This window comes from Apium graveolens, chromosome 11, assembly GCF_009905375.1.
Source record: "Apium graveolens cultivar Ventura chromosome 11, ASM990537v1, whole genome shotgun sequence".
NCBI classification, from domain to species: domain Eukaryota; kingdom Viridiplantae; phylum Streptophyta; class Magnoliopsida; order Apiales; family Apiaceae; genus Apium; species Apium graveolens.
The window spans coordinates 206,342,126-206,486,304 of record NC_133657.1 but is presented as its reverse complement, the minus strand read 5'-3'; the positions used below and the strand labels follow the sequence as shown (position 1 = coordinate 206,486,304).

Sequence of the window (144,179 nt, the reverse complement as noted above, 5' to 3'; positions counted from 1 at the left end):
GAATTATTATTAGTCATGCAAAATTTTCTGCATTATGTTTTGTAATACTTTAAAGCAAAACTTGTTGGAGAACATACTTCTCCATTTGAGCCTACTCCTACAATTTTTGCCACTTACATATATAAAAGGCTTAACGCAAAAAATTACCCATTATTTATTTTATAATTATAATTAAGAACAACCAATATATTTGTAATATTTTATACCTCCATTATTTATTAATTGTGCTCTATATAAGAATAAAAAGCTTATAAAGATATGAGGGAGATATAGCTTAGCATAATAGGTTAATTGTTTGATTATCTCTAGTATCATTTTAGTTAGCTGATGAATTTGTAACAGTTTTATATCACAAATTATAAAATTGTTTCATATTTACATCCTGACTTATTCGATTCATCTATACAATTATATCCAACCGTCTCAAATAATTATAATCTTACTAGGCAATACAAATGTTATTACCACAACAGGAAGTCCAGTACCCAATTTCCTGACAAAGCATATTAATATTAGATTTCATTTTGTAACGGATCATGTCATGAAAGGAACAATAAACGACAGACATTTTCGCCAAGTCATTATTAGAAGTCACATTCACAAACCAAATCAATGAACTTGAAATGATAAGTTATAAAAAGTAGTAAGTAGTACAAATACTGATGCACATGTGAGACAAAGTACATAAAATACTAACATGGTCAAATCCTATTGCACGTCAAATCCTGATCGAGTAAAATTCTAAAAGTATTGTGTAATCCTTATGACACATCAATAATATATATAAACCATTCAAATTCAGTATTTGTTCTAAAAATAAATACTAATATCTCTTTGATATCACATGATTTTATGAGTTAAGTGATGAAATTTTAATTATTTTGTTTCTAAAGAAACTATTCTAATGCATGTGAGATAATTATGCGGAAACGATTCTAATTCATGTGAGATAATTATGCGGAAACGATTCTAATTTATGTGAGATAATTATGCACACAGTTGCGTATTTCTAGGCGTAATATACACGTCTATTGTAGATATACATTAATAGTTATGTACAATTAACTATGATTACAAGAAACTAGCACCGCCAATTATTCTCACAAATCACATCAAGTAGCTTGTTTTGTTTGTCTATAGACTGTCTAAAATCATGTTAGCTTTTATAAAACTAATAATATTCCCACATCAGTTTTTATACACAAACATCGTTTCTCCTCTCTCTCGTAAACTTAAACTAGAACCCTAATTCTCAACAATGACAAATACTAGTGTCTCTACATGCCTTTCAAGCTTCTTCAACAAAACCTTACTTTCAACATAATCATGAAATCGGCCCAAACAACTTCAAAACACATCATGATCACAATGAAATCCATCCTAATTTTCACGTCATTCAAGATTTTCTTGAAAAAAGCAACATTGATTTTGCCTTAACTAACCCCATTGTTATTTAGATAAAGATGCTATGCAGATTTGGGGCACAAAAAAGTACATAAGAAAAAAGGTAGTATCTTTTTCCACAATGGTCATAGGAGGTATGAAATCACCCGTGAAGTGATTGAAGCAGCTCTATAGCTACCTATTCTAATTCACAGATCTCCTTATATCATTCTACTAAGGTCCTATTTTATTATTTCATGATATTGATGTACAGTTATGAGTTTTCCAAGATGAGAGAACTGTTCAGAACCAAGCTTAGGAAATGCAGAATTTCTATTTTGAATGTATTATTAGATGCTTTCTCAGCAATGTATTTAACTTTGATGCTCTTCTAGTTGTGTCTCTGCAAATTGGTTATTCATACCGTTGATGATGAATGGCTACTTATGTTCAAAATTACTAATAATGACATTCAAGATAATGAGAGTAAGGACGAGAAAAATAAATTACATGAAAGGTTGTGATTCTTGTGGAGGTCGAGCATTTTTTCCAAAGAAAACTTCTTACTCAGTATGTGGCAACAAATCTTGACGCTTCTCTTGTCACTTCTTTCCAACCATGTTCCTGACACAAGAAGCTTATTTTGTAAAATAGAAGAAAATAACGGCATTGAGAATGACTGTTAAGTCAGATTCTGATGAAGATGACACTACAACTCTAAATTCAAAGCTAAATATTAATAAAGTTACAGATAATGACGCAAGTAAGGAGGTCACTGCATTTGGACTTTTGTCAAAGAGGAAAATGATATTGCTCAAGGTGCAAATGACTATACATTACTCTCCTACACGGTCTACTTTTATATAGAACATGAATCATCAGGAGCTATTCCTCTAAAGGAGGCCAATACAGATAAAGATGCTTCTATTCCTGATGTTGGTGGAATTCTTGACAAGTCATCAGCTAAGTCAATATCTAGTCTTGATGCTGGTCATCCTGGTACTCACAATTTGAAAAGGAAGACAAAAGATAAAGTTGTATATTACAGAAAGAAATCAAGATATCAATCTCCACAGAAAGGTTATAGCACACAAGAAGTTGAATCTCAAAGGGATTCAACGGGTGCTAATGACCTTATCACATAAGACCCACCTTCTCAAAGTGAAGGTTCACACACTGCTATTGGAAGGACAATTCCCTGACACTGCTGAAGGAGGTTCTGAATAAGTGGAATTCGATATTATACCGCACACAAAGAATAAAGAAGCTCATCAGGATCATAGAGCTGAGTTCGATACAATATTGAATGATTCAATATTTATGATAACCCAAAAAGAACCTTCAGCTCAAAGGGTTTCTTCAAAGCTTCATGCCCCACAAGAACGATCAAGTCAAATTCTTGATGAATGCACCACTACGACTCTCGATGATGCTGCATATGCTAACACTTCAATATTTCTTGATCCTAAGGTTGAAATGGTTGCTGCAAAGAAGAATATTATAGTTATTCTTGTAACTCCTCTAATATCCATTCATATGGATTCTTCTGTTGAAGATACATATCTAATTAGTACTATTATTTTATCAGCTATTATGACTAAAAATAGACCCTTGTGTGAGGATACCCCTATTTATATAACTGTAGACCACTCTTTCTGGCCCTATCTTATTTCTTCATTTGGGAGTGATTTGAGCCTTTAAAATGGGAGTTTGGGAAAATAATTAGTAAAAAATTAAGAAACTGTGAGATTGTCTTTTATGCTGGAAAAATGAGAGGTAGACTTGAGAGAGAAGTCTGGGACTTCTAGTGCCTTAAATATTGCTATTCAAAAGTGATATATGTGTGAGAAATGATGAGATTGTTTTAAAATAATAAATAGATTTAAGGGTCTTTCTATTTCATCTACACATCAGGATAACAAAATTGTCAAATCTAAAGTTGACCTAAAACTTAAGGGTGTAGTAGAACAGTTCTCTCATGATGATGATCCTGACATGCATGCCACATCCTAGTGATGTTGCTGATAATAATGGTGATGATACTTATTAGAAGTTATCCCACATCATTTGTGGAAGTGGCAGATGACAAGAATATAAGCATCCAGATAACTCTATTAGTATGAGGTCTTTTGGGAGGTACCCAAAAACAAATAAGTGTGGGCGCGGTCCAGAGCGGATAATATCATACCAATATGAAGTTAGGCCTGCTCAGCAAAAGCCCAACAAGTGGTATCAGAGCTTTAAGTTGTAACGGTCCATAACAATCTCAGAAGGGCTCCCAAATAGGCCTAGGGAAAGACAGATGGGCTAACCCAATATAGGCTTAAGGAAAAGGCAGGTGGACCTTCCAGTATGGGCCAATGGGGAGGCAGAAAGCCAGAAGACAGGTGTCGGGTCCGATGTGTGAAGGGGGATATTGTTGGAAGTTGTACCATATTATTTGTGGGAGGGGCAGATGACTAGAATATAAGCAGTTAGATAAATCCATTAGTATGAGCCCTTTTGGGAGGTGCCCAAAAAAAATTCTTTCATGATCGGCATAGAGCGTACAATATCATACTAATGTGGAGTTAGGCCTGCTCAGCAAAAGCCCAACAATTCTAAAATCTATGATCAAAGCCTCTAAAGCTTATATATTTCAATTCTCTCATATTTCCTTGATGTTGTATTGAAGATATTAAGACAACATAAATGGAACAATTCATGGAGATTGTCGAGTTAAAATATCTCTTATCAAGTTGTACATGTTCATGCTGATCTGACTCCCAATGCACTTTCAAATCCAGATATGCAAACTCTTCTAGATGCTACTACCACTAAGCCATAAGTGGGCTACTATAATGCAAGTGTTAAAAGCTTAACATTACTTAACAAATTATTGTTCTATAGTAACACCTCTCAATTAGTGTTACAATAGTGATAAAGCTAATGTTGCAGAAAAATGTAACACCAACACCGTGTATCACATTAGTTACTTTTTAATTTAAAAAAATTGAAATGAATATATTATCATAAAAATTGTACTAAAATTATATTTTGTATTATAAATTAATCATGCATGAAATGTATAATATAATACATATATATTATTAAATCATCATTCAAAATTTTCTGTTTGTGTTTCTCAATATAGTATTTATGATAAATTATCTAACAATATCATTCATTAATTTTATATGACCAAACACATCAAAAATATGTCCCACAAAAAGTTTATGTTCATCTTCGCAATAATTTCTCATTTTTATTGACACAACTTCTAAATATATTTATCACTAACTTCTCGTTGCCATCAATCAAGTAATTCATTTTTTTGTGATAAAAAGATTACTGAACTCAAGTTTTAGGGAAACTAATTATTACAAATAGTAATATCCAATATCAATTAATTTCATATTTATAAAATCATAAAATAATAGTATTGTACTATTATGTATAATATACATCACATTCACTAAAATATTTATAATATTAGAGTACCATTTATTCAAATCATACATAATACGTAAAACTTTCTAGCATATGCTTAAGTTTATCATTTTTGGTAGAGCTTGAATGAAGTGATGACTTCAAGCCCCTTAATAAATTTGTCCAAGTCTTCACCACTCAAGACTTCTTCTTCTGTGGATGATCCTCTCATCTGCTTCATTCAAATCCATGCTCGTTAATCACCTTGCCAAAGCTAACAATATTTTACTTCAAGTTAAGAGTCCGTACATCTCGATCCAGTTTTTCCTGCCGGCCTGCAAGTTGTGAGCTATTCCTCAAAAGAAGGCCAATATAGATAAAGATGCCTTTATTCCTGATGTTGGTGGAATTCTTGACAAGTCATCAGCTAAGTCATTATCTAGTCTTGATACTGGTCAAGCTGGAACTGACAATTTGAAAACGAAGACAGAAGATAAAATTGTATGTTATAGAAATAAATCAAGGTATCAATCTCCACAGAAAGGTTACAGCACACAAGAAGTTGAAACTCAAAGGGATTCAACAGGCATTAATGACCTTGTCACACAAGAACCACCTGATCAAAGTGAAGGTTCACACACTGCTACTGGAAGGACAATTCCCTGACACTGCTCAAGGAGGTTCTGAAAAAATGGAATTTGATATTGTACCGCACACAAAGGATAAAGAAGCTCATCAGGAGCATATACCTGAGTTCGATGCAATATTGAATGATTTAATATTTGAGATAAGCCAACAAGAACTCTCAGCTTAAAGGGTTATATAAGCTTCAAAGCTTCATGCCGCACAAGAACGATCAGGTCAAAGTCTTGATGAAGGCACCACTACGACTCTCGATGATGCTGCATATGCTTACACTTCAATATTTCTTGATCTTAAGGTTGAAGTGGTTGATGCAAAGAAGAATGCTAGTGTTATTCTTGTTACTCCTCTAATATCCATTCATATGGATTCTTCTTTTGAAGGTACATATTTAATTAGTACTATTATTTTATATTCTAGTATGGCTAAAAATAGACCCTTATGTGAGGATACCCTTATTTATATGACTGTAGACCACTTTTTCTGGCCCTCTCTAATTTCTTCATTTGGGAGTGATTTGAGCCTTTCAAGTGGGAATGTGCGAAATAATTAGTGAAAAATTAAGAAACTGAGAGGCCGTCTTTTATGCTGGAAAAATGAGAGGTAGACTTGAGAGAGAAGTCAGGGACTTCTAGTGCCTTAAATATTGTTATTGAAAAGTGATATATGTGTGAGAAGTGATGAGATCACTTTAAAATAATAAAGAGATTTAAGGGTCTTTCTATTTCAGCTACACATTAGGATAAAGAATTTCCAAATCTAAAGTTGACTAAAAATTTAAGGGTGTAGTAGAACATTTCTCTCATGATGATGATCCTAACAAGCATGCCACATCATAGTGATGTTGATGATAATATTGATGATGATAATGATATTGCAGGTAATATAGATGAGATTCTTGTTAGGAATTGTCCCACATCATTTATGAGAGTGGCAGATAACTAGAATATAAGCAGCCAAATAAATCCATTAGTATGAGGCCTTTTGGGAGGTGCCCAAAAATAAATCCGTGCGGGCTCGGCCCAGAGCGGAAAATATCATACTAATGTGGAGTTAGGCCTGCTCAGCAAAAGCCCAACAAGTGGTATCAGAGTTTCAAGTTGTAACGGTCCAAAATAATCTCACACGGGCTCCCAGATAGGCCTAGGGAAAGGCAGATGGGCTAACCCGGTATGGGCTCAAGGAAAAGGCAGGTGGACCTTCCAATATGGGCCAAGGGGGAGGCAGAAAGCTAAAAGAATTCCAGTATGGGTCAAGGGGGATCCAAATCACACAATCAGCAGGAAAAATCGACAGGTGGTGGGCTCGATGTTTGAAGGGGAGATTGTCAGGAGTTGTCTCACATCGTTTGTGGGAGGGGCAGATGACTAGAATATAAGCAGCCAGATAACTGCATTAGTATGAGGCCTTTTGGGAGGTGCCCAAAAACAAATCCGTGCGGGCTCGGGCTAGAGCGGACAATATCATATTAATGTGGAGTTAGGCCTTCTCAGCAAAAGCCCAACAATTCTAAAATCTATGATCAAAGCCTCTAAAGCTTATATATTTTGATTCTCTCATCTTGCCTTGATGTTGAATTGAAGATATTAAGACAACATGAATGGACCAATTCTTGGAGATTATTGAGAAAAAATATCTCTTATCAAGTTGCACATGTTCATGTTGTTGCTCTTAAAGCTACTACCAATATGCCATAAGTGGGATACTTTAATGTCAGTGTTACAAGCAACGTTACATTAGTTAAAAAATTGTTGTTCTATTGTAACGCCTCTCAATTAGTGTTACAATAGCGATAAAGCTAATGTTGAAGAAAAATGTAACACCAATACCGTTTATCACATTAGTTACTTTTTAATTTTAAAAATATTGAAATGAATATATTATCATAAAAATTGTATTACAATTATATTTTGTATTATTAATTAATCATGCATAAAATATATAATATAATACATAGATATTATAAAATCATCATTCAAATTTTTCTATCGGTGTTTCTTAATATAGTATTTATGATAAATTATCTAACAATATCATTCATTAATTTTATATGACCAAACACATCAAAAATATGTCCCACAAAAAGTTTATGTTCATGTTCGTCGTAATTTCTCATTATTATTCGCACAACTTCTAAATATATTTATCAATAACTTCTCGTTGCCATCAATCAAACAATTCATTATTGTGATAAAAAGAGTAATAAACTCAAGTTTTAGTGTAACTAATTATTAGTAACATCCAATATCAATTAATTTTAAATTTATAAAATCAAAAAATACTAGTATTGTACTATTATGTATAATATACATCACTTCACAAAAATATTTATAATATTAGAGTACCATTAATTCAAATCATACATAATACGTAAAACATTCTAGCATATGCTTAAGTTTAGCATCTTTGGTAGAGCTTGAATATATTGTCTTTTTTTACCCAAGCCTCCCATCCAAAATTTTAACTATCAGGCGGCGGGAATATCATTACATTTTTAGACCAACCACATAGTATAATATTTCAATGAACGAGATATTAGGAAGATCATCGGATAAACTCTTTCTTGAAAAAATAATCATTTTTTTCTAAAACTTTAAAGTGCAAAACATTGGACTTAATTGGAGGTACCCCAGTGAAATATTTGTACGATAATATCTATTATTGTATCCAAATTAAAGGATACTTATTTTCTTGAGTATTTTATTATAATAAGTTGAGTTGATATCATATAAAATATAATTGTTCTAATTTATTTCAAGGTAGGTGATGTGAATAAGTTTTAATTATTAGTGACTTTTAACACTTAAAGAAAAATAATGTTAGGAGAAAAGAAACCAATATATTTTACACAAAATTTTGTGTTAATAGTAATTGTACCTTTATTTTACGTTGCGGTTACTTCTGATTTCTCATTTTTACTTTTGGGTTTATTATAATATTTAAGTGAAATTTTTATTTATTTTCGTACATAGTCTCTTCACTGTCCGCCAATACCCTGTCAAGATAGGAAACATCATTATCTATATAAAATAAACAATATTTTTCTAAGTTTGCAGTTCAGGATTGCCAAATTTATAATTTTTTAATATGACCAAATCTATTGTAATATGTAATTGTTATATTGGAGCTTTCCTCTATACCAACATGTAAATGTTATACGACTACTATTTTTGTAAATCTTGCAAAATGCTACTCATTCAAAGCTTGTATGTTTCTATTTATTTTCCAACTTCTTGTTACTAAAGAAAAAGTATGTCTTCTTTTGGGAATCCACTTTACTTTGCATTAGTTATTTGAATTCTTATATATTTACCTTTATATTTGACTAAACTACATATTTTTAATTGCTTTGTTTGAATAAATCATATTTTCATGTTCATAGAGATACCTCGTTGAGAATAGTAAATTTTATGTTAAGTTTGGATAGTCTAATCCACTTGGTAGTACCGTTTTGCCTTATTTGTCAACTTATTTCGGATTAGGAATCAAGGTAGGGACATGAAATGTAATGTTAATATCTCATAATGTCATAGGCCCGGAAGTTGGGAAGAGAAGTCGTACGAACATTTCCCATAATGTCTAGAAGGTCGACTTAAGAAACTATCTATTTACACCTTACAATGATTTCAAGAATGTAAGTGGGGGAGTTCGTAATAATCTGATCACACGTTGAGATAATTAGATAATTTGTTTAGTTTTTAAGGCAATATAATATAACTAGGCGTATCAACAATTCACAATCTTATCTGTGTTGGGCTTGTATGAATTACTCAAGGTATTGCATCGCATACTTCGCCTTATGTCAATTTCGAAATTGAAACTTGACACCATCACATGATTAGTTTTTAAAATTGTAGAAAATTGTGAAATATTATGTGTGACATTGATCTTATATCACTTTGATTACTTATTTAAATTTTATAAAATTTAACCAGTGAAGAAGAATGATGATCACATGCTATCTATCAGAAAGGATTGGAGGTGGAGGAACCATATGGATGAGGTTAGCTTTTTCGGCAAGAATCTAAATCATTTGCAGTCTGTTGCGAATTTGTAAAGTATATCTATATAATATTAGTTTTGTTTATAAATTCAAAAATCGAAATGATAATCTTAGTGGAACCAGAGTCTACATATTTGGTGTAAATTCAAACTGATATGGTATATCACCTTCAGGTTTTCTACTTTCATATATAGTTAGGGGTCGTTGTCGATTAAACAGTTCATCTTTATTATTCTGTTCTCTCCCTTCTTTTCTTGGTACTGATAATTTGTTCTCTACTTTTATCAAAAAAAAAATCTCATTATTCTAGTTCCCATTACCTCTAATTAAATTCATAGATGTAAATTTTTTTTTGTCAAATTTAAAGCAGATTTCATTGATAACTTGAAAGGGACTCAATCGGGACAAACCCCCAACTAATTATGCAACCAGGTTGAAAATTAAATAGAGTTACATAATTAGCCGTTTTGTCTCCGGATTGCTTAACAAACTGAATACAAATAATTTGAAAATTAAAAATGAAGGTAACGGTTTTCCGGGCAATCCAGCATGCATCTCCCCCGAAAATAATAGTTTCATAATTGACCCTCATATTAATTTCATTGATAGTCAATGTCACAGGATTCAGTTGCAAAAACTGAGCTTAGAGACCTCATGTTATGAACAAATATATTTTGTGAGAGATGAGCACATGTGATATTCACCACCGTTCCAAGCGCTCCCCAGCTATCTACTAGCCGGACACCCGCTCTAGACCTGCCGAAAGTGTTGTTGATGCGAGATATCCAGATCTCCCAATATACCGTCAAATTCATTTTTAACACAACCACCACATCGCACAAAATGAGACACATCGCATAAAGCGAGACAATCAAACACACAAATAATAACTTAAACAGAATAGTATGAAAAAATACAAAATTCAAAAAACTCGGAATAACACCAAATTGTAATACCAAATCGTAATATGTTGTTAGACCAGAAATTTTGAATCCAAAAACTGATTTTTATTATAAAATTCAAGCTCTTACCTTAGTAGATCTGAAAACTAAAATGAAGAATTGTAATGGATTTTTGTATATTTGTGGAACAAATCTCGATTTTATTAAAAAAGTAAACAAAATGAGGAGATTGAGATGGATCGAAAGGGTGAAAAAGAAGGTTAGGCGGTTATGGTTAGAAGAAGGTAGGGCGGCCGACTCTCATGCGGGAGTTATTTATTTAATTCATAGTTGTAATTTTAGATTATGCACAAGGATATTTGAACTTTCTAAAACTGTGGCAGTAAAGGACCATTTTTACAAGGAGTGAGTGTATTTTGGGTTTTCGTATGAAAAACACAATATTTTTCATGAGTTATCATTTTATATTTTTATATATTTTTTATACGGTTAGAAGTGACAAAATAGATGGGAGAATAGTTGTGTATAGACCAAATGTAGTGTGAGATAGAGCTACTTTCGTGGCTTTCCACAAGACAAAAAGGTTAGAACCGATAACATCTTTTACTTGTTTTATATTTTAGCTTAACAACTTTTAACGTTACAATGTGTAACTTAGGTTTAATTTTTCATTATCCTTTAACTACTAGTTTTGTGAAAAAGTGGAAGCTCTATAAGTTGTGGCCAAAGTCTTGCTTTGGCTCGGTCTATTCTCAATTTGGAATTACGGTCAAGCTGTAGTATTTTTAACATTTTATCCTATGCATCAAGAAGCAACCTCGAAATCAAGATATCCACCAACACAGGCTAGAACAAATATACCTTTTCATGACACAAATTTTGCACTAGTTATATCAGAAAATTCCCTATTTATGATTAAAAAAATTAGATTGCATTGTATATTTTAAAAAATTTTGAAAAAGACTATTATGCCTCTTGAAAAGTTTACTAAGGATAGTGGTAATAAGGATACTTCTCAAATATTATATTATATGTATGAAAAAGCTACCCATAAAATAATAATTGTGAAATTACATAAAAATATTTTTTGTTAAACCATTATGGGCTAAAACATTTATTGTAAAAAATTTATTCTTATATGTAGAAAAGAGTTTTTTATAGAAAAAATTGATACGTATAAATCAAACAAAAATGTGGGAGAATAGGTGTGTATAAATCAAATGTTCTATAAGATTGAGTTAGTGTGAGGGCTTTTCAAAAGACAGAATGATTGGGACCAGTTACTACTTTTTCTTGTATATTTATATTTTAGCTTAAGAACTTTTAACGTTAAAATATATATAACTAAAGTATAATTTATCTCATCATTAACAAATCAAAATATGTAAGGAAAATATATAAAATAGACATAAAAATCAATCAATATAAGATTATAATTTTGGATCTCTGGAATCTTCCTATTAAGTATATATTCCATCAAACATTCTCATTGTGAGTGAGTATAGACCATAGACCATTCTTATACATCAGTATAACATATAAAAATATTGCTACATTGGTTCTTGGTGGGTTTTTGTTATATAATCTTAAAATCTTATATCACTGCTTGAAATTCTGGATTATTAGTTATCAATGTGAGTAGTAGTTATGTTTTACAGGTGTATGTAGTTATGTTTTTAGTTATGTTTTACAGGTGTTTATTGGACTCGCACTAGCTATGTGTTATTAGTTATCATTTTGATCAGTTTTAAATTTTCTAGAATTGAAGAAATGGAGAAGGCTCACAGGGTATCAATCAAAACCGAGGAAGAACAAATTAATGAGGTTAGCTTTTTCTCTCTCCAGTCAAGGAAGTCTAGAAATTATTATCTTATTGTAAATAACCAAGTCTACATACGTGATTTAATTACAGGGTGCCATGGTTTTACCTCCACCTCCTGGTTTTCCACCCAGACGGCTAAGGTTTGTTATCTAAATATTTGTTCATTAGTGAATTGTGAGTAGTGCTGCAGGTACCAAATTGGGTATCAAAAAAAATTTCTAAATGATGGGACATGGAGTATCAGACTATTTCAATTGATACTTTTAATATGAATATATGAAGTGCCATTTGGGAACCATTTTGGGATCCAATTTGGGGCTTTAGCAATTTACTTAAATTGTCTCCTTTTTTTGTTAAATAATTATCTTTCAATAAAACAGTGTCATGCTTGTAATTTTGTTGTATCCATACACCAAAGGTAGTCCACCTTTATCAAATATAATCTGACTTTATCAAATATATTTTGAAGCTCACTATCAGCACATCCTAGTGTTTCTTCCGCTCAGCTAACAAGTATCAATGTTCAATCATCAGATGTAAGGGCACAAGCATTACAAAGGTTTGTAAGCCTAAATTACAAGCCTTTCTTACTATAGATTACTATTTCTAAACTCGCTGGATCTAATATATTCTATACAGTGAACTAGAGCAGAATGAGAAGAAAAGGAAGAAGAGAGTTCTCGCAAGCCGTGAAGCTCGGGAGAGGAAGAAGGTATTCCCAATATATGTATTCTTGTGTACATTTTCCAAAGTGTATCACTCTTGTATATGATTTATAATGATAGATAGTTGTCAGGAGAAGGCTCTTCTAATAGAGTCTCTTACATTAGAGAATAATCGATTGCAGGAGGAAAACAAGAACTTGGAAACTGTCATGGCTCTCCTAAAGGTATTTCATATAATTATTTATTTCCTTTAATAGATCTTCTGTATTTAAGAGACCCGTATTTAAAGAAATTATGGAACACTGTTCCTCATTCACACAACTTTGTCCTTGCTTAAATAGAGAATTTTACATTTGATGATTAGTGTCTAAATTAGGATGCACTTCTGCAATATAAGCATAAAGTTTTCATTTGTATATTACATTGTTTAAGTTCTACCTTAACTTGAATCATATTTACACGATAAAAATGTATTCATAGTGGATGCATACTATTGACATTTGACCTAAACTACTGACTATATGGCAGGATAACATAAATGAGGCCGAGAGAATTCTGGATAGTGGTTTGCAGATGCCGGAATAAGGGGCTAGTACAAGACGGATCTTCTTCCTTTAAGCTAAATTCGTTAAAGTTTGTAATAGTTGATTGTTATAATTGATTGTGAGTTGTTAGACATTAATGAAATATCTTTTTAGGTTTTTTGTTGGATATTATGACTTATACTTACCTTTGATAACTCATACAATATGATTAAGGTTACTGATATATAGTTGCAGACTCCAAGACTTATACTTACCTTTGTTAGACAAAAATGTTGTAGAAAAACATTTTTGTGGTTGAAAAATATACACCAATGCATATATTGATACATTTTATGCAGTATGTAGTTCAACATATCATAACGTCATGTAAGAAAATATTCAAGCATGTTCAGCAGGTAGAACAAGTCATATTAGAACGTATCTTATTATAATTTTGATTGCAAAAACTAGTGTAGAATGTATTTTATTATAATTTTGATTGCAAAAAAAATAGTGCAGAACACTTGTTAGAACGTATACTAAATACAGAAGGTTTTGATTATAATTAATCTATCTTCATCCCAGCAAAACACTTTGACCAATAGCTTTTGTGACGAGTTATTTGTTTAAGATAAGGAAACCGAGAAGATAAGAATAAGAAAGGACAGTGAATTAAATAACATAATGAAGATGTTTAAGGTGAAATTGTGGTTTTATTTTAACCACAGTGAATGTGTGTAAAACATTCAAATTTGGTCTAAACGGATACATAATTTCCAATGTAATTAAGTTTCCAGCTTATGCAAAAACATTAAAAATAATGGATAATGTTCATGATATTTCCTTCGTAAAGTTTAACATAAACAAAATTAGGGGATGAAAAAGTTTCCATGAGAGTGGTTCGTGGATGTTTGACCAACAGGCTAGTGTAAGTGATGGAGCTATTATCTTTAAGCTAAATTTGTTGCAACTTGTAAAAAGTGGCTTATATAATTGATTCTAACTACTAGCCAATTTAATAAATCTCAAAAAATAGATACTTTGATATATATTGGTATTTAGATGGAAAATGATGGTTAATACACTCACTTGTCACTCAAAACTTAATTAGAACATAAAAATATTTATTTAATGACAAAAGCATAAAACTCGGGTACATCTTTTATAAAAAAAAATCTCATTATTCTACTTATACCTCTAAATTTATAGTTGTAATTTTAAAATATGCATAAAGATATTTTAACTTTCTAAAATTTCGGCAGTAATGGAGGCAGCGAGTGTAACATCTTTCTTCTTACGAAAAACACAACATCGTTCATGAGTTATCATTTTATATTTTTATATATTTCCATACGGTTAGATGCATAAACCAGATAACATAGGTGGGAGAATAGGTGTGTATAGATCAAATGTAGTATGAGATAAAAGGTTAGGACTGATAACCTATTTTAGGTTAACAACTATTAACTTTACAATGTGTAACTAGGTCTAGTTTATCTTTATACTTTGACTACTAGTTTTGTGGAAAAGTTGAAGCTCTGTAAGTTATGGCCAAAGTCTTACTTTGACTCTCTTGATTCCAAGTTTGGAATTATGGTCAAACTGTAATATTTTTAACATTTTCTCGTATGCATGAAGCAACCTCAAAATCAAGATATTCACCAACCCACACTAGAACAAGTATACCTTTTCACTACATAAATTTTATATTAGTTACATCGTAAATTCCCTATTTATGATTAAAAAAATTATGTTGGCTTATATTTTAAAATATTTTCGAACTTCTTGTTACTTGGTACTATACTTTACTTTGCATTTAGTTGTAACAACATTTTTCATTGCAAATTCTTGTGGATTTACTTTGTATTTGACTAAGGTGCATTTTTTAATTGTCGTGTTTCAATAAATCGTGTTGTTCATGTGCATATAGAGACCTCGTCTGTAACATTATCTATTCATATGTTTTTCATGGCACACTATTCCGCTGACCTATGAACAAAGCACTTAGCACATGATCAAAGTGCCTACATACTTCCATATATACAATATTACACAATAGTATAAAATGACTAGCCCATCCCAACTGACAAGCCCAATCCAATCATCAAAATAACTATTAGACAAAAAACCTAACTTCTATTCTCTCTTTCTAATCTCCCCTAACCTATCATCTCTTCTAAATTCCTAAATCCCTTTTTTTAGTAAATAATTATGCAACTCTATGTATTTATATATTCTTGTATTGTATTTGTACTTGCTTTAGACTTGAATTATTGTAATATTTTTGTGTGACTTTCATGCTTTAGGTTTGATTGGTTGTGATATTTTTTGGTTAGTTTTGTATAATTGTATGTATATTAGTATATGTATGGAGGTATTGGGGATGGATCCTTTTTATTATTATTAACAGCAATGAGGTAATTTCTGCGAAAACTTTTCTAGATTTTCACCACGAAATTATGTATAAGTCATCATGTCTTCTTCACGGGTAAGAGCTAGTATAACTTCCTCATCTACAGGTATTGGGGATGGATCCTTTTTTTTAGTATTAACAAAAATTTGGCTTGACCTCATTTTCTTAACGAACACATTTTTGTATTCGAGCTCGAATTCAAAATCTTAACAAACTAAGCCCTTATCGAGCCGAGCTCGAGTTTATTCGCGAACATCTGCGCTACTCTCATCCAATCCGCAAGCAAATTCAAAGTTGCATCCCTAACTCAAAATGCAGATCCCAATTATAGCACTTTAGTTTCTTGTAACAGCTAGGAAATCGAACAAATACATCCACACAAGATTCATTTTGTATTCTCCATATGTAATCCTACAAACCAGTCATTACCAAAAACAAAACCACTTTCAAATAAATTAGAGTCATGTTATATCTTTAACACATCACATATTCCATCAACCTAAATCTTATTTGATTGGGGGTTAAGTATAAATAAGTATATATATTATCTTTTTCTACCCGAGCCTCCCATCCAAAATTTTAACTATCAGGCGGCGAGAATATCATTATATTTTTAGACCAACCACATAGTATAATATTTAAATGATGAGAATATTAGAAAGATCAGATAAACTCTATCTTGAAATATTAATCATTTTTGCTAAAACTTTAAAGTGCATAACATTGGACTTAATTGGAGGTACCCGAATGAAAATTTTGTACGATAATATTTATTATTTTACCTAAATTAAAGGATACTTATTTTCTTGAGTATTTTCTTATAATAAGTTGAGTTGATATCATATAAATTATAATTGCTCTCATTTATTTCAAGGTAGGTGATGTGAATAAATTTTTATTATTAGTGACTTTCAACAGTTTAAAGAATAATAATGTTAGGAGAAAAGAAACCAATACATTTTACACAAAATTTTGTGTTGATAGTAATTGTACCTTTATTTTAAGTTATGGTTACTTCTGATTTCTCGTTTTTACTTTTGGGTTTATTACAATATTTAAGTGAATTTTTTATTTATTTTTGTATATAGCCTCTTCATTGTCCAGTCAATCCTCTGTCAAGATAGGAAACATCATTATCTATATAATATAAACAATACTTTTCTAAGTTTGTAGTTTAGGAAAATTTACAATTTTTCAAAGCTTGTATGTTTCTAATTGTTTTCCAACTTCTTGTTACTAAAGAAGAAGTATGTCTTTTTTTGGGAATCCACTTTACTTTGCATTAGTTGTTTGCAAATTCTTGTAGATTTAACTTTATATTTGACTAAACTGCATATTTTTTTTATTTTTTATATTGTAGGGAACCCGCAGCCGCTACCCTTCGGGTGCCCACTGGGTGAGTCAATAGCCTGCAAACCACGTGATCCAAGGTAAACCGCATTTAAGCGACAAGCTCCGACTCATGTTCATACAGATACCTCGTCGAGAATAGTGAAATTTCATGTTAAGTTTGGATAGTCTAATGCACTTGATAGTAGCGTTTTGCCTTATTTGTCAACTTATTTAGGATTCGGAATCAAGGTATGGACATGAAGGGTAATATTAATATCTCATAATGTCATAGGTCCGGAAGTTGGGAACAGAAGTCGTACGAACATTTCCCATAATGTCTAGAAGGTCGACTTAAGAAACTATTTATTTACACCTTATGATGATTTCAGGAATGTAAGTGGGGCAGTTCGTGAACTCTGATCACACGTCAAGATGATTAGATAATTTGTTCAGTTTCTAAGGCAAAATAATATAAGGCATATCAACAAATCACAATCTTCTCTGTGTTGGGCTTGTATGAATTACTCAAGGTATTGCATCGCGCACTTCGCCTTATGTCAATTTCGAAATTGAAACTTGACACGGTCACATGATTAGTTTTTTAAATTGTAGAAAATTGCGAAATATTATGTGTGACATTGATCTTATATCACTTTGATTACTTATTTAATTTTTAGAAAATTTAACCAGTGAAGAAGAATGATGATCACATGCTATCTATTAGAAAGGATCGGAGGTGGAGGAACCATATGGACGAGGTTAGCTTTTTCGGCAAGAATCTAAATCATTTGCAGTCTGTAGCGAAATTGCAAAGTATATCTATATAATATTAGTTTTATTTATAAATTCAAAAATTGAAATGATAATCTTAGTGAAACCAGAGTCTACATATTTGATATAACTTCAAACTGATATGGTATATCACCTTCAGGTTTTCTACTTCCATGTATAGTTAGGGGTCGTTGTCGATTAAACTGTTCATCTTTATTATTTTGTTCACTCCCTTCTTTTCTTGCACCTGGTAATTTTTTCTCTACTTTTATCAAAAAAAGTCTCATTATTCTACTTCTCATTACCTCTAATTAAATTCATAGTTATATTTTTTTTGTCAAATTTAAAGCAGATTTTATTGATAACTTGAAAGAGACTCAATCGGGACAAACCCCCAACTGATCATACAACCAGATTAAAAGAAGAGATAAATAATTAGCCGTTTTGTCTCCGGAGTGCTTAACAAACTAAATATAAATATTGTGAAAATTAAAAATGAAGGTAACGGTTTCTCGAGAAATCCAGCATGCATCTCCAACAGTAGCTTCACAATTGATTCTCACATTAATTCTATTGATAGTGCAATGTTCATAGGACTTAGTTGCAACAACTGAGCTTAGAGACCTCGTGTTATGAACAAATATTTTTTGTGAGAGGTGGGCACATGTGATTTTCACCACCGTTCCGAGCGCACCTCAGCTATCTACTAGTCGGACACCAGCTTTACACCTGTCGAAAGTGTTGTTGATGCGAGATATCCAGATCTCCTAATACATCGTCAAATTCATTTTTAACACAACCACCATATCGCACAAAGAAAGACACGTCGCATAAAGCGTGACAATCAAACACACAAATAATAATTTATAACGAATAATACGGAAAAAACCCAAAATTCAAAAATCTCGGAATAACACCAAATTGTAATACCAAATTGTAATATGTTGTTAGACTGGAGATTTTGAATCTAAAAACTGAATTTTATTATAAAATCCAAGCTCTTACGTTAGTAGATCTGAAAACTAAAGTGAAGAATTGTAATGGATTTTTGGAGTTTTGTGAAATAAATTTTGATTTTATTAAAAAAAAGTAAACAAAATGAGGAGATTGAGATGAATATGGAGATAAAGATGGATAGAAAGGGTGAAAAAGAAGGTAGGGCGCCTACGGTTATAATAAGGCAGGACGGTCGACTCTCATGCGAGAGTTATTTAATTCATAGTTGTAATTTTAGAATATGCACAAGGATATTTTAACTTTCTAAAACTTTGGCAGTAAAGGACCATTTTTACAAGGAGTGGGTGTAGTTTGGGTTTTCTTACGAAAAACACAATATTTCTCAATAGTTATCATTTTATATTTTTACATGTTTTTATACGGTTAGAAGTGACAAAATAGGTGGGATAATAGGTGTGTATAGACCAAATGTATTGTGAGATAGAGCTAGTTTCGTGGCTTTCCACACGATAAAAAGGTTAGGACTGAAAATGCTTTTACTTGCTTTATATTTTAGCTTAACAACTTTTAATGTTACAATGTGTAACTTAGGTATAATTTTTTGTTATCCTTTGATTACTAGTTTTGTGAAAAAATGGAAGCTCTATAAGTTGTGGCCAAAGTCTTGCTTTGGCTCCCACGATATAAGCATAAAATTTTCATTTGTATATTACATTATTTAAGTTCTACCATAACTTTAATCATATTTACACAATAAAGATGTATTCATAGTGGATGCATAATATTGACATTTTACCTAAACTACTGACTATATGGCAGGATAACATAAATGAGGCCGAGTCTGGATAGTGGTTTGCAGATGCCGGAGTAAGGGGCTAGTACAAGACGGATCTTCTTCCTTAAGCTAAATTCGTTACATAGAGAGACCTCATATTTAACATCAATATCGAGGATAGTGGGAGTTTTTGTTAAGTTTATAGGGCAAATCGCTACTATAAGTGCATCGGACTATCTAAAATTGTTGTATATGGGCCGATAAAGTTTAGTTTATTTCTGACTCGGAATCAAAACTCTACCAATTTTTCAAGCAAGACTTTTAACTTGATTCAGGTTATCATATATGTTAAATATAAGTTATCAAAGTTGGCTCTTGAAAACTTGTGGAGGCATTAGAGGTACGGATACTAAAGCTAGTGGTAATATCTCAGAATATCATAGGTCCCAATGTCTGGATACTATCTACTTATTATACCTTATTATGATTTAAGGAATTTAAATGAAAAGTATGTAATACTCTTAGTTTCTTGACCCTAATTTTTTTAGCTAAACATTTTTGGCTAGGTCTTTTTAGATTCACCTCTTGAGCTCAAACTTATGCTCGTATCTTCATAACTTTAATCATATCTTCAATACACCTAACTCCATTATATTGTCCCCAAGCTTTGTAGGCACAACTCACCTTAAGTAGAATTCTTTTAAAATTAATTAAGAAAAAGACTTAAAAATCAATAATTGAGAATAACATAATTATTGAAATCAAATTTCCCATTTTGGTGGCTACTTCCCAAATATTACATGTATGAAAAAGCTACCCATGAAGTAATAATTGTGAAATTACATAAAAATAATATTTGTAAAACCATTATCGGCTAAAATATTTATTGTAATAAATGTATTCTTATATGAAGAAAATAGTTTTTTTTATAGGGAACATCGATACATATAAACTAAACAAAAATGTGGGAGAATAGGTGTGTATAAACCAAATGTACTATAAGATTTAGTTAGTTTCGGGGCTTTCCAAAAAGATAAAATGGTTGGGACCAGTTACTACTTTTACTTGTCTTATTTATATTTTAGCTTAACAAATTGTAACATTACAATGTATAACTTAAGTATAATTTATCTTCATCACACATGATCCAAAAATTGTAACTAAAATTATATAAAATAGACATAAAAATCAATCAATATAAGATTAAAATTTTGGGTATCTAGAATCTTCCTATCAAGTATATATTCCACCAAACATTCTCATTTTAAGTGAGTATAGACCATAGACCATCCTGATATACATCAGTATAACATATAAAAATATTGCTAGATTTGTTGTTGGTGGTTTTTCATTATATAATCTTGAAATCTTATATCACTGCTTGAAATTTTGGATTATTATATATCAATCTGAGTAGTAGTTATATGTTTACGGGAGTGTATAGTTATGGTTTTAGTTATGTTTTACAGGTGTTTATTGGTAATGACACTTACTATATTTTAATTCTCTTTACCTTGTAGAAAGAAAATATTTTGTTTGCAAAAAATAGTGCAAAACACTTGTTATACACCCAATACATAATGTTTTGGTTATAATTAATATATCTTGATCCAAGCAATACATTTTGACTGATACCTTTTGTGACGAGTTATTTGTTTAAGATAAGGGAAAGGAAAGATAAGGATGAGAAAGGATGGTGAATTAAATAACATAATAAAGATGTTTAAGGTGAAATTGTGGGTTTATTTTAACATACTGATGTATGTAAAACCGTTAAAATTTGATCCAAAAGGATACACAGTTTCTAATATAAATAAGTTTCCAACTTCTGCAAACACATTAAAAAATAATGGATATTGTTCATGATATTTCCTTCATAAAATTTAACATAAACAAAATTAGGGGACGAAAAAGTTCCAGTGAGAGTGTTAGGAATATATTGTAGGCTTAATGATAACTTACCAAAACAATCTAAGTATATTAGTTAAATGAGTTTGTAACCATCAACGAATAACCATAGTTATCTATCTGTTGATGGGGTAGCTTATAGTCAAATAAGTTTGTGGCACATTTTTGTATCCCATAAACAGCTTAGGGGTTTGGAAGTTATAGTAAATTTTAAATCATGTTGACCCCTAGCAAGATATACAAAATAGGTTGGCCAATTATATATAGAATATGCCTTGTAATTTTGTATAGGTGAAAGGGTATCAACTGCTAAGGAATTCATCATCAACGGATAAACTTAAAGCTTCAACGGATGACTCAAGACACCTTCAACGGATAAGCTGATCAACTGATATTTGTTAAAGCTTCAACGGATGTTCATATGCAAACATCAACTGATGACACTATTACAGCATCAACGGATAACTGAATAGAGTGTCAATGGATGATAGTGAAACTTCAACGGATAACCAATTCAAATAGCAGTTGACAGTGACTTGACAGTCACATGGGTTGATTGTATATAAAAAAGGATGTGGCAACCTGGATTCAGGTTTTAAAATAAAATGAAACATTTCCATTTATATGTAAAACAGGGATATTCAAAGATGCGGTATCTAACCGGATTGCATTGGATAGAGAAATGAAGAAACATGTGATTGAACCTAGCCGTTAGGTTTTATGTTTTGTCTTATTTCACATGTAACTTGGTAATATATAAACCAAGTGTAGCAAGTAGTTTGAATCATCAAATTGAATCAATTCAGCAAGGAAGAACAAGAGAGCATAGCAAGCTGTATTCTCTGTAGAATACTCTCAAGTTCAAGTTTGTAAACACTTGTAAGCAGCTGTGTGCTATTAGCATTATAGAGTTATTTTCTCAGTATATATATATATGGTAGAAATATCAATCCACTAGAAAATTTTTAAACACTTGTTTATTTACTTTGTGCTCTTTAATACTATTATTATTTATCTGCACTCAGGCATATTCAAACACAGTTAAATATTTTTGTAAGAAGTTTCCAAAATTTCAAAAAAGAAACCAGAATTCCATTCAACCCTCGTTCTATAATTCTGTTGTTATATTGTTAGGGAATAACAATTGGTATCAGAGCAAGCTCTTGACACACAAAGAGTTTAAAGATCAAGCAATCTAACAGCATGAGCAGAAAGGATGTTGGCGTAAAGATCATTTTTCTGGAAAAAGACAACTATCATCATTGGAAAGTGAAGATGCACATTCATCTACTCTCTCAAGATGAAAGCTATGTCAAGTGCATAGAGAATGGACCTCATATTTCGAGAAGAGTTGCAACAGATGTTGAAGATGTAACTGGAAATGAGCAAATTGTCCCAAAGTCAAAGTTAGAATGGACTGATGAAGACATTGAAGCAGTTCATAAAGATAAAAAAAGCCATGAACATTCTGTTTAATGGTCTAGATCAAGACATTTTGACAATGTCATAAACTAAAACTGCTAAGGATGTCTGGGACATTGTTCAAGTTATCTGTGATGGAACTGAGCAAGTTAGAGAAAATAAGATGCGGCTTCTTATACAGAAATATGAACACTTCCACTTTGAGGAAGGTGAGTCTTTGAATGATACTTTTAGTAGATTTCAAAAATTATTAAATGGACTAAGGCTGTATGGAAGGATCTACCAAACTAAAGATTCAAATCTGAAATTCCTGAGGTCTCTTCCAAAAGAGTGGAAGCCAATGACAGTCTCTCTCAAAAATTCTCAAGAGTATAAAGATTTTACTCTAGAGAGACTGTATTATATCTTAAAAAACTATGAGCTTGAAAAGGAGCAAGATGAGCAGTTAGAGAAAGGAAGAAAGAAGTTAGAGAAAGGAAGAAAGAAGGGTGGATTTATTTAATTGGTAGCTGAACAAGAGAGAGGTAAAGAGATGAAGGTCGAAGCTGTTAAATCTGCACCAAACACAAGTGTTTGTGAAGGCAAGGGCAAAGGGTTGATGGCTAAAGATGAAGACTGGACAAGCCAGGATGGAATGGATGAGGTCGATGAGCATCTAGCCTTTCTGTCAAGGAGATTTGTAAAGCTCAAATTCAAGAAAAAATTTGGAGCTGCCAAGCCTAACAAACATGGTTGATAAAAAAAATTCAAGTGTTTCAAATATGGCTTGAGTAGTCCTTTTGCAAATGAGTGCAGAAAGCCAAATTCTGAGAAAAAGATGTTTATGCATGTGAATTATAAAAAAAAATATTTTGAGTTGCTCAATCAAAAGTAAAAGGCTTTCTTGACTCAAAAAAATGACAGGGCGGCTGATGGTGAGGATGCAGATGAAGACATGAACTATGTCAACCTAGCTCTAATGGCCAAATCAGATGATACAAAAGTTAGTTTATCAAGCAATTAGGTAATCACTATAAACCTAGCACACCTTTCTAAAGATGAATGCAATGATGCTATAAATGACATGTCTATTGAATTTTATCACTTACATGTCACACTTAAATCACTCACTAAAGAAAATAATAGAATTAAAGAGAATAATTTGTTTTGGAGTGATAGAAATATTGTGTTAGAAACTTAATTTATTGAGTTTGAGAAATTGAGAATAGAGTGTAAGATTGCCAAGGATGAATTAACTGAATCTTTGAAGAAAAAAGAGATTTTGATAAAGCAACTTGAACGTGAGTAAGAGGTGATTAAGGCCTGGAAATCATTGAGGGATGTAAGTACCCAAATTTCCGAAGTTTAAGGAATTGAGTCTTTCTGTGAAGAAGCCTGGAAAAAGGACAAGAGGAAACTGGACCTTGTTTCTTTTGATGGTTTATCAACGGATATGGAATTAACGAATGATGAAACTTATCCGTTGAAAGCTGAAAATGTCTATCCCTTGAAAGCTAAAGAAGCCTATTCGTTGATGCAGAAAAAGACCATTAGCAAAGCAAAGCTAAACAAGCTCAAAAAAAAATATTGTTCAGTGACTAAGCACTTTATTTAAAGGGAATCAAGCAAAGCCAAAAATGCAAGTGGAGTGAATGTGGGGTTTCTGTCTATGAAGCAGTTGAGTGACAGATTGGAGAAGATTGAGGTCAAGGCAGATTCAAAAAGGAAAAATAATAGGAATGGGAAAGTAGGGATAAACAAACACAATAACTACACACCTAATAAGTATGCACCTAAAAAGACATATGTTAAGTGTGGTAGTGTTAATCATTTATCTACTAATTGCAAGTGTGTGATACATGCACCCATGTTTGCACCTCCATCTTCACCTAACATGCCCATATCAGCCATGCATGTTTTGCCTGTTATGCCTGCACAAAATCTATCTGCAAATTATGCTAATATGCCATTTGCACACAATCCTTATTATGCTGCATTTAATATGCCCCAAATGCCATTTAGCATGTTTTACTGGAATAACATGTTTGCACAATCTTTGTCATACCATGTTAATCCGAGTGTGCCTGATAATTGTATAACTAATCAAGGATTTCAAAGTTCTACTCCTAAGATAAAAGTTGATTCATAGTCACCTAAGTCTAATGATGGAAAGACTAATAAGCCTAAGAAAAAGGCTAACAAGGCTGGATCCAAGGAAATTTGGGTACCAAAATCAACTTGATTTGGTTTTGATGTGTGCAGGGAAACAGAAAAAATATATGATATCTAGATAGTGGTTGTTTAAGGCACATGACTGGAGATTCTACCCTGCTCACTGAGTTCAAGGAAAGAGCTGGCCCAAGCATTACCTTTGAAGATGACAGCAAAGGGTATACTATGGGATATGACTTGATTTCAAGAGAGAATGTCATCATTGAAGAAGTTTCCCTAGTTGATGGACTCAAACATAATCTTTCGAGTGTCAGTCAACTGTGTGATAAAAGCAACTCTTTTACTTTCACAACTAAAGCCTGTGTTGTTACCTGCAAGAAAAACAACAAAGTGGTCCTTACTGGAGTGAGGAAAGGAAATATGTATCTAGCTGATTTCAACTCAACAAATGCAGATTCTATTACTTGTCTTTCAATAAAGCAAGTCAAGATGAAAGTTGGCTATGGCACAAGAAGCTATCTCATTTGAAATTCAAGACCATGAATGAATTGGTTAGGAAAGACCTTGTTAGAGGCATTCCTCAAGTTGAAATTCTCAAAAGATGGACTGTGTGGTGCTTGTCAAAAAAGAAAATAAGTAAAAGCATCATTCAAAAGGAAGCTTGAATCAACAATTGATGAACCTCTACAATTGTTGCACATGGATTTGTTTGGACTAGTAAATGTATTTTCAATCTCAAAGAAGAAGTATTGCCTAGTGATTGTGAATGATTTTTCAAAGTTCTCATGAACGTATTTTCTTGGATCTAAAGATGAAGCTATTAAAATCATTATCAATCATATAAGGCAAGTCAACAATCATCATGATCTCAAAGTAAGAAGAATTAGGAGTGACAATGAAACTGAGTTCGAGAATTCTAGAATGAGGTTGTTCTGTGAAGAAGATAGAATCATGCATGAGTTCTCAGCTGCAAGGACTCCACAACAAAATGGAGTACTTGAAAGAAAGAATAGATCATTGATTGAAGCTGCTAGAACCATGCTAGAAGAATCAAAGTTACCAACATATTTTTGGGCTGAAGCTGTCAACACTGCATGCTACACTCAGAATATCTCTTTGATTAATCAAGCAAAGTGCATGACTCTTTATCAACTGTTCAAGAATAAGAAGACAACACTGAACTTTCTTCATGTCTTTGAATGCAAGTGTTATATTCTAAGGAACCAAAGTGATTAACATGAAAAGTTTGATGCCAAAGCTAATGAAGGTATCTTTGTTGGATATGTTATTGGAAAAGCGTATAGAGTCTACAATCTAAGAACCAATATTGTTATGGAATCTGTACATGCTGTGTTTGATGATAAAAAGATTGAAGGACTACAAGATGAAAGTTTCCATAAAAGCCTCAAATTTGTAATGTTGAAATATATTGTGATGACAGTGATGATAAAAATGATCTAGATGTGGTGACTAAAGGAGATTCAACTTGTCATAAAAGTTGGTACATCTTTTATAAGAAAAAAAATAATCTCATTATTCTACTTCATATTACCACTAAATTTATAGTTGTAATTTTATAATATGCACAAAGATATTTTAGCTTTCTAAAATTTCAGCAGGTAATGGACCATTTTTACAAGGCAGCGAGTGTAGCTTCCTTCTTCTTACGAAAAACATAACATTGTTCATGAGTTATCATTTTACATTTTTATATATTTTTATACGGTTAGATATATAAAACGGAAAAAATAGGTGGGAGAATAGGTGTGTATAGATCAAATGTAGTATGAGATAGAGCTAGTTTATGGGATTTCCACAAGATAAAAAGGTTTGGACCGATAACCTCTTTTACTAGTCTTATTTATATTTTAGCTTAACAATTATTAACGTTATAATGTGTAATTTAGGACTAATTTATCGTTATACTTTGACTAATAGTTTTGTGGAAAAGTTAAAGCTTTGTAAGTTATGCCGAAAGTCTTGCTTTGACTCTCTCGATTCCAAGTTTGGAATTATGGTCAAACTGTAGTATTTTTAACATTTTCTCGTATGCATGAAGAAACCTCAAAATCAAGATATCCACCAACCCACACTAGAAGAAATATACATTTTCACGATAGAAATTTTACACTAGTTACATCGTAAATTTCTTATTTATGATTAAAAAAATTTGCTGGCTTATATTTTAAAATATTTTCCAACTTCTTGTTACTAGAGAAAAAGCATGTCTTTTCTTGGTACTATACTTTACTTTGCATTTAGTTGTAACAATATTTTACATTATAAATTCTTGTGGATTCACTTTGTATTTGACTAAGATGCATTTTTTATTGTTGTATTTGAATAAATCGTGTTTTTCATATGCATAGAGAGACCTCGTCTGTAACATCACCATTCTATATCGAGGATAGTAAAAAAATTTGATAAGTTTATATGGAAAATCGCTACTACCAAATGCATCTGACTATCTAAAATTGTTGTATAAGGGTCGATGTAGTTTAGCTTATTTCTGACTGGGAATCAAGACTCTGCCAAATTTCAAAAAAGACTATTATGCCTCTTGAAAACTTGTGAAGGCAAATCAAAGGTACTTTCACTAGGGGTAGTGGTAATATCCCACAGAGTCATAGGTCCAAATGTGGGGACCTGAAGTCATAGGGCATTTTTTCCATAATGAAACTATCTACTTATTATACATTACTATGATTTAAGGAATTTAAGGGGGAAAGTATGTAATACTCTAAGTTTCTTGAGCCTAATTTCTTTGGCTAAACCTTTTTGGCTAGGACTTGTTAGGTTGAGCCTCTTGAGTTCAAAATTATTTTGGACTTACTATGTTTATATTATTATTCTTGAGATGGGCTGACCCATTATGTATCGAGCCAGCATACTTCAACATTTATGCTCATATCTTCAATACACCTAACTTCATTATATTGTCCCCAAGCTTTATAGGCACAACTCACCTTAAGCAGAATTCTTTTAAAATTAATTACGAAAAAGTCTTAAAAACACCAATTGAGAATAACATAATTATTGAAATCAAGTTTTCCCATTTTGGTGGCTACTTCTCAAATATTATATGTATGAAAAAACTACCCGTGAAACAATAATTGTGAAATTACATAAAAAAATATTTTTAAAACAACTATGGGCTAAAATATTTATTGTAATAAATTTATTCTTATATGTAGAAAAGAGTTTTTTATAGGGAACATTGATACGTATAAATCAAACAAAAATGTGGGAGAATAGGTGTGTAAAAACCAAATGTACTCTAAGATTTAGTTAATTTGGGGGCTTTCCAAAAGATAAATGGTTGGGACCAGTTACTACTTTTACTTGTCTTATTTATATTTTAGATTAACAACCTTTAAGGTTACAATGTATAACTTAAGTATAATTTATCTTCATTATATGTAATCCAAAATGTATAAGGAAAATATGTAAAATAGACATAAAGTCACGGGGTCTTGAATCATATTTCAACACTTATCTTATACAATAATTTAATTAACTCACGCATTTACGACCCCACACTTACTATTACACACAATCATAGGTTATTTTCGTGGAAACGAAAACAATGTATTACTAGAGTTTTTAAATCTATAAAGTGATAGTTATTACAACCCAAAAGTAATTAAGTTATGTCACGGGCGTAACCTCTATATAAGTATAGACCGGCGGCCAAATAAATATTTGTTCATGAATACCTTATATAAGTCATACTTATATATGTGTCGAACCAAAAACAACTGAAAACTGAACCAGCTCATACATTCTACTTGTGGCATCACCCCAAACAATCTACAGAAAAGTTGCACGCTTCCCGACGGTCAACTTTCGGATCTACATCTTGGTTAATTGTTGTGTTGTGACATTTTAAAGAAAACAAGGGTGAGCTATATTGCTCAGCATAATAATCAACAGTATGAAAAGACTGTTAAAGAATTTATATTATTCTGTGTAAGGATATATATATATAAAAGTTCAAATATAGTTTTTCTGGTGATACACCTCTTTTCAAAACAATGTCTTTTGTTGACTCATTTATTCTGCAAATACCTCTTTAGTAAACCCAGCACGTAGGCTTGTGTTACGGTATTGCATATCAATTCCAAGTGGAAAATTATTAGCACATTCACTGGAGCCCCTATTGTACGATGATCAGTCGTATAGAAGAATGCTGTTATTATTTTTCTATATGTAGAAGGACAATTCCCATTATTATCGGTAGGGCTGTTAAAAAAATTCGAAAAATCCGATATTCGTCCGAAAAATCCGCATTCGTATTCGAAATAAAACGGATATTATATGTATCCGATATAAAGCGGATATTATCCGTATTCGAATTCAACAATTGCGGATACGGATATAGGCATATTCGTATTGTATAATATCCGCATCCGAATAAATATATTTTATATTTAAATATTTAAATAAATAAATAAATAAATAAAATTATATTATATTAAATTTATAGTGTGTTTAAGTGTATATATACATACATCTATATATAAAAACATATATACGAATATATTATGTTTATAAAATTTTATAGACATGTAGAAAAATCATTTGAATTCAACAATTTAAAGATAGCAATTATATTGAAAAAAAAATAATTTTTTGAAAAAATTAAAATATGATTAAACCAATTTATCTCTTATTTTAATTTTTAAAAATAATTCTTTAATTTTCACTAATTTTTTCTATTTTTTTCAATTTTTAATATAAAATAAAAAAATCTGATTGAAAATTGGATTCGGATTCGGATAATATCCGTATCCGGATAGTATCCGTCGGATCCAGATTCGGATATTATTCTTTACATATTTCCGGATTCGGATACGGATACGGATATGAATTTTCGGATTCGGATCCGGATACGGATATAGGCAGATCCGTATCCGAATTATCCGTTTGACAGCCCTAATTATCAGTTATCACCCTGGCCGCATTCGGGCCTTTTAATGTGTCCGTCCCCCTCAGGTAAACATTATGCGTCCATCCCCCTCAGGTACGCATACTTCACATGTCCATCGGTATTTATGGTACCTTCTCATGGGGTAAAAATTAGTAGTCTCACTAGTATGCAAGTGTTGGAGTACCCCTCCTTGTCCTTTAAGAATCCTATAATATATCTGGAACTTATATCGTTCGCCATGCATACTGCTTATTGATAGGTACACACCGATATATATATACTTACTTTCGAAATTTTTGGAGGAAGTATTGTGAGAATGTGAGTTGACTGTTGTCAATGGATATATAATTAAGGGGGAGTTTCTTTTGACACTACAGTCAGAATATTTAAAATAAGTCGAGAAAATATTTTTTGACGATTTGAACGTAGAGGAATAATTTTCTGAAAATCAAAAATTATTGTAAAATATGATTTATGATTTTTAATTATATAAAATCCTTAAATATATATTTATTAATTAAATAATAATTATTAAATAAATAACCCTCAAATAATTCGTTTATAAATGAATTTTTGAATAATAATCCTCAACTGATTATTGTTTAAATAATTCAATTAAATCTTTAGTAAATATTTAATAATTGAAATTAATAATTAAGTAACCGCTTATGAACACTTCTTCCTTTAAATTAATATTTATCGTTTAAATAAATCATATATAAGTTGAGGGAATATGATCTTTGTTAATATTTATATGAACAATAGAACTCAGTTCCATTGTCACTCGTAATTCTTCTAACTTTGAGATCAGGATGATTGTTGACTTGCCTTATATGATTGATAATGATTTCACTAGCTTCATCTTTAGATTTAAGAAAATATGTTCAAGAGAACTTTGAGAAATCATCCACAATCACTAGACAATATCTCTTCTTTGAAATTGACAACACATTGATTGGTCCAAACAAATCCATGTGCAACAGTTGTAGTGGTTCTTCAATTGTAGATTCAAGCTTCCTTTTGAATGATGCTTTAATTTGTTTCCCTTTTTGACAAGCATCACAAAATTCATCCTTTGAGAACTCAACTTGAGGAATGCCTCTTACTAGGTCTTTCATGACTTATTCATTCATAGTCTTGAAGTTTAAATGAGACTGTTAGATATATTTGTGATGTCATGGCTAATATGATTTGTGTTTAGTTTTCAGATCTTACTTAACAGGACAAATCAGTACTTAACTGGAAATCAGCACTTATACTGAAGACAGAACTTAAGATATCAGAACTTAAGTTATCAGAACTTAAGTTATCAGAACATGAGTGTCCTAACTACAACCTCTCCTCCGTTTTCCCTGGTTGTGGACTCATGTTCCAATTCCAGTTCCTTCAACTTCCTCCGCACACCTGGTTGTGGACTTCTGTGCAGCAAAAGCAGCCAAGCTACCCTTAGTGGATGAAGATGGTTTCACTCATGTGGTGCATAGGAAAAGCCCAGCTAACAAAAAGAATTCCCAACTGGCCTCGAGGCCAGCAATCCTTCGACGTTTGCAATGAGGTTCACCTCATGGAATGTGAGAGGCCTAAATAAAGGTCCTCACCAACAAGAGCTCAAAAATTTTATTTCTATGAATAATGTTAGCTTTATGCGTGTCCTTGAAACTAAGGTTAAAGTTCATAATGATTCGGGTATCTCCAAGAAAATAAATAGAAGGTGGAACTGGTTATTTAATTATGACCACCATTATAATGGTCGAGTATGGGTAGGTTGGGACCCAGGTGTCTGGAAGGTTTCTTTGCATTCGAGCAATGCTCAATGCATTACTTGTGTGGCTACCTTTCTTGAAAAAATATTACAATTCTGGCTTCATTTATCTATGCTTACAATGAGGCATGTGATAGAGTCTCACTCTGGGATTATTGTACCAATTTAACAAATTCTTCTTTGCCTTGGTATTTGTTGGGTGACTTCAATTGTGTCCTTAGTATTGATGAAATCTCCGGTGGCAGGGAACACTGGACTACAGGTATGCAAGCATTCAAGGATTGTATGTTTAACAATGGATTGGGTCATGTTAGAACCGTTGGAGACTTATTCACCTGGACAAACAAAAGGCAACAGGCTCCTGTCTTCAAAAGGTTGGATCGTATGGTTGGTAACTCTTTGTGGTTTCAGACTTTTACCGAAGGAAATGTGTTTGTGAAAGCTAGAGGTCTAATGGATCATAACCCTATCTTGTATGAGGAGCCTATGCAGCTTGCTAAATTTGGTAAACCATTTCAATTCTTCAATTTTATGATTGATGTGCCAGGATTTATTGATCTTATTTCTCGAACCTGGGCCCGGGGTTGTAATGGTAATCCAATGACTCAATTCAACTTTAAACTCAAAAATGTCAAAAGTGCTCTGCGTGATTTCAACAAGGAACATGGGAATCTTCATAATCTTGTGAATTCTGTGTGTGCCCAGCTTAATGAGGTTCAAGAAGCTTTGAGCTCGGATAAGAGTCCATCTCTTGTGCAACAAGAGCTTTTGCTTATAGAAAAGCTTAACACAGCCATTCTTCAGGAAGAACACCTCCTTCTTCAAAAGTCCAGAGTTAAATGGATGCATAGAGGTGACGGAACAACTCTTTCTTTCATCAACAATGCAAGGTCAATTGGAATCATAGTAAGGTGCTCAGTTTACTTAATATGGAGGGTAACTTAGTTCATGGTCAACAGGAGTGTGCAAACGTAGTTGTTTCTTACTTTCAAGACTTGATGAGCAATACTTCAACTCCATATCCAATTGACCTCGATTTGGTTGATTGCAACACCATCAATGGTGATCAGGCTAGGCTCCTGGTGGCTCCTGTGACAGATTTAATCATCTTCGAGACCTTAAAGACTATGAAGCGTAACAAAGCCCCGGGTCCTAACGGGGTCAATGTGGAATTTTTCATGGCCACTTGGGAAATCACGGGGTCTTGCTTTTGTGAAGCCATGAAACACTTCTTTTTAACAAGCACAATGCCAATGGGCACCAATGCAACTTTCTTATCCCTCATTCCAAAGGTCAATACTTCATCCCGAATACAAGATTTTAGACCTATTTCGTTATGTATTGTTATGTATAAATATATCTCGAAGATTATAGCTTCTAGACTTAAGAAGGTTCTTCCCAACATTGTCAATAATGCACAGTCTGCTTTCATTCCGGAGAGATCAATCTCTGATAACATTCTTCTAGCTCAAGAATTATTTCGAGGCTATGATAGGGAAACAGGGGCATCGAGATGTGATCTTAAGATCGACTTGCATAAGGCTTTTGATACTATTCACTGGAATTTCATTCTAGCTGTTCTCAATAAAATTCAGATTTCGGGCGAGATGATTTCCTGGAGCAAGAGTTGTATTTATTTTCCGAGGTACTCAGTTAAACTTAATGGCGTGATTCATGGCTTCTTCAAAGGTACTATGGGCATCAGACAAGGTGATCCTATGTCTCCATACATTTTTGCCCTTAGCATGAATATTCTTTTATGCCTGCTAGCAAAAACTCCAACAGGGTACCAGCATCACTGGAAATGCAAGGATCTTAACATTTCTCATCTGTTTTTTGCCGATGACGTCTTATTTTTTGCTCGAGGTACCCGGGATTCTATTTTGCACATAATGGATAACTTATCCACTTTCTCTGATTGGAGTGGTTTGAAACCAAGTGTGCATAAAAGTAATAGTTACTTATGTAACTGTGACCCTGGATTTTCTAGCTGGTTTGATGACACTTACTCCATCCCGAGAGGTTCCCTTCTTGTTAGGTTCCTCGGAGTTCCTTTGATCTCCTCTCAACTTTGTATAAACGACTGCATTCCTCTAATTGAAAGGGTCACTTCTAAGTTGAATTCTTGGGCAAACTTACTCCTTTCTCTTGCTGGGAGGGTCGTGCTTATCAGGACTATTATTCAAGCAATTCAAAGTTTTTGGTGCAACCATTTTCTCTTGCCCGCAGTTGTGCATCAAAACATTCAATCTTTGCTAACTCGTTTTCTTTGGAGGGGCAACATAAATCAGAAAGGAGGTGCCAAAGTTGCTTGGGATTCTTTATGCTTACCAAAGGAGGAGGGAGGTTTGGGTTTAAAGAACATGGTGCACTGGAATAAGGCCCAATTAATTCATTGCTTGATCAGAATTGTTACTAACTCTGGTTCTCTGTGGGCTTCTTGGGTGAACAAGACAGTGTTGAAGCATAGGCACTTCTGGATTATGGTTATTCCCACAGACTGCTCGTGGATCTGGAGGCAAGTTCTTAAACTTTGAGTTATGGCTTTACGGTTCATCACTTACCATATTGTTAGTGGAACCTCGATTTCTCTTTGGTTTGAACCGTGGTAGAACTCTTGTTATCTTGCAAACTCAGTTACTGCTCCTATCATTAGCCAATGATTTCTCTCTGCTAATGCAATAGTCGCTTGTGTCATCAATTCGGGAATTTGGTCTTTACCGAGGACTAATAGCATAATTCACCACACAGACTTTTTACTCACCAGCTGGCTTGAGGACCATAATCTTCCACCTATTCATTCCAGTGGTCGTGATCATATTTTATGGGATGGTTTGGATGCTTCTAAAATCAAAGCATGGCATATCTGGTCCTCCATTCGAAACACAGGTCCTTTGGTCCCTTGGCACAAAGCTATATGGCATAGAGTTCAGGTTAACAGATATGCTCATCATCAGTGGCTCACTTGTCTAAATCGGATCAGTACTTTGGCTCGACTTCACATATTTGGTCTTTCTAGTACTCAACAGTGCTTTTTCTGTATCCTGGGTAGAGAGACTACTAGTCACTTATTTCTTCACTGTACGTACAGTAAGTGGATCTTGATGCAAATATTTAGGGTTTTTGACATCCCGGTTTCTTATCATTCTTGGGTTGAATTCCTGGTTAGCTTAACTGAGCTGGAGGATAAGCAGAAAGGAACCATTGCTCTCTGCTATGCACAGGTTTATTGCTATCACATTTGGAGGGAAAGGAATGAAAGGGCACATGATAAGGGTATCTTTGGCCCATCAAAGCTCCTGCAAGGGATTGTCCTTGATGTCAAAGCTAGACTTAGTGCTTCTGGTTGGTATAGTTCTGTTATCTCTAATAGGCCTGATTTAGACAATTTTGTTCGCTTGTAATTATTGTTGTTAGGTTGTTTTTGTTACTTTCTATCTCCAATCTCTCCCAGAGATTTGTTATAGATAGTCTTTTCTATGGCCTGTCATAGATCATAGGGTGAATCCCTTGTATATTCTTCTCTTTTTTCTTTATAAAATCGCAATTTAGCAAAAAAAAGTTATCAGGAGATATTTATCAGGAGATAATATCAGGACTTAAGATGACTTTCAGATAAGGCAGGTGGCTGATTGAAAGGAAAGAAGATCGAGACTAAGACAGAAAGAAATATGCATGAAGAAAGAATTCTATGAAGAATAGAATACTTGGAAGACAGTAAGAATTATATTTTAGGAAGTAGGATTATATTCCATATTAATTAGAACATTATCCTGTAATTGTGTAGTATATAAACACAGACATAGGGTTTACACTATAAGTGTTATCATTATCGAAGTTATTATTCATTATAACCCTAGCAGCTCTCGTGATAATTTGTTCATTACTGAGAGAGGACAGTTCCATATTGTAATAGAGTTTATTGTGTTGAATAAAATCTGTGTTCTGTTACTTATGTTCTTTAATTTGATTTGATTATAGTAAATACTGTATTCAACCCCCTTCTACAGTGTGTGTGACCTAACAAGTGGTATCAGAGCAGATCTGTTAACACACATACAGTTTAAGATCCAAAAATAATCATGTCTGAAACAGAATCTCCAACCAAGCCCACCAAAACTGAAGAACTTCCAAAAGTCATAACCCATAGTCGATATGAGACTATAAGAGTTCCCATGTTGAAACCTTCTGAGTATTCTATATGGAAAGTGAAGATGGCTATGTTTCTGGAAGCTACAGATCCAGAATATCTCGACAGGATTAATGAAGGACCACATATGCCAACCAAACTCTCTGTGGAAGTTGCAGGTCAGCCAGCAAAGTCTGTACCAAAGGAGAAAAGTGATTACACTGCTGAAGATATCTCATCGATTGTAAAGGATGCAAAGGTAAGACACTTGTTGCATAGTTCCGTTGATAATGTCATGTTAAACAGGGTAATTCAATGCAAGACTGCAAAAGAGATATGGGATGCTTTTGAAACAAGGTGTCAGGGAACTGATTCAATCAAGAAGAACAAGAAGACTATACTCACTCAAGAGTATGAGCACTTTGACTCAAAGCCTGATGAGTCATTAACTGATTTATATGATAGATTTGTCAAACTCTTGAATGATTTGTCACTAGTTGACAAAGAGTATGATATTGAAGATTCAAATCTTAAATTCTTGTTAGCTCTTCCTGAAAGATGGGATTTGAAGGCCACAATAATAAGAGACAACTATAATCTTGATGAAACAACTCTTGATGAAATTTATGGGATGCTCAAGACTCATGAACTTGAGATGGAACAAAGAAGCAATAGGAATGGAAGAAAGTCAAGGACAGTTGCCTTTGTGGCTGAGGAGGAAAGTCCCAAAGTTGATGCCTCAAAGAAAGGCAAGGGAAAGGCTCTCATCACAAAGTCTGATACTGAGTCATCAAGTTCTGATAGTGATGATAACTCAGAAACTGAAAGTATACCTGAGATAGACCCTGATGAAGAGATGATGAAGCTGTGTACTCTTATGGTGAAAGAAATCATAAAGATTGCATATAAGAAATTCAGGAGAGGAAAGAAGTTTTCCAGGAAAGGTGCAAGTTCTGATAAGAAAGGTTTCAGAAAATCTGAAGGCAGAGAAGGAAAGTCTGACAGAGGAGATTACTCAAATGTTAAATGCTACAATTGTGGTGAGAAAGGCCACATATCTCCTGATTGCAGAAAAGGGAAAAGTGACAAAGGCAAGGCTCTTGTCACAAAGAAGAAAAGCTGGTCAGATGCTTCAAATTCTGAGGATGAGGAAAACTATGCCTTGATGGCAAATGCTGATAGCAGTTCTGATACTGCTGACATAAAGGTACCTCAAACTACTTATGCCTTTCATACTGATGATATTACTGAGTTGAGAAGATATCTTAAAACCATGTTCATTAGTTATAAAGATCAAACTTTAACATGTGAAAGATTAACTTCTGAAAATCTTGCTTATAAAAAGAGGAATGATTATTTAGAAAAAGAGTTAGTCATGTTCCATCAAACTCAGAAAGATAGAGATGATGCATTTTATGTTAGGGATGAAGTGCTAAAAATGAATAAATCTCTAAAAACTGAGTTAGAAAAGGAAAGAGAGATTATCAGGACTTGGACTAACTCTGGTAAAGCAACTCAGGATATTCTTAGTAGTGGAAACTGGAAAGAGGGCTTAGGTTATGGAGATGATAAGAACAGTAAGGGAACTGTAGAAACTGAGCCTATAGTTGTTAAACAAAAACCAAAGGTAAATCATGTTAAGTTTGTAACTGCAAAGTCTGATATTGAGAAATCAGAAGTTAAGGAGAAATTAACTTCTGACAAACCTAAACAGGATAAGCCAACTGAAGTTAACATAGGCTTAATGACTAAGAAGCAGCTTAAGCATAAGCTGAAAGAAGTTAAAAATGTAAACAAGGTAAAGCCACCTAGGAAAAATAGGAATAGAAAGGAAGGTGTAAACAAAAGTAACAATTATAAGCCTGTTCCTAATGCTCCTAGAAAAACATGTCATAAATGTGGAAATTCTAACCATCTGACTTCTTTTTGCAGGAACAATAACAAAATAAACTCCTTACCCTCAAAGTCAGGAGTTAAGAGTCAGTCTGTTAGATATAAGCCACAAAATCCTTATTTTCATTGTGGTAGTTTATGGCATTCCATTTATACTTGTAAGGAATATCATAGTTTGTACTCTGATTATTATCAAATAAAACCTTCTGTAAAGAAAGTTAGCATTATTCCTTCTAGTGTAATTTCTGATGCAAAGTCTGATATTGCAAATTCTGATAAGAAAACTGTTAACATAAACTCTGATGCTAAATCTGCTGTAAATGTTAACAAACTTAATAAGGCCAAAGGATCCAAGCAAGTCTGGGTCCTTAAAACTAATCATTAGTGGTCTTTGTGATTACAGGGCAACAGGAAAAACATCCTACTTCTGGACAGTGGATGTTCAGGACATATGACTGGAAATAAAGCCCTGCTATCAGACTTTGTGGAGAAAGCTGGCCCAGGTGTTTTTTATGGAGATTGCAGTATGGGAAAAACTCTGGGATATGGCAATATCAATCTTGGGAATGTCATCATTGAAAAAGTAGCTCTGGTCTCAGGACTTAAACACAATCTGTTGAGTGTTAGTCAAATCTGTGACAGAGGTTATCATGTGGATTTCTTTGAAGAACACTGTGAAGTTGTAAGCAAATCTACAGTCAAAGTTGTTCTGAAGGGATACAGGCATGGTAACATTTATGAAGCCAAGCTTTCAACAAGTACTGATGGTTCTGCAATCTGTCTGTTAAGTAGAGCATCAATTGAAGAAAGCTGGGATTGGCACAAGAAACTCTCTCATTTAAATTTTAACAATATAAATGAACTAGTCAAGAAATATCTTGTGAGAGGACTGCCAAAATCATTATTTGCTCCTGATGGCCTTTGTGATTCTTGTCAGAAGGCAAAACAAAGAAAATCTTCATTCAAGAGCAAGACTGAATCATCAATTCTTGAGCCTTATCACCTACTACATGTTGATCTATTTGGTCCAGTGAATGGCATGTCTATTGTAAAGAAGAAATATGCTATGGTCATAGTGGATGAGTTCACCAGATACGCATGAGTGTATTTCTTACACACAAAAAGTGAAACTGCATCTATCTTGATTGATCATGTCAATCAACTGGATAAATTGGTCAAAGACTCTGTGAAAATCATAAGGAGTGATAATGGCACTGAGTTCAAGAATTTGATTATGGAAGAGTTCTGCAAAAACCATGGAATAAAGCAGGAATTTTCTGCTCCTGGAACTCCACAGCAAAATGGAGTTGTTAAAAGAAAGAATAGAACTCTTATTGAAGCTGCACGAACTATACTTGATGAAGCAAAGTTACCAACCTACTTTTGGGTTGAAGCTGTGCAGACTGCTTGTTTTACTCGGAATGCAACACTTATCAACAAGCATGGAAAAACACCATATGAAATGGTGAAGAAAAAGAAGCCAAATCTAAAGTATTTTCATGTATTTGGATGCAAGTGTTTTGTTCTTAAGACTCATCCTGAACAGCTATCCAAATTTGATCTAAAAGCTGATGAAGGAATTTTTGTTAGATATCCACTTTCCACAAAAGCCTTCAGAGTCTACAAATTAAGAACAAGGATTGTCATGGAATCTATCAATGTCTCTTTTGATGATAAGAAAATTACTGGACTTGAAAATTTTAATGATCATGATCAGCTGAGATTCGAAAATGAAGTTTTAAATTCTGATTCTGTAAATCCTGACAGTCTAAATCCTGATATTACAAACTCTGATGGATTAAACTCTGATGTTATTGAAACTGTGGTGACTACGCCAAAGGAAAATGCACCTGTGCAGGGGGAGCATACTGAAGATACAACCACATCTCAAGAAGCATCAGAACCTACAACAGGCTCTTCAAGTTCTAATAATTCTGGAAACTCATGTTCTGATATTTCTGGAAACTCAAATTCTGAAGGATCCAACTCAGAGAGCATAATTTCAGGGGGAACATCAGAAAATGTTAATGGAGACAGCATGGATCATGGGGGAGCATCCAGTTCTAGAGATAACCTTCCATCTGCAAGGAAGTGGACAAAAGCACATACACCTGACTTAATTACTGGAAATCCTGATGCAGGTGTCAGAACTAGAACAGCTACATCAAATTAATGTCTCTATCATTCTTTTCTTTTTCAGACTGAACCAAAGAAAGTGGAAGAAGCTCTTCAAGATGTTGATTGGGTGCAAGCAATGCAGGAAGAGTTAAATGAATTTAAAAGGAATAAAGTCTGGACCCTAGTGCCAAGACCAAAGAACAGGTCTGTTATTGGTACAAAGTGGGTGTTCAGAAATAAAACTGACAGTGATGGCATAATTACAAGGAATAAAGCAAGGCTGGTTGCAAAAGGATACTCTCAGCAGGATGGAATTGATTATGATGAAACATTTACACCAGTTGCTAGATTGGAAGCCATAAGGATATTTTTGGCTTATGCTGCTCACAAGAAGTTTAAAGTCTTTCAAATGGATGTGAAAAGTACTTTTCTCAATGGATAATTGGAAGAAGAGGTATATGTTGAACAACCTCCAGGTTTTGTAGATTCAAAATTTCCTAATCATGTCTACAGACTTGATAAAGCACTTTATGGCCTTAAGCAAGCTCCAAGAGCATGGTATGAGACTTTAGCTCATTTTCTTCTGGAAAGTGGATTTAACAGAGGGACTATTGACAAAACACTGTTTTATCTCAACCATGGAAAGGACTTACTTTTGGTGCAGATATATGTTGATGATATCATTTTTGGTTCTACTAAATGACAAACTTTGTAAGAAGTTTGCCAAGCTGATCCAGTCAAGATATCAAATGAGTATGATGGGAGAACTTAGCTATTTTTTGGGCCTTCAAGTCAAGCAGAATGAAGAAGGAACTTTTATTTGTCAATCTAAGTATACCAGAAATTTGTTGAAGAAATTTGGAATGCAAGATTGTTCAAGTGCATCCACTCCTATGGCCACTGCAACAAAATTGGATAAGGATACTGGTAAATCGGTAGATATTACTGATTACAGAGGTATGATTGGCTCACTACTCTATCTAAATGTAAGTAGACCTGATATCATGTATGCTACCTATCTATGTGCAAGATTTCAAGCAGATCCAAGATAACCTCACTTGACAGCTGTGAAAAGAATTTTCAAGTACCTTAAGGATACAGCTGATCAGGGATTGTGGTATCCTAGAAAATCAGACTTTAAGCTAATAGGTTACTCAGATGCAGATTTTGCAGGATGCAAAATTGACAGGAAAAGCACAAGTGGAAGCTGCCAATTTCTTGGAGGCAGATTGGTTTCTTGGTTTAGCAAGAAACAGAAGTCAATTTCCACATCAACTGCAGAAGCAGAATACATTGCTGCAGGAAGTTGTTATACACAGATTCTTTGGATGAAGAATCAGTTACTGGATTATGGGTTAGAATTTTCTAAAATCCATATTTACTGTGATAATCAAAGTGTTATTGCTATGACAGGTAATCCAGTTCAACACTCAATGACAAAGCACATCAGCATTAGGTACCACTTCATAAGGGAACATGTGGATGAAGGTACAGTGGAATTGCATTTTGTTCCAACAGATCAACAACTAGCAGATATCTTCACAAAACCACTGTGTGAAGCTACTTTTACAAGATTGGTAAATGAACTTGGAATGGTTTCAGGTTCTTTCTCTAAATCTGCTTAGTTTATGTTCTGATACATCAGACTTTATGATCAGTATTTACAGATATTACTATCCTTGTGTATTATGTGCTTAAATTGAAATTTGCTTAAGTACTGATTATTGTCTGATGTGATTTTCTAAATACTGATAGTGATATGAATGTTTATGTGACTATTCAATCCAATGAGGATAATTGTGCTAGATGTTGACCTAGTAGTCTTTAATATACTAAAGATCCCATGTTTGAAGTAATTGTTTATGTGGAAATCATGTAACACAAGCAAATTCTGATATTGAGCTTAGTTAAGTTTACTTTGTGTATCTTATTACTAAGTCAAAAACTAGAATAGTGCTTCTTATCTGTTAAGTTCTGATGTTAGTAAATTTGATGGATGTACTAAGTGCTGATAAGCCTCACTTATCAAAAGAAAAAGAAAAGAAAAGAAATATAAAATCAGGTACTCCTTTGAGATCTAGAGTAAAAATGTGGAAGGGAAGACCCAAGTGCATTACTGGTATTAAGTAATATGCATTAGAAAAGCAAAATAAAATTTTCTTGGTGACTTTTCACACTCTATAATTACTGGAGAAATACTCTGATAGCAGCATAAATTTTGATAAGCAGTCGTGACTCCTTACACTGAGAAGCCACTGTAAAAGGAATTTCAAAAGATGCATAAAATGAGCACAAAACAGTTGAGGTGGACTCATGCATGAACTCATTCTATAGTAGACTTCAGAATAATGACAGATTTTGAGCAAAGTTCTTAGTTATGCCTTATTTCTAAGATGTACTGAAGTGAATCAGACTTTACTCTTTGTCTGATATTTAGCTTAATGCACACACTTACACTCCATATGAATGATGATAATTACTATGGTGATAAATGTTATTTTAGATGAACAGTTTATGTGTCAGATTGCATAAATTCTAAGGACAAGTTCTGATGGAAGTTCTGATGATTAAGTTCTGATGAAACCATATCAGTATTTGTGTGAAGAATTACAGGAATAAATATTCACTTTTCGAGTTAAGGAGCCATATTCTGATGACTTTTAAATTCTGATAATAATCAAGTTCTGATGCTGACGTGGCAGTATTTATTTACTTGGTTTATTTTTGGTCATTACTTGAACGATAATATTTTTACAGAATATTGGTTTATGCGAGATAAAACAGTCATAATCATTATGGGTTAGTGGTTAGCGTGTATATCTTGAAAAACTGCATGCGCACAGTAATTGTTATTATATCCCGTGCCCATTAACTCTGGCTTTAGATCTTTTACTGACTGTTATTATTACACATCAGTCTAGGGAGTCGAGGGGTCATTATTTTTACTTGTAATTGTTACACATTCCTCGCGTCCCTTAGTATTCTATTGGCTATTTAAACCGACTATTCATTCCAACCAAAATATCTTTCATTTTCTCACAAACTCACTCTCTTTTGATTCACATCAACAAAAATGGTCTGTTTCAACTTGTTCCTGAACTATGAAACCTTTAACATCGAGTTGAGTTGTGATGAATGGCAACAGGAGTGGCATGTCACCGCCATTCCTGAAGAGCTTTGGAACTCAGTTCCACAAGAGGTTCACACAGAACTCTTGTTCTTATCAATGGAGTATCACCTTCATCTTGATAGGTTGGAAGAGGAAAGGAGAGAAGCTCTCTGTCAGCAAGAACGGATCATCCGTCTTGCAGTGCTCTTCGTTAGCAGCAGAAGGAGCTAGTCGTTAGGTCTTCTTAGACTAGGACTAAGGCTGTTGATGTTAAGAATCGTAGAATAGGACTATCTTGTAATTTTTGCATGTAATTGATAAATTTCATAAAATGTACTCATCTGATAGATCAATGAAATTTTCTTTAATTGCAAGATTTGTTCTTTGCTTCTCAAATTATGTGACTGTGCATGTTTAACTGCAATTTATTAATCTTTACTTCATCGATTTTTAATTTTATTTTATGATGAATGTTTTGATTAAATTCTGTTGATTTGAGGAAATAACTGAGAAACAGGTTCCCATATCAGAACCTGTTATTGTAGAAGCTGAGAAGGTTTCTTCTCAGAAAGATACTGTAACTGGGAGTTCTAGGCCCCTCAAAAGACTTAGAAAGTAAAATTCTGATGATAAAGCTCCTACAGTGTCTCCACCTTTGAAGAAATTAAAGAAATAGAGACCTCACAGGGACATAGTTGAGTCAGATTCAGAGGATGTAGTGGAAGCAGCTAAGGAAGGGGATCAGGAATCTCTGATCTCAACAGAACCAATTGTTATTGAATCACTTCCTTCTGCACAACCAGAAACTGCTCAAGACAGAATCCCTACACCTCCTATGTCACCTATAGTTGATCCAGTACATACTGAAGAACCAGGTACAAGTGCTGAAATTGATATTTATAACTTGGTTGTGCCTGAGGTTTTGTACTTGGAAGCTCCACAAATTTAACTCACTCCACCAACAACATCAATTTTGGATGTTGATCAGAACCTGGCTGCAGAACATAATTTAGAGGATGATGTTGAAGCCTCTATAGCCTCACATACTGCTATTTTATTAGAGGATGCTGATAATGTAGGATCTACAAGTTCTGATGCTGCAAATGAGGAAACTACTGGTGAAGCTGCTACCAATCTAAATGTTGATGCAGCTGGTCCATCAGGACATGCACCTCAACAAACAGTTAATAAAGCTGATCTAATCAAGAAGTTTGTTAAGGAAGCACCAGTACCTTGGAGTGAAACTCCTAGAGGAAAGGAGTGGACTAAGGAATGGAACACAGTTAGTTTTGTTCCTTCTGAAAAGATTTTTGCTGAGCATCTGGCAAAAGCTGATGAAATATTGTTAAATGATGATTTTATGGCACAGCTGAGAGAACTGCATTGAGTACTAGGAACCTTCAAGGTCTACACTCAACAACTCATGCCAAGGTAAACAAAATTCAAGAAACCTTGATCCAACAAGATATGAATGTGAAACTTGAAAAGAACAGATTTTTCAAGCCAGCCTTTGACAGAATTGCCTACATTGAGAAAACTTAGAAGAAGCAACAAACTCAGATTGATGAAATTCTAAAGAATCAAGCTTCTCAGCAAACTCAACTCAATGAGATCCAATCCTCAGTGGAATTGCTTGTCTCTCTTCTTTTAACTGCTGATGCTAAAAAGGGGGAGAAAGTGATTAAGTCCAAATGCAAATCTATTCAGACACTGAAGGGAAAGGATGATGGAAATGATGACCAGGGAAACTTTGATAAGGGTAGAGGTCAAGGTCAAGGCAAAGGATTTTCATCAAGTAAAGCTAGAATTACAAGTCAAGGAACAAGTTCTGATACTGGGAGAAGAATAAGTTCTGATACTGGTAAAAGGATAAGTTCTGGTGAACATTTGGAACTTGATGAAGAAATTTCAAAGGAGTTATTTCTTAAAGAAAATCCAGGAATGGACTTTGAGAGTCTAAATGAAGAAGAAGCTAGACTCAAAGAAGAAGGTGTTAAGACAAAATCTAAAGCTTCTGTTGTTGAAAAGAAATTTCCAAAGTCTAAGGGTATTGTGATAAAGGAAAGAACAAATTATGAGGCAATCAAAGCCAAATCACAAGTGGAAATTGATCCAAGGTCCAAGGGCAAAGAAAAAGTTGATGAACCTGTAAAGGTTTATATGCCAGTCATGGATGAAGAAATAACTGATGATGAAGAAGATGCTAGTCTTACTCTGATTTTAAAGAAGATTTTTCAAACAACCTCTGACATGGCTCATGTTGTTCAGAGTCAAGATGTAGTAAGTTCTGATATGACAGTGAAGCAAGCAACCTCTGACATAGCTCAAGTTGGCTTGATATCATAAGATAAGGAAAAGGAAACTGACATTGCTCATGTTAAACCTTCAAAGATACTCCTACCGGGATTCACCGAATCTAAACAGACTCAACCTTTGAAGACTGCAACAAGTGGTTTTGAAGCAAGAGTTGTTATAGGAAAGGAAGCAAGAGATAAATCTGGATTGGGTAGTTCTGATAAAATAAGAGTACATAACACTACCAACGATCCAACTTCCTTAAGTGAACCAGGTGTTGGAGCAACTACTGAAAGATTGAATCGACTTGAATCTGTACAAATGGTTTACCATACCTTTTTAAAAGAACATATCTTGTTATATTTTATGACAGATGGAAGGGTATACCATATCAGGCAGAATGGTATACCACTGAAGTATTTTGAGGAACTGGAACATGTTCTATTCCTACTTCAAGTGAAAGACAGATTAACAGATAGTGTTGCAGGTTATTTAAAGTCACAAATTCGAAGACAGGAGAAGCTTTATTCTGTAAAGTCTGACAGCACATACTGTCCCAAGTACAGAGATCACAAAGGTGATATTGTCGAAATGAAGCCTAACTCTGCTAAGATCATAACTACTTTTCTGGGTTATAAGGCTGTGGAATTTAATTTAGAGTCTGACAAGGCATATCTGATCAGACTAGATCAGGAGATAAGAAAAGCTAAGATAAATGATTTCAGAGCGGCTATTTTTTCAACTGGTGAAGATACAGCTGAATTGATAAATGCTAAAAGGAGGATGGTCAATGAACTTGAATATGCTGAGAGATGTTTGTTGAAGAACTATCTCAGAACAACTCCCGATATCAAAGAGATCAGAAATTGAAGCCAAGTCAAAGATCTACAACTGCTTAAATTCTGAAGTGTATACAGACTGAAGCTGTTATCAGACCTTAAGATGGTAAAGCTAAAAGGACTGTAAGTTATAGTTATCTAGTCAAATTCTCATGCATTTGTACTTAATATTTTTGACATCATCAAATATCTGTTGAACTTGTATATTATGCTAATTTACAAGTTGGGGGAGATTGTTAGATAAATTTGTGATGGCATGCCTAATATGATTTGTGTTTAGTTTTCAGATCTTACTTAACAGGATAAATCAGTACTTAACTGGAAATCAACACTTATACTGAAGACAAAACTTAAGATATCAGAACTTAAGTTATCAGAACTTAAATTATCAGAAGATATTTATCAGAAATAATATCAGGACTTAAGATGACTTTCAGATAAGGCAGGTGGCTGATTGAAAGGAAAGAAGATCGAGACTAAGACAGAAAGAAATATGCATGAAGAAAGAATTCTATAAAGAATAGAATACTTGGAAGAAAAGATAACTAGTTGATATATTTTAGGAAGCAATATTATATTCCATATCAATTAGAACATTATCTTATAACTATGTAGTATATAAATACAGGCATAGGGTTTACACTATAAGTGTTATCATTATCGAAGTTATTATTCATTATAACCCTAGCAGCTCTCGTGATAATTTGTTCATCACTGAGAGAGGACAGTTCCATATTGTAACAGAGTTTATTGTGTTGAATAAAATCTATGTTCTGTTACTTGTGTTCTTTAATTCGATTTGATTGTAGTAAATACTGTATTCAACCCCCTTCTACAGTGTGTGTGACCTAACAGAGACAGCTTATTGTGTCATAGTCAACTTTCATCTTGACTTGCTTTGCTGAAAAGATAAGTGATAGAATCTGCATTAGATGAGTTGAAGTCAGCTAGATACACATTTCATTTTCTCACTCCAGTGAGAACCACTTTGTTATTTTTCTTACAGATAACAACATAGGCTTCAGAATTGAAAGTTACAGAGTTGCCTTTGTCACATAGTTCGCTGACACTCAAAAGACAGTTTTTGAGTCCATCCACTTGAACAACTTCTTCAATGATTAAGGGTGAGCAAAAAACTGAAACAAACCCGAAACCGAACTGAAACCGCTAAAAATCGGTAAAAACCGAGTTGAATCCGAAACCGAAAAATTACAAACCGAACTGATTCCATGGGTTCGGTTCCGGTTATTGTTTAAAACCGAACCGAACCGATTATTTAAATAATTAAATAAATATATAATTTATATGAATTTATATAAATTTAAAATAAATGAAAAGTAAATATAAGGTATATTTTCTTTTAAGTATAAGAACTGCAGCACAATGTTGTCAGCTAGGTAAGCTACTAAACATACTGTTGGAGACTTCTTGCTCCAAAACATGTTATTTGGTTAAATTCCTAATGTCAATGTTAGCAGTGCTGAGTTGATTTTTGTAAACATTTTCCCCAGTGCAGTGTTGCAGGTATAATGCCCAAGCCAAACATGAACTAACAATATAATTTATTACTCCATAAACATTAGGCACCTCATTCTCGCCTACTTCAGTGTTAGGAGATGCAAGGAATTATAGAAAGTTTCAATTTCTCTTCCGAACAAAACTTTGTAAATGCAGTAATTGTCAGTTTTGTAACCGAAATTGAACCGATTATAATCGAACCGGAATTTTTAAACCGGAACCGAAACCAAATTCGAACCGACGGTTGCGGTTTTAAATTTTTAAAACCGAAGATATATGGTTGTGGTTCCGGTTTTATCCGAAAACCGAGCCGAACCGGCCCATGCTCTCCCCTATCGATGATGACATTCTCGTTTGAAATCAAGCCATATCCCACAGTATACTCTTTGTTGTCATCTCCAAAAGTAATACTTGGTTTAGCTCTCTCCTTGAACTCGGTGAGCAGGGTAGAGTCTCCAGTCATATGCCTTGAGCATCCACTATCTAGATACCATAGATTCTTTCTATTTCCATGCACACATCAAAATCAAATCAAGTTGATTTTGGTACGCCAAGTTTCCTTGGGTCCTGCCTTGTTATCCTTTTTCTTAGATTTCTTAGGTTTTCCACCATCAGACTTAGGTGATTGAGGATCAACCTTAGTCCTAGGGGATTGACTGTGAATCTCATGATCAATTTTAAAATTATCATGCACATTTTGATTAACATGATATGGCATAGATTGTGCAAACATGTTATTTCAGTAAGGCATGCTAAATGGCATTTAGGAATATTAAATGCAGCATAATAAGGATTTTGTGCAAATGGCATATTAGCAAATTGTACATTTAAATTATGTGCAAGCATAATAGGCATGACATTCATTGGTAATGTGGGCATGTTGGGAAAGAGGGAGGTGCAGACATGGGTGTAGGTATAATATATTTGCAATTAACAGACAAATGATTAACATTACCACACTTCACACAAGTCTTTCTAGGTGCATATTTATCAGGTGTGTAGTTATTATATTTGTTAATTCCTACTTTCTCATTCCTGTTGTTTTTTCTTGTAGAATCTGCATTGACCTTAATTTTCTCCAATCTATAACTCAACTTCTTCATTGACAGATGCCCCACATTTACTCTCTTTGTATCCTTGACTCGACTTGATTTTACTGTAACAAAGTTCTTAGAAACTGATCCATATTTCTCATTCAGCTTGACTAGCTTAGATTTGCTATTTGGCTTCTTTTCTATCAACGGATGTGCAACCTTGTCTTTCAACGGATGTTTACTTTCATCTTTCGACGGATAAGCTTCATCATCCATTGATTCCACATCCGTTGATAAACCATCAACCAAAATAGGGTCCAGTTTCTTCTTGTCCTTTTTTCAGGCTTCTTCACAGAAAAACTCAATTCCTTGAACCTTGGCAATTTGGGCACTTACATTCCTTGATGATTTCCAAGCCTTGATCACCTCTTACTCACGTTCAAGCTGCTTTCTTAAAATTACCTATTTCTTCAAAGATTCAGTCAATTCATCTTTTGCAATCTTTCACTCTATTTTCAATTACTCAAAATCAATGAATTGAGTTTCTAACACAGCATTCCTCTCACTTAAAAACAGATTATTACTTTTAATTCTATTGTTTATTTTAGTGAGTGATTTAAGTGTAACATGCAAGTGATATTATTTTATGGACATATCATTTATAGCATCATTACACTCATCTTTAGATATGTAGGCTAGGTTTGTAGTGATTACCTGATTGCTTAAGGAATTGACATCTGCTTCATCTGATTTGGCCATTAGAGCTAGGTTGACATAGCTTGTTTCTTCATATTCATCTTCCCCGTCTGATGCCCGGTCATTTTCCTGAGTCAAGAAAGCCTTTTCCTTTTGTTTGAGCAAATCAAAATATTTCTTTTTATAATCCACTGGCTCAAACCTCTTTTTCTCAGAGTTAGGCATTCTGCATTCATTGGCAAAATGACCACTCAGGACACACTTGAAATATTTGAATTTTGACTTGTCCACCATATTTCTATTTATCTTGGTTGCTCCAAAATTCTTTTTAAATTTGAGCTTGGCAAATCTTCTTGATAGGAAAGCCAAATGCTAATCTATATCCTCCATTTCATCCTGACTAGGATAATCTTCATTCTCAGCCATTAGCCATTTTCCTTTTCCTTCACAAACTCTTGAGTTTGGTGCAGATTCCACAGCTTCAACCTTCAACTCTATTCATCTCTCTTGTTCAGCTACTAATGCAACAGATCCACCCTTCTTTCTTCCTTTCTCCAACAACTCATCATGCTCCATTCCGAGCTCATAGGTTTTTAAGATATCATACAGTCTCTCTAAGGTAAATTCTTTATACTCTTGAGAATTTCCAAGAGAGACTGTCCTTGGCTTCCATTCTTTTGGTAGAGGTCTCAGGAATTTCAGATTCGAATCTTTAGTTTGGTAGATCCTCCCATACAACTTTAAACCATTCAGTAGTTTTTGAAATCTACTGAAAATATCACTCAGTGACTCGCCATCTTCAAAATGAAAATGTTTATATTGTTGTATGAGGAGTTGCATCTTGTTTTCTCTGACTTGCTCAGTTCCCTCAAATATCACTTGAATTTGGTCCCAAATTTCCTTACTAGTATTGCAGTTGATAACATTGTCAAACATATCTACATCATGACCATTGAATAGAATATTCATGGCCTTTTTGTCTTAATGAACTTGCTTAATGTCTTCATATGTCCCATTCTGACTTTGGCTTTGGGACTGTTTGCTTATTTCCAACAGCTCCTTCAACATCTGTGGCAGCCCTGCGAGGAACATGAGGTCCTTTCTCTATGCATTCAACATATCTTTCAGCTTGATAGAGTAGATGAAGGTGCATCTTCACTTTCCAGTGATGATAGTTGTCTTTATCCAGAAGTGGAATCTTCACTCCAACATCCTTTATACTCATGTTGTTAGTTTGTTTTGATCTTTAAACTCTTAGTGTGTCAAGAGCTTGCTCTGATACCAATTGTTAATTCTGGTTTCTTTTGAAAATTTAAGAACTTTTTTCAATATATATAACTGTGAATGAATATGCAGTAGTGCGGATTAAAAGAATTTAAGTATTCAAACACAAAGTAAATAAACAAGACTGTTTAAAAACTTTCTGGTGGATTGAACTTTCTACCAGAGATATATATATATAAAGATTAGAGAACTCTGCGATACAAGAATACTCACATCTGCTTACAAGTGTTTACAGAGATGAACAGAGAGAATTTCTAACAGATGTAGCTTTATCTATTTCTCTGTTCAACTTCTATTGTTCACACCCTACTTAAACACTTGCTCCCCTTTGTTTATATACCACCAAGTTACATATGAATAAGATAAACAGTAAAAACAAGAATCTAAGTCTATTCACATGTTGCTTCATTTCTCTATCCATCATTTTTTAATATCTTCAGTTAAGCAGAAAAATGGAAATGTTTCTTTGTTCTCTAAAACATGCAAACGGGATGTCATATTCCTTTTGTATACAATCAACCCATGTGACTGTCAAGTCGCTTTCAACTGCTATTTAAATTTTTTTTCCGTCGAGACTTCAGCATTATCCGTTGATACTTCACTTGAGTTATTCGTTGAGTCTCTAATGGATTATCCGTTGAAAGTGTCTTGAGTCATCCGTCGAGGCTTTGTAGTTTATCCGTTGAAAGTGTTTCCTTAGCAGTTGACACTCTTTCACTTATGCAAAATTACAAGACGCCTTCTATTTACAATTAGCCAACCTATTTTGCATATCTTAGAATTTCCAACAATTTCTAAAACTTTGAGTAATTACAGTATACATAAATATGCGACAAAAGACTTATTGAAATAGAATTTACTCTATCAGCGGATGAACAAGTGTGGTTATCTGTTGATAGCTACAAAAACACTTAATTAAATCTACTAACGTGTTTTGGTGAATTAATTTTTCGTTGAAAAGCCTCAAATTCTTTATTTTATTTTATTTTATTTCCCTCAATAATATTATTTAGTTTATTCTTGGAATAATTTCTACTTATCTGATTTATTTTGGTTTATATTTTTCGTCTTCAATTCAAGCAGAGTTGAGTTTATTGGATTCAAGAGGTCGATCATATCTTACGGTGATTTCATTTTTTAGATCCAAGAGTTTTATATGAATCTTTGACAAAAAAAAACATAATTATTTTTTTAAGAATAATTTTTTTATCTAAAACTTTTATTTAATTTCTTGATTTCCACCTTGTATATGGGTACTAAAATAAAGGGTGCAGTGTAACTACAGTGGGGGCGCTAGTAAGATAAGATCAATGGAGCAGCCAAGGGCCCAGGATACTTAAATTACTCGACTCACTCTCTTTATTCTTCTCTCTTCTGCAAATCTCTCTCACTGGGTCATTCAGGTAACTTATTATTTTGTATCTCTACATGTATATATATTATGAATCTTTATGTTTGTTTGTGTTGATGACTAATTTGATCTAGGGTTTTGTAGTGTTTGTGTTGTGATGGCATCTAAGAGGATCTTGAAAGAGCTTAAGGATCTGCAGAAAGATCCTCCCACTTCTTGCAGTGCTGGTATTAATTTTGTGTTTGTGTTTTTGATTTTTGGTTTTGTGGGTTGTTTTTGCTTGTTCTTGTTCTTGAAATGGTGAATTTTGGGGGGTTTTTTATCTGGGTATAGTTGATTTTGGGTAAATTAGTGGTAAAATATGTGATTTTGTGTTAAAGTTTTGATTTTTAAGTGATTGGTGGTTTTTATAGGTGTTGGGTTGGTTGGGTTTTTAGCTGGTTGGGTGATTTTGGTTTGTTGAAATGAGGTCATTGAGTTATGATTTCTGACTCGAGAAGAACACGCGTACAGAGGGGTGGAGGCGAGACTTGATTTGTGAGGGGGTGCTGGGGTGGGGGTGATACTATGGTTTTTTCACTTGTTGGTTTTTAAAGTAGATGACTTGTTAAGTTAAGAAGAGTGTTCTAGTTGATGTGGGATGCGGAAAGCCCAGTTGTAGTGTTTGTTTGCAGTTGGGTACATATTGCTGAATATCACATTTTGTATATGGCTAATTGGAGCCTCCTTTTCAAACAACTTCCTATATAAAAAAGTAGACATGTATCTAAAAGTGTATATGAGGTCATGAGTTATGCCTCGTGGAAGCACAGGCATACACGGGGAGAGGGAGGGACACAGTGGTCAACTTACAACGGTGTCTGGTGAAGCTATGGCTTTGTGGTTTTTGAAGTTGATGATGTATTGTGTTAAGAAGAGTTTCTAAGTTGATAGGGGATGGGGGCAACCCTGCTAATGGTGTTTGTGTTTGTCTGCTCGAACATCCCTGCTCATATGTATGATACATCATCTTTTGTCATCGTATTTGGTACCTATTGCTGAAGATCGAGTATTCTTAGTATTCTTAATTGCTTATGTCATGTTTGTGTAATTTAAAATGGAACTCATGGCTAATTGAAGCCTCCTGTTAGAAGAACTTCCTATTTAAAATGATAGGCATGTTTTAAAAGTGTATATGAGGTCATGAGATATGACTCGAGGAAGCAAACACGTACTTTGGTGCGGACACAAAGTCACATCACGAGGGAGATGCTGCAGTAGGGTGGGTTCCAGCTATGGGTCTTGGTTTTTTAAGTTAGTGACCCTGCAGCTATGGGTCACGAGGGAGATCCTATTTTAAAAGTAGACATGCATTTAAACTGTATTTTGTTCAGCTCATTGCATATTATGCATATTAGTTATAGACAACAGAAATCTGCACAAAATAAAGGAATTTTTAGTAGTTTCTGTAATACAGAAGTTCAGTCCCTCCATTCGATTTAATCTTTGCACAAATATCTTGCAGGCCCTGTAGCTGAAGACATGTTCCATTGGCAAGCTACAATTATGGGTCCCCCTGACAGTCCATATGCAGGTGGTGTCTTTCTTGTTACTATACATTTTCCTCCAGATTATCCTTTCAAGCCACCCAAGGTACTTATTCAACTTATGTACTTCCTTGGAATTTGACAATTAAATGAAGCTTAGCTACATGCCTACACTCTACTGTATTTGGAGAATGCTTCAGTTGCAAGATGTAAACTGTCATATTACGAATATTTTGTGGGGCATAGTCCTTGAGTGTGCACAAATAAGTTCATCATGCGCTGTCTAGTCATTTTTCTGTTACCTTCGTGCATAACTCCTCTAGCACTTATTAATGATGCACTAAATAATAGCAAGTGATTTGTATTTTTATAATTTATAACTGCAATCACACTTATTTATGGAGATTGCCTTGCAACTTGCAAAAACTGATAGGTGTTTAACGTTACAAAATACGAAGCTAAGAATATATGTGTGTTGTGTGTGTACGCACGCCCGCACTCATTCCCTTCCTTTCTAATTAAATTATCAAGTTATCATTATTGTTCCAGAATTGGTTCTCTTTCAATATTAAATAAGAAATTTACTCTGGAAATTTATCTCCTTTCGTACTTATTTGATATTCGTCTGTTTTATATATTACTTATATATCAATCTAAAATCATTAAGTAATTTTACATTCGACTTCTCAGCCCATAGCCCTAAATATATTACAGTGTTTAACTATAAATGTTTATATTCTTTTGTTACTCTGTTTTAAACAACAGTGGCAATTTTCTATATGTTTTTAGCAGTCTTTACTTGTGTGTTGCTTGACTCGAACAATTCATTGCTATTGTAGTGTAACCACATGTCTACAGTTCAATTTGATTCAGTTTATTGTTTTGAATAAGATTCCACTGAACCTAGTTGAGAGATTGACCAACCAACCCAAGAGCATAGTTAAAGTTAATAAGAATTCTGTTGACATTGATCGAGTAACCAAATGAGTTAAAGTTAAAATGAATTATGTTGAGATTGACTGATTAACCAAAGAGCACTCGGTTGGATAGTTAAAGTTAAAATGAGCTCTGTTAGTTATGGTGCATTCTGTACAAGTGTGCACGAGGGTGTATCAGTTCGTAACTGGGTAATTATTTGAGAATCTGCTAGATACTTATTGCAATATGGACTTCATTGTTACCAATGCTTCCGATGGGGACAATACTATTCCTTTTTTACAAATGTTTCTACGCATACTTGTTGCACTCACTTTATGCTCTTCAGACTTTAATGCACAATTTTCTAGGTGGTTTTAATTTCTGCTGCTATATGATATTTTGTTAGGAAAGCAATTTGAAGGAAATGTAATGGTATTCTAGCTTCTCTAATATCCTTCCTTTACGAGTGTTGTATCTTATTTTATTGTACTATTTTGTTTTGATGTGTTCTTTAGGTGGCTTTCAGGACCAAGGTTTTCCACCCAAATATCAACAGCAATGGCAGCATTTGTCTTGATATTCTGAAGGAACAATGGAGCCCTGCTCTTACTATATCAAAGGTAGTTATTTTTTTAACAGCTTGACTTCTTAAAATCATTTTTCCTCCTTGAAACTAGGCGATAATGTCCCAGGTATTTTCTAAGTTCAAGGCATAAAATGGCAAAAGAAAAGATTTTCCTAAATTAGATTTTACAATGGTATGGTATCTAAGTTAGATTTTACAGTAAAGAAATTCAGCTGGCACTAGGGAAGTTCTGCTTTTTATAGGAAGGCCAAATTAGTTGTTTCTTAGGCTATAGTTAATTGGTCCGTTTCTTCTTATCTAGCTTTGCATTTTATGATAGCGAAAATATAGTTTACTTGCCATCCGGGTTATCATCAAACCGCCAAAACCGTCTGCACCGCTCCGCACCACAAAATGTGGTTTTTAATATTCGCGGTGTGGTTGCGGTTTGAATTTTTTATAACCGCATGTGCGGGCATGTGTGGGTTGGTCGTGGTTTGATGAAAAAAACGCACCGCGATCGCCCCTACTTGCCATGTACAAGTAGGATAGTTTGAACCTGAATTTTATATGGTTGTTAAGATTTGTTTGCTTGAAGTTTTTTTTTAGTATTGGCATGCTGAAAGAATGAAGTGTGGATGCAAATAAAAGACACTGGCAAATCTGCAGTCAATCAAAAACATTTAGCTTTCTAAACTCTCAAAATTGCATATTTGTTTAAATGTTCTTGTATGAACTCAGGTTTTGCTGTCAATCTGTTCTCTGTTGACGGACCCAAATCCTGATGACCCTCTTGTACCGGAGATAGCTCACATGTACAAGAATGACCGGTCCAAGTATGAGACAACTGCTCGGAGCTGGACCCAAAAATACGCAATGGGTTAAGATGCTTCCATGCATATGAGAGGAGGGCTTCTTTTCCTTGTGTGTTGGAACATCTGTTTAATATTTTAAGAAAGTATGAAATTGCAATCTGTCTGTTTGAGATGGACCAAATGGGAATCATGGAAACATGTCCTCCTTAAATTACACTTGTGCTTTTGTTTCGTGTTGGAAGTTGTCTTAAAAAGCACTAGTTTATTTCCCATTATTGAATGTTCTATGATTGCGATCTTATATACGTATCTTGTTGGCACTGTTCAGATCTTAAACAAGGTAATTGAACTGTACTGACCAATTCCTAAGTCCTTGTCTATGCGGCTTGTGGGCTACACGGAGATATTTAATTCATTGCTCTGCTAATTTGGTAGATACTAGTAACAGTTCCATGGTATCAGAGCTTCAATATCATATGTCAAGTTTTCATGTGGCAAGTTTTCATAGAGATATTAGGCTTCAAGATTTCATCTATTCCTTGGGGCAGTTTCTTGTCTACATGATATGATAACATCTTCGTGCACTGTTAATCTTCTGTGATCGCACCTGGTAAGCATTTGCCGGTATTTCATCTTTTGGTGGTTTGAATCAGTGAACATTCGTTTAGCTACTTAGGAGTTGTAGTGCTTTCATACTGTCTAGAACTTATTATGAGTTCCGATCCTTTCCTAATTAGACTGAGCTCTCAGCTCTGTATTCTGAAAAATCTAACCCTACGTGCGGGGTGGGAGGTTAAAGTTTCTATCTTGTCTATTCAGGGTTTCACTCTCCCGCTAAGGCTTCGCATTGCTGACACGATATGATCGTGCCTTCGTAAGCTGTAAATCTTCACTAATCATACAACTCATAAGCATTTGTTGCCATGTTATGGTGGTTAGGATCTCTGAACATTCTTGAACTAATTATGAGTTCCGGTCCGTTAGGCAAGGGGTCAATATTTTCGACAATCTAACCGTACGATATGTGGGATTAAAAGCTCTATCTTGTCTAGCTAATGCTTCCAGTTTTCTCAGGAATATAAGCCAAGCATTGTATGGAATTGAAAGCTCTATGCTTCTATTTAGTTGGTGAAAGAATCATGTTCATTTGCCCACCAAGGCTTTTCATGTTTTCAAAAAGCCCATTGGGACTCTAGGTGGGCCTTTTTACAGCGTTGCCTTGAATTATTGCTAGGACAAAGTAAAAGATATCACTTGTATAGGCCCAAATGTTTTATTTGAACCACTACTTCCTCAATAGTCAATTCCTAACTGGCCATTCATTTTTACTTCTAGAAATTGATTTGACTTAAATTCTATGATTGAAATTACATCTAACCTATTTTACATGTTAATATTCAATTTCTTTTTTAATTACAGTAGTTTTTAGTTTTTAGTCAAAAATTGATAAATTTGACAGCCAAATAATCAAATAGATGAACCAACAAAATATATTTTATAGATCTTAAAAAATCTGCAATCGCGCAAATAAAATTCGTATAAAATTTTCATTTTTTAATTGTGATTAATTAGAAACATATTGTTTTTCGTTAAAACATTTAGATATATTTGTATGTGCCCCCTTTTCAATAAAATTAAGGGTTAATTATCAAGTTTGTCACTGAAGTCTGCTTAATAATGTATCAAGTTGGTCATCGAACTAAAAACGGTACCAAGATAATCACTGAAATCATTTTGTTAATTTTCTTCAATATTTAACGACGGGAAAGGTTGATGTGTCAAAATTTAAGGAGCATCTAGCTTGCGAGAAGTTTCGAGATAATATTACTGTACGGAAATATACAAACTTGGAGCAAGAGAACCGACTCCGGTGGTCTAGATTTGGAATCATATTGAGGTACCAAACAAAAACATAATTCATGTAAACCGTGATGTCTTAATTGCCATTGTCTGAACTTTCATTGTAGTAGTAGCCTAGTAGGGCTTATCGAAACTAATGTCCGTTCTAGGTCTGCTGTCTTGCATGTTCATGACTTGACTGCAAATGCCTTGAGTTTCAAACTAAACCTAGGGAACTTGAAAGAAATACATTAGAATCACGAATACTTCATTTTTTTTTATTTAGTTATGATTTTTTTAGAATTCTGATTCTGTTGTTGATTTTTCACTGACAAACAATTACTCCCTCCGTTTTATTTTTTAACTGTCGTCTGACTTTTTTATTTTTTATACACATCTTGAAATGTATTGACCGCATAATAAAAATTATCATTCTTAAAATAAAAGTTCTATATTTTTATTTAGAAATAAAAAATTATTATTTATTTTTTTAATCGTAGGTAACCGCAGCCGCTATCTTCAGATGCGCACTGGATAAACCCTACGGGATTCACGTAATAGCTGCAAACTACGTGTGAAGGAGTACATTACGGTTAAGTGACGAACTCCCTTAATCCAAATATCAGAACACTTTCAAGTTTCATCAAATATTTACCTGACTTTTCAATTCGTTGATTTGTATTCAGAAGATCTTAGACGATGACTAAAAGTATTAGAAAGTTCAAACGTAACATATTCTAAAGGAACAAAGTAATTGTAGTGTGCTTGTTTTGTTTCTATCAATTCAAAATGGAAGATAATGCATGGAAATTTCCTCTCGGCTCCCAAGTTAAAGTCAGCTCAAAAACGTAATATAACAAAAGCTACTGTTGTAATATTCGAAAAACACATACAATTTGAAATAAATCTGTGTGTATGTGTGTGTAGCTATAGCTGCTACACACCACTAGTAGCTTTTTTTTCAGTTCCAACCAGCCATGCATGCACAAAGAGAGGCATGAAGTTGCCTCAAGAATCTAGTCACTCTACCTACACACTAGTCTCTACTCTCTGCAATATCTCTACCAGATTTTTTTCAATGAGAATAACTAGATTTTGCTTTTTGTAATAGTGATTTTTAGCTTTTTTAGTCAAAATGATTGGATGTAAAATTCATGTATAATTATACATATTTTTGTTAAAGAATATAAGATCATTTTCGGTTTTTTCTCTACTAGCTTAAAGCTTTAGACGGAGTAGTTAATTAACATGGTATCAGAGCTCGGTTTATCGAGAGACTCGGATTCGAGTCCTCCCACCCCCATTTATTTAATATAAATATTTGTTGTTGATATTGGTATTGGTAATATATGTTGTTGTCAATCGTAGCGAAAAGTATCGTACGATTATCGTACGATTGAGGGGAGTGTTAAAGAGTATAAGATGACAGACTCGGATTCGAGTCCTCCCACCCCCATTTATTTAATATAAATATTTGTTGTTGGTATTGGTTATATATGTTGTTGTCAATCGTAGCGAAAAATATTGTACGATTGAGAGGAGTGTTAAAGAGTATAAGATCATGCTCGGATCTTCCTCTACCACCTTAAGATTTTAGAAACGGACCGGTTACTTAATAATTTTATCTAATATCAAATTCGATCAGACTACTGTCTTGATCACATTATTATATATTACAACATACGTTTGTTAGGAAGTCGAAAAGCATATTCATTAAATGAAATATGAAATGATACATTTTTAATCGCACAAAATAGATTGTAACATACATTTGTTGAATAGTGTGGAGGAGCCCCATGTATCAGTCTCGCAGTGCTTGCATTTTACAAACACTTTGAAGGAGGGCCATGAAATCTACTGTAGAACATTTTAATATTCAGTATATTTACAGTATTTAATTTCACTTTCACTCCAAAACCTTGCACTCCCAATGAAACCTCAAAATGTGGAACTAATAAAAAAATGCCTCAGTGAGCTGGAAATATTGCAATAATATATGTAGGGTTTGTTATTCTCTAAACCTATCAACAAAAGTAAAATAAAGATAAAGCAAATAAAGATGGATATATGTATAGCTTTCTCTTGGACAATGTGACATGTGTGTTTAGTTTGTTTATTGTGAAATTAGTAGAATATTTTGGCTTTTTACAAGATTGTATATATTTGGTGGACATAAAGCAATTACATGTACTTTAAAAATATTACATATCTGAACCTATTGGGTAAAGGGATTGTGTACACGAGTGATGGGAGTCATTGAACTTCAAAATTCAAATGCATGTTGCCGGATGCCTGTTCCCTGTTAATCAGTGTTCTAAAAGACGGGAATCGGAAGTAGCGAAAATACGAGAAATCGAAGATAACAGGAGTTGTAATCTGTAACCCTAAATAACTACCGTAACATTTTGATTTTACAAGTTACAGAGTAAAAAAATAGCACCAGAGTACAAGTTGGGCACATCAGCATCACATGCTGGGGACAATTAACTAGTTGTGACCGTGGAAGCATCAACGACGCCGGTGACCGACCTTTTTTTAAGGCCAGTCTTCGTATTTTCTTTGTCTATAGTCTCCCGACAAATCCACATAAATTGTCTTTGTTGTTTCATTTGTCCATTTAACAAACACAGTATATAAATAAATAAATTTTAGAAAAGATAATTAATATTAGTATTATTGTTTTTGGTATTACTCCCAACATCCCAATTAGATTATCAATATTGTTGTTAGTAGCCAAATTTAAGAAAAATGAATGAAGGTGAGAAAAAGTAAAAGAAAATTAGAGAAAATTGAACTCATTAATTAATTAATTAATATTAGTAAGGAATAAAGTCGACCATGAGGCCAAATTTTTTATGCTAGCATATGAGGGTACTGAAAAAATAGAACTTTCGGGGGGCTCATTTTTATTATATACATGGAGGAAGAAAAAGAAAAAAATATATAGGTATAAAATAAAGTTTAGGGGCACATTTTTAATTTTATTCTAAAAGTTATTTTGAAAAAAGATATATTTTCTCACTTAATTGTACCGACATTAACATTATCGATATCTTATTTTTTTCATTATTTTAATTTATTACCACCAGGCACAAATTTTTTTCACTTGGGGCTTTATATCTCTCAAGGTCGGTCCTGATAAGAAATCAATAAATCAAATATATCTCGTATATCTAGCTTTATTTAGATTTGAAAGGATAAGATATACACATGATTAGCTCATTCACAAGAGTGAAGAGCCTGTTTTTTGTGTGTGAATTTGTGTAAAATGCTTAAAAGAGAAAAGTAACTATAAATGAAATATTAGATAAGGATGAATTAGCAATTTCGATCAAACTTAAACTTATTCACGTAATTTCGAAAATGATCGAGATAGTACATGATCTCATGATTGTAATTACATGAGACTTACCAAGAATCGATTACATTTTTCTTGTTAACAAAAGACTGATATCCGAAAATTCTCCATTAAATATCCACGAATCTAATCAATTGTAAGTAAAATGTATTCAAAAGTGATCGTTGTATCACCACAGAAAATTCTATAAAATTTCAATATTTTAGTGCCACAAACACGACAATTCCTCCTGTGGGCTATCATAATACCTATTGAAAAAATTGTATACGATCCCTAATACAGATGGTCAAGAATTCGGAAAACTCAGTTAGAAAAAATCATTCCTAAATAAAAAAAATCATATAATCGATGAGGGGGATTACAATGATGTGTTCTGAATTTAAGATTGTTGTGTAGAATTTGAAATATGAAAGAAAGAAGATGATGAATATGACAGTTTTTTCCCGTTGATACATATATAAGAAACATATATATGTTATTTTAGTACATATTAACCGCCTACTAGGGACTCGTTTGTTTTTATGTAACTCAACCGTGTAATTTGAGTTTCTTGAATTAAAAATAGATTATACTATTTGATTTGATGTATTTTTAATTGGACAAAAGAATTTGAAGTTTCGGGGTTTTGTAGTCACTACAAAATATAGCAACTTAGTCACTAAGCTCACTCATAGTCACTACAAGTTACGTAACTTTTCAATACAAAATCATTAAATACGTAGGCCTTATTTTTCTCGGTATAATCCATGCAACTTTAAAGGATTTCAAATGGGTTACGGTGTTTGGTTTGGTGCATTTTAAATTGGGTAATAGAAATTCAAATTCCATGATATTTGTAGTTATCTCAAAATATTGAAAATAGTTACCAAGGTATGTCATGATCACCATAAGTTATGTAGTTATCCAGTATAAAAATATTAAATACCGACCAAAATTAACTACTTAACTTCTAGTTGCATAACAATAAACAAAACATGGGCATTTTAATTACCTCGAAACTTGTAAGTTGTAACTTAGTTACTTGGAAGTTCAAATTATGGTATATTACAAAATTGACGAAATAAATGAGGTCTAGGACAGAATAGGAAGTATTAAGAATCAATCGGAACGGTGAAAGTATTGTTGGGCTACGAGCAAGTCTGACCCCACATTAATATTGTGTTGTCCACACCTGTCAAATATGCCACCTGATTGAGTGATCTGATTTCTAGCTGCCAAGGCCCATACCGGAAGGTACGTCTACCTCATCATTCAACCCATCCTGGTATGTATATCTCTTTTGATTTTTTTTGCAAAAATAGGGAATTAAGCAAAATTAAGCACATATGCAACTAGTTAAATTAAGTTTTTTTTGGTTGCATGGAGTTGGAAAAATTCGTCCAAGATCACATCTATTTGAATCAAGGTGTAAAAACTGTATTTTTGTAAAAAAAAATATAGTATTTTTGTAAATAAAAAAAGTATTTTTGCAAATTTTTTTAAAAAATGATAATATTTTTAGACTTTGATATTTTCAAAAAAAAACCTATTAGATAGTATTTAATTAAAACAAAAACAGGACACTTGCCATGGACCCTGGTTGTTGCCGCACATCGACTTCTAATCACCAATGGTAACTAAGCCAACTTAACTAACACAAAACAGAGTGATAACTAGTCATTATTAAAACCACTTAAGAATTAATGATTATTAAACCATACCACCATACCAGTAAAACCATGAAAAAAGATGCTCCTCTATACAAATCGCTTACATCTCTTTGGATTTTGTGGGAAGAGCTTCTTAAACTTGTCTGTAGTGTATGTTTCACCCACTTGATCTTTTTCCATGTTTGGTCCCAAGAAACTAATCAAACGATTTTTTTATCTTGTGCTCTCGCTAATCCACACAAACTAGGTTTCATCGGCTAACCCTAACCGCTCGATTTATTGCTAAACAAGTATGTTAGGACAAAGTGGATAGGGATATACATGCACATTCCAAGTATTACTCCCTCCGTCTCTAAAAACGTTTCTTATTTGTGTTGGACACGTTTGCCAATGCACACTTTTAATTGTTAATATTTTTAAATTTGTATTAGTATTAAATATAAAAATTTCACTGTATTAAAGTACTGATAAATACGAATCCAACGAGATCATTCATGATTTTGTTTGATATTACAGATTATACGTAAATTAGTAGTCAATCGATTACCGTGAACAGTACCGAAAGTCAAATTAGGAAACGTTTAACGGGACGGAGGGAGTACTTAATGGAAAATTTGTTACTTCACGTTACCTTTCATTGTCAAGTGTCTAGTTGGAACCAATTTATATATTATAAAGAGTAGAAGAAATATAGGTAGTCTATTTGTGAGGGCATTTTCACTCAAATACTAAAACAATTAGTTCAGTCAGTATTAATTTTATACTGTTTAATGTTAAACTAACTTTGGTGACATGAATAAATAGGACTATTTTTGTAAGAATGCAAAATATTTTAAAGAGTAATGAAATAATTATGGGAAAAAAGGTAATAAAAAAAAGTTACAAAAAAATTATTATAAAGTGAAGCGAAATGAATAATGTGGCAGTATAAAATAAATTAATTGGTATTATTAATGTGAATATAGGGGTTCGTATTTAGTGTGTCGTTTTATAACTATTTTGAAAAATAATTTTGTTCCACTATTATTTTCCTATTTTTTCATAAAAAATTTAAAAAATATTTAATTTTTTTAGAGGAGAAGAACCACAAACACTTAATTAAGACTTTAAAAATGTTATGTAATTACTAACGCATCTAAAACTTCCTTAAGAAAAGACTTTAAATTGATCTTATATTTTACGTAATTAAGAACGAAGCATACCAATAAATTAAACATATAGAATGGAAGAACAGATTAAAAATCTATTTTCTAAAATTATTAATAAATATAGTACTTATTTAAAATTTTAAGTTTTTGCGAGAAAAAACCTTAGATAAATTATACGTTATTATAAACAAACGGATTTGTTTGGTCTTACATTAAGATTTTTTTATTTTTTTCTACAAATTTCAATTCCTAACTTGGTAGGTATATAAAAATCAAGAATAAGACAACATTCTACTTTTTTTGTCTTCCCACATTGAAGTGGTGTATAAAAGTATTAAACCAAGTATGTTAGCACATTATTACAAACCTACTTTCATTTAATTATGTATTACAAACCTAAATAAGAACACTATTATAAGGATGACCAGAAGGATTTAGCTTTCAATTCAACATCTAGTGAGAGTATAAGCACAAACTGATGAAGCATAATCCGAAGATCAGATAGTAACAAACCGGCTTTATATATGCATGATCAAAAAGGTTTACATCTTTGATTATAATTTTATAGTAGTGACAAACTTCACTTTTGAAGATTCTTATTATTTTAAAGTTTAATGACTAATCATTAAATGACACCGATGTATTAGAGAACTTTTGAAATTTAGCATATTATTAAGATGATCAAGTGTTTTTCCTACTCCCTCCGTCTCATATTACGTTTCCCATTTTGACTTTTGACATTGTTAATGGTAATCTATAAGATCAAATATAGTCATGAGCCATCTTGTTAAATTCATATTTATGAGTATTTTAATATAATGAAATTTTTATATTTAATACTATTACAAAATTAAAGATATTAACAATTAAAAGTGTGTATTGGCAAATGTGTCCAACACAAATCGGAAACGTTTTTAGGGACGGAGGGAGTATCACTTTACTAATCGGAAAAAAATTGGTATTCAACATTACATGAGAGCAAAAATATGTAGGACGCGTTTGGCAATTAGGTATTAGCCGTTAGCGATAATTATTTGAAAAAATTATTTTGACCTGCATTGAGTTAAGTTTTGACTAGTAGATTGAATTTAACTGTTTTGAATAAAATTGTTTAGTAAATATATATATCTTATTTAGTTTTTTGTATTATTTATTTGAAAAAGTTATTCACATATTTTTTCAATATTAGTTTTTTGTTCTCAAAATTTATTTCAAAATGCTAACTAACAAACATTAATATTATTACACATTTTATTTGGTCAAATCTCTAATTTGATTCAAAAAAAATTGACCAAAAAACTAACTTTCAAACAAGGCAGCAAATTATCGTTTACAAAAGTTATTAATGCCAATAAATAACGATAACTTTGGCAAAACATGAAAAAGTTGTGTACCCTAAATTTTTAAAGTAATTTAAAAAGAGGTGAGCTCGAGGAATTTCCTACGCAATATCGTACCATTACTAAATACTTAATTTCTTATATTTTTTAATATATATATATATATATATATATATATAATTTCTGGTAAAATGAACTTTTAAAAATGATTAGTGACCAGGTAGAGATGAGATCATAGTCTAGTAACGAAAACTAAGGTAAAATAGGTGGTAATTGAGATAAAATAGACAATTTACCAATACAATTATTAAGATAAATATTTGTTATTGGGCATATATAATCATGCAAGTAAGTTGACAACTCAGTTGGGTCTTGGGTCATCATGCAAATTAATTGTGGGACTGTGAGTCATTATGCAAATTTATGTATTACGTAAAGACAGTTTTGCTTTTTCTTAAACTACTGTATTTGTCTTGGTTTATAGAGTGATAAGTGATGTTTTAGTTCTATACGGCCTCAATCAGTTACATATGACCACCGATCAAAAATCTTAAGTTGTTTAAGTGATAGCTGGTACTTGTAAAGAATTCAACAGAATCTAGTATTTTTTAACACTTCCTCTTAATTGTATGATACTTTTCATTACAATTAATGATGACAAATGCAAACAATATCAAAACCAATATCAGCAAACAATATTTAAATTAAATAAATAGGGGTAGGAGGACTCGAATCTTAGTCTTTCCCTAAACTGAGCTCTGATACCATGTTAAGTAAGCAGTCCGTCTAAAATTTTAAGGTGGTAGAGGAAGTTCCGAACATGATCTTATAATCTTTAACAATAAGGATCATGTCTTAGTTTCTATTCATCTCAATTTATTTGTCTCGTTTAACTTTTACATGTAATTTAAGGTGTATTGATCACATAATTCCATTAATTATTTTAAAAAAATATGAATAAAAAATCAAATCTTAAAATTTTATGCACAAAAAATAATTGAAAAATAATCAACAAAACTCGTTGTCAGTACACCTTAAATTATGCATAAAAATCAAATTGAACGGATAAATTTCTATTTGTTAGCGTTTGATTGTTTAATCACTATCTGATGTGTATATATTAATCACCTTTCTATTCCATGCAAGTGCGAATATATAAATTTATGATCAAGTGTAGTTAATTATATAATGATTAATATTTGAATTAACATAATATCAATTCTTCCCTGCAGACGCTTCTGTTGTCGTATGTGCTGTAAGGAGTGGTTAGACATTATGCAACCCGACGGCCCAGTTTACTTGATCCGGCCCATGACAGCATATCTATCTCATATTTTGGCATGTTAATTTACTCCATTACCCTTCCGTACATTACCAACTAGCCACTAGCTGTATGAGCACAGTATCAACAAAGATTTTATCCAGTTAACTAAAGAGCGGCTGCCAACCGAAGGGTTAGATCCCCGATTCCCGTAATATATCATGTTTATTACTCTCTCCGTCCCTAAAAACGTTTTCTATTTGTATTGGACACGTTTATCAATGCACACTTTTGATTATTAATATTTTTAATACTCTACTAGTATTAAATATAAAATCTTCATTATATTAAAGTACTCATAAATATAAATATAACAAAATCACTCATGACTATTTTTGATCTTATAGATTAGACGTAAATTAGTAGTCAATTGCTTAAAACAGACAATAAAGAAAGTAAAAATGGGAAAAATAATATGGGACGGAGGGAGTAGTAAACCTCTCATGTTGGTACACGATATAAATAGATGTAGGTTTATCTTTTAGATGTATAAATAAAAAAATGCATGTCATTATCAAACACGAAATCTAACATGAATATACAAAATCTAAACAGTTCCATTTTAAATTTTTTCAAATTTAGGTCAACCCGGTTAATTTCAAGAGTGTCGGGGCTGAGACTCACCTCACATAATATGAAATGCTAGATTCAACTTAATAAAGACATTGAATAAAGAAGAAAACCCTAACGATATACGTTAAATCAAGGCAGGTGCTCAGACCCATTATACTAGAAGGAGTTTCGGCCCACCACTTTAAAGGAATCGAGCTCACCTCTATAAGGGGTCTGAGCTCCATTTTCTAAGGGATTCCAGCACACCTCTCTAGCAAAGATTCAGGCTCTCTACGCTAGCGTTGAGGCTCTCTCCTCTCTTCGCTGGTAGAGATTTGGGCTCAACTTTCTCTGAAAAACTCGGGTTCTCCACTCTCTCAGAGATCCGGGCTCACCTCTCGTTCATGAGTTTATGTTATCCTCTCTCTCAAATATTCGGCCTATTTATGCTAGCATAGAGGTTCTCCTCTCTCTTTTCAAAGCATAAGTTAAAGTTCACCTCTCTTTGAAGGAATCAGACTCTTCTTTCTCTCAAAGATTCGGGCTTAACTCTCACTCATGAGTTCGTACTCTCCTCTATGTCAGAGATTCAGGCTCACTACCTTAGAAGAGAAGTTTTCATCTATCTTCATTAGCAGAGATTCAGTATCACATCTCTCTAAAGGGCTCGGGATCTCCTCTCTCTTCGCTAACAGAGATTCGGGCTTATCTTTCTCTGAAGGACTCGGGCTCTCCACTCTCTTCGCTAACAGAGATTCAGGCTCACCTCTATTTGAGGGAATCATGCCCTCCCCTATCTCTCTCATAGATTCGGGCTCTCTACGCTAGCAGATAGGCTCTCATCTCTCTTTGCTAACATAGATTCGGACTCACCTATCTCTAAAGAGATCCAACTATCCTCTCTCATTGAGATTTGGGCTATTGTGAAGACTTGAAGTGTGGTGAGACGCCAACCGCTCACATCAGGAATACAGATACATAAAGAAAATGCATAAAAGAAAACTAAGCGAGACCACGATGACACAGTTCATGAATTTCTTTGGGAGGTGAGAATGACCCCACTACGGGGTTAGTGTAAGTCGAGGTGGCCAGGCCAGCTCGCATCACCTAATCTTGGATAGGTGGGCTACGGGCCCACCACATGAAGACCTAGCACATAATAGATTGAAACAACGTGATAGGCTCACGAGCTCGCATTTAAGTCTATTTAAATTGTGGACCCGCATCGCATGAAATGATCATGTGAGTTGGAACAAACTAATGAGAAACTGGTTTACCGTCAAACAGGAGTAAGGCCAGATGGGCTCACCTTTCTATTTTTAAGTAATTCTTGTTGATGCGATCCGAGGTGACCAGGACGGCTCGTATCATTAAAATCTAGCTACATTAAAGATAATAATTCACAAACGGTTGAGTTATTCGTAAATTTTGGGGCCGACACGGAACATTCCTAGAATGATGGGAAGAAATGCGGAAATGTCGCAAGATTGTAGGAGTCATGTGGGTCCGGTCGGGATTTACGTGACTAATTGGCTGAATGCCTGATTTGGAGATGGGCATGGGCTGCATGGGTCGAAAAACCCTAACCCTAGCCATGCGACTTGTTCTCCAAGAATTACGTGATGCTCGATCCCAATAAATTGTGTAAGTAGGCGCTTGTATAAGATATGAGTTGACACTTGAGCGTAAAGAAATATCTTATTCTTTCTTAAGGAGTCATCGTACAAGCTCAGTCGCCACCACCACAAACAACATTCCTCCGCCACTAAACACCGCCCCTAGATCTTTATTCCATCCACGAACCTCCAAAACAATATTGTACCAAATTCTCCAAAAAATAATTGACGTTAGAAGGAGGGCGTTTTACATCTTAGGGAGAAGGATGTTTAGATCAAAGAGACACGGGGGTGAGAGTCTAGTAGGTGGGAGTAAGAAAAATGAGAGGGGCGACGTGACTGTTCATCAATTCGAGGAGTGTTAGTTTGCTATGAGAAGCGAGGTAGCCGGGTCTATAGAGGGACAGGGCATGAGCTATCTTCGTTCGAGGTGGAACCACCGGCGTGATAAACCGGGGGGTAATGAGAGGTCTCCACACCACAATCATAGCTAGAAGAAACCCACTATAATCGTGTACCCACTAGATCGGATTATTATGAAGGAGCGAGTTCTTGAGTTAGAATGAAGATATTTCATTTACGAAGTCAACATTTAAAATATTGGGATCAACATACCCCGTCCCAAGATGCTTCTATGACCAGCTTAGCCAGTGAGGTCATAGGTGCCTCTCCGTGAGATACCCCTTCTTGGGATGTCTCTATGACCAGCTTGGCAGGCGAGGTCATGAAAGTTTCATGATGAAACGCCTCTCCGTGAGATGCCCTTCCTTATGATGCCTCAGTGACCAGTTTGGCTAGTGAGGTCTTGAGACGCCTCTTCGTGAGATACTCCCTCTTGGGATGCCTCAATGACTAGTTTGGCTAGCGAGGTATTGAGATGCCTCTTCATGAGATTCCCCCTCGTGGGATGCTTTAATGACCAGTTTGGCTAGCAAGATCTTGGACGCCTCTTCGTAAAATTCCCCTTCCCGGGATGCCTCTATGACCAGTTTGGCCAGCGAGGTCATGAGACCATTCGATGTGAGATGCCCAATGTCTGCTGCCTGTTGTAAGCAGCACACGTCGGGATAATTTAAATTGTGGGCTCGTATAGCATGAAAGGGTCATGTGAGTTTGAACAAACTTGTAAGGAAGTGGCTTAACGTCAAACAGGGGTGAGGCCGAACGTGCTCACCTGTTTGCTCATAAATTATTCTTGTTGATGCGAGTTGAGTTGACCAGGTTGGCTCAGATCATTCAAATTCTAGCTGCATTATGGATAATGGCTCACATACAGTTAAGTTATTCATAAATTTTGGGTCGACTCGGAACATTCATAAAATCACGAGAAAAAATGCGGAGATGCCGCAAAATTGTTGGAGTGGTGTGGGGTCGGTCGGGATTTACGTGATTAATTGGATGAATGCCTGATTTGGAGATGGGTCTGGGTTGCATGGGTCGAAAAACCCGATCCCTAGTCATGTGACTTGATCCTTATAGATAGGTACGTGAGCACTTGTATGAGACATTAATTTACACTCGAGAGTAAAAAAAAATCTATTTTTCTTAAGCAGTCATCATACAAGTTCATGCACAATAATAAACAACCTTCCTCCGCCACTAAACACCGCCTCTAAATTTATATTCCGGCCACAAATCTTCAAAATAATGTTGTACCAAATTCTCCCAACAACATATATGTAAAATTATATCCAAAAAATAATATATTTATAAGTTTTCATTTATTTATATTAATACATGAAATATACACAAAATGATGAATTACATACATGTGTTTACCATTGAGTATCCAAATATTAAGCGTGTCGGATATATGTTTGTAAGTATACGAAATGATACGAATTAGCGATTCGATTTATTAGTATCAGTTTGGAAACGTAACACTCTATTTGGATGGCACGAACCAAATTTAATAGAATAGAATAAGGTTTGGAGTATAAAGTATTTAAATGTTCAAAAAATATTACTCTTTTAACCAACTAATTTTATTTTAAACACCTCAATTTGAGAGGAATTTTCTTCACAATTATTATTGTAACAATTTTATATTATCTAATTATTTTCAAAAAAATTCCCCGATCCTCGCTAATTTCAGTTAATTTCATCATTTTTCTAAATAAAAATACTTACATTACTCAATTCATATCAATATCAACTACATGATGAAGAAAATTAGCAACATTCCCCTCTCTTAGGCTCGGAAAAATGATTAATTTAATTTCATTCCCATCAATCAAAACACTATCTTCAAACCCTACTTGTACTATGTCTATGTACATGCATATCTTCTTTAAAAAGATAAAAAAAAAGGAAAGGGAGGAATATAAAAAGTTATATATAGGCAGAATCTCAAAAAATTCATCGAAGGGGAACAATACACGAGTAAGAAGGTACTTGGCGCGACTAACTATAAATAGGAAAAAAGGAGAAACCTTTAATTAGTATTTATAATTTTTCACTTTATAGAAGAAGAATAAAAAGTGTATTAGTGCAGATCAAGGATTTTTGATTTTAAATAGTAAAGATGGCCAAAATTCTTGCCGATTAACCGTCAAAAGCATTTTGTTTTTTTAATTTCATCATTATAGAAAAGGATTTTGATTTGTACAATTTACTATAGTTAGTATAAAAGAATTTTAAATTTTTTTTAGCAAAAAAGAGTCTGAAATTATAAATATGTAAAATTGATGTCTTACCCATCATTTTTATAATCAACAAAACTTAATTTGAATTCAACGTCATTATATAGTGATATTAGTTGCCATCTATTTAAATTTGCAAAAAAAAAATTAAAAAAACTTAATTTGATAATTTAATACCATTATATCTTATTATCAGTCATCTATTTAAATTTGCAAAAGAATATCGCAAATAAATAAATATTATACATTTGTGAAAGATATTTTAAAATAAAAGCATTACATATTTCATAATATTTTCCTATTAAGTTATACATTAAATTACCTAAACAATTAAGTTACGTACTTAGTTTTTTTTTATTTACTAAAAAAATGTATTTAGTATTTCTACTAAACCATATCTTTCTAAATATCATTAATATATATCCGTGATACATGGATGGATAATTAATATAACAAACCAGAGTCCATTTGAATTTAGTAGTGGACAAGTTAAACTCCGTTGCATTGGACCATGAACCAACGTATATAATGGCGGGTAATTCAAGGTTGCCTGCCACGTTCATGCTACTACTATTTTGAAAAAATATACAATATTCTTGGTATAATATCACGTATTTTAAGATAAATAAAAATACAGATTTTATAAAAAAAGTAACTTTTTTCTGAAAAAAGTAAAATGCTAAGTTTAAATTCAAAAACTATGACATGTAAAAAATTAAAAAAACTTATATTTTGGGACGTAGAAAGAATTTAACTCCTTTGGTAACAAAGCATGTAATGATATATTGGACTTGAACATTTATTATTTGCATGATCTTAAATGCAAAACATTTTGAGAGCTAAATAATTTGAATTAATGTTTTATTGTGACATAACATGTATATATTTATTCTAATAGTAATATATTTTAAGTATTTTTCAATTCCGAACAAATAAATATAAGCATAATTTCACTAATATGCCAACTTTTTAATTTATCATTTTGGAAAGGAGGATAGTGGTAAATAAATATGGACAATAATGTCAGTCACATTAAATAAATTTTGATTTTTAGAGAGCTACCCTTTCTTTTGACTGACAGGACTGAATTTGACCAGCTAATTTAAACGAAACCGTGCTCATATCACGTGATCAAGGCCACAATTCCAAGAAAGACTAAAATGACATGTTTGACCTCAGTTCTCACTCATAAACTACTAATATCACTTGGTTATATTATGTTTGGACCTTGCTACCCCTCCACCATCTTTGCAAAATATCTTTATTATAATATTATTATTTGTTATCTAATGTTTGTGAGTGTTGTTGTTTTCCAAATTTATAAGTTCATATTTTAAATTTTAATGGTACTTTGTGGTAGTTAATATTTTTGTCAATAGTTTGTTACTTTTTCTGTCTCATTTAAATATATATATTTTCCTTTTTTGGATATTTTATTCAATTTTATACATTTCAAAGTTACCAAAATTACCAAAAATAGTAAAAATTTAATAATATATTCCCTCCGTCCTTTTGAATTGTTATCAAAAGGATTGGACACGAAGTTTAAGAAATATGTATAAAGTAGTGAAAATGAGAAAGAAATGTGGGTGAAGTGGTGGGACCCATTAATTTTTAATATATAAAAGAGAGATAGCGGGAAAAAAATAGTATGAAAAGGGAGGAAAAATGGGAGAAATACGGGACCATTGACTATTTTTTGTAAGTTTTGAAATGTAAAGAAATAGATGAGACATCCTAAAAAGGAAAGTATAAAGAAATGAAAAAGACAAAGGGAGTAAAAATCAACCACATTCACTACTTTCTCCCGCTATACTCATTTTATTCATTAAATATTAATCGGTCCCACCATTTTACTTGACTTTATACTTTTTCTTATTAAATTACACTTTTTCTTTTTCTCTCATCCTACTACCTTATCAAAAGTAATATTATTTTAATAAATTTTTTGTCATTCATACTCAAATCATTTGTATAAAAACAATTGGGAGGAAGGGAGTATAAAAAAACAGCTTCTAAGCCGTGGAATGAAGGATTATACATCTTCTTGTTTAAGAGAGATAAATTTTAACAAAACATTCAAGAAAATTAATTAGATATTTTAATATAAACATTGCCATAGAACAGCGGCAAATTGTATACCTATCAAAGCATAGCGAATTTTATACATACAGTGAATGCTTCGATTTTGGGACCAATCATGTAGACATCATTAGTAGAAGAAGAGTACTAGAAACTTGAGAAAATTCTTGGTTGCCGGAATTTAATTAGAATGATTTAATGTATTCCAAGTGCATTGATTAACTATGGTTAATCCTAACATTGCGTTAACAAAACTCTGTTATAAAAATCGGCCGATTTTTCAAAATTCGCCAATAAATTGTTCAAAAATCGATAAAAAATATTTGTCCGATTTGACCGATTTATGATAAATCGCCGACTAATTATCCGATTTTTTAAAAATCGGACGATAAATCGTAAATCGGTATCTCAATCAAATAATTGCGATTTCTGAAATCTGTAACACTGTAACAAAGCAATAAAAGAAAGAAAGGAGTTAAAATAAATGATTTTTCAATTATGTGTATGCCCAATTCAAATTTGATGAGTTATTAATATTTTATTGATGGAGATTTTGTATTGAAGAAAATTCATTATTATTAATAAGTTCTTCATCAATAAAATTTGGACAATTTTTAAAAATACGGATTTATGTATCTTCGGCATACACCCTCTCGCTCATTCTTCAGTTATTTTTCAGAAAACTAAATATTATAAAATAAATTTTTTATACTTAACTGTGTTTAAAAAAATTCTCAGGGGATGAAGAATTTTTGTATTTTTCATTCTTTTTTTTCATCGTACGTATTCGACATGTAATTAAATTTGGTTCAACAATTTTTGTTACCGTCAAATTTTATAATTAAATTAAATTGAAGTATCAAATTAACTGAATTACTCCTAATTCATCTAATTATTTAAATCTAAACCTCATTTTTTCTAAATACTCGGGTAAAAATGCAACTAAAAATTGAATTTTGTGTCTCGAATTAAAAGCCTTTACCGTACTTAACACAAAAACATTTCGAACAAAAGTTAATAAACAAAAATGCAAAATAAAAAAAAACAAAAGTTAGGCAGATAACTGTATTAATAAAAGAAAATGAAAAATAGAAAAAAACAACTAAAGGTAGTTTAAGAATCCTATAAAAGCGTATGAAGCAGCCTTAACTCTCCAATTCCACATTGTTCTCCTCTTCACTCTCAATCACTTTCTCCCAGATTTTTCCACACTACTTTTCCCTCCCTCCTTCCTCACACACAACACACACTCTCTCCCACATCTCTCTCTCTCTCTCTCTCTCTCTCTCTCTCTCTCTCTCTCTCTCTCTCTCTCTCTCTCTCTCTCTCTCTCTCTCTCTCCCTCCCAAATCTCTCTCTTTCTCTCTCTCCCTCCTTCCTCCCACTCAAAACACACTCTCTCCCACTCTCTCCCAAATCTCTCCCTCTCTCTCTCCGTCCTTCCTCACACTCTAAACACACTCTCTCCCACTCTCTCCCAAATCTCTCTCATCTCTCTCTCTCTCTCTCACATGTAAAAAACCTCATTTCTTACCAAACTAAAAAACACCATGCTTACTTACACTGAACACAAAACACACACCACTCTCTTCACACACCAAACAAAACTCACCGGTCCTAAAACTGTACGCATCTCCGTCACTGACGCCGACGCTACAGACTCCTCCGGCGACGAAAACGACGCCGTTCTCCTCAAGCCCCGAAAAATTCGCAAGTTCGTTAACGAGATCACCATAGAATCTTGCTCCACCCAAACTAATGCTAGCCCTGTTAATGAAGAAGTGAAGCTTAAAAACTCTCGCCGGAAAAAAGTCGCCGGAAAATCAAAACCGGCGAGATGTGTGATGAGCTCTGGGAAGAAGTATAGAGGAGTGAGACAAAGGCCGTGGGGAAAATGGGCGGCTGAGATTAGAGATCCAATGAAACGTGTACGGCTGTGGTTAGGCACGTACGATACTGCTGAAGAAGCTGCTATGGTTTATGACCACGCGGCTATTAAGTTACGTGGACCTAACGCGCTCACTAACTTCACCACTCCCGAGGTGAAAAAGAGTGCTGTGAATGTGTCAGTTTCGGATTATAATGACGAGTCGGCCGAGTCACACAGTAATATCCGGTCTCCTATGTCTGTTTTGAGGTATAATGATGATTCGGCCGAGTCGACTCGGTTCACTCGGGACGAGTTAACTCGTGTGGGAAAGGTTGGCGTGAATGAGCAAGTGATTGACTCGGGCTCGGCCCCACTTGTGAAAAAAGAGGTGAATGATGATAATTTCATGTTCGGGTCGGATCCTATGTTGGATGATCCGTTTTGCGACACGGTTTCGGATTTTTTCGGCCCGGCGGGTTTCAGCATGTTTGGGTTCGAGGAGGAGAAGAATGGGTTGTTTTTCGGGTCGAGTTGTGATTACGGGTTGAAAAGTTGGCCCACGGAGGATTACTTTCAGGACTTTGGTGACGTGTTCGGGTCGGATCCATTAGTGTCATTATGAAGGAGGAGGGTATTTTTGTAATAAGAGGAGTTGTTATCAGCCTTTGTATGCTGGCAGTTTTGTTTTGGCGGGAGAGAGCTATCTAGTATATTAAATTATTATTATTAATATTATTATTATAATATAGTAGTAGTAACGGCAAATTATTTAATTAAATGTAAATGTCACTCTCTCATGATATAATAGTATAAGATGAGAGACGAGTATTAAGTTTATGCTTTGGCTTCATGATTTGTGTACGATGTCGTTGAAATTATGTGTTATCTATAAATATTATTCAAGCTACGTTTATTGGTTTTTAATCTTCTTATGTACTTAATTTGATCTAAGTTTAACGTTGTTGCTTATATCGAATGATTAGTTGTTTGTAACAAAACCATTTGTTTCGATGTAATTTAACGACGGAACTTCCTTGAAAGTTCGAACTTAATATAGGGGATACTGAATTAACGACATACGTAACGATGAGACGGAACTTTCTTGGAAGTTCGAACTTAATATAGGGGATACAAAATTAACGACGTATGTAACGAGAGTGTCTTCGAAATTAAATTTTGTTTGAAAACAAATCGACGTGGATGCTGAATTTAACTTCCTACGAAATACAACAAACCACATGGTTACTGAATTTAGTGACATGATTTTACTGAATTGTACTAGAGAATTCATATAATATATGTAGCATTCAAAATTTGAAAATTCGGCAAGAATTCCCAGATATGAACAAAAAGTGCATCGGTTTTTTTTATAGTACCGTAAAATTTGTATACAATCTTTTTTTGATCTCGAACATAGTTTAATATTAAGCATTTATCGTTCAGTCGTCGGAAATTTTTTTGCTGACTGTTTGATCGTAAAATTTGTATATAATTTTTCTTCGATCTCGGACATACTTTCAAATGTGACATATTTGAGCATTTATCGTTTGGTTGGAAATTTTTTTGCTAACTGTTTGGTCGTAAAATTTGTATACAATCTTTCTTTAATCCCAGACATATTTTCAATTGTGACATTAAGCATCTATCGTTTGGTCGGGAATTTTTTTGCTGACTGTTTGGTCGTAAAATTTGTGTACAATCTTTCTTCGATCTCGGATATACTTTCGAGTGTGACGTATCGAGCATCCATCGTTGGGTAGGATTGGTGGAAATATTTGGGAAAACAGAGGATATATTTGTCCACAAAAAAAACATGTAACATAACTAGAAGCAAAGAAAAGTGTGATCAACAAGTGAGAGGGAGAGAGATTATTTTGTCTGAAGAAATACTACTGATTTCACAGCAGACCATGCTTTCAAAATTTAAAACACTAATTTTGTTATGGGCAAATCTTCTTCCCCAGGTTATGAAAGCCTTTCCCCACCCTCGTGGTTTACTGGGCTTCTGTCTGTGACATTTCCAGTGTATTACTATAACCATATAACACTTCATTTTAGCTTTCAAAAGTCAACCAAAACAGTTGGAATCTTCACACTCTAGTCTGTATAGAAGGAATTCTAGTACAATTTTGATTTTGTCACTGGTATACGGCAATGATTTGTGCGTAACACCTACTCCGTTGATGCGGAAATGTTGTGCACGGGATACGTTCATATAATGTTTGACATTGCTCACTTAATGTGAAGATATTGTGCGTGAATACGTTCATACTTTCTATAATGTTGACCAATTCGTATCTTAATTATCCTAATTTTTTTATTTATTATAGACTTATACTTCATCCGCTTCAATTTATCTGTCCGGTTTGAATTTTGATGGTCAAATTAACTCAGGTTTGACCATAAATAAAAACTCATTTTTTCATTATTTTGATAAACAGAAAAATCCATATTAAAGTAGATTAAACATACTTTTTAATGATATAATTTTTATAAATATCTTCGATAATGATACGTTCATAGTTCCTAAAATGTTGACGAATTCGCACCTTAATATTACTAAAGATTTTATTTATTTATTTATTGTAAACCGTTTTGTTCAACTTTTGATGGTCAAATTAACTCAAGTTTGACTCTAAATAAAAACTCATTCTTTCATTATTTTGATAAACTAATATTACAGTAGATTAAACATATTTTTTAATGTTTTACTCTCTCCGTCCCTCCAAATTGTTATCGTTTTTTGGAGAGTGTCCGGCACGCATTTTAAGATGAATATAAAGTATAGTTCTAAATTTATTTAAAAAAAATTCTTAATCTGAATAAAAGTAGAATGTTTAAACTTTTATTCAGAAATTTTTTTTAAAAAAAAATATTAAAGAACTATACTTTTTATTCATCTTAAAATGCGTGTCGGACACTCTCCCAGAAACGATAACAATTGGGAGGGACGGAGGGAGTAATTTTTATAGATATTTTTGATAATGTACAATGCGAAATTTTCAGTTAAAATTAGGTTAATTTGACCGTAAAAAGTCAAATAGGACAGATAAATCGAGACGGATGAAATATAAGCTAAGATCATTAGGTATTTGAAAGTGGGATTAGTTACAAGCTTTTTAGCAAGCACATTCAAATCCATGTACTTAACTGTAAATACTGAAGTACAGTAGCTTGTTCAAGTTGTTAAAACCTGTAACATAATAACATTGTGAGGACAAAATGAAGCAAAACAATGAGAAAACTGAAAAGGTGCACTTGGTGAACTGGGCCAAAGCAAACCAAATGACAGAAGGATATGTGTCCTTTGGGCACTATGCAAGTGCACTGGCAGAGATGAGGTTGAGAAAGAAGATGAAAGCTGGTTGGAGAAGTAAAATGGATTAAAAATCAAGGGCCCAAATTACAAGAAATATTATGACCATTTTACCTGTCTTGTATCATCAAATTTTATTACCAGTGGTCCCAGTTGATGAGCTGGGAATTCACAGGGGTGACACAGATTTGGACACAGCACTCTGGGGAAGAGGGGGCACTTGCATTGCACCTCCCTCAGCTTCAGAAATTTTCTTACATATACTACTACTATTATTGTATATGGCTGTTACATTACATGTACCTCAGACTATATATACACACACAGATATTTATTACGACCGAACTAAGTCGGGACTGACAACATTCGGTTACTGGCCAAGGCGGGCCATTCTAAATGGCTTGACATCGAAACGATTTATTTATCTTTAATATTGAAAAAATTAAGAAAATTAGTGATTTTTCATGAAAAATGTTAAATCCAGAGCAGAGTTTTTATTTTCAGAGCAAAATGAAGTTAAAAGACCAAAATGTCCTCACATAGAGTGTTGGTTCAAGGGTGAATGAATTATGTGCTTATTGGGGCAGTTTTGTTTATTTATTTATCTTTAATCTTGAAAAAATTAAGAAAATTAGTGATTTTTTAGGAAAAATGTTAAATCCAGAGTGGAATTTTTATTTCGAGAACAAAATGAAGTTAAAAGACTAAACTATCTTCGCATAAAGTGCTGGTTCAAGGGTCAATTATGTGCTTATCGGGGCAGTTTTATTTTTTCACTTTCTATTTGCTCCGGAAACTAAAAATCAGCTCTGAATTTAACGTTTTCCTTTTTTATTAACCTTTGTTATAATTTTTTTTATAATTGTTGAATCTCGATTAATTTGCGGTCCTGGTTCCGTCACGGCAGACGAGTATGTAGACCCATGCATATCACATAACTGATACAACAGCCAAAATATTTATTTACATTTGTCACATACTCTCATGGCTCCAGAAAAAGTTATTTTAATATATATATTTTTCTGTTTTTGCTGAAACACAGTTTGAATATAAAAAGAATCAGCAGAGTTGTAACTGTCCTGTAGATGCTGTGGCCTAGGAAAAAGGATACGGTGATGGATATATGAGGAAGAAAATAGATTCGAAACAAGGCTACAACTAGGATCTTGGTTTCTTGTCAACCCAATTTCTTACAAGATGACCCCAGCTGTTTCATTTTCCCAGGATTTTCAGATTTTTTCAAATTTATATTGTTATTTCCAAAAATACTTTCCTATAAGATAAGGTCTGCGTGCATTTTATACTCCCGGATGGCGGGATTTTTGTCCCTGTATTCGATATGAAATTGTTGTGTTTACAATAACAAAATATTTCGAAAGAACATAAACACTTTATTACGACGATTGAAAAAATAAGTGATGGTAAAATCTGAGTATTTAGATAGGACGGGATTTTGGAGATGTAACATCTCAGTCTCAGATCGAGAAAATTTGTGAATTTTGTTCAGTTTATTAGACAAAGTACTACTAATATGTGCATTAATTAATCATGATATTTTCAGAGTCTGTGGTGTACTTGTCGTAACCCCAGTTGGATGCACTCGGGAGTAGGTTTTGGCTCATTTCGGACTTGGTATCGGGACTTGACCCATTTTCAAAATAGGCTCGGGATTTGAATCCGGTTGTCAGAGTACCTGAAAAACGTCAAACATGACATAGCACAACCAAATTTTGATTTTTTATCAAGATTTTGAATTCATGGAGGAAGAAATCTTTAAAGCAAACATGCCAAAATTTACCACAAGCAGACCAAATGTACAATTTTTCCCATCAAACAAGTGAGCATGTTTTGGTGCAAGACCCATTTGTCAGAATCTAAAAATAGGCAATGCAGAGGAGAAGTCACAGGATAAGAGATAATGTTGATTTCTATTCATAGCATAACTGTAACAATTTATCAAGTGCATATAATTGAACTCAATTGGTACATACACCTGGTCCATATAATTGAAGGTCTATTTAGTACGGGGCTTAGAACGGCGTTTGTCATATAACTGCAACTCTCTTATTGTCTAGTATCATGATTTGCTATGTTGAGCTATGCTGAGGATAAATTCATAATGAGGTGTCTGGTTCACGGTTAGTGGGAACGTTTAAAGGAAATCAGCATCTTAGTCGATCTCCAACGGTTGTGATCCAAAAATTTAAATTTGGATCAACAACTAATCTAAATACTGATCCAAATTTTTGACCAATTCCAACAGTATGATCCAAATATTTGATCCAAATTACTTTTTACATATAATAATATATAAATATCATATTAAGCAATTTTATCTTAAATTTATCTTTTAATCATTATAATAATTTGTAGGGATGACAATTTATACCAGACCGATAGATACCCGATTCGTACCGATCCGATCGGGATTTACCGAACCCGAATTTCGGATTTGATTTTTAAACCCGAATCATTTTCGGGTCGGGTTTGGGTTTAAGGCATACCGTTCCGAACCCGACCCGAAAACCCGAAACCCATTCAGTTCCGTTCCGACCCGAACCCGATCCGAAACCCGTATTAATATATAAATAATATTTTATATTTTATAAGTAGCAATAAAATATATAATATAATATATTACTAATATTAGTACTAAAAAAATGTACTTTTTACAAACTATTGCATTAAAGTCGTTGAAATATATTATATATTTTTAGCAAGCATGTTCAATACAGGTATACTAAAGGTCAAGATTCTTGCATTATTTCACTAACAATTTTATTAACACAGGTATGATCCATTGTCATCTCTGAACCCTCTAATTCAACCCCAAAAATTTCAATATCGTCATATTTATGAACATTTTGCTCAAATCAGATGCTAGTAATTTTCACCAAAGTTTGTGCAAATTAAGGTGCAATTTGATAATGATCTACAAAAAAATCGGGTTCGGGTTTGGTTTTTGCTAAACCCGTTTCGACCAACCCGATTGATATCCCTAATAATTTGGATAAGTACTGTTCACTGATCCAAATTTGGATCACTGTTGGAATATAATTTGGGATAATCTGCCCCAAATTTTGATTTTTGGATCATTCTTGGATTTACCATCAGTCCGCTGAAAGTTCGGATCAGCACTTTAGTTGTGTGAAATCAGAACTCCATTCTCTCACGATGGAAAAATCAAACCCTCTGTAACCCGGGAAAATCGCCTTATTCTGTGAGCCCGAGAAACATAACAATACAACAAAACAGTTGAGAGAAAAGGAGAAAATGTAATTGCTTGGATCATGAATTCATGATTAGTCCTTCATTATTTCTATTTCCTATTCAAGTCTAGTTAATAGTCAATGACTCGTTCTCCTAATTCGTAATTAGAGGACATTATGTCCTTAAGATTGGTTATAGTAAGCTACTGACTCTACTTAACCGCACTAGGTGACACAGTTTAAGGGTAGAGAGGGTAACAAAATGGTGACAAGACCTTTATACTATAGAAGCTAATTGGCTTTGACTACACTAATTTTAAACATGTCTTAACTACATAATGGATAAGAGTGTTTTTAGTAAGATAATTAACGACACCAATCTGTTCTAATGTCAATCGGCTACAGAAAAAAGAAAAATTCACATGGAAGTGAACTTCCCAACGGAGAACGACATGTCAGTGGCAAGCGATTGTTGCAGCATATCATACCGCAAAAAGTTTCTGCCGTATGTGTACAGTTAGGTTTTTGGTGCGAATATACGAGAACTGGAGGTTCATCTTTATACATACCACGGAGGGTTATATTATGCTGATAACAATCGGTTGTCAGTGACCAACCCCCTACATTAATTAACCACTAATGTATAGTTAACTTAGAGTTTCAGGAGTCTGATTAATTATATTACATAAAGGTTAAGGTTTCACGATTACGATCAATGTTGTTTAGTCGAACAAATATTACAAACACATTTTCGATAGACGTCTTTTGACACTCTTATTGAAGATGCTCTTGGTTAAATTCACAAAAATTTAACCAATATATGTTTTACATTAATAGGGGACAGTCAGGGGCAAACGATTGTTGCATCAAATCATACCGCAACATTGTTCACTCGAACAAACATTACAAACACATTTTCGATAGACGTCTTTGGGCACTCTTATTGAAGATGCTCTTAGTTATCCCTCAACTATGCATACCAGAGAAGATGGGGAAAGGGTAATGGTGCTGTTAAACTGGTCCCCCTGGAGGTTTGCTGCAGGTATGCATGATGATGCACATCCTAATCTACCAAATTCTCATCTTCATTTGACAAAGCCTTATGTAAATAAACAAGTGCCAATACTGTAACAGTACACTGCACAACAGTCACAGGCTACAAGGTGAAGGGGGGGCTTGAGCAATTGACAAAAGTAGCTTCCAGTAATGGCTTGTTTATTAAAGCTAAGGGGGCTAAAAAGCTGGGAGTGGCATGCAGTTGCAAGTGGAAGATTGAGATGGTTTGGGACCCTTCTTCTCTTCTTTAGGGTCAGTGAGCTACTGATGGTATTGCCCCATTCACAACTACTTCTTGCCTCTTGGCCCTACTAATCCCCTTGTATTCTTAGTTTTATACTCACTGTGTTACCGTTACATGCTTAGTTTTTCAATTTTTCAAAATATCAGGAGCTTATATGCCCGGAAATGCTATTTTCAGAGCTGATTTTTAATTTCCGGAGCAAACAAAGCATCAAAGACAAAACTGCGCCCGTGCATACACAGTAATAGCAAAGGAAAAAATAACAATTTGAAAGATAATTTCATCTTTTCATGCTTTTTCAGCTCTGGAAATAAAAAGTTTGCTCTGAAAATAACATTTTCCTATATGCCGTGCTGTTTTTGATTTTAGTGTTACCTCGAATGTTAGCGGACACATTTTAAATGACTAATTCTCTCAGATTTTTTGAAAACGTTGAAATAAAGTGACGGTCTGCTTACACACATCTCGACTAATCGTAAAAAGGGTTATTACAAAATCCCATCATAATGACCCACTACTTAAATCCGTGAATTTACCGGAAATCGAACGAGGGATCCTGAGGTGGTACTGAACTCTACTGTCTTAAAAACTTATTACATTCTACATTTTAAACTCCATAGCTTATATGCAGAGCAATAAATCTAATATCTTAATACTATGATCTACATTTGTTACAAACAAAAAGAACAAAAAAAAAACAACCAAATAAAAAAGCAAAAGGCAAGAAAATTAGATAATGCTACACTACTTGTACAAGCTTTTTAATCATATTTCTCCATGCCTTTCACGTTTTTAGAACCCCAATACAACTTTCTTTAAAGTCAGTTCGAAAACTTGTATTTTATTTAAAATTTGATCTATGAGAAATTCAAATTGTTTCATTTAAAATTTATTATTTTAAATGAAATGCCCGTTACCAAACAAGCAGTGTTCTAAAAAGCGCAAATCGGTTTTAAGCAGAGAGAACCTTCTAGCGCTTAAGCGGTTAAGCGGACGCTTAAGCGGAATTTTAAGCGGGTTTATAAGCGGATAAATAATATTTATTTAAAATTATATATATATATATATAATAATATGTGTAATACTAAAATAATGAAAATAAATAAAGTATCAAGAATATAAACATAATTTTTTCTTAAAAACTTATATATTTTTATTTTTTAATCAAGGTCATAGTTTTATTAAAATAAATATTAATATATAAATTAAAAATTTGGCAAGTCAAAATCGGTTTGACCGCTTAATGACCGTTTAATCCGTTTAATAACCGCTTAATCCGTTTATAAGTCCGCTTAATCTTTAAAAACGCTTAATTATCCGATTAGCATAAAATCGAAGCGCTTAATGGTCCGATTCCGTTTAAACGGCCGCTTAATGCGTTTTTTAGAACACTGCAAACAAGCCATAAAACAATTTCAACTTAACTTAAATATAGTAGCTAGCTTTGAAATGCACATTTTCAGTCATTGAAAAAATCCATGTTTTTATTTATTTTCCCCCACAATTTCCATGTCATAGACTGCCCTTTTGTCCATCCCTCAAAAACATGGGAATAAATCATTAAAAATCAACAAATTATTGTATGATGGCCAAGCTTACTATAATGTTTTTGGGGGACACACAAGTATATGAATATGTAGTATGTATGGGTTGTATATATTTAATTATTTAGAGTGTAATTATGCATTTTCCTTGTATGCCATATTTGAGGCAATACTTATGTTTCCCCTTCTCTCAACCCATCATAGTCCTGTCTTCTAATTGGTGCTTTGGGTCCACGTGTCACTACGGGTAATTTGTATAACGGAGGGGGAATGGGGTAATTGGTGCTTGTCTTGCTATTACATTACATGCACATATTAATCCATACAAACATACTTATCTTGACAAATTGTATACTCTACCAGACACACATTCGGTATATCTCACTCGAATAAATAATGGACATAAAAAGTTATTGAATATAGCTGGAGCATATAGTTGTGATAGCATATTATGCATATAACATTTTGATATGCATACATGAATCTCATCAAATGTTCAGGGAAAATTTGGTACGCTATATTGCTAACGATCATTGCATATGATTATTTTATTGCCCAACCATACTCGTTAATATAAGTAAATATTATTTTCAGAACATTTTTTTTTTCAAAGCAATAAAACGTGATATTACCAAATTACCCTTACCTTAATTTTTTTAGGAGTTGTTTTTTGTGAATGCAGGGTGACAGTTTGGTATTTTCGCCCAATCTTTATTTTGGAAATAAAAAAACTTACTCTTGAAATAAAATTTCCGTTAATATAAACATGATAGGAACATGTTAACTTAGTTTGACTATTTTACAATTCTGATCTCATCGGGCAGAGGTTCCGACTTGTTTATTTACTCGAGCCGGCTCGTGAAATTAAACGAGCCGAGTTCTGTTAATCTACAGTGTTTATGATGATAAGTTTTTCCAGCAACAGAATGAAGAAAACAGATTGAAAGCATCCGAGATCATAGCATTGCATATCATACTTTCCAGGAATGAAGTTTAGGTTTGTTAGGGTTTATGTAAATCATGTTTTCACTGAATATATATATCTTTTCATCTTATCTCAAACAAACTCTATCTTAAAAACCAAGTTTGAATCATTCAAGACTTATCTTTTACTTGGTTTATCTATTTCAAACAAATCAACAGATTACTCTTTCGAAGACTTATTCAAATTGTTTTCAAACAAATCGTTTTTCAACATTATCTTATCCGGTTGTTTGAATAACAAATCTGTTAGAACTTGTTTATAAACACAACTCATGTTTTTAGATTTGCAACTAATGCTTTCACGTCAATATCTCTTCATCTGAAAACACTTTCTTGTTCATTATTCTCGAGATACAAATCCAGTTGAACAAGATATAGTTTGAGTTATAATCAATTTATTTATTTTTGTACTTGTGTAATTTTATCAATTTTGTGCCGGATTGTGGCAAGGTTTGATTTCAAAGTATAGCAAAGTAGCTAGAAGGCTAAGGAATAGCAGTGGGTTAGATAGTAAGGTAGTTTGGGAAAAGATTTCTTTCAGGTGTTATATTTGTAATCAAGGAAAGACTGTAAGTTCTTTATTAAAATTGATATAATACATTCTCTATGCAAGTTGACATAGGGACTTGGATGTAGGCCTTAGACTAGGATTAAGGGTTGAACCAAGTGAAACTCCTGGTGTTTTTACTTTATTCAGTTTTCAGCATACTGCGTTTATTTTACAGTTATTTTCATTCTGCAGTCAAAAGAGACTGTCACATACCATGTCTCATTTGTAAAGGGACTGTCCTATTTGCATAAGAGACTGTCTCATTTACTTCGACAGTTAGAATATTATACATATTTATCGAGCCTTTGAATTTTAATTTTTCAATCTTATCAGAAAACAATGTTTTCTCCTCGGTTCAAGGAAGCCCGGTGTGTTTCAAGACGGACTTACTGGCAAAGCTTTCGGGAGTTTCCGATCAAGGTCCCTGTCCAGTCACGACTCACCAAGCTTTTGAATGGATTTCAGGCCTTCATTACGAGGAACTACCTAAGGCAATACTCGGTGATATTTTTGTCTCGGTTTCTGTTAACCCTTGGTAAATGACTTGACTCCCGTCTCTTTGTTGTTATTTATATTGTTTCATTCTAATGTCCTTCCCCGCAAAAGTGGTCGCGATAGAGTAACTTTTCAGGACTCTATTCTTTTATCTATTTTTGTCAAGAAATTTCCTTGTGATTTGGCTTCTTTAATTATCTCAAACATGAGTCATTGTGCTAAACACGAATCTATGCACTTACCTTATCCCGGTCTTTTAACTCGTGTTTTTAAGTATTTTCAAGTGTTGACCCCCACTGTTGTTTCTGATAAGATTTCGATTTTATTCGATTTATCTGTTTTGACATTGAACGGTATCTTAGTTTCTGAGTCTAATGAGTTAATGTTTGATGAAACTCAAAAGAATTTTGGTGGTCTTCCTAAGTCACCGAATTATGCGTCAGACCCTTTTGATCAGAACACAAATGTTTTGTTAAATTATCTCTTAGCCAAACTCAATGAAAACTCTGCAGATTTAGCATCCATGAACCAGCATTTCGCGTCCATACAGTCTCTAGCTTCTTTGACTAGTCAGGTGAGTATGATGCGAGCATCATACGAACTGTTTAACAAATATGTGTGTCAGTCGCTTGATGGTATTAATGTCAAGCTTTCCGTTCTATATGTTCATGACAAGAGAGTTGCTAAGACTATTGACCTTGAGTTCGGTTCGTTACAAGAAGGTATGGTTTCAACGGCAAAAGCCTGGGAGAAGGAGTTTGTGAAACTGTTTTTCCAACTTGGTTCATAAACAAAGTTTTTGTCGCAACAATTATCAATTATGCAGGATAGAGCCAAGATGTATTGGCATAAGAAGAAAGATTGGATTGGTGATTGCACCCTTGAAGAGATTACAGCGCCTCTCCCACTTCCAGCAGTTCCGCCTCCTCCGTTTTTGGCATGACAAGGGAGGAATATAAGTCGAAGATTTTCGAATGGATGAAGGATAGAGATGGCAAAGCTCCTGATCACAATGACTTTGAGAAGCTGTTTACTGAATATGGGAAAGCTCCTATGTATTCTCAGGCCAAAGACAAGCCCACTGGTTCAGGCAAAGGCAAGGGCAAGACTCAAGTGGATCTCTCGTCTTCTGATGATTCTGAATGAAGACCCCTTTTATGATGAAGGGGAAGAAAGGCGTTGTTTTAGTTTGTGATTGTTTCATTTGGCTTTAAGACTTTGTTTATGCTGTTAATGTTTGAACTTCGATTTTTGGATATGTTTTATGTGTTTAACTGATATATTCTGGTTTGGTTTATGTAATGTGTTTGGATAGCAACTTGACATCGTGGTTTATGGATAGGTTGTTATGCTAAGTGATTATGAGTTATATGTTAATTGATTATGTGTTTGAGACTGTTTCATTCATGCATATTTATTTACTGTCTCATTCATACCTTAATTGTCTCATTCAAATATTTGATACTCATTGATTATAAACTGCAATATGTTCTGTTGTCTTTAATTCTGTTTTACAGGCCTTAAGTATTTTTGATAGCGGGAGCATTTATGTTCTCTTTGTCATCACCATAAAAGGGGGAGAATGTTAATCTACAGTGTTTATGATGATAAGTTTTTTCAGCAACAGGATGAAGAAAACAGATTGAAAGCATCCGAGATCATAGCATTGCATATCAGACTTTCCAGGAATGAAGTTTAGGTTTGTTAGGGTGTATGTAAATCATGTTTTGACTGGATATATATCTTTTCATCTTATCTCAAACAAATCCTATCTTATAAATCAAGTTTGAATCATTCAAGACTTATCTTTTACTTGGTTTTATCTATTTCAAACAAACCAACAGATTACTCTTTCAAAGACTTATTTAAATTATTTTCAAACAAATCATTTTTCAACATTATTTTATCCGGTTGTTTGAATAACAAATCTGTTAGAACTTATTTATAAATACAAATCTGATTTGCAACTAATGCTTTCACGTCAATCTCTCTTCATCTGAAAACACTTTCTTGTTCATTATTCTCGAGATACAAATCCATTTGAACAAGATATAGTTTGAGTTGTAATCAATTTGTTTATTTTTGTGCTCGTGTATTCATATCAACTTTGTGCCGGGTTATGACAAGACTTGATTTCAAAGTATAGCAAAGTAGTTAGAAGGCTAAGGAATAGAAGTGGGTTAGATAACAACGTAGTTTGGGAAATGATTTCTTTTTTGGTGCTATATTTGTAATCAAGGAAAGACCGTGAGTTCTTTATTAGAACTGATATGATATATTATCTATGTTAGTTGGCATAGGGACTTGGATGTAGACCATAGACTAGGATTAAGGGCCGAACCAAGTGAAACTCCTCGTATTTTTACTTTATTCAGTTTTCAGCATACTGCATTTATTTTACTGTTATTTTTATTCTGCAGTCAAAAGAGATTGTCCCATTTGCATAAGAGATTGTCCCATTTGCTTCGATAGTTACAATATTATACATATCTATCGAGCCTAGGCCTTTGAATTTCAACTTCGAGTAGTGTTTTAGGCTTGATTAAGTGTAAAATTAAAACGAGACAGCTCGCCCGACTCGTTAAAACCGGCTGCCGTCTCGACTCGACTCATGAAATTAAACGAGTGGAGTTCGAGGAGAGGTTTAGGCTCGTTTAGTTAAACAAGCCGACTTGGCTCGACTCAAATAATCTTAACTCAAATTATACTCGGCTCGAAACTCGACTCCCTCTCTACAAAATGTTAGCTCATGCATTTTACGATCAATCAAATGATTGGGTCACCGTGTACACTTGCACACACTTAAAGGGAGCCGGTCAAACAGCATCTAGTAAAACTGTAGTATCTCACTATATAAATTTATCAGGTCTACTGAGTTAATAATAAAAATGGTTAATGAATGAATTAAAGGGAGCATGTCACACTCACCTGCAGACAGGAAAGTGATGGGGGGCAGAATGTATGAAGATTTTGCTTTGCATTTCAAATCTAACAGACCAGACTTGTCTATTCTCCCCCCTGTTGAGTTAGATTTGCATTTAACTACCCACCAGTTACAACTTACAATACACCAGACTATAAATTATTATCATGCAGGTTACATGAGATTTATTTATTATCCCCCCTCAGTCCCCACTTGTTTTTTCTCGGATTTTTCCTGTACAAATATCGACTCGTTTCTTCACACACTTGTTCAAATATCACACTTTTCTTGTCTTACATCCTTCACAAGAGTAGCCGAACTACAACATGTATATCTGGTGGTCCTTGTTAAATTGAACTTCAATACTTAATTTTTTTTTCTAAATATGTATATCCAGGCTGACAAACTAACCTAGGCTAAAGTTTCGGTTAAACTGAATTTTTCTTTAAAAAAAAATACTCGCTCAGTCCCTTCCAATTGTTTATATTTATGGGGAAGTGTCCGACACGCATTTTAAGGTGCATAAAAAGTATAGTTATGTAACTTATTTTTACGATTTTTTTTTCTTAATAAAAATTGAATGTTTCAATTTTTATTCAAAAAAATAAAATTGTAAAAAAAAATTACAGAACTATACTTTTTATGCACCTTAAAATGCGTGTCGGACACTCTCTAAAAAATGTAAACAATTGAAAGGAACGGAGGGAGTATATTGGTTAGAATTAATTAGAAAAATGTGTTTAAAAATTCTGGTTTCGCCACTACTTTAGGAAGCGAAATAATTCTTATCCGACAAAAAAACAAAGAATATGATGTAATTCTCCGTTCAAACACTAAATGCATTACATTAATATAAACTTCAAGGCACTAGAAATATCTGAATTTTTTATATCGATATATAAATAAAATTTTCGGGTTTAACCGTAATCGTAACATATTAAAATGAACATTTACTTCTTAAAAATTAAAATATCAAACTTATAATGATAGTAAAAGAGGCTGGTAGCTTCATAATCTGAGTAAACAGGCGAGCCCTCAATTTGTAGAAACGAATTTTTCTTTTAACTGAACTTATTTAAAAAACATAAATGAGGGCCTCTTTTCTATTACTTGCGAAATATTTCGGTAAAAATTTTCAAAAACGGCCCAAAAGCTTGATAAAGCTGTCTGCCTAGTCTATAGTCTCTACACTTTCCTTTGGGCCTGTAGCTTTATCGGGAATCAAAGAATCATATTTCAGATCAGCTTCTTAATTATGATAATAATATATCCAGAAGCTGCCAAGACTTGTTATATAACCTGATGATCCCAAAATATATTATATTATACGCTAATACAAGTCTGGCTATTAATACCGGTTTTCTACTATATTGGAGAATTGGAGCCTAGAGTTAGACCTGCTAAATTTTTTACTTGGCCGGAATTAAAGATTACTAGTTGGATGGTGATATTTAACCAACTCAACATAATTCCTTCTCAGGGAGCTCTTAAGAGACTATATTTTTATTTTTTAGGATAATTCTTAACTAGATACTCCTTGAAAAAGGGGTCTTCCTCCTTTTGGTATATCTGAAATAGCTGCCTGTAGTGATTCCTCGCTAGTTTCCGGCACTCGTCGATGCCTTTCTTGTCATATTGCTGCAACTCTTTGACAGACTTCCGTAGCTTGCCTTGTGGATCCCCATCAACGAGGAACTTGGCCAACTGATTTCCGCTGAGAATAAAATACCAGAATATCATGATACCATATAGAAAGGTCAGAAAATGAAAAGAAACAACTGGGGAACTAATAAAAGCTCTACCAGAAATAACACAAACTGCCTCTCTGTTCTAATGTGTTTAGGAAAGGTTTGCATACACCCTTAGACGTTACACTACCAGCAGGATATAATGAATTATTCGATATGTTTGGTTTGGGTTAGTCTGTAATTTAAATTAACAAAAGTAGCTCTAATGAATTTTGCAATCACAAGGTCCATATATGAAAGAAAGTCCGAGGCCTTGAAGCAATATTTCCCCTAAAGCCCTACCCCTGTTGCCCATAATCTAAGTCATAATTTTCAGATTTTACTTCATCTATTTGCGGAATATCTCTTTGGAATTCCCAACATTGGCTCAATGTTTAAAAAAGAAAATTGTGCAAGATTCAAATTGCTAATTGCTAATTGTCATGTAATGGAACACAAACATTGGCCTAGGGTAAATGACTCAATGCGACTTCACAAGCAAAAATTAAGATAATAACTAGCAAAAAATGAAGATGATGGATTAATAAAAATTATAAAGGGTGAATATATTAAAAAAGCACAAGGTTCGTTGGTCATACCTGGTAGCATCAGTGGAACTGAATCCTCGATATTGTGGAGAACGAGGAATCTTATCACATTTTTCCACCCTATGAAGAGCACAAACAGCATTCAAGCAGAGCTCATCATCCTTGTTAAAGGCAGTAAGCATCTCAAGGTCATAATTGAAAGTGTTGTTTTTCACCGTCTTAGGAAGTAAATCCTCAATGTCCTTGCTACTGATACTACCGTCACTTGAATCAGACTTCTCTGCTGCCTTGTTTGAAAAGGGTGATTCCGTTTTGTGCTTCTTATTTGTAATACTGTCATCAACACCATTGTTCTGGGCGCAGACTAATGGACGTTTCCCTTTAGCAACTGATTGAGGGGCAGGGTCCTTCTCGTAACTTCTTCCAAAATCTTTATTAATCTGAAGATTGCAAAACATGAATACAAATTCCTGCAAATTACTTGATGTTATAAACTACTGTAAAACTTTGTCAGATTTACCTTTGAAGCAAAAGGGGTTTCAATTATAGGCTTTTCATCATCACTATCATCAATCTCAATTACCACCTGATTTTCTGTAGGCATTCTAATTCCAGCGGCCAAGCCCGTGATAGAGGAATTTGGACCTGTTAGAAAATAATCACAGAACTTAAATGCAGAGTTTTACTTTGCAAATTAATATCAACATTTTTTCATAGGCCATCTAACCACAAGCAACTATATACAGACCCACCAGAATACATGATAAAATACCTGAAAGTATACAATGTAAACTAAATCAGAGTTAATAGGGGGTAAGTCTTGAAGTTGACACCTTTTTTCAGATTTTGCAAGTAAAGATGCCATTTTCAGGAAAAGAATAAAAAAAAAATATGACTAAACAATAAACTATTACAAAAAAGGATAACAAAAGCAACAGCTGATCAACACAGGGAAGCGTACTTTCTGTTAGGAAACAGGAGGAAAACAATGATAAGCTTTCAGTCTTAAAATTTTGTGATCCTTAGTTAATTGCAGAAGTTCAAAACTGTATGATATATGCACATCTTAATACTGAATTGATTTGTCATAAAAACAGATTATTCCCCTTCCTTCACACACTTGAAAGAACAAATCTACAACAAGATATATCGAAGTTAAACAAAGAAACAGAATGTCACTCATTACTTGTATTTCAAAGATGTAATTTTTAAGGTCTGGTTATCACGGCGCCAAGTCGAGCCTCGACGCCTGAGTACCTACATAGAGACTAATCGACAAGTCGCCCGACTAGTCATAAAAAGTCGACAAAGTGTTCATTATACATATAATTACTAGATTTAATATATAATATAACTGAACACATCAGTCTTATAATTTAAATTAAAAGCAATACTGCAATAGAATAATAAGTTTAAATAAGCATAGGTAGCCCATAAAAACATTAATATTTCATATATCAAACATATTCAAGCAAATAAAAACATAAATACGATGAATATCAAGCCAAGTCATCTATTTTAATATAATTATTTTCTTGTGTACTGTCATTTGGTTCATGGTACACCACAAAAATGGTTATGAAGTCCCCAAGTCGGGCTTCGAGACTCTTTGGCGACCGTCACAGCAACTAGTCGACGACAGTCGGGCTTCGAGACTCTCAGCGCCCGAGTACCTTCTTGTCGACTAGTCGTCTTCATGATAACAATGGATTTTAGAGGTGGTACCATTGAAGGTGGATGAGGTATACATTGAATGTTCTTGGCAATATTAAACATTGGATCTCCCCTATCATGGTTACTTTCTTCATGATTTTCCACTATGGGAAAAAAAATATCCAACTTTAACCGAATCATTTTCATTTTTCCCGTTTTTCCACTATGGGAAAAACAAAGATCCAGCTTTTACCGAATAATTTTCATTTTTTCCTTGATTATTTCACAATTAAGGATATTTACTTGATCTTTTTCCCCATATTATACATGTAAAGTTTTGACCATGTGCAAACAATAATCCTTTTCCTAGTCTTTTATTTATTTTTATATAGATATAAATCACCAACTGATGCCCAAGACCAGAGGCAGTCACAAATTAGCTGCCAGAATGATGACAAAAAAGCAATTTGAGTCAATACTGCTGCTTGCGAAAGCTAAGGCTTAAGATTATGTGGCAGTAATCAAAACCGCAAGAAGCTATAAGTGATACAAGAATTAGCAATTTAACTCTGATATTATATACAGGCCATTTATTCTCTACTCTTAAGTAACTTACAAGTTACAAGGCATAAAAGATTTGTGTGTTCTTCATATTACTATTATCAGCTAAAAACTCGAGTGCACACAGTTACTGTAGTCCATGTACAATTTCATTTTTTTTATAAAAAAAAAATCAAGATAACAAAGTATCGTCATTGCAGTAAAAGAAAACAAAGTTATTACAGTTACATATATTTCAGTACAAAGTCAGTTTGTTATACCTGCAGCTGCAGGACAGTTGGTGTTGACCATTGGTGATTCCACAGTAGAACCAGCACAAGGTGATGCATGAGCATTCTCATCAACCAACTCCAGATTACCATTGCTAACTGCTAAAAAGGGTCAAAAGTACCTTTAATAATCATCCAATTTTTTTTGACAAATAAGATATATGAACCAAAAGCACCACAAAATTACTATATTAAAAGTTGAGAGAGGGTAAGAAAAGCAACTTCCAAACACGAGAAAGGGGAGGGGTCTTAGGCTATTTATTAATTATTTTTTATTATGATTTCATATGACAATATGGTGCTCCCTCTCTTTAAAAAGAAATTTCAGTTGTGCATGATGAATGGACAACTATATAGTAATACCAACTTGATTAGTGAAGCAATCATCTAGGCCGTTGCAAACTCATAGACAAGTCTTATGCAGATATTTTAAACTAAGCTTCTGATGAACTTTGATTTTCATCTACCCCAGCACTAACTATTTGATGACTCTTACTAAAAGTACCCCTGATCCAGATGATCACAAGTACGACAAATAATTGGATCGGTGTAATTGCATAACCCTACCACACAGTTTCAGAACAAAATCTTCAAAAAAGACAGCTGCAACACTACTGGAATAGAAGGTTTAGGCATTTTTAATTCGCAATCCTTTGTATATAGAGGGCCGGACGGGAGGAGGCTAAGATTGATAGAGTATAGAGACCTGCCAAGATGCCCGATGTACCGCTGCCGCAGCAATTTAAAGAGAGGCTATTCCTCAAAGATAAATAAGATTAAGATTACATAAAAGTTCTAAATAATTATATAATGTCAGTTCTTTCTACATGAATGGTAGACTAACAAAGATGATTTTGTTAGTAGACTTTGACCATAGTATGATGACTGCCTTATGACCACTACATTTATACACACATATAGCTCACACATTGCAACATAATCCATGTAGAACGCGTTAACAAAAAACAAATACTACTCCCAAAAATTGAACAAATACAATACCCCAAATTCCCGTCTTAACCTCACATAACTATTTGTTATTCAGCTAAATCTTTTAAACACAAAACACTAAACAAACTGAATATTAATCCATGTCATAGGACAAACACAGAAGCCCTAAAAGAGTAGTCGAGTACTCAAAAAAATATAAAACGCCAACAAATAGAGGAAACTACGATAAAGATTAAAACAACCCACATTCCGATCACAAAATAACTTTGAATCAGATTAAACATAAAGGAACACACTTAACTAACTAGAACCAGATTAAACATAAAGGAACACAATCAACTCGCTAACAGCATTACATGGAAATATAAAAACACTGATGAACACTCCAAAGAACATCACTCACAACCTGATCTCGGAAGAATTGCAGGAGGATTCCGGATCAACGGAGCCTTCTCCACAACCTTTAACAACACAGGATCATTCCTCAACATCTCCGAAATAAATTTCTCCAACTTCACCACTCTCGGCTCACACTGCTTATAATTCCTCTCCCAAAACCTGCTCGTCTCCTCGGCTTTCCTCCTCACCTCAATCATCCCTACCATCTCTCCCTTCAACCTAACCACCTCCTCCTTCCCCTTCCCTCTCTCCCTCTCCAACTCCTCCTTCACCTTCTCAATCTCGACACGAAATCTCTCCCTCTCCGCCTCCTTCTCCTTCTCCAACTCCGCTATTCGCTTCTCGAATCTCTCCACCGCAACATCCTCCTTCTCTCTCGACATCTTCAAATCTAACCTAACTCTCTCCAACTCATACTTCGTCGAAATCTGATCATCTCTATACACCTCACACTCCGCTTTACACTTTTTCAATTCCTTCTCAATCCGCTCCTTCTCGACATCGAAACTCTCGCGATTCGTCTCGATAGATTTATTCTTTTCAGTTAGGGTTTTTAACTGATTTTTAAGCTCAATGTTGTTCAAATTGAGCTTATCTTCTCGATTCTTCAAATCGGTAATGTTTTGCTTCATCTTATCTTCGCGGCTTTGTAGAATAGCGGCGACTTGTTCGGAGTCTTGTAGCTGAAAGCACGATCGGAGCTTAAGGATGAGTTCTAGAATAGTTGCGTTAGGGTTAAATGTGGTGGTCGGAGTTGAGATCGGCGTCGCCGGAGAAACAATCTCCGGCTTCCGATCGATGTCTTGAGGTCTCATTTTCAGTGAGTGAGTTAGAGAGCGAGTGTTGAGTGTTGAGTGTTGAGCGAGTTAGAGAGCGAGTTACACAGTTAGGTGAAGTTGAAAGAGGGCAGTCTCTGGACCAGGGTTTAAGGCTCTATCATTTTTATTTAATACTCCCTCCGTTTTGTTTTGTTTTATTTATCGCTTTTCCGCACATTTCAATGTTTTGATCGGTTGGTTAGAATTACAAACAGTTTCTTTTTAAATAAAAATAAATAATTTCTATTTTAATTTATAAAAAAAATTAAAATTATATGATCAAAGCATATTTAAATGTTTGCAATAATCAAAGTGACAAATAAAAAATAACATAAATTTATCAAAAAAATAATTAAAACATTTAAAGTGTAGCGAACTTGTTGAGTAGGTGGATGGAGGCATTAATATTGTGCCTGTACCAATTCAAGAGTTAAATAGAGTGATTTTTTGCATTATATTGTGCCTGTCCGAATTCAAGACTTAAATGTAGTGTATTTTTGAAAATTTAGATCAACTAAAATAATTAGTTAGTAGCATTTTCATAATAGTGGCTGTATTTTAAAATGCAAATCGGTAACTAAAAATTTTATCGACTTTAAAAGGATTTTTCTAATATATGTCAAAAACACACAATAAATATCAAATTATATGAGTTTGAAACATTTTTATTAGTCTTCTGATTATAAATATATGATGGACCTTCCAAGCATACACAACAATTTTATCAATAAAAATGTTTCAAATTTAGAGAAATTAGCGTTTATTGTGTGTGCGCCTTTAGGCTCGGCACGGCTCCGGTCAAAGATTCATGTTCGCAAAACAAGACCCATCGGCCGGCCTGGCCTTCCTAAAATTTTTGAATGATAAAAAAAGAATCCTTTTAAATGCAAATAAAAAAAATTGGTGGGGCGGATGTAGCCAAGTGGATCAAGGCAGTGGATATGCGCACACCATGGAAAAAATTGATTTTGTTTTGAACTTTTAAAATTGATATCTAAAAATTACATGATTTTTCTTGTTTTATACGGAGGTTTATAAAAAAACAAAATTTAAATGTCGTGCTCAAGCTAATTAAAAATTAAATTTTAATTTCTTTATAATTATATTTAAATATTTGAATACAAAATTAAATTTATGTTATATACATTGATGTCCCACATTTAAGTTCAAATACAAATTATACAAATCACGTTTGAAGTTTGTTTGTCTATGCAACAATTACAGTTACTACTACATAGAGTTCATCAGTCAGTGCGTTTTGCAAAATCTGAGATAAGAAAAGTTTTTGTGAATACTAAATACAATTACAGGTGAAAATTTGAATGAGAGTTTCTTAGAATGCCATTTAAGCAACCCGGGATTAAAAAATACGAGAAATGCTAGAATTTCATAAACAGTTTTTAAAATGATTCTCGAATGATGAGTTATCAGCGTGTTACCGAATGTTTACTCGTAAAGCAAAATGGGAATAAAAAGAAAATTTGAAGAGAAGAAACAGATCAGCTTCATAATCATGATGATTTCCAGAAGTCAGTAAACTACAAAGACCTGAAATATGACCTGATTACCTATACATTACACATACACTAATCAATACTACTATACAAGTCTGGCAATTAAAATGCCCTTTTCCACAATATTACAGAGTTATAGCTTAGCTAACATTTTTTACTGGCATGAATTAGGATTAAAACAACAGAAGTAATTACAAAAGCCTCCTGCTATCTCAACTATATAGCTTTCACCAACCTCTGTAATAGTTTCTTGAAGGTTGCGAGTTAGAAAAAGGTTTTCAACGACCACAAGAATTCCTTCACCCAAGCTTAAGAGATTGTCATTTAGGATAGTTCTTAACTAGATACTCGTTAAAAAAGGGGTCTTCCTCCTTTTGGTATATCTGAAATAGTTGCTTAAAGTGGTTCCTCGCTAGTTTTCGGCACTCGCCAATGCCTCTATAGTCATATTCCTGCAACTCTACAACAGATTTCTGTAGCTTGCCTTGTGGATCTCCATCAATTAGGAACTTGGCCAAATGAGATCCCCTGAAATAATGTATCAGAACATCATGATGGCATGTACAAGGTTAAAAGAAGAACAGAAACAACAGGGAAATTCGCAAGCATCTCTACCATAAAATCGATTTTGGACAGAATGTAAATTACACATGGTAGATAGAAGAGTAAGCCATGTAGGTAAAGACTGTAAACTTGAAAAAAAATTACTTATGACTTAATTTTACTTTAAGTGAAAAGTGAAAACTTCTATTTTAAGTTTGTATTTATTTGGATGATTTATTGTTATGTTTTATTACACAAACATTTTTTTAACGTTAAAAATCACTTTAGGTCCTTGACTTCAAGTCGCCTAATAATAAAGACCCCATTCAAAATGCATAAATTTGCCTCATCTCATGCACTATGGGGATGAGCAACTCCAATAGCTTACCTATTTGGAGTCTTAAACTAAAATATGAGGAATGTATGGAAAAAAAAACACTCCAGCAATATCCTAGTAATTCCTTAAATCACTAAGATCTTCTTCTCAGAGCATCTCCAACAACTCCTCATTTCAAGCTCGTAAGTTAAATTTTGAGGAAATTTTTTGAAAAACAAGCTACAAGAGCCTCTTAACTCTTTCCTCAAATAACTAGGAGCCAATTTTTCCTCCTCTATTTTAGGAGTCTCTCTCCTCTTCTCTTCTCTTTCATTACTCATGCACATCAATTATATTCAATTTTTTACTAAAATCATATATCTCTTTTCCATTATAATAAGTACATTTATTAATAAAATATAAGTTAAGAGATAGGAATAGAGATGTTGTTGGAAATGATAAAAAAAATTGGATCCTAAATGCTTAGGAGGCAATTAAATTATATTATTTTTAGATAAAGTTAAAGTAGCTTGTTGGAGTTGCTCTCATTCCTTATCTTTAGCTAACCTCTCTCCTTTTCTAACTCTTATTTTATAATATATATTAGAAGCAAACATTTTCTCTCTCTTCACTTTTTGTAATAATGGTACCTTTTATTGATAAAATAATACATTGTCTATTCAGTCAAAAACACTTGTTTCCTAAGATTTCACATATTGATTTTTATCAGAAAAGAAATAATTTATTTAGCATTCATTATGTTGTTCATATCAAATTCATTTAGCATTCATTATGTTGTTCATATCAAATTCATTTAGCATTCTATGATTTAATTTTGAAAAGGTTTCTGTAAATTATTACCTAGAAGATGGGCCTAATCTGAAATTCTTTCTTTTTTACCTGGAGCGAAGGAATGCCCACAGTTTAAAAGAAAAAACCTACAAGCTGGAACTGATAAAACAGTGGCAACTACTGTACTTCGCAATCATGCTAATAGCTACATAATAGAATGCTAAATGAATTTGAAATCAACAACAATAATTTATTTAAGTTAAAGGGTCAGCCTGGCGGTCATGGTAAGTCTTCAACGTAACAAAGGCCATGGTTTCAGTTCCTCCTCCCCTCTTCTATAAACAAATATATAAATTATCATAAAACAATGATAAATTTTTTAACAATCATCAACCAATAACTAAAAAATGTGGAAGAATTAGAACAATTGTAAAACTCAACATTGAACTTCTAGCAAATCCGGCCACCAACAACAAAATCAATTCAACAGAATCTCCTCATAAACAGAGAAGAATGTGCACAGGACTTCCAAAACAAAACGCAACGAGTCTCTACTTTAAAGTACACACAAGTGGAAATGTAAGGTTTGTGTGCATCCTTGAACCTTACTCAGTTTCTCGTCTGAATTTCCCTATTCTAAGATGTAGAGGCAAGGTTTGTGTGCATCCTTGAACCTTAGTCTACGAGCAGGTCTGTTTTTGGCATAGGCTCAAGGTATAAAAAAAGAAAATTGTGCAGGTTTCTAATTGCAAATTGTCATAATAAGGAAAAACAAACACTGGTCTAGGGTAATTAACTCATTGTGTATTTAGAAGCAAAAACAAAGATAATGAACTGGCTAAAATATAGATAATGCAAATTACAAAAGAGGGACTCAATTAACAAAGTAAAGGTTTGTTGGTCATACCTAATAGTATCGATGGCACTGAATCCTCGATACTGTGAAGCACGGGGAAGCTCATCACATTTCTGCACTCTATGAAGAGCACAAACAGCATTTAAGCAGAGCTCGTCATCTTTGTTAAATGCAGTTAGCATTTCAGCTTCAAAATTGAAAGGTTTGTTTTTCCTTTTCTTGGGAAATAAATTTTCTATGGCCAAGGTAGAGATACTCTCGTCACTTATATAGGAGTTCTCGTCTGCCTTGTTTGAAATAGCTGAATCCGTTTTGCGCTTATATTTATTACTCCGATCAGCATCGCCAACATCACCATTTTTCTGGGTGCAGACTAATGGACGTTTTCCTCTAGATATTGACTGAGAGGCAGGGTCCTTGTTGTAACTTCTCCCATAATCTTTATCAGTCTGAAAATTACAATTCATGAATAAAAATTCCTGCGAAATACTTTATTTCATAAACTGATTTAAAACTTAGTTGGCCTACCTTTAAAGCAGAAGCTGTCTCAATTATAGGCTGTTCGTCATCACTGTCATCAATCTCAATGACCGCCTGATTTTCTATAGGCATTCTCTTTCCACAGGCCATGGCCGCCATAACAGAGGAATTTGGACCTGCAAGAAAGATATCGCATAACTTCAATAAACATATTCACTTTGCAAGTTGATATTTACGTTTTTTATAGGCATCTATCCACATACAAAAATATACAAACCCATCAGAATTCATTAAAAAATACCTGAAAGTGTACTATGTAAACCTAGCCAAAATTATAAAGGGATAAGTAGCGAAGTTGACACCTTTTCTGAGATTTTGCATGTAAAGATGCAATTCCTAGAAAAAATTTTAAAAAAAACCCAAAGCTATCCAAATTTTTGGCCAAAAGATTGGATGATTAAACTCTGCGTAAACAATAGATTCTGATAAAAAGGGGTAAGAAGAGTAACAGCTGATCAACACAGGGAGGTGTTGGTTGGTTACTATAGAAGTTGTTGAGAAGACATTGAACATTATCTCAAGTTGATCTTAAAGACTATGCCCAAATAGGCTAGTGGATATATAGCTGACAAGATATCAATATTTACATGATGTTTTTGACAATATTAAACCTTGCATCTCCCCTCATTGTTAGGTCAAACGAGTGTCACTAGAACGAGAACTTGTTGGTAAATTCATATGATCTTTAAAAGGGGGGAAATTAAAGGTACAAGGGGAAACAAAAATGGAGCGATACAAACTTATGAGTGAAAATATAATTAATGAAAAGTAACTATTTGGCTACATGGTTACTCTGCTTGAGTGCATAATTTAACAAAAAGATTATTGAGAGAAAGAGGGGGGGAGGGGGGGGGAGAGAGAGAGAGAGAGAGAGAGAGAGAGGACTGTATGTTGTGATACATGTAATATTCATACTAAGCTCACATTGTATATGATTCTCCTACCATGGAAAGTAGGTCCAACTTTTACCTAATATTTTTTGTTTTTCCTAGACAATAACACAATTAAGGATAACGACTCTACTTATTTTCCCATAATATACATGCAACGTTTGACCAGGTTGTGCCAATAATTTACTTTTGCTAGTCTTTTACCTTTTTATATAGGCAGCTAACTCTTAAATTATATTGCACCAATCAAAACCACAAGAAGGTTTATGTGATGCAAGAATTAGCAATTTAGTACTGATATTATATACAGGCCGTCTATTCTCTACTCATAACTAACTTACAAGACATCTCAAATGATTTATATGTTTAGTGTTCTTTATATTACTAATAATAAGCTTAAAACTCGAGCATTTACCTATTATCATGTTCATTGTACATGTACAATTTTACGTTTTCAGTTTGATATATAATTCCAAATTATAAAATATCGTCATTGCAGTAAAAGAAAATAAGATGTTAAAGTATATATATGATTAAATATAAAGTCAATTTGTTATACCTGCATCTGCTCGACCACTGGTGTCGACAGTATAACCAGCACAGGGTGATGCATGAGCATTCGCATCACATTTAGATAAATTACTTTGCGTTTTCCGCTCAACCAACTCCAGATTGCCATTGTTAACTGCTAAGAAGGGTTAGAAGTACCTTTAAAAACTTATACAAATATAATGGTAAATAAGATATGAACCAATGATATAATAAAAGTACTAAAAAGTACACCTGACATAGAGGGTAACAAAAGGAATTTCCGAACACAGGAAAGGAGAGAGGTCTTAGGCTACAAGAAAATAATCACAATTTTTGTTCTTATAATTATTGTATACGACAACATTGTGCTGCCTCTCTTTTTTTTTGTAAGATCAGTTGTGCAACTATATGTATACCAACTAGATTGATCAAGCAAACATCTAGTCCCTTTAATAACTCAGGGACAAGTCAAATGCAAGAATTTTAGACCAAGCCTTCTGATAAGCTTTAGTTTTAATCTAGCCCAGCAATAACTTTTCAGTATGTCTCTTTGTAGAAACCCCTGATACAACTGATCACTAGTAAGCCAAATAATTGGATCGGTGTAATTTGCACAACCATTCCACATAGTTCCGCAACAAAAGGGAAAGCTGCAAAATACGACAGCAATACTACTGGAAAGGACAGTTTCAATATTGTCTGTTTGCAATCTTTTTTATATAAGGGCAGAAGAACGCTAAGATGGAATAGACCTAAAATTTAATAAGAGGCCATTCCTCTGGGGAAAAAAAGGATCGAAATTACACTGAAGTTTTAAATTATGTTGTCACTTTTATCCACAAAAATTGAAAACTACCGAAGATAGTTCTGTTAGTTAGACTTCAATTGCAGTATGGTTTCTGCCTTATGACCACCACATATATACACACAGAGAGTTCACATATGTCATCCTGGTAAATGAGTTGACACTTGACTCACAACACTACAACATACATCACCATTATACATTGAACACTTGTGATACCCAATAATTCCCCTCCAACCATTAAAAAGTACAAGACTACTATAAATTCATCAAAAAAATTCAAGCAAAATGCACAAAACCAGCTAAATATTATTCATATACGAGGACAAACGTTGAAGACAGGACATTGCAGTCAATTATTCAAGATAATATGACATTAGCAAATAAAAAGAACAACAATTATATTGAAATCAACCAAATCCTGATCACAAAACACTTGTCAAAAGTTATACGGAAGAAACAATAACAGTATTACGTAGCAACAAATTAAACAATAGACTACCTGATTTCGGATTAATCACAGGAGGACTACGCAGCAACTCCTCCACACTCTTCCCTAACACAGGATAACTCGCAAAAATCATCAACAAATCATTCTCCAATTTCATAACATTCGGCTCAACTTGCTTATATAAATTCTCCCAATAAGGAGCCAAATTCTCCGCTTTCTTTTTCCCGTCAACCAAACCAACAATCTCCTCCCTTAATTTCACAATCTCAACCCGCATTCTCTCATTCTCATCCTCCTTCTCCGCTATCCTCTTCTCGTATCTCTCCGCGGAAATAACCTCCTTTTCTCTCCACATATTCAAATCCAACCTAGCTTTCTCCAGCTCATACTTAGCCATAAGCTTATCATCTCTATACTCCTCACACTCCGCTTTACATTTCTTAATCTCCGCTTCAATTCGCTCCTTTTCGACATCGAATTTCTCGCGCTCCGCCTTGTATTTCTTCAATTCCGCTTCAAATCTCTCCTTTTCTACCGCAAATTTCTCGCGGCTCGCCTCGAGACAAGTGCATTTACCAGTTAAGCTTCGTAACTGATTTTTCAGCTCAATATTGCTCAAATTGAGCTTATCTTCTCGATTCTTCAGATCGGTGATGTTTTGCTTCATCTTATCTTCGCGGCTTTGTAAAATAGCCGCGACTTCTTCGGAGTCTCGGAGCTGAAAGCAAGATCGGAGCTTTAAGATGAGTTCTAGAATAGTGGCGTTAGGGTTAAATGTGGAGATCGGAGTTGTGATCGGAGTCGCCGGAGAAACGATCTCCGGCTTCCGATCGACGGTGTTTTGTGGTTGCATTTTGTGATGAGTTCTGATGGGTGAGTTAAATAGCGAGTTTTAGTAATTACTGAGTCGGAGAACGAGTTGGGACTGAGGTGAAATTGAAAGAGGGGCAGTGATTAGGGTTTAAGGTTCTAGTTCTTTCATTTTTGTTAAAATATTTGAATAAATATAATCGAAAGAGTCTCTCAAATCTTGCTTGCACAGGTTCTTAAGAAATAAACTTAGACTATGCTTATGATTCGTGTTAAAAATTGTGGCGCTGTTAGAAAAAAGGTTGTTAGAAAAAAGTGTTGTAAAAATCAGATGATTGTTTGGTAATTTTTTTGATATGTATATGATTTGATGCAAAAAAATAAAAATAATAATGATTTTGCTAAGGTTTGATGGTGAAATCAGCATATGCTTCCCGCAAAATCTGAAAATCAGTTTTTTTTCTAAAAGCACGGGGGACTTGCTTTCTCTAACAGCAACTTTTAGGTCAAACGCACTTTTCCAAAAAACAGTTTTTGAATTTTACCAAACAGTTTTTTAACTGCTCAGCAAAAAACTGTTGTTGCTGTCAGTAACAGGAATACCAAACACACCCTTAATCAGGAAGACTTGTAAAGAGTTTATCGAGGAAGACTTGTAAAATTTATCGAGGAAGTTTTGTAATACTTAATGAAGAAGATTTAAATAACTTACTTAGTAAGACTTGTAAACCAACTACTATAAATAACTCAATTAGCTAATGAAATGAGATACAACTTTCTCTTTATATCTTTTATTCTCATATACTTTCTCTACATTAAACATAACTAATATTTTCAGTCAAAGTTTATAACACGTTATCAACACGAGTCTCTGCCAGCCGAGCCTTGTTTTAACAAATGAGGCACAACTTAATTTTACTCGCGAAACCGTGTCAACTCAAGCTTGTTCCACAAAAGAGCACGAGTCTCTGCACGAGCAAGCTTTATTTACGAATGAGATATTGTCCAAGTAAGCTCTATTCACGAAGAAGGTATTACCCGAATAAGTTTCATTTAACGAAAGAGGTACGTTTTAGACTTAATCATTTGATTCTAATTATTATCGTTATTCGTTTATATTACTGTTTATACGTTATAAAGATGGTTATGCCGTCAAGTAATATCCAAAAGTTTTCTGGCTGGCTATGCCGTCGTAACTTTTACATTAATCGTATCAAATATGTTATTATTTGGAAATAATTATTTAAATATATTTGTGAAGCATTGCATCATATTTTAATATTTATTTTACATTCAGAATGACAAATTTTGTAAAATTAGTGTTTGTTGCGTTGGATATGTCTAAGGATAATTATTTGTCTTGGGTACTCGATGCAGAATTACATCTTAGTGCTAACGGGTTAAAAGACATCATAAAATCAGAAAAGACCCCAATTGTTGAACAAAATGTTAAAACTATCATTTTTCTTATACACCACATCCATGAAAATCTGAATATCTAACTATGAAAAATTCACTCACCCTTTGGACCAATCTCAAAGATAGGTTTGATCACCAAAAACTTGTCAATTTCCCACATGCCCGTTATGACTAAATACATATAAGGTTGCAAGATTTTAAATCTATCGCTGAATATAATTTTGCCTTGTTCAAAATAAGCACAAAACTGATTTTGTGTGGTGAAAATATTACTGATGCTGACTTGATAGAAAAAACCCTTTCAACCTTTCACCCCAACACTATGATTCTGGCGCAACAGTATAGGGAGCGCAATTTTTGGAAGTATAGCGAACTGATATATCTTCTTCTTATCGTTGAAAAGAATAATGAGTTGTTACTGAAAAATCATCAGATACGTCTCATAGGCTCTGCCCAGTTACCTGAAGTACATAACACGTCATTCCAGAAGAATGGGCGTGGGAAAGGGCATAGAGGAGGACGAGATTACGGACAAAATCGTGGGAATGGAAACTTTCGAGGTCGGTTTCGAAATCATTATAACTCTAGCCACCTGAAGTGGCAGCGTGATGATTACAACAACTTTGACCACCAGAAGTGGCAACATGGAGTGCCAAATAAAAAGAAGGTTTCGCAAGAAGAAGATACTTGGGATATCTGTCACAAATGTGGGGAACATGGGCACTGAAGACGTACTTGACGCACACCGAAACATCTAGTTGACCTCCACGAGGCAAATAAAAAGAATAACGGAAAAAGGGCAGAAATGAACTTCGCTAGTCATAATCTAAATGAAGAACCAAACAACATGACCTCAAAAGAATTATACACTGGTGCTAACCTTTATTATGATTTAGATAACTAGATTTTATTTGTATTTCTTTGATTTTATGTCTTAGACGTGCTTGTTTTAACATTACGCTTTCATGTATTTGTTTTATGTTCTTGTATTATGTACGTTGTTTGCATAATAAAATTGTTGTTCACTTATATATACACAACATAAATATGGAATATATATGCATTGTTGACTCCGCAACCGCTCATACAATTTTACAAAATCAGAAATATTTCTCAAAATTGACTAGAACCAACTCACACATTTGGACGATTTCGGGAACATCAAATGTCATAGAGGGTTTTGGGAAAGCTAGTTTTATACTACCAAATGAGACACAAATTCACATACATGATGCTCTATATTCGTATTCGTCTTAATGGTTTACATGTAGAAACCACTAGAGAAAATGAAAAAGAATATCTCCTTATCACCTCAGAACATAAGAAGATCTTACAAAAATTGTAATGAATCTCATATGGATTATATGTAACCGAAATTAGGGTAATCGAGTCTCACAGTATCACTACTCCCAAAATTATAGATCCAAAATCACTCACCCTTTGACAGGAAAGACTTGGTCATCCAGGAGTATCCATGATGCGTCGAATTATAGAAAATTTTACATGACATCCCCTTAGGAATCAAAAGGTCATGCCACATGATGAACTTCCTTGTTCAACATGTTCTTTGGGAAAACTAATTGTTCGACCATCTCCAGTTAAACTTCAAAATGAGTCTCCAGATTTCTTAGAAAGAATTCAAGGTGATATATGTGGTCCTATTCATCCATCATCTGTACCATTTAGATATCTCATGGTCCTAATCGATGTTTCAACTAGATGGCCTCATGTTTGTCTACTCTCGACCATAAATACAGCATTTGCCAAGGCTCTTGCTCAAATAATCAAATTAAGAGCCCAATTTCCTGATAATCCTATCAAATTAATTCGAATTGATAATGCCTTTGAATTTACATCTCCTACTTTTAATGATTATTGTATGTCAATAGAAATCTCTGTCGAACACCCCGTAGCTCACGTGCATACACAAATGGTTTAGCGGAATTGTTAATTAAAAGACTTCAACTTATTACACGCCCCTTACTTTTAAAAGTTAATCTACCTACATATGTCTGGGGTAACGCAGTACTTCATGCTACAAATATAATTAGGATAAGACCATCTGCTTACCACAAACAATCTCCTCAAGAATTAGTTTTTGGTCAAATCCCTAATATCTCTCACTTTGAGGTATTTGGTTATGCTGTGTATGTCCTTATATCACCACTACACAGATCTAAAATGGGACCTCAAAGAAGAATTGATATATATATTGGCTTTGATTCACCATCTATTATAAGATACCTTGAACCATTGACTGGTGATATGTTTACTGCTAGATATGTTGATTGTCATTGTGATGAATCCATGTTCCCTAAATTAGGGGGAGATAATGATTTGCATAAATTAAATTCTGAAATATCATGAAATGCATCAGGATTAAATTCTATTGATTCACGTACTAATCAATGTGAATCTGAAGTTCAAAGAATTATTCATATGCAAAATATTGCTAATCAAATGTCGGATGTTTTTAGTGACTCTAGACATATTATAAGGTCACATATACATGTTGTTAATGCTCCGGCACGAGTTGAAATCCCTACTAAGAAATCAATTCCTGAAGAATTGATTGGTGATTCAAAGTCACGCCAGAAGCGTGGTTGACCTGTTGGTGCAAAAGATGTTGTACCACGAAAACGAAAATTAATTGGACCTGCCCCCTGAAGTGGCAAGTGTTCCAGAAAATACCCCAGAAGTGGTATTACCTTCTGAAGAGGTTCAAGTCCCCGAAGTGGCTATAACAAAACTCCCAGACGTGGGATTGCCTCCAGAAGAGAATGTTGCCCCAGAAATGGCACATGCCCCAGAAGTGGCAAATGCTTCCACAGAAGCAAAGGTACCTGAAAATTATGAGATCTCAATGAATTATGTCTGTAACGCGAAATTACTGGATCATGGGAGTATTGAGGTTGATGATGTATATGTTTTTTCCGTGGCATCTGATATTATTATGAACTCCGATCCTGAACTATAAAGTGTGGAAGAATGTCGACAAAGAGATGATTGGCCAAAATGGAAAATTGCAATACATGAAGAATTACAATCCTTGCGCAAGAGAAATGAATTTGGACCTGCAGTCTGAACCCCAGCTGGTGTGATCCCCATCGGGAATAGATGGGTGTTTGTACGAAAATGAAATGAGAGAAATAAAATTGTGAGATATAAGGCCCGGCTAGTAGCCCAAGGATTCTTTCAAAGGCCTGGATTTGATTATCAGGAAACTTACTCTCCTATAATGGATGGAGTCACTTTTCGTTTTCTAATGGGTATGGCTTGTATGGAAAGATTAGAAACACGTCTCATGGACGTTGTGACAGTCTACCTTCATGGATCACTTGATAGTGATATTTATATGAAAATTCCTGAAGGATTAAAGTTAGATAAAACTAAGCCCCTTCATTTATATTCAGTTAAATTGCAACGATCATTATATGGTTTAAAACAATCTGGTCGTATGTGGTACAACAGGCTTAGTGAATATTTGTTGAATGATGGATATGTAAATAATCAAGTGTGTCCATGTGTGTTTATCAAAAAGTCACAAACTGGATTTGTTATTATTGTTGTATATGTGGATGATTTGAATATTGTAGGTACTTTGAAGATATTACTAACATTGCTACTTATTTGAAAAATGAGTTTGAAATAAAAGATCTTGGAAAGACAAAATTTTGTTTAAGTATACATGTGGAGCACTTATCTTCAGGCATATTTTTTCATCAGTCCACTTATACAGAAAAAGTTCTTGATCGGTTCTACATGGACAAATCTCATCCACTAACCACGCCAATGGTTGTTCGGTCACTCGAAGTTGAAAAGGATCCATTCCGTCCTAGAAAAGAAGATGAAGATGCACTTGGACCCAAAGTTCCGTATCTTAGTGCAATTGGTGCTCTTATGTATCTTGCAAATAACGCGAGACATGATATTGCTTTTGCTGTGAAGCTGTTGGAAAGATTTAGTTCTGATTCAACTAAAAGGCATTGGGATGAGATCAATCATATATTAAGATATCTCTGAGGAACAATTGATCTTGGACTATTCTTCCCAAACAGTTCAAAATCGCAGCTAGTTGGATATACAGATGTTGGATATCTGTCGGATCTTCATTTTGGACATTCACAAACATGTTATCTATTTACATATTGTAATACTGCTATCTCTTGGAAATCTACAAAACAGACTATGGCGGAAACTTCATCAAACCACGCAAAATTATTAGCAATTCATGAAGCAAGCAGAGAATGTATTTGGTTAAGGTCTGTCATTCAACATATTCGAAAGTCGTGTGGGTTATCAAGTATTTTAGACAGACCTACAATTTTGTTCGAGGATAATTCAGCCTGTATCAGACAATTAAAAGAAGGATATATCAAAGGAGATTGAACAACACAGATCTTGCCGAAATTCTTCTACAGGCATGAACTCCAAGAGAAATGTGACATTGACGTGCAACAAATTCGATCATGTGATAATCTGGAAGATCTGCTTACAAAGTCATTACCTACATCAACTTTTGAAAAGTTGCGAAATAATATTGGAATGCGGAGACTGAAATCATTAATACAACAAGATGTCAAATTGTGAGACGTTTTATTCAGTGGGAGGCTGTACTCTTTTTCCTTCGTCAAGGTTTTTATCCCACTAGTTTTTTCCTTGCAAGGTTTTAACGAGACAGTCAATCTTTGCAATAACTCGCATTTGACAATCAAGGGGGAGTGTTAAAATATTTGAATAAATATAAAGTGATTGTCAAAGCGTATCGAGAAAATCTCTCAAATCTTGCTCAGGAAGACTTGCACGGCTTCTTAAGAAATAAACTTAATCAGTAAGACTTGTGAATCTTATCGAGGAAGACTTGTAAAACTTATCGAGGAAGACTTATAAAGCTTATCGAGGAAGTTTTGTAATACTTAATGAAGAAGATTTGAATAGCTTACTCAGTAAGACTTTTAAACCAACTACTATAAATAGCTCATTTAGCTAACGAAATAAGATACAACTTTCTCTTTATATCTTCTATTCTCCTACACTTTCTCTACATTAAACATAACTAATATTTTCAGTCAAGGTTTATAATAATTTTTATTTATTCTCGTACATTGGTACGACTGAATAAATTAATATTTTTATTTTAATTTAATTTATTTTTAGTTTATATATCTTTTCTAAAAATCACTAATTTTACCGATTAATCGTCCCATAATACTTTGTCGATATGATTTTATATTCTGATTAATCACTACACGTTTTTCTTAAATTAATATATTTCGTTTAATAAATTAATTATTTTTGTATTTTATTAAACATATCCGATTAATATTCTGATTTTCCGATTAATCACTTAAACGTTGCTAAATTGAACAATGTCGGTTTCCACTTTTTAGAACAGTGATTTATATATAATATATTAGACTTACCTGAAATAATGACGAAAGTATAATTATTTGTCATAAATTACATGAAATAAATCTAGTTAAAAATTCCCCATGTCGTAATTTTTTTTTTCAAATTCCTAAATTTGAATGATCATAATATTAAGAGTCATCTAACTGGGGAAAATGAAAAGACGTCTTAATAAAATCAACTTCTCTGCAAGTTTATTACAAAAGCCAAATGTAGAAATTTTGACTTGGTTTAGTAAGAAAAACATATATGGAATTATTAGAAACCGTAAGAGCATCTCCAACCGGACATGTTTATGTCTAAAAAATCCCATGTGGCACGGTACAATGCTTATTTTACATTATATTTATAAATTTAAACCCTCCAATTCTATAAAATCTTTGACTATAATATGTTGGTTGATCAAATATGTTGAATCTAGCTTAATCTATAGTAAAATCGTAATTTTTGCCACGTATGGATCTTTATATACTCCCTCCGTTCCGACCAATTCTTTACGTTTGGTTTGAGCACGGAGGTTAAGAAATATGTATAAAGTAGTGAGAAAGAAAAGTGCATGAAGTGGTGGGACCCATTGATTTTTAATGTATAAAAGGGAGATAGTGGAGTAAAATTAGCGTGAAAAAAGAGGAAAAGTGAGAAAGTGGTGGGACACATTGACTATTTTTGGTAAGTTTTGAAATGTAAAGAATTAGATGAGACATTTTAAAAAGAAAAATGTAAAGAAATGGTTGGGACATAGGGAGTATAATTTATTCAAAGAATGCAGTTTGAAATTATAATATATTATTTTCAATATATAATCCACCATTATAGCCGATACTTATCGGAGAACAATACATAATATATTCAGTAAATTTTGGTCAATTATTATAATATTATTTTAGCGAAGTATTTTAGCTAATATCGTTAGAGATGTTATAAGAATTAAAATATTGGGCAAGTATAAAGAAAATATTGTGAATAACGTGTTGTAAATCTCGAATTACTGGATAATGTATGACTTAATAAATGCACATAGAGAGAGTATAAATTGAAGAGAGAGAATTATTGTTCAATTTATTTTTCAGAGTGTGTGATTTCAATAATTGAAGGTCCTATTTATACTTACAGAAAGATAGGATAAGATTACACATATTACGAAAAGATAAAATAGGATAGCACGTGCTACGAAATGATATGATAGGATTGCACGTGCTACGAAAGGATAAGATATGATTTTAATCAAAATTCCTCCTTACTAAGTTTTTTCTCTGAGAAGTTGTGTGAGTCTTCTTTAATAAGTATCGCGAGTATTTCTTAGTAAGATTTGATAATCATTATTATAACACTCTCCCTTCATTGTCAAATATGAGTTATTGCAAAGGTTGACTGCCTCGTTAAAATCTTGCAAGAAAAAACCCAGTGGGATAAAAACCTTGACGAAGGGAAAATAGTACAGCCTCCCCTTGAATAAAATGTCTCACATTTTGATATTTTGATGTAGCAAATTTTTTAACCTCCGCATACCCATATTATTTTTCAGCTTCTCAAATGTTGATGTAGGTAGTGACTTTGTAAGTATATCCGCCAGATTATCGCATGAGCGAACTTGTTGGACATCAATATCACCATTTTCTTGAAGTTCATGAGTGTGGAAGAATTTTGGCAATATGTGTTTTGTTCGATCCCCTTTAATATATCCTTCCTTAAGTTGTTTGATGCAGGCCGAGTTATCCTCAAATAAAACTGTAGGACTGTCCGAAATACTTGATAATCCACGTGATTCTTGAATATGTTGAATGACTGACCTTAGCCAAGTACGTTCTCTGCTTGCTTCACGAATTGCTAGTAACTCTGCCTGGTTTGATGAAGTTGCAGCCATAGTCTGTTTTGTAGACTTTCAAGAGATAACAATATCACAATATGTAAATAGGTAACCTATTTGTGATCGCCCAAAGTGAGGATCTGACATGTATCCCGCATTTGTATATCCAACTAGCCGTGATCTTGAATTGTTTGGGAAGAATAGTCCAAAATCGATTGTCCCTCGAAGATATCTGAATATATGTTTGATTCCATCCCAATGCCTTTTAGTAGGGTCAGAACTAAATCTTGCCAACAGGTTCACTGCAAATGCAATATCAGGTCGTGTATTATTTGCAAGATACATGAGAGCGCCAATTATACTGAGATATGGAACTTCAGGTCCAATAGCCTTTTCATCTTTTTTTTAAGACGGAAAGGATCCTTGTCAACCTCAAGTGATCGAACAACCATTGGTGTGGTTAGTGGATGAGCTTTGTCCATGTAAAATCGATCAAGAATCTTTTCAGTGTAGTTTGATTGATGAACAAATATTCCTGAAGATAAGTGCTCCACCTGTATACCTAAACAAAATCTTGTCCTTCCAAGATCTTTCATTTCAAACTTATTTTTCAAATAGTTAGCAACATTAGTTATATCCTTCAGTACTACCGATAATATTCAAATCATCCACATATACAACAATAATAAAAAAACCAGTTGTTGATCGTTTAATGAAAATGCAAGGACACACTTGATTATTAACATATCCATCATTCAATAAGTATTCACCAAGCCTGTTGTACCACATATGACCAGATTGTTTCAAACCATACAATGATCGTTGTAATTTTACAGAATATAAATGTCGAGGCTTAGTGTCCTCAATATTTAATCCTTCAGGAATTTTCATATAAATATCACTATCAACTGATCCATATAGGTATGCTGTCACAACGTCCATCAAACGTGTTTCTAGTTTTTCCATACAAGCCATACCCATTAGAAAACGAAAAGTAACTCCATCAATCACAGGAGAGTACGTTTCCTGGTAATCAAAACCAGGTTTTTGAGAGAATCCCTGGGCTACAAGCCGGGCTTTATATCTCACAATTTCATTTTTCTCATTTTGTTTTCGTACAAATACTCATCTATTCCCGACGGGGACTACACCAGCCGATGTTTGGGCTTTATATCTCACAATTGCAATTTTCCATTTTGGCCACTCTTCCACACTTTGTGGTTCAGGATCAGAGTTCATAATAATATCAGATGCCACGGAAAAAGCATATACATCATCAACCTCAATACCTCCACGATCCAGTAATTTCGCGTTATGGACATAATTCATTGAGATCTCATAGTTTTCAGGTATCTTTGCTTATGTGGAAGTATTTGCGACTTTTGGGGCATGTGCCACTTTTGGAGCAACATTCTCTTGTGGAGGCAATCCCACGTCTGGGAGTTTTGTTACCGCCACTTCAGGGGCTTGAACCTCTTCAGGAGGCAATACCACTTCTGGGGTATTTTCAGAAATTTTTGCAATAACTGAAGGTCCTATTTATACTTACAGAAAGATATGATAAGATTACAAATATTACGAAAAGATAAGATATGATTGCATGTGCTACGAAATGATAAAATAGGATTGCACGTGCTACGAAAGGTTAATATAGGATTTTAATCAAAATTCTTACTTACTAAATTTTTTCTCTGAGAAGTTATGCGAGTATTCTTTATTAAGTATCACGAGTCTTCCTTTATAACATAAAAAAAATTAAGGATCAAACAAGTACGATGATTCAAGGATCAAACATAGTGATAAATTCAAAAAATTTATTCCGAAGTACACGCTGTATGACTGTGAACCAGCTAAATAATTTATTAACAGGTGGAGTATGAGACAAATATTAGCTACATACAAATGCCAGGGACACAAATTTACATTATTTTATTTCTCTGCAATCTAAAGAACATGTAGTCGTAGAGTTCATATTTTTAATGTTTTGGCATAGCTGTCATGGGCTGTCGTGTAATTCGAAGGTGTGTTAAGGAATAATAATTCTGTTATGCCGAATGATTATATATTGCCAATAAGATCACGGCTTTAACTAATAAAAAGTCGAACTCAACAAATCCTAAGAACATATGCACCCGGGAAGGAAAAATATTAATTCATCAGCCTTTTCAATATTTCTCTCAGAAACGGCATGCACCGGTGTGTTTTTACTCCATCAATTTTCAATGTTCCATCAATTCAGCAACACCTCCTTTGATTATTAATGGACCTATTAATGCCCCTCAATTAATGAGACCCACGATTTGCTCATTTTTTAAATAAATTAATGTATTTGCTTTATGCACTGGACCTATAAAATTGTTACAGTTGACTCAAAATTAGAGCTTATATGAAATTATACTATTCTGGATATGCATTTAAATAATTTTAAAAACAAATTAGATCAACTTTTGAATTATTATCGAATTTGATTATTAAATCACCTTTTGAATTATTATCTAAAATTAACAAAATCTTATTAAAAAAAAATCTAAAATTATCAACTATCTATTATTACTTTAAGGATAATATTTGTGGGATCATTAAATAATAGAGTTCTACTTAAATATATGATATTTAATCAATATTATTAAGTAAGATAGCTAATATTATGTTATTATTTATTTGGTGAATAGTAATTGATGAATTGATTGAGGTTTGTGAATGTAGAAAAACTAAGAAAAAAAGTTGATTTTAGGTGAATAGTAACTAACACAATTGATAAGATTGATGAATTGATGAATTGGTGACCCTAAGGGGTGCATATGCTCTAAAAATTGACCTTATTATTAATTAACTTTTTTTCACAAGGATCCTGCCGGAAAAATGTCTTAGTATAGATGTATAACCGAACAAGTTAAATATTTTAAAAATTAATTACATCGGAAGTGCAAGAATTCTCGGAAGTGTAAGAGTCCTCGTTATTTATCCAATATATGAATTATGAAGGATATATAGTTTTTTTATATGTATTGCGGAAACTTTTGACATAATAATCGTTGATATCTCGTATTTCTAATTACGTTACTAATTTTCTATAAAATTATAATAACTTTGTAATTTCGCATGAGATCTTAAATTGTAGTAATTTTTAAGTAACAGATATATAAAACCTCTTTAAAGTAATATAGTTGGAATCAAAAAATAATATTAATTTAACGAGTTTTTTATTTTACTGGGGGTAAAAATATACTGTGTTCATTATGTTGGAACTAGAAAAAAATATTATTTTATCGATGTTATTATTTTATCGATGTTTAACTGTAGTAAAAAAGAATTAGGTGAGCGCGATGAGATAGCTCAGGTGGTTAATAGCTTATCTCTCGTCGTTACAGGCTATGGGTTCGATTCTCGCTTACCCCGAGAGTTGTGAGAATAGATACTCAATTGTAAGTTATAAAAGCCAAATTAGAAAAAAGAAAAAGAATTAGGTCAATTCTGAAAGAAAATAAAAAAAATGCATGTGGCGTTGCAGATGTATCACGTTACATGAATCTCTCCACGTTCTTATAACAAGTCTTGTTTCCTTTTAATTGCAAAGTTTACATTATGGGTCTGTTTGGCAATATACTTATAAGCCACTTATGACTTATAAGCCCGTAACAGCTTATCGACGAGTGTTTGTCGACCCAATTTATAAGCTGAATTTACAACTTATAAGCTGATAAGTTGAAAGTTGGTAGTGACGTACTTTTTTCCAACTTATTTTTATTTTTTCACTTTTTTCTAAAGTTTTGATTTTAAAATATAAATTTTTAAATATTTTCTAATTTAATATTTATGAACTAAGCTAATTATATTTAATAATTATTTGTTTTAATTCATTTAAGTAAAAAAACTTCTGACTTAAAAGTAAATTTATCCAAACACTTATAGAACTTATAAGTATTTATCAACTTATCACTTATTTCACACTTAATCATTTTAAGTTATAATTTACTTATTTTAAGATTTTCCAAACGGACACTATATTTAATTTAAATTTAATGTAACGTTAATGTGTGTGCTTACAAGTGAGAAAAAAGGATCATAATATTATATCAACCTCACAATTGTCTGTCATGTCATGCCTCGCTGACAAGTGACAACTTGTGTATTTACACCTTTTTATTCTCAACAAAATAGTTGTACGCATTGAAAGATTGTTCAATTATTTATCAACTTTTTTTGTGGTACATGATATTAGTACATCACCCCACCAATTCATTATACCAAACTCTTGTTATGTAGTATGTGATTCAAATATTTCCTGCCAATTTATTAAAAACAATTTGTTTTTTTTCTAAAACTAACTTTTTAAAAATATGAGTAAAGAGTAAAATTTGTTTGTTTTGATTAAGTTTATCACTTGTCGAAACATGTATAGTAATTAATTTGTATTTCAAACAATGATCCTTTTCGTCAGTATAAAATAATTTAATTCGGAACTTAAAATTTAGTTCGTATTGAGTGACATGACCTCTTAAATTTTGTTCGAATTGATTAAGAAAAAATTTCAATAATTGACAAATCATTTTTCTCTGTAAAAAATGTATGTTTATATTGAACAAACTAAAACAAAAAACAAAAAATTAAGTACCCATGACCACTCACGCTCACCCGCTCACATATTAATCTATCAGTATCGCTGTATCGGTAATAATTTTAACATCCAGTGTTAATTCAAAACCGAAATTCTTATTTTAGTATTTTTTTTATAAATAACAAAAGTGTAGTTAAATTTTAAAGTTACTCCCTCCGTTTCAATTTATCTATTTTATTTGATGATTAAATTGACTAAATTTTAACCGTAAATAAAGTAATTTCTTCATTATTTTAAAAAAATGAAATTTTCGGTAAAAGTTAGGTCAATTTGACAGTAAAATATCAAATGGAACAGTAAATTGGGATGAATGAAATATTTATTTTTGAAACCTAAAAACAATTGAATTGATTTTGGGAATTACGTTGGTCATTTTGGGGATCATTCAAAAAAAGGCCAAAGATTCCAGGTGAGGCGAAGCCGCAAAAATGCAAGTGGCTTTTCATCGCGCCCTCCCCTCCGTTCCAATCTCTTCTTAAGCCAGACAAAACTACTTTCCTCTTTTTTAATTCACAACACAACATTTCATTTTCACACTCACTCTCTCTCTCTCTCTCTCTCTCTCTCTCTCTCTCTCTCTCTCTCCCCCCCTCTCCTTCTCTCTCTCTCTGTGACACACATATTGTACACTCAGATATTCGTTTGACCAGGTAATTAACTCGATTTTCATCCTTATCACGCTACTCTATTAAACTGTATGTATATATTTTCACTTTAATCGGATTGTTAACTTGCTGTTTACCGTATCTATCATGTTTTAAGCTTAATTTCAACTTGTTGAGCTTGATTTTGTGCTCTGGACTTTGAATTTTGATGTGTTTTTCGTGTTTTAGAAGTTTGTAGATTCGATTTTGACTTGTTTTAACTTCAGTACAATCATCGACTTCAAATATATATATATGTATGTGTGTGTGTGTGTGCGCTCTTTGATGATTAATTCGAAGTTTTTTCGTTTGATGCTATAGAGTTGGATTCGATTGAATCGATATGTGAAAAATCGACTCAATTTCTGTTGTGTTCATAATCAGCTGAGTGTTTATATAGCTATTTGTTTTCAGTCTGGATGATGTTCGATTTCTGATGATGTTGAAGGCTAGATGTTATACTAGTAGCGATTGTGTACCTTCGGTTGAAATTCGATTGAATTATTCGAATTTGTGAATTCAGGTGATGCATGACGTATTAGGATATTATCTGTGTGATTTCCGGTATAGTTGAGTTCGTTTGAGTAAGAATTAGGGAAGAATCGAAAACTAATAAAATAGGACTAATATATTTTCGAGTTTGTTAAGCTTATTGAAAAGGAATCTTTGTCCTCGAACTATGATGATGACATGATGTTAATAATTGCTGTGATATGTTTACATAATTGGCAGTTTGGCACCGGTGATGACACCGTGTGTGTGTGTGTGTGTAATTATTTATGCAGATCCACATAGAAGCCAGATCACTTATTTGTTTATCTAGCTGTCATTTAAGAAGTGTTATTATTAGATGGAAACTACAGTTAAGAATGTGCTGTTTTTTATCTTATAGTATGAGTTCTTCTATCTATTTAATCACTCACAAATTGCAAATAGATTGTTTTTAGTTCTCGTATATGGTTGCATCTATTATTCCTGAGTAATTTGTGGTTTGATGTTGTTGTCGTCACAAATTATGTCATAGTTAAATTTTTATAGCATATTTTAAACATTACTTTTATCTATATTACTTGTTTAATAATGACCTCTGGCTTCTGCAATACATAATAAAAACTACCGGATGTGGAACTTTTGCTTACATGTAGCAGCAAACAGTATATGTAATTTGTAATGATATTTTCTTGATTTCTCTTTGAATTTTTTAAATGAGTCTTGGAATGGATAGTTAATAGTAATGTCTAACATGTACCATGGCTGTATTCAGAATAAACAATTCATTGCATGTATTTAATTTTATTCTTGACAGTCACAAACCAGTATAGCTTGATTTGTCTATATTCAGAGGTTTCTTGCACATTTCGTTTTATATTGTCTAAAATTTTGTGGCAGAGATCAAGGGAAACCAACGATCAAGATTGAGGGGTTCATACCTTCATTGATTTAATGAGTTCTTAGGTCTTCGGATGGAAATTATCTTACTCTAAAACACAGTTGAAATCACAAAATTTCGGCAGCAAGATGACAAAGCGTCAATGGATAAAGTCAATTTTCAGTAGTCACATTGATCCTGAGACAGATCAGGAGCTAAAAGGAACTAAAATAGGTATCCTTCTATTCCTGACAAGATTGTACGTATCAGCATGAACATTTTGTGGCCTTGATTCCTAGGAACCTCCATTGCAGTCTATTTTCATTATTATATGCTATGGTTTTGTTTTTTGGGAATAAGGAGTTTGTTATTAAATATCATAGGAATAATTAACAAGTTTTTTTGCTACAAGTTTCTCAGTTTTTAAACAGAAACCTAGATAACAGTAGGCGGTAATAGCTAAAAATCAGGGAAAAGCAGGAAGTGGATTTAGAATATAGTAGGTGGAAATGCTTTGTTTACGAGTGTTTTAATTATGGTTTGAGGCCTATCTTTTGACACTCAAATATCTTCCTAGTCACAATAAGGAAAAATATTCGTTGGGAGGGTATTTTATATATTAAAACTCAAGATCTTATCCCTGCTTATAAGGAACTACAAGATCTTACATGTAAATACTCCTTATAATTTCAGAAACAGAAGGCAAAATTCAGAAGATATTGAAGCTAATTAAAGATGGAAATGAAGACGAAAACTCCAACAAAGAACCACTTGTTGAATTGATAGAAGATTTTCACAAGCAGTACCAGTTACTGTACGATCGTTATGATCACATAACAGGAGAGCTGCGTCAAAAAGTTCATGGTAAAGAAAAGGATTCTTCTTCATCATCCAGCTCAGATTCCGATTCAGACAAGTCTCACAGAATAAAGAGCAGTAAGAATGGTAAAAGACATGATGGGATTAGACATGAACTTGAATCTGCAAAACTGGAGATAGTTGACTTAAAGAGTAAGCTGGCAGCTGTAAGTGGGGAAAATGAAGCACTAGATTCAAAATATCATGGTGCTTCCATAAAATTACAAGAAGCGGAGGAGGAAGTGAAAAGATGTGTTGCGGAAGGCGAAAGATTGAAGCATGAGAACACTGTTATCTTGATTGATAATAAGGATTTAAATGTGAAACTGCAATGTGCTAGTGATTTGGAAGCTCAATTGAATCATCAGCTGGAAGATGTGAAGAACCAAATGAGCATTTTAACTTCAGAGAAAGTGGCAGCAACGAGTACTATTGAAGAGGGGCGTAAAGTAAATGATGATTTAAAAGCAATTACTGCTCAGTTGAAAGATGAGAATGAAGTGTTGCAGCTAGAACTCGATGCTGCTAAGGGGGAAGTTTACATAATAAAGGATAATCTGCAATCTGCACAACAGGAGATAGAAAATCTAAGCCAGACACTTAAAATCACCGAGGAAGAAAAAAGTTCACTATACTCAAAAGTTGTGGTGCTCTCCGAAGAGATTAAGCAGGCTCATGTGAAACTTCAAGACCTCGTCACTGAATCTAGCCAATTGAAGGAGAAACTGGATAGCAGAGAGACAGAGCTTTTGACATGCAAGGAGATGCATGAAGCCCACTTGAGTGAGATAGATACCCGGACAAGGGATTTGCAGCTCAATTTAGAGACCTTGCAGACTCATAAAACTGAAATTGAGAAGCAAAAGGACGATGAGCTCTCTGCTCTTGTAATGAAACTTGAAGACAAAGAGAGAGATTTCTTATCACAAATACAACATCTAACAACAGAAAAATCTATGCTGTCGGAAGAAATCAAGCAATTTCAGGATACAATCCAGGAAATGGTCTCTGAATCCAGCCAAATGAGGGACAAATTGGACGGTAGAGAGGCAGAGCTTTTGTCACACAAGGAGACACATGAAGCCTATGTGTGCCAGACAGATGCCCGGACAAGGGATTTGGAACAGAAGTTGGAGACATTGGACCTGCACAAAACTGAAATGGAAAGGGAGAAGGATAATCAACTTTCTGCTCTTCTCATGAAGATTGAGGACAAGGAGAAAGATTTGTTATCACAGACAGAACATCTGACAGCAGAAAAGTCCATGCTCTCGGATGAAATTAAGCAGTTGCAGGACAGGATGCAGGAACTAGTCACTGAATCTAGCAAATTAAGAGAGACCTTGGATGACAAAGAGAGAGATTTATCGACACTCAAGGGCAGCCATGTTTCCTGGGAGGAAGAAGCAACAAACCGAATAAGGAATCTGGAACTAGAGCTGGAAAGTTTACAGTCAGAAAAGCATGAGATAGAAAAGCAAAAAGATCTTGAACTCTCTCTCCTCTTGACAAGACTGGAGGACAAAGAGAGAGATGCCTTATCTCAATTGGAGCTTCTAAAAGAAGATGTCAACCAGCTTCAATTTAAGGTAGAAACATTACAAACTCAGAAAGGCGAACTAGAGGAACTACTTGCACAGAAAACAAATGAATCATTGAGTAAGTTTGATGCATTAATGATTCAGGTCAATGATAAGCAATGCGAACTGGAGTCTCTACAGGGCCAAATACTTGAATCAAATGCGCTACTGGAAAAAAAAGATTTAGAAATTTCTGGACTTCTGATTCAGATGGAATCTCTGAAAGAGGATTTGTCAGGAAAGACAGCCAATCAGCTAAAACTGCAAGAAGAGAAGGAAGGCCACATGAAACTTGGTAAGGATCTAGAATTGCAAGTAGACATGGCGCAGAACAGGATAAAAGAACTTGAAGATCAACTTGGTGAAGAGACTAATGAAATTGAACAGCTGAGAAAGGCGAATGATGATCTGAAGGATAAAATTGCTGGATTGGAGAGAACATTATTAGAGAGAGAGGACCAGTACTCTGCTGTAGAAAAGAAACTTGAAGAGGCGTCACTTGAAGCATCAGCTCTGATTGATGCTTCTGCAATTGAAATTAACAAATTGCAACAGGAATTGGAATCCTTGCATGCTGAGAACATTGAATTGGTAAGAAAGATCAAGGAGCAGGAGGGCATGTTAAAAGAACAAGAGGTTGCTTTCAGTGAACTGACTGAAGTGCACAAACAACTTGAGGTCTCTTTAATAGAATGCAAGGAAAAGCTCCAAGATGCGGAGAGGAAGATAGAAGAAATGACAAAAGAGTTCCACAATAGTATGGAGTCAAATACTCAGAAATTTAATGAACTGGAAGAAATCTTCAAAGAGGTAGAAAGAGAACTGGAAATTAAAAGAGATGAACTGGAAGAGAGCATTGAAAACCTAAAGAGAGAACTGGACATGAAAGGAGATGAAGTTTCCACTTTGACAGAAAATGTTCGGAATATAGAGGTAAAGCTCCGCCTGTCAAACCAGAAGCTCCGGATTACAGAACAGGTTTTAAGTGAGAAGGAAAATGAGCACAATGTCAAGGAAGAGAAGTACCAGAAAGACAATAAGGTACTTCACGAAAGAATTATAGTACTATCTGGAGTACTTCGTGCTTATAAAGAAGATCAGTTCAAGATGAAGGCAGAATTTGCGGAGAAGTTAAATCAGACCTTTACTGGATTGGATTCACTGACAAGGAAGTTAGAGGAAGACTCCGGGCACATTGAAACCTGTGTCTTTGAGATCTTAAATGAGCTTCATGTAGCAAAGAATTGGGTCAGGGATAAAAACAGCAATGAAGAAAATCAAAAGAAAAAAATTGCCAATTTAATCTTTGAGCTCAACTCTGCGAGGCAACAGGAAGCACTCTTAAGAGAACAGATAGAAAATCTAGTGAAAGCTGTTAAACAACTTGAAGTGAGGACGGAAGAATCCAATATTGAAAAGGATAAAAAGATAGGTGAGATGGAGAAAAGATTAAAAGAGAAGGAAGAATGGATTTTGGGAATAGGGGAGGAGAAGAAAGAGGCCATAAGACAGTTGTGCATATGGAATGATTATCACCGGGAGCGCTGCGTCTATCTTGAAAAAATCATTACAAACAGGATTGGGGGAAGAAGGCAGCTAAGAACTTAAGGTACTCTGTACTCTTTTTGCATTTTTTGTAGCATCAGCAGTACTGGTGGTTGATTTTGCCAGGTGATTCATAAGCCAGCAGAACAGTATATGTATCATCATACCATTTAGTGTGCATAGGAAACTAGATTCATTACATTGTTTGGTTTGTGGTTTTGATTCACTGTTGTGTGTTTGTTTTGAGCATCAGGACCACTCTTCGTATATTCTAGACGAGTGACATGCTATAAATATTTCTTCGCATTTTAGCAATTCTCTTGCCCTACACTTTGAATTTACTTGATACTCCTCCGTATTTTAGTTGTCTCTTTTGGGAAAAAAAATTGTCCCTAACTACTTGCCCTACTCATTGTTTAACTCAGTCGGGGCTATAAGCGCACTCTTAAAAGTTGCAAGAGTTTTCATCCAATTATGGTGTAAGATTCCTCTCAAACTTGTGAGAGATGGGATTAGAAGTTGGACAACTTGATTCCTTTTTCAAGTAAATGAGGCGCACAATGAAAGTACTGCTCTTGCACTTATTGATCACCATCGATAGAGCTTCTCGCAGATTACTTGCAGTTTCTGGCGTAGAGCAGAGTTATAAGAAACGGTAAAAACAGAAAATAGTAATAACATATACCTATAGAATTAAAAATAACGGTTAAAAAGACTAATAACAGTAGTTCTAGTTGCAAAGAATCTCGTGAATCACTTACACGCGTAAAACTTTATTGACGTAGGAAATATAAGTATTAGTAATTCTGATGACGTGGACCTCGTATTTATTACGTTCGTCGACTCTGTGAATCTATTTGGAAGTGCTACTCGGGTATTATTTGCAGAGTTGTATCATTTTGGACACAATTTTTTCCCTAATTGATTACATACGGCACACGCTCATTTGAACTGTACAAGAGTTTTAGTACCGCACTCGTTGGTTTTTTGGCACAATTCACGTAAACATAATATTAGGGACCTTGTATAGTAAAAAAAAGTAAATTTTATTTTAGCTCAGAATGAAGTAAGTTTTTGCCAAGACATTTTTATTTAAAAATAAATGGAAGTTTAATTTAAAATCAACTCGGTTGCTGTTCGTTATCAGTTTAGTGCTTATAGCTATTTGAAATTTCGGTCTCGGCAACACTTTCTGTCATCGATTGTAGGATTCAAATTCATATACACACATTTCCATAGCCTTCAACATCAGGGGAAATCCAATCTTTATTCGAAATCGTACCCAAATTTGAAAACATAGAGACCTAAGTAAAGAACTGGATGATAAAAGGAGATGAAGTTGCCGGAATATTTAGAATATAGATGTAAAGCTCCGCCTGTCAAACCAGAAGCCCCGGATTACATAACAGGTTTCAGTTGAGCAATTAAAATGAGCATACCATCAATGAAGAGAAATACCAGAAAGACAATAATGGCCCGTTTGGGAACGTGGATTTCATTTGAAATTCTAGATTTGATGAAAAAAGGTGTTTCAGAATTTGGATTTGGATTTTATTTGAAGTCCAGGATATTCAAATATTAGTATAAACACGAGAATTTGAAATTACAACTCAAATCTTGTCATTTGAAATCTCTCATTTGAAATGAAATGCAAATTCCCAAACGCTCTCTAAAGTACTTCGCGAAAGAATTATATTACTATCTGGAGTACTTGGTGCGTATAAAGAAGATCAATTCAAGATTACCAGGAAGAATGGATCTGGGAATGGGAGGGGAGAGGAGAGGAAAGAGGACAGAAGACAGTTGTGCATATGGGCATAAGATGACATTAGAGTAAAATGGTCATTGAATGTCACTTGATAAAAATAAACTTATACCATTGTCACAATTCTCATCTGAACTTTTTTATTTAAATAACATTAGTTGACTCGACCAGGTCTGAAATATATCCATGCAAAAATGAAACCGAAAGATCTAACGGAGCAAAGCAGAAGGGAAGTATAACACAATATAGTAAAGTAACATAAGCTTTTAGTTATACAAATAAAAATAACTGTTCAATGACTAATAACAGTAATTCTCTGGTCACTAAGAATCGCGTGAACTTAAATGATAAAACCTTATTGGCGTATGAATGATTATGGTTGAATGCAAGGCAGATGGAAATAATATACAAGAGGTGGACTATCAACACGGGCTAGAACATGGCGCTTCTAATTTCCTGAATATATTGAGAAATCCATCCAAAAAATGCTTCCAGCTAAAAATTTAAGTTATAATTTCTTACCCTTCTGCTTCAAAAATTATAATCTGCACCCTCCCACGATTTCAATCAGAAATCCTCATCTCGACTTTAAGAACATCCTTTACCATCTCGTATGTCACAAATGCAATTGCAATTGATGGGACCACCTACGTAAAATGACAGCAGCGTTAAGAAGTTTCCCAACAAATAACTTTACAAGAGAACTAAGAAACAAGGGGGCCGGTCTACATTTCACAACAAACACATTTATAGTCGTTGGATGGGGGAATGAAAGGCTGAGATCACAGACGGACCGCGGAAAATTTAAGCGGTCCGGAGAAATTACTAAAATACCCCCTAGCCCACGGGCCGCGGAAAATTTCCGCGATTTGTGTCGTTTTTTGTTTGCCTAATCCCTAGCAAACACAGACTCTAAAATATACACAAATACAAACACAACCGCATATAAACAGCAGCAGAAGCAAAAAATACCAGCAACCCAAGATCCCTGAAAGCTTGAATCATTCTCCTTTTTCGCCATTAAGGTATATATTCGATTCCTTTTTGTTATTTACAGTTTTATTGATATAAATTTATGATTTTTTCTTGGTGTAGATCTGATTCTGTGTATGTAATTCAAATTTTTAGGGTTAATTAATGTATGAACCCTTGTAATGAATTAACATATGAATCGTAGTATGATTAAATTCTAATTTTTAGAATTTCTAGGGTTCATAATTTGGAATTGATTTAATTCGAAAAATATTAGTGTTGTAGTATGAAAATTTAATTCGTTTTTTAGGATTAATTTAATTAGATTTTTAGGATAAATTAGTGTTAATTTCGAATTAATTTAGTGTAAAATCGAATTTAATGATAATATTAGTGTTAAATTCGAATTAAATTAGTATTAATTTCGAATTAATTTAGTGTATAAATCGAATTTCATGAAAAAATTAGTGTGAAATTCGAATTAAATTAGTGTTAATTTCGAATTAATTTAGGGTACAAATCGAATTTAATGAAAAAATTAGTGTGAAATTCGAATTAAATTAGTATGAAATTCGAAATAATTTAGTGTATAAATCGATTTTAATGAAAAAATTAGTGTGAAATTTAAATTAAATTAAGAATCTAGGGTTAATTCAGGGGTTAAATTTCGCTGCTTAATTTTTGGGATGTAATTAACATATGAATTTTGGGATGAATTTTACAATAATTCGAACAAATGGGTGTATAATTACGAATATAGGGGTTAATGTATTTGTGTACTTGGTGATTATATATGTGGTAATTGTTTTTATTGTGTACTTGGTGTTGTTTTTATTATGGTGATTGATGAATTATGTTGACAATATTTTCAGGTATGGATAATTTTGGTGATTTCGGGAATATGTTGCCGGGTCCGAATGCGCATAATGTTATTTGGGATAATCGGTATCACGTTAGTGAGGATGTTTGGGACGGTGCAGGGAGAGAGGAGTTGCAGAGCTATTCTGGGAACAAGTCATTGCATGATTGGAAGTTAAGGAGACCACAGCGGGAATTGTTACACATGCTTGGGTTTGGGATTTTTGCAGACTGTATACAGACAGCCAACCTGCACAAATTGCCAACAAAATCCCACACCTACAATCCTCCAAAATCCAGCATAATTTATTCACAACAATCCTCCAAAATAATCCAAAATCCACCTAAATTAATCCAAAAAAAAACTAAATAAAATCGGACAATATAAAATCAAATGAAATCCAAGTACGTAATGCGACAACCTAAAATCAAATGAAATCGAAGTACGTAATCCGACAACCTAAAATCAAATGAAATCCAAGTACGTAATCCGACAACCTAAAATCAAATGAAATCCAAGTGCGTAATCCGACAACCTAAAATCAAATGAAATCCAACTACCTACAAAATGAAATCCAACCACATAAGTACTACGAAGCTTCGTGACGTCTACGCATATGAATCCCGGGAATCCCCCTTGCTATCTGATACCTAAAGGTATCCACCACCTCTTGCGACCAATTCGATACATCGGCTAAGTCATATCCTTGTGTGAAGTAGTCCATGTATTTCATCACATAAACACCGCAATCATTGGAGTTTCGTTGCTTTGGTCTGGACGGTAGAGCTAGGACCTCGGTTGAAGTAGGGTCACGCCCTTTGACTGGCTGTATCATATGCAATAGCCTCGGCAACAACCATGACTGCAATGAAATTATGATCCGAGAATGAATACAATATACAATTGGTAAGGACTATATAGAAGACAACAATATTAGACAAGTAAAGGAACATACCACGACTCGTATATCCTCACGATAATCCGGCTCGTCATTCATTGAATCTATGATAAGACCTTCAAATCGTCTAGTACCGAACATGAACAAAACCCAATGCACATCTCCGACACAACATGGGATGAATATGTAGTCAGCCTCGAGAACAAAAGGAGCAACAGTAGCAGTGGCAAAACCAGTAAAACTACGTAATGCTTTATTCCATGCCCTCTGCAATGCATCTCCACCGATCCTCGATGCTTTTCTGATTTTCTTCACATGTCCTTTCCCAAGTACCATGAAGTAGGGATCCAAGAAGTAATAGACAGGTTTCCTCTCCCATATACCTCCAGTGTGAATCTCCCCCTCCCGACTCCTTAGCAATCCCTGAAAATAAATATGAATGCAACAACTAAAATGAATGCAACAAGTAAAATGTATTAGCAACGAGTAACGAACAATACCATATAAGTGTATATGATCCTGTCATCAACCCATGTTCCTTGAGCCAGCTCTGCATAGCTGATGCATGGACGTGATAGTCCTGAACAATAAGACCACCGGGAATCCTCGGCTCCATCCCCAATCTGAATATATAGCATTCTTCTTTGTCAGGCTGAGACTCTTAGTGATACTCCACTTCACTTCTTTCATCCTGCGGGATGCAAGCTTCGCTGGCCTACTAGATGAGACAATAGTCTGGGGTGGCTGAGACATATGCTGGGATGGCTGTGTCATGTCAACGACATCCTGGGCAGGAATGTCAAAGTCGTCAGCCGAAGGTGCAATGAAATCTGGTTTTATGTTCAGAAATGTGGGACGTCTGTAGGCGGGTCCCTTGATCTTCTTCATCAACCGAGAGAATGGTACCAGAAATCCTCCCTACCATAAACTCAAGAGGAACCCTAGCATCCAGTTGCTTCAACATATTAAGCCCGAAAACCATCGACAAACAAAAACAAGTAAACATTTTTTCCACAAGGATATCATATGTGCAAGATGAAATACGTGTGAATGCAAATTTGGTAGTGTGTGGTGTAATGTGAAATATGCATATTTATAAAACTTCATATCCCTCGAGACTATCATACAACTCCCTCGTCTTGTACTGCTGCTGAGGTTGTGGATCCGGCTTCCCTATTCGCATACGAGATATATCAGCATACCATGCCATGTAATCAGCCTCAGAAGCAATGTCAACCGAGTCATCAACAAGTCCATCCAAATCTGAACAAAACCTGACCCATTTGTCAATATCAATGAACCACCGTACAAGCCAATCCTCCCCTACAAATGTGGCCTCCTTAGCCCCCCTATAGCCAACCATGTTCACCGGCGCCCGTGGAATCTGGGGACTAGCACCAAACTGTCTGCTCACCCTGTTCGGATGCTGCCACTCGACCACATCATAACATACAAGCGGAACTCGACCACACCCAGCTAACTGTGCCTGTATCATCTCACTGTCCATAACATCGTCGAATCTAGCATACGGCCTCCAAACCACCTCATCACCAGCAACACCATCAAACTCACCCCTATAGAACGGTAAGCTGTGGTGAGGACCTGTCTTTCTGCGCTTCTTTGAAACCCCAACATTAGTATCAATAGGCCCATCCCTCAGCAACCGGATAATCCTCCTGACCAGGAGACCGTAAAGGCACGCCAATACGAGGAAATCTCTCGTAAGACCAAACCTATAACACCCAAACACAACAAGCAATGCTCTTACTGCCCTTCTTTGCAACAATCTCCAAACCCCGGTATATATGAGCTAACACAGCTGCATCCCAAGAATAATAAGGAATCTCCCGCATATTAATCAATGGGTGCATATACCAAACATGAACCCATTGTTCATGATCTAACCACCCTCATATTGTTCATGTTCGGTATATGCACCCATTGATTAATATGCGGGAGATTCTTTATTATGCTTGGGGTGCAGCTGTGTTAGCTCATATATACCGGGATTTGGAAATTGCTGCAAAGAAGGACAGTAAGAGCATTGCTTGTTGTGTCTGGGTGTTACAGGTTTGGTCTTACGAGAGATTTCCTCATATTGGCGTGCCTTTACGGTCTCCTGGTCAGGAGGATTATCCGGCTGCTGAGGGATGGGCCTATTGATACTTATATGGGGGTTTCAAAGAAGCGTAGGAAGACAGGTCCTCACCGCAGCTTACCGTTCTATAAGGGTGAGTTTGATGGTGTTGTTGGTGATGAGGTGGTTTGGAGGACGTATGCTAGATTCGACGATGTTATGGACAGTGAGATGATACAGACACAGTTAGCTGGGTGCGGTCGAGTTCCCCTTGTATGTTATGATGTGGTCGAGTGGCAGCATCCGGACAGGGTGAGCAGACAGTTTGGTGCTAGTCCCCAGATTCCACGGGCGCCGGTGAACATGGTTGGTTATAGGGGGCTAAGGAGGCCACATTTGCAGGGGAGGATTGGCTTGTACGGTGGTTCATTGATATTGGCAAATGGGTCAGGTTTAGTTCAGATTTGGATGGACTTGTTGATGACTCGGTTGACATTGCTTCTGAGGCTGATTACATGGCGTGGTATGCTGATATATCTCGTATGCGAATAGGGAAGCCGGATCCACAACCTCAGCAGCTATACAAGACGAGGGAGTTGTATGATAGCCTCGAGGGATATGAAGTTGTAAGTGTTTTATAAATATGCATATTTCACATTACACCACACACTACCAAATTTGCATTCACACGTATTTCATCTTGCACATATGATATCCTTGTGAAAATAATGAAAAAATGTTTGCTTGTTTTTGTTTGTAGATGGTTGACGGGCTTAATATGTTGAAGCAGCTGGATGCTAGGGTTTCTCTTGAGTTTGTGGAGGAGTTTGGGAGGATTTCTGGTACCTTCCTCACACCATTCTCTCGGTTGATAAAGAAGATCAAAGGACCCGCCTACAGACCTCCCACATTTCTGAACATAAAACTAGATTTCATTGCACCTTTGGCTGACGACTTTGACATTCCAGCCATTCCTGCCCAGGATGTCGTTGACATGACACAGCCATCCCAGCATGTGTCTCAGCCACCCCAGACTATTGCCTCATCTAGTAGGCCTGCGAAGCTTGCATCCCGCAGGATGAAAGAAGAGAAGTTGAGTATCACTAAGAGTTTCAGCATGACAAAGAAGAATGTTATATATTCAGATTAGGGATAGGGCTTTGGGATGGAGCGGAGGATTCCCGGTGGTCTTACTGTTCAGGACTATCACGTTCATGCATCAGCTATGTAGAGTCTGACTCCAGAAATATGGGTTGATGACAGGATCATATACACTTATATGATATTGTTCGTTACTCGTTGCTAATATATTTTAGTTGTCTAATACATTTTAGTTGCTGCATTCATTTTACTTGTTGCATTCATTTTACTTGTTGCGTTCATATTTATTTTCAGGGATTGCTAAGGAGTCGGGAGGAGGAGATTCACTTGAGGTATATGGGAGAGGAAACCCGTCTATTACTTCTTGGATCCCTACTTCATGGTACTTGGGAAAGGACATGTGAAGAAAATCAGAAAAGCATCGAGGATCGGTGGAGATGCATTGTAGAGGGCATGGAATAAAGCATTACGTAGTTTTACTGGTTTTGCCACTGCTACTGTTGCTCCTTTTGTTCTCGAGGCTGACTACATATTCATCCATTGTTGTGTCGGAGATGTGCATTGGGTTTTGTTCATGTTCGGTACTAGACGATTTGAAGGTCTTATCATAGATTCAATGAATGACGAGCCGGATTATCATCAGGATATACGAGTCGTGGTATGTTCCTTTACTTGTCTAATATTGTTGTCTTCTATATAATCCTTACCAATTGTATATTATATTCATTCTCGGATCATAATTTCATTGCAGTCATGGTTGTTGCCGAGGCTATTGCATATGATACAGCCAGTCGAAGGGCGTGACCCTACTTCAGCCGAGGTCCTAGCTCTACCGTCCAGACCAAAGCAACGAAACTCTAATGATTGCGGTGTTTATGTGATGAAATACATGGACTACTTCACACAAGGATATGACTTAGCCGATGTACCGAATTGGTCGCAAGAGGAGGTGGATTCCTTTAGGTATCGGATAGCCAAGAAGTTTCAGCTAGGGAAGGCAAGGGGGATTCCCGGGATTCATATGCGTAGACGTCACGAAGCTTCGTAGTACTTATGTGGTTGGATTTCATTTCGTATGTAGTTGAATTTCATTTTATTTTAGGTTGTCGGATTACGCACTTGGATTTCATTTGATTTTAGGTTGTCGGATTACGTACTTGGATTTCATTTGATTTTAGGTTGTCGGATTACGTACTTCGATTTCATTTGATTTTAGGTTGTCGGATTACGTACTTGGATTTCATTTAATTTTATATTGTTCGGTTTTATTTAGGTTTTTTTGGTTTAATTTAGGTGTATTTTGGATTATTTTGGAGGATTGTTGTGAATAAATTATGCTGGATTTTGGAGGATTGTAGGTGTGGGATTTTGTTGGCAATTTGTGCAGGTTGGCTGTCTGTATACAGTCTGCAAAAATCCCAAACCCAGGCATGTGTAACAATTCCCGCTGTGGTCTCCTTAACTTCCAATCATGCAATGACTTGTTCCCAGAATAGCTCTGCAACTCCTCTCTCCCTGCACTGTCCCAAACATCCTCACTAACGTGATACCGATTATCCCAAATAACATTATGCGCGTTCGGACCCGGCAACATATTCCCGAAATTACCAAAATTACCAAAATTATCCATACCTGAAAATATTATCAACATAATTCATCAATCACCACAATAAAAACACCACCACATACACAATAAAAATAATTACCACATATATAATCACCAAGTACACAATACATTAACCCCTATTTTCAAAAATTCGTAATTATACACCCATTTGTTCAAATTATTGTAAAATTCATCCCAAAATTCATATGTTAATTACATCCCAAAAATTGAGCAGCGAAATTTAACCCCTAAATTCATAATTATAAATTCTTAATTCAATTCGAATTTCACACTAATTTTTTCATTAAATTCGATTTATACACTAAATTAATTCGAAATTAACACTAATTTAATTCGAATTTCACACTAATATAATTCGAATTTCACACTAATTTTTTCATTAAATTCGATTTGTACCCTAAATTAATTCGAAATTAACACTATTTTAATTCGAATTTCACACTAATTTTTTCATTAAATTCGATTTATACACTAAATTAATTCGAAATTAACACTAATTTAATTCGAATTTAACACTAATATTATCATTAAATTCGATTTTACACTAAATTAATTCGATATTAACACTAACACTAATTTAATTCGAATTTAACACTAATATTATCATTAAATTCGATTTTACACTAAATTAATTCGAAATTAACACTAATTTATCCTTTAAATCTAATTAAATTAATCCTAAAAAACGAATTAAATTTTCATACCACAATACTAATATTTTTTGAATTAAATCAATTCCAAATTATAAACCCTAGAAATTCTAAAAATTCGAATTTAATCATACTACGATTCATATGTTAATTACATTACAATTCATACATTAATTAACCCTAAAAATTTGAATTACATACACAAAATCGGATCTACATTAAGAAAAAAACATAAATTTATATCAATAAAACTATAAATAACAAAAAGGAATCGAATATATACCACAACGACGATAAAGGAGAATGATTCAAGCTTTCAGGGATCTTGGGTTGCTGGGTTTTTTGCTTCTGCTGGGATTTTTTGCTTCTGCTACTGTTTATATGCGGTCGTGTTTGTGTTTGTGTATATTGGAGAATCTGTGTTTGCTAGGGATTAGGCAAACAAAAAACGACACCAACCGCGGAAATTTTCCGCGACCCGTGGTCTAGGGGTATTTTAGTAATTTCTCCGGACCGCTAAAAATTTCCGCGGTCCGTCTGTGATCTCAGCCCTTCATTCCCCCATCCAACGGCTATAAATGTGTTTGTTGTGAACCGGTCTACAATAAACGTTTGTTGTAGATCGGCCCCCAAGAAACAAAAAGAAGAAACGCTGAATTTTGACTGCGGAAAAAACAAAACAAACAAGGGAGGGATAAAGTTTTAAAAAATTCAAACTACTGTATAATAATTCCCTTATGGAGGTGTCACATAACAAGGTGCAACCTCTTGAATGAACAATAGCCAATAGGTGCAACTTTTTGAATGAACAATAGGCTTAAGGTAATGACATTCTCGATTACAAGCAAGATGAACAAAAGTGAACAAATTTGCAATTTTTCGAACTATTTACCATATCTACAGTAAACAGTGTATATATCAAATGATGAAGATATCTTGTGCAAAATACTAACCTTTACCGAGTTCGGAACCAACCCTTTGTATAAAGCACCAAACCCTTCATACCGAACTGTTTTCCTGAATGTGTCGATCATACCAGTATATTCAAGTTGAGCCTTGCTCTTCCCATCACCGGTCACAACTGAGGCAGCATCCTTCCAGCCCACCATCTGCATTCTTCTACGGATGACATCAAGAGGATAAGCAACTGTCTGACCAACAGTTCCAGCTGCAGCACCACATGCAAGCCTAGTTGTAACACCCAATCCACTGTCATCCACCAGTCCAAATGGTCTGGATTTGATCAACCAGTCTTTTAAAGATTCATAAACAGCAAAGTTGAGGCCCACATAAGGTACCTAAAAATACCAACATCATCCTCTTAAGGATTTTGGGAGGGTAAAAGCCAAGCAAGTTCATTTGGCTGCTTAGTATTCTATCAGTTTGTACATAAAAAAAATTAACAGCTTAGCAACCTTAATCTGTGACAGACCATCATCATTCTAAATGTTAGCTGCAGAAAGAGAAACTTATTTTCTATTTATTTTTCACATGCACATCGCTAAATAGAACACAATACAAAAATAGCTCTTTTCCCAAAGCAGGAAACACATAATCCTAACACACAAACCACACAAATTTTAACCAGTGATAAAACACTAAAACAGCAGACCTGACAGGCATGTGTCATCCATCTGAACTTGAACTGAAGATGGACACATAATGGGGGGGGGTTGTTTTGGCTTTTTTATCTCTAATAAGAGATAAAATAAATATCTAAACCAAACATCACCAAGGTTCAAATATTTATAAATTTGGAAAAGACATTAGCCGAGCCAGATAATTTGGTACTTACAACTCCTATGACGGAAGGAAGCCATCCTTTGTATAATGCACGAGGTCCTTCTTCACGAAGGACTGTCGCAAGAGCATGATTGATTCCTCTATACTGGCATGGAGAGCTGCCTGACTGTAAAAAAGGCATAAACGTGAACTCCGTGCTATAACTAGTGTGAATCTGATTCTGTACTCATGCACATATTCACATATACTGACATTTGCACCCTTGACCTTTGTAAACCAAGGACGGGGGAAATCCACATTAATATTTAAATATCCATTATTAATCTGTAAACTATACCTGGACTGTTATCCGACCTCGTACCAGGTCCATAGGATAAGTGGCCGACATAGCAATTATTCCAGCACATGCTCCCGCTCCAAGTCGTAAAAGAGGAGTAAGTTCGGCATCCTCTGCAAGTGGACAGTAAGAAAAACTATAACTATCAATGAAATACTTGCTTGTGAAAATAGAAACACTTTAAAAACCATAAGGCTGTCGTAAAAAATATAGCAGGCCCCCTGAACTATGTTTTGGTTGCAACTCATGATGATGCAAACAGTAACAAAGAAAAATTAACCCAGTTAATAAAAATAAATGTAATATCCTGATGAATAGACATGAATATAATGATGATGATTTGATTGATGACTAAGAGGGGGGAGGGGATGATCTCACCTTTCCCAGTTTGCCGCCTATAGAGCCACAATATTCCCCTGTAAAGAGTGAGAAGAAAATCTCCTTAAATTATATATGACATACAACTTACATCTACATTGACACTACCAATGTCTGGACTCCGCAGATTATTTTAATTAAACAGATTTTCAAAAGATTGCTATTACAATTTACAAAGAAGAATAACCCGTTCAAATATTTATCCAGATAATAGGCATAAAATTTATCAAAGGATCACTGCATTTAGTTCAACAAAATGTAGTAAAGAAAGAAATCTTAAACACTTGGTGATGCAAGTAAATCGAATTATATCTTCGAAAAGTTGCGTAAAACTCTACGGCAAAGTTCCGACATGACGTTTAAAATTACATGATATGCTACTGCTCGGAATGTAGTCAGTGTACTGGGTCCAAAGGGAGGGAGGTTATGAGCAATCGCACTGCCTAGCATTTCAGCCACCAGAAATTTGCAGTACTGTTACTTACGATGTTTTTTTACAATATCAAATAGTCGCACTCATATCATGCTATAAGTGGACAATTCCCAGAAATTGAAAAGATATTGGTAATAATTCTTGCAGCTCTCCCTACTTACTACAGGGAGCCTGAAGAACAAGAGTTAAAGAGGAGTACTGCTTATGCCGCATAAAAAGCAAGGTCCCAAAGAAAGACTGATTCAGTGATTCCCTCTTTTGATGGGCCAATTGGACATCAATATATACTGATAGCTTGTGTACTTTTTATGAAAGGAGTATTATTTGGATATTTGGATTAGATTTTAGCTAGACTTAAATGTCCAACTCTACCGGGCAGCTTACAATACCTAATAAGATATAAGTATGAGCTTATCTACATTATACTAAAAGAGAGTATAACTGATGTCATCCTTGTTGATGTGTCAATCTCTCATTAAATAGCTGACATCATCAAATCTTATGTGTCAAACTCTTAATTTGATGATGTCATCTTCCACTAACATGTTTCCCAAATTAATTATACTTTCAATGTCTCTCCTTCATTTATAACCTCCACTCATTCTCTCGCTTCTTCATTTCTCATTTCTCCCTCCCCATTTTTAAAGTCTCCAATAATTCTATTTTCCACTAATTTAAATATTCATCAATTTATTATATATTTTTATAAATAATAAAAAATATTTTAATTTTCATAATCTTTTTAAGCAATTATATTTATAATTTTATTCTATTTCTCAACATCATAATATGATATAAATATATATATATATTGAAATTTAACTATTTCAAAATATATTTTAATAAAAAAATTATAATATAACCGGGCATGTGCTCGGGAACTAATCTAGTGGTTAATATATCAAAAAGATTAGAAGAAAAAAAAACTTTTAGATTCATAGACACTTCATGCGCTTCTTTCAGAGTAACGCAGAACTGTTTGTAAAGATATTTTCAAACTTGCACAAAGATATCGTTTTCAACACCTAAGAGATTTTTTCGAAATATGAAGCGTCTCAGAAATGTTTTTCTCTCAATAGACCCCGTGCTACGAAATAATGCTCTTTGACTCATCCTTTTAGCAAATAAACAATTAGTAATTAATTTTCTTAGTGTAGTGAATCTATATAAAGAAAACTCTGCTTAACTGGTAGCTACTTTCACATCAAGAGATGCAAAAGTAAGACACAAGCGACTACTCAAATACTTGTATAATATGCTTAAAATACAGAAGCATACTTGGAAGCTTCCTCGTAGCTGTAGAATTTGACAGCTGAGTTTGGCACAATTCGAGCACAATTAGTCCCATTGCCTTTAAATAATCCTCGAAAACCCTCAGTTCGCCATATATATTTCAAACCTTGGACTGTTCCATTGTATTTTATGCTATGCGGGTTTTGAACCTGCAATATAAACCATATAAGTTTCATAGTGTCTTAAATAAACAAATGAAACCAGAACACGGCCACAAGTTACATGTACAGGATGACTTGAGGTAAGAGATATATCAAAAGATTGTTTCGAACTATTCCAATAATATAAATTTAAACGAAAAAATTACACGGCCAAGTGGAATCATGCAGGTGTTCTTCGAAAAACTAAGTTAAGACTTAAGACAGATACTGAAGATACCTGGGTTAAAAGGGAATGGTGGTGGTGGAAGGAAGGATAGTGGATGATATACGTAACATTCATGATAGAGATTAGAAATAGAATAATTGATAGAAGTGGAGCATGACAAAGTAATTCCTCAAGCTGGAGCTGAGATGGCTACGATGCAGCCCTTGTTGTCGCTTGGAACAGTAACGTGGCTGTTACCTGGAGATAGTCATTATCATTCCATGTAATGTTAACATGATTGCTCCGTGGCTAGTAAAGTGGTCATCAGAATCGTAACAGGGAGCATCAGATAATGATATTGTTGACGGGAGGATTCTAGAAGGGTCTCCTGGGAAGTCATGCAAACAATATGAACGAGACCATAAGGAAACGCATCAATTCAGCTGTTTATTGAATGTATAATATTTTTTTTCATCTTTTAGCGATAAGAAAATACAAACAGGCTACTGCCTATCCTGGCGGCTAATTGTCTACTGTGTATCTGGTGTTTTGGCAGATTGCAAGGTGGAAAACCTGGTTCAGAGCACTATATTTTGATACATACAGCATGTTTCCAGATAACTTCCTTTATCCTAAACAAATGTTGCAAGGTATTTGCTTGTATCTGGTAGACCAGGATAAGTTGTTCAAATTATTGCCACCTAGCAAATTTACAAGTTAAAAATGTCTTTGTGTCAATGTACGTGAATACAGCTCATGGCTGATTAAGTGGTACAATGAGGCCCTGAAATGGAACAAGCGATAGCAATTTTCACTGCAAATAACCTGCCTCGTTATATTAGCACCTCCAGTATCAGTATATTAGGTGTTCTAGATCTTTCACCATTACATGGTTTCTTCTCATAATAGTTCGGACATCCAACAGAAGCTGATAAAACTAGAGAAACTACATTGATGTCATTAATGTACATGACGAATGACCACAGACTGATGATTTATAGTTCAAATTATCATTAATGGATGACAACTGATAAACTACTTAAACTGACAAAACAGAAATGATAAAAATTGAGCTCAAAAGGCCTCCAATAAGTATATCAACATCCGTGAATGTCAGAATAGAATCAATAAAATACATTATGGTTAGGTATAAGTAGGAGATAATTTCGACAGATACAATTCTCCAAAGAGAGTCATATATGATTATTTTCTTCTGCTACTGGTTGTAAAGTATGCTAGAAACATTAATTTTATAGAAAGAGTTGTATTCAGACTACAAGTACTTTAAAGTCAAGATTCGTATAATGAAATTAAAAATGTAAAGCAAACAAATTCAACAAAATGATGGTATGCAGGGTCGTAATTTGAAACAACATAACAAACCAACAGAGGAGACAATTACCTGCAGCAAAATTTTCAACCGTTCTAGAGGAGCAACAGCAGTACGGGACCTGAAAATATGAGGGAAAAGGCCATGACTTTAGCAACTAAACATCTTTGACATTTTCCAAAGTTTTACTTTGTCACGTGATTAGTATAACGCATGATTATCACAATAACTCTGTGCCTTGAGGATCCAATGGTGAAGGAAGTTTCTAAAATTATTTGAAAAAAGTTAACGTAATTTAAATGATTTTTATTAAAATAAAAAGTCCATTCTTTATAGATAGAAACCGTATCATTTTTCCACAATTTGGCTCAGCTATAGTTACAAATTTTACTAAATTGAAGTTATTAGGAACATGGCTCCCTGGTTGAATCAACATTTTGCCCACATTCATCAACATGCAACGCTATAACAACACAAAAGAGAAGCAAAGAGCAACAAAAAATGAAAAAACTTTACAGAAAATATAATAGTAAAAATTATCAAGTAACAAAAGATCAAGTCTTCGTTTTTGTTGGAAAAAGATATCAAGTCTTCGTTTTTGTTGGAAAAAGAGGAAGTAGCAAGCTTTATCTTGTATTTAAATTTCAGTTTATCAGCCCACCTCTTCCTTTATCCACCAACTGATACACATGTTGTGTACCATATATATCAATCATTCTATCCAATCCCAATCCATATTCTTCGTTTCCATTATTCTAACCAATTCCTATTCCCCTACGCAAACACAAACCACCAATTCAAATCAAATAAGATAAACAAGGGACACGCGCACGCACACACTCAATCACGTAATTCGTCCAAACAGACACTATAATCATGTAATCACGCGTACACATTTCATTTCTGTAAACACACATTCCCGAACAAAACAATGGAAACACTAAACACGTAGGCATTTCAAAAACTACAAATTAATTGAAACAATAAATACATATGCATTTTCACAAATTTTAAAATTACAAATTATGATCAAACAATCGAAACAATGAACATATATGCATTACAACAAATTTAAATTATGAAAAAAACAATTGAAACAAATAACAAATACAAATTAATTGGAAAAACAGATATGCATTTCAACAAATTACAAATTGTGAACAAAACAATCTAAATATGCATTTCCACAAATACAAATTACAAACAAAATAATCGAAACAATTAACACATGCATTTCCACAAATACAATTACTAAACAAGATAATCGAAACAATTAAAATGTGCATTTCCACAAATAACAATATAATTGAAAGAATAAACACTACAAACATTTCAACAAATACAAATTTACGAAATCGAAAAGATCGAAAACTAACACTCCACCAGCGACACCACCAGCAAGAAGAGACTTAGTAATAGTAAGCCAATCGAACTCACGCGGAGCCTTCACTCCTTCACTCGCTTTCTTCGCTTCCTCGGCTAGATTCACTATTCTCGTTACGCCGCTCTTTCCTACTACATCCTCCGATGCCATCGTTCTTCTCGCCGGAAACCTCCCGGAATTTACGAGACTTTCCGGCGATTACGAGAGAGAGAGAGAGATTTGGCGGCTTTGCGAAATGGAGTTTAGATCGTTGGGAGTGTGATTATATGGTTGTTATTCTGTTAATTACTCCTTACACTTCTATAACATTAATTAAAAGTCAAGTAAATTTGCTTAAAGCTATTTTTTTAAATATAGGTAAAAATATCATTTAATTTTTATATAAAAATCTTAATAATTTTATATATCTCTTCTATATATAATAGGAGAACAAGGGATAATATTAATTTGATTAAAAAGTCTCATTTAAAAGAATAAATTACCCTTAATTTTAATATTTATATAAAAGATATGATTTGTGGGAATCAAACTCGGGATATTCCATTCAACTATACAACCTCACACCATTACACCATATTGTCACATGTGTTTTTTATCGTACACATAATATGTAAGGCTGCTAAATAAATACTTTATTTGACTTTTAAGATAGTTACTTGAATTTCGCAAAAAAAAAATTACTTGAATATTTGTACAATTAATTTTAAATAATTGAATTTCAGATATAAAGTTAGGCATAGTACATAAATAGCTTATTGTCTTATTTATGAATCATTTTTTAGTTTAAAAATATATCTCATATATTTTCAACATATTTTTTATTATAACAAGTAATTAAAATGTACATATATAATTTCTAAAAAAATATTGAAAATAAAATCGCTTATATATAAATAATCTATATTGGTATTTCATATTTAGATCAGTTCAAATTATAATGAGTTAATGCATTTCGAATTTGAAATCAGAACTTGACTCATTATTCAAAAAATACTCGAAATTTGACTACATAACCCGACCGAAAAATATCGTCACATTCTATATTTAGTAAATTTAAATTACAAACTCGACGAGAATATCTTACCAATATTGTGAATTTTTTTAACATCCTGTTTTAATATAAATGAACGTGTTTGAGGTCTTTATATAATCAAGTCAATTGATTATTTGTATTAAAATTAATAACTTGACTCGTAATGCTTTATTATTTTTGGGACTTGTCCCGAATTTAAAAATATTCAAAATTTGATATGAAATCTCACGAGATTTGTTAAAACTACGACAGTATATTAAAACGATTAATTTTTTATTTTTCACTTTTTAAAAAACTGACTTTTTAAAAACAATTCTTTCAAATATCGAACAGTTTGATATTGAAGTAAAAACACGAGAACAAGGCTCTCTATCTCCACTCTAGGGTTTTGAGAGTCAACTCCCAAAATTTTAGACATCGTTTCTCCATTCTTCAACCTGCATACATCATTAGATCAATCCCACTTCGTTCTCCCATCTCCTCTTTTATTTATCTATATCACTTTTTTTCAATAAAATCAAGATCCAATTCTTTTCGGGTGAGATCTATTCGAGTACCTTGTTATCAAGGTTGTTAATCGTGTCCATCTTTTTGGGATGTTAGTATTTTATGTCGTGATGTTCTTCTGTCTTTTGTTGCCGGATTTGGTAGTCGTTCTGAAAATGATTTATATGATATTTTTGGAGATCTGTACGGCTTGTGACAGATATGGTACGGTGGTGGATATCGTAAAAGCTCACCTTTCACAACAAAAAAGTGTTCGTGTTTTATGGGCAGTTGTTGCTTTAATATCAATTGATATAATTGATAGTTTTGAACATTGGGCTACAGATGATGCTTATGTGAAGATCAATTGTGTTACTACTAGTTTTGGAATTGATGTAGGTTGGATTACTCTAAATGTCATTGTAATACTTTTTAGTTTAAAGAATTTGAATATTTAATGTATTAAAAATCTGAAAACAAACAGCTATTTGGTTAGCTCGATTTTTGTTTTACAATCAGGTTGTAGTTGACAGTTCGGGGGTTTGTCCCGGCTGCGGTTCAATGTTTTAATGTTTTTTCACTTTGTTCGTAAAAAAAACAATTATTTCAAATAAGCAATATTCATAAACGAAGATAATATTATTTGATCAAAAACATCATACAAATATCTTGAATCATCTTAGTACTTTGAATTGTTTAAAATAAAAGTTAAATCTATAATATACTTTAGCACTTGATTCAATTCATTTTACGATCATTATTTAAATATTTTTTAAGAAAAATATTGAAGATAGAATCGCATATGTATAAATAATTTGTATGTGCACTGCATATTTAGATATATTCAAATTATAAATAGTCAATGCATTTTAGTTTATTTCAAATTTGAAATTAAAACTTGACTCATTGTTCAAAAATACTCGAAAAATTGACTACATTACCCGGCCGAAAATAAATCATCACATTCGAGGTTTAGTAATTTTAAACTCGGCGAGAATATCTTACCTATAATGTTAAAAAATTTAATATTTTAAATTAATAAAAATTAATATGTTTGAGGTTTTTATAGGTTAAAGTCTATTTATAATATGTATTAAAATTACTAACTTGACCGTTAATGCATTATTGTTTTTGAGATTTGGCCCAATTTTAGAAATATTCAGAATTTGATACGAGCTTTCACAAGATTTGTTAAAATTACAATGATGTATTAAATCGATTTATTTTTTATTTTCACTTAAAAACCTAGCTTTTTAAAAATAATTCCTTTCAGATAAGAAATATTCATTGATGAATATAATATTATTTTCTCGAATACATTGTACAAATATTTGATTTTTTTTTAATATTTTGAATTATTCATATAAAATATATATATATATATATACTATGTTGTAGTATTTGATTCAATGCATTTTATGCCATTTAAAGAAAAAATATATACTATTCAATTATTTGAAGGAATTAACTAGTTCAACTTATATTTATAAAACTTTATCGAATTGGAAAATATTTAATTTTAGGAGAATACTATACAATGTTATCAAATTATTATATGAATAAATTGTTTGGGTTAAACCCAATATGTGATATGGGCTTGGTGATACAAAACATAATTGGATTGGATAATAATTGTATTTGTTGACAATTATTATCATAATGGGATTGAGTAATAATTGTATGTGT

General features: G+C 33.8%; 7 protein-coding genes across 17 annotated transcripts; 4 read left to right on the top strand and 3 right to left on the bottom strand.

Moving 5' to 3' along the window:
* Positions 1 to 51,943: 51,943 nt before the first annotated feature.
* On the top strand, positions 51,944 to 56,161 carry LOC141697190 (ubiquitin-conjugating enzyme E2-17 kDa-like). Its single transcript, XM_074501464.1, has 5 exons — positions 51,944 to 52,088; positions 52,181 to 52,263; positions 53,541 to 53,668; positions 54,996 to 55,100; positions 55,787 to 56,161. The coding sequence occupies exons 2-5, from the start codon at positions 52,194 to 52,196 to the stop codon at positions 55,928 to 55,930; spliced, it is 447 nt and encodes a 148-aa protein (XP_074357565.1). The 5' UTR covers positions 51,944 to 52,088; positions 52,181 to 52,193; the 3' UTR covers positions 55,931 to 56,161.
* Positions 56,162 to 74,562: 18,401 nt separating this feature from the next.
* LOC141698271 (ethylene-responsive transcription factor CRF1-like) lies at positions 74,563 to 76,194 on the top strand. The gene has a single exon (XM_074502946.1). The coding sequence runs from the start codon at positions 74,958 to 74,960 to the stop codon at positions 75,897 to 75,899; it is 942 nt and encodes a 313-aa protein (XP_074359047.1). The 5' UTR covers positions 74,563 to 74,957; the 3' UTR covers positions 75,900 to 76,194.
* A 14,671-nt stretch (positions 76,195 to 90,865) lies between these two features.
* On the bottom strand, positions 90,866 to 96,636 carry LOC141697581 (uncharacterized). 2 transcript variants are annotated; one of them, XM_074502021.1, is made up of 5 exons: positions 95,714 to 96,636; positions 94,348 to 94,458; positions 92,394 to 92,518; positions 91,925 to 92,313; positions 90,866 to 91,312 (listed from the first exon to the last, which is right to left on the bottom strand). In XM_074502021.1, exons 1-5 carry the CDS (start codon positions 96,519 to 96,521, stop codon positions 91,102 to 91,104), a joined length of 1,644 nt encoding a protein of 547 aa, XP_074358122.1. In that variant the 5' UTR covers positions 96,522 to 96,636; the 3' UTR covers positions 90,866 to 91,101. The 2 variants fall into 2 exon arrangements, with proteins under 2 accessions (XP_074358122.1, XP_074358123.1); XM_074502022.1 differs by having other exon boundaries at positions 94,348 to 94,455.
* A 1,368-nt stretch (positions 96,637 to 98,004) lies between these two features.
* On the bottom strand, positions 98,005 to 104,778 carry LOC141698109 (uncharacterized). 2 transcript variants are annotated; one of them, XM_074502719.1, is made up of 5 exons: positions 103,814 to 104,778; positions 102,535 to 102,663; positions 101,074 to 101,201; positions 100,597 to 100,994; positions 98,005 to 98,566 (listed from the first exon to the last, which is right to left on the bottom strand). In XM_074502719.1, the coding sequence occupies exons 1-5, from the start codon at positions 104,613 to 104,615 to the stop codon at positions 98,359 to 98,361; spliced, it is 1,665 nt and encodes a 554-aa protein (XP_074358820.1). In that variant the 5' UTR covers positions 104,616 to 104,778; the 3' UTR covers positions 98,005 to 98,358. The 2 variants fall into 2 exon arrangements, with proteins under 2 accessions (XP_074358820.1, XP_074358821.1); XM_074502720.1 differs by having other exon boundaries at positions 102,535 to 102,660; positions 103,814 to 104,774.
* A 1,535-nt stretch (positions 104,779 to 106,313) lies between these two features.
* LOC141696612 (uncharacterized) lies at positions 106,314 to 106,718 on the top strand. Its single transcript, XM_074500732.1, has one exon. The coding sequence runs from the start codon at positions 106,314 to 106,316 to the stop codon at positions 106,716 to 106,718; it is 405 nt and encodes a 134-aa protein (XP_074356833.1).
* An 11,512-nt stretch (positions 106,719 to 118,230) lies between these two features.
* On the top strand, positions 118,231 to 124,136 carry LOC141697698 (uncharacterized). 2 transcript variants are annotated; one of them, XM_074502199.1, is made up of 3 exons: positions 118,231 to 118,475; positions 119,859 to 120,072; positions 120,532 to 124,136. In XM_074502199.1, exons 2-3 carry the CDS (start codon positions 119,988 to 119,990, stop codon positions 123,882 to 123,884), a joined length of 3,438 nt encoding a protein of 1,145 aa, XP_074358300.1. In that variant the 5' UTR covers positions 118,231 to 118,475; positions 119,859 to 119,987; the 3' UTR covers positions 123,885 to 124,136. The 2 variants fall into 2 exon arrangements, with proteins under 2 accessions (XP_074358300.1, XP_074358301.1); XM_074502200.1 differs by lacking the exon at positions 118,231 to 118,475 and adding an exon at positions 118,971 to 118,992.
* Positions 124,137 to 125,835: 1,699 nt separating this feature from the next.
* LOC141697350 (mitochondrial adenine nucleotide transporter ADNT1-like) lies at positions 125,836 to 141,255 on the bottom strand. 8 transcript variants are annotated; one of them, XM_074501669.1, is made up of 11 exons: positions 140,967 to 141,102; positions 140,252 to 140,364; positions 139,663 to 139,711; positions 138,333 to 138,648; positions 137,940 to 138,103; positions 136,229 to 136,266; positions 135,851 to 135,963; positions 135,566 to 135,679; positions 134,724 to 135,068; positions 128,373 to 128,738; positions 127,125 to 128,279 (listed from the first exon to the last, which is right to left on the bottom strand). In XM_074501669.1, the coding sequence occupies exons 4-11, from the start codon at positions 138,393 to 138,395 to the stop codon at positions 128,007 to 128,009; spliced, it is 1,476 nt and encodes a 491-aa protein (XP_074357770.1). In that variant the 5' UTR covers positions 138,396 to 138,648; positions 139,663 to 139,711; positions 140,252 to 140,364; positions 140,967 to 141,102; the 3' UTR covers positions 127,125 to 128,006. The 8 variants fall into 8 exon arrangements, 6 of the variants coding, with proteins under 6 accessions (XP_074357773.1, XP_074357772.1, XP_074357770.1 ...); XM_074501671.1 differs by lacking the exon at positions 140,252 to 140,364 and having other exon boundaries at positions 127,108 to 128,279; positions 138,519 to 138,648; positions 140,967 to 141,056; XM_074501668.1 differs by lacking the exon at positions 140,252 to 140,364 and having other exon boundaries at positions 140,967 to 141,056.
* Between the last annotated feature and the right edge of the window lie 2,924 nt (positions 141,256 to 144,179).

Bases quoted from the DNA above. Each gene is read 5' to 3' on its own strand.
- LOC141697698 (XM_074502199.1), top strand. From the start codon at position 119,988: ATGACAAAGCGTCAATGGATAAAGTCAATTTTCAGTAGTCACATTGAT. The intron at 120,073-120,531 runs GTATCCTTCTAT...TTATAATTTCAG, and splicing joins GCTAAAAGGAACTAAAATAG to AAACAGAAGGCAAAATTCAG.
- LOC141696612 (XM_074500732.1), top strand. From the start codon at position 106,314: ATGATTCTGGCGCAACAGTATAGGGAGCGCAATTTTTGGAAGTATAGC.
- LOC141698271 (XM_074502946.1), top strand. From the start codon at position 74,958: ATGCTTACTTACACTGAACACAAAACACACACCACTCTCTTCACACAC.
- LOC141697190 (XM_074501464.1), top strand. From the start codon at position 52,194: ATGGCATCTAAGAGGATCTTGAAAGAGCTTAAGGATCTGCAGAAAGAT. The intron at 52,264-53,540 runs GTATTAATTTTG...AATATCTTGCAG, and splicing joins TCCCACTTCTTGCAGTGCTG to GCCCTGTAGCTGAAGACATG. The intron at 55,101-55,786 runs GTAGTTATTTTT...GTATGAACTCAG, and splicing joins CTGCTCTTACTATATCAAAG to GTTTTGCTGTCAATCTGTTC.
- LOC141697581 (XM_074502021.1), bottom strand. From the start codon at position 96,521: ATGAGACCTCAAGACATCGATCGGAAGCCGGAGATTGTTTCTCCGGCG. The intron at 92,314-92,393 runs GTAAATCTGACA...TGCAATCTTCAG, and splicing joins AAACCCCTTTTGCTTCAAAG to ATTAATAAAGATTTTGGAAG. The intron at 91,313-91,924 runs GTATGACCAACG...TTTTATTCTCAG, and splicing joins AGTTCCACTGATGCTACCAG to CGGAAATCAGTTGGCCAAGT.
- LOC141697350 (XM_074501667.1), bottom strand. From the start codon at position 141,124: ATGGCATCGGAGGATGTAGTAGGAAAGAGCGGCGTAACGAGAATAGTG. The intron at 138,104-139,662 runs GTAATTGTCTCC...TTTATATTGCAG, and splicing joins GGTTGAAAATTTTGCTGCAG to GTTCAAAACCCGCATAGCAT. The intron at 136,267-137,939 runs GTATGCTTCTGT...CACTCTTTACAG, and splicing joins AGCTACGAGGAAGCTTCCAA to GGGAATATTGTGGCTCTATA.
- LOC141698109 (XM_074502719.1), bottom strand. From the start codon at position 104,615: ATGCAACCACAAAACACCGTCGATCGGAAGCCGGAGATCGTTTCTCCG. The intron at 102,664-103,813 runs GTAGTCTATTGT...AACCCTTCTTAG, and splicing joins TGTGATTAATCCGAAATCAG to CAGTTAACAATGGCAATCTG. The intron at 98,567-100,596 runs GTATGACCAACA...ACATTATTTCAG, and splicing joins AGTGCCATCGATACTATTAG to GGGATCTCATTTGGCCAAGT.